General features: G+C 48.1%; 9 protein-coding genes and 1 long non-coding RNA gene across 26 annotated transcripts; 6 read left to right on the plus strand and 4 right to left on the minus strand.

Annotated features, from left to right (window-relative positions):
- Positions 1-21,423: 21,423 nt before the first annotated feature.
- Spaar (small regulatory polypeptide of amino acid response) lies at positions 21,424-23,495 on the minus strand. 2 transcript variants are annotated; one of them, XM_076935080.1, is made up of 2 exons: positions 23,340-23,495; positions 21,424-22,916 (listed from the first exon to the last, which is right to left on the minus strand). In XM_076935080.1, the coding sequence occupies exon 2, from the start codon at positions 22,533-22,535 to the stop codon at positions 22,308-22,310; it is 228 nt and encodes a 75-aa protein (XP_076791195.1). In that variant the 5' UTR covers positions 22,536-22,916; positions 23,340-23,495; the 3' UTR covers positions 21,424-22,307. The 2 variants fall into 2 exon arrangements, with proteins under 2 accessions (XP_076791195.1, XP_076791194.1); XM_076935079.1 differs by having other exon boundaries at positions 21,424-22,842; positions 23,340-23,493.
- Positions 23,009-34,052, plus strand: LOC143442466 (uncharacterized). The gene is made up of 4 exons (XR_013110706.1): positions 23,009-23,107; positions 31,309-31,375; positions 33,372-33,533; positions 33,869-34,052. It is a non-coding gene; the product is annotated as an uncharacterized LOC143442466 (long non-coding RNA).
- On the minus strand, positions 25,383-27,214 carry Hrct1 (histidine rich carboxyl terminus 1). Its single transcript, XM_034503482.2, has one exon. The coding sequence runs from the start codon at positions 26,129-26,131 to the stop codon at positions 25,802-25,804; it is 330 nt and encodes a 109-aa protein (XP_034359373.1). The 5' UTR covers positions 26,132-27,214; the 3' UTR covers positions 25,383-25,801.
- Positions 34,053-42,630: 8,578 nt separating the features above from the next.
- Positions 42,631-47,402, plus strand: Or13j1 (olfactory receptor family 13 subfamily J member 1). Of its 8 annotated transcripts, XM_034503565.2 has the most exons (7): positions 42,631-43,100; positions 43,338-43,456; positions 44,188-44,628; positions 44,859-44,963; positions 45,336-45,487; positions 45,860-45,957; positions 46,077-47,402. In XM_034503565.2, exon 7 carries the CDS (start codon positions 46,088-46,090, stop codon positions 47,024-47,026), a length of 939 nt encoding a protein of 312 aa, XP_034359456.1. In that variant the 5' UTR covers positions 42,631-43,100; positions 43,338-43,456; positions 44,188-44,628; positions 44,859-44,963; positions 45,336-45,487; positions 45,860-45,957; positions 46,077-46,087; the 3' UTR covers positions 47,027-47,402. The 8 variants fall into 8 exon arrangements, with proteins under 8 accessions (XP_034359456.1, XP_076791197.1, XP_076791196.1 ...); XM_076935082.1 differs by having other exon boundaries at positions 42,633-43,100; positions 45,232-45,487; positions 45,860-47,402; XM_076935081.1 differs by having other exon boundaries at positions 42,633-43,100; positions 45,860-47,402.
- A 3,999-nt stretch (positions 47,403-51,401) lies between these two features.
- On the plus strand, positions 51,402-58,331 carry LOC117709610 (olfactory receptor 13C7-like). 3 transcript variants are annotated; one of them, XM_076935095.1, is made up of 3 exons: positions 51,402-51,790; positions 53,644-54,858; positions 55,272-58,331. In XM_076935095.1, the coding sequence occupies exon 3, from the start codon at positions 55,387-55,389 to the stop codon at positions 56,335-56,337; it is 951 nt and encodes a 316-aa protein (XP_076791210.1). In that variant the 5' UTR covers positions 51,402-51,790; positions 53,644-54,858; positions 55,272-55,386; the 3' UTR covers positions 56,338-58,331. The 3 variants fall into 3 exon arrangements, with proteins under 3 accessions (XP_076791210.1, XP_076791211.1, XP_076791209.1); XM_076935096.1 differs by having other exon boundaries at positions 53,508-58,331; XM_076935094.1 differs by having other exon boundaries at positions 53,644-58,331.
- Positions 58,059-84,288, minus strand: Tmem8b (transmembrane protein 8B). 2 transcript variants are annotated; one of them, XM_034503811.2, is made up of 13 exons: positions 83,576-84,287; positions 79,552-79,741; positions 78,969-79,176; positions 72,736-72,869; positions 72,196-72,464; positions 71,234-71,559; positions 68,571-68,664; positions 68,325-68,448; positions 68,104-68,246; positions 67,750-67,928; positions 63,106-63,252; positions 62,870-62,986; positions 58,059-62,635 (listed from the first exon to the last, which is right to left on the minus strand). In XM_034503811.2, the coding sequence occupies exons 1-13, from the start codon at positions 84,099-84,101 to the stop codon at positions 62,300-62,302; spliced, it is 2,793 nt and encodes a 930-aa protein (XP_034359702.1). In that variant the 5' UTR covers positions 84,102-84,287; the 3' UTR covers positions 58,059-62,299. The 2 variants fall into 2 exon arrangements, with proteins under 2 accessions (XP_034359702.1, XP_076791203.1); XM_076935088.1 differs by having other exon boundaries at positions 62,413-62,631; positions 83,576-84,288.
- A 131-nt stretch (positions 84,289-84,419) lies between these two features.
- Positions 84,420-93,706, plus strand: Fam221b (family with sequence similarity 221 member B). Of its 5 annotated transcripts, none has more exons than XM_076935089.1 (7): positions 84,420-84,999; positions 86,990-87,902; positions 88,054-88,197; positions 92,421-92,531; positions 92,700-92,897; positions 93,022-93,141; positions 93,296-93,706. In XM_076935089.1, the coding sequence occupies exons 2-7, from the start codon at positions 86,990-86,992 to the stop codon at positions 93,475-93,477; spliced, it is 1,668 nt and encodes a 555-aa protein (XP_076791204.1). In that variant the 5' UTR covers positions 84,420-84,999; the 3' UTR covers positions 93,478-93,706. The 5 variants fall into 5 exon arrangements, with proteins under 5 accessions (XP_076791204.1, XP_076791205.1, XP_076791207.1 ...); XM_076935090.1 differs by having other exon boundaries at positions 93,508-93,706; XM_076935092.1 differs by having other exon boundaries at positions 92,818-92,897; positions 93,508-93,706.
- A 2,924-nt stretch (positions 93,707-96,630) lies between these two features.
- Positions 96,631-98,935, plus strand: Hint2 (histidine triad nucleotide binding protein 2). Its single transcript, XM_034502067.2, has 5 exons — positions 96,631-96,789; positions 98,132-98,269; positions 98,374-98,478; positions 98,580-98,652; positions 98,751-98,935. Exons 1-5 carry the CDS (start codon positions 96,667-96,669, stop codon positions 98,840-98,842), a joined length of 531 nt encoding a protein of 176 aa, XP_034357958.2. The 5' UTR covers positions 96,631-96,666; the 3' UTR covers positions 98,843-98,935.
- Positions 98,936-99,076: 141 nt separating this feature from the next.
- Spag8 (sperm associated antigen 8) lies at positions 99,077-101,834 on the plus strand. Its single transcript, XM_034502066.2, has 7 exons — positions 99,077-99,728; positions 99,807-100,545; positions 100,671-100,845; positions 101,005-101,050; positions 101,123-101,237; positions 101,360-101,422; positions 101,518-101,834. Exons 1-7 carry the CDS (start codon positions 99,691-99,693, stop codon positions 101,707-101,709), a joined length of 1,368 nt encoding a protein of 455 aa, XP_034357957.1. The 5' UTR covers positions 99,077-99,690; the 3' UTR covers positions 101,710-101,834.
- A 90-nt stretch (positions 101,835-101,924) lies between these two features.
- On the minus strand, positions 101,925-121,035 carry Npr2 (natriuretic peptide receptor 2). Of its 2 annotated transcripts, XM_034502063.2 has the most exons (22): positions 119,617-121,035; positions 118,736-118,941; positions 112,676-112,789; positions 112,297-112,432; positions 111,972-112,066; positions 111,670-111,802; positions 111,363-111,447; positions 109,837-109,957; positions 109,608-109,682; positions 109,333-109,410; positions 108,837-108,941; positions 108,644-108,715; positions 106,401-106,560; positions 106,028-106,183; positions 105,780-105,948; positions 105,481-105,627; positions 104,912-105,035; positions 104,696-104,764; positions 102,874-103,048; positions 102,705-102,803; positions 102,351-102,442; positions 101,925-102,247 (listed from the first exon to the last, which is right to left on the minus strand). In XM_034502063.2, the coding sequence occupies exons 1-22, from the start codon at positions 120,281-120,283 to the stop codon at positions 102,182-102,184; spliced, it is 3,144 nt and encodes a 1,047-aa protein (XP_034357954.1). In that variant the 5' UTR covers positions 120,284-121,035; the 3' UTR covers positions 101,925-102,181. The 2 variants fall into 2 exon arrangements, with proteins under 2 accessions (XP_034357954.1, XP_034357955.1); XM_034502064.2 differs by lacking the exon at positions 109,608-109,682.
- Positions 121,036-127,616: the final 6,581 nt, after the last annotated feature.

A 127,616-nucleotide genomic window follows, 5' to 3' on the forward strand; every position in this document is an offset into this window, starting at 1 on the left:
TCTGCTTTGCACACAATGACACCACACACACACACACACACACACACACACACACATCCTAATGATGTTTTAACCTAAGAACATATCCTACAAGAAGTAACATTTTGCCTTTCTGTTTCAGACAGAGATATATTTATGAGCTCACTTTTGGGCACGCCATAGTCTAGACGGAGCCTGGCCTATGGACCAAATGGGATTGCTTGTCACAGAGGGATGAGTCCAGGTTGCCACGCAAGATGGACCAAATGGGATTGCTTGTCACAGAGGGATGAGTCCAGGTTGCCACGCAAGATGAATAGATACACACAGACTAGCTGTGTCTTCTGAAAACTTCCATTGGTTCTGCACACACGTCCCTTTAAAAAAAAAGAAAAAAAAGCAAAAACAAACCAAAAATAACATGTTTGAGACGCTCATGTATTTTGTATATATTTGTCCCTAAAGCATTTCCTGTGGTATAATTTTATTAGTTGCATACTTTTAGTGAAAGATCATTTTACTGGCCTAAAATGTGGAAAAACTGTTGAAGAAAACTCTGAAAAGGAGTCTGCTTCTGAGGGGCCAGAGAACGGGCTGGTTGGGAGAAGGTGACTGCCAACACCTCGGGTGATGTGAGCGTGGTCCCTGGGAACTCAGATACATAGAAAGAAAGAACCAAATCCTGCCGGCTGACCTCTGACTCCCACATGGACATCAGGACACATGGACATCAGGACACATGGACATCATCTTTAGTTCCACTTATGCCAAATATCAAGACAGTTTCTCAGCATCTCTTACAGTTAATTGAATCACTAAGCTAAAGCTAGTTTTGATTCTGAGTGACTGAGGAGTCTCCTAGGTCCTCAGCATATAACAAGAGTACTATAGGCTTCAAGAACATCCAGTTCTTCCCATTCTGGAGGCAGGGAAGTTCAAGGTCATCCTGCCACCTGTGTCCATTCCCAAGAAGGGCTCCTTCTGGTCATCCTGGCTCACAGATAATAGTCTTTCTGCTTCTTGCCGTGTGCTCATGTGTTTGTGGGGGGCAGTGGTCGTCTGTGTGTGTCTGTCTGTCTGTGTGTGTCTGTGTGCATGAGAGAGATAGAGACGTAGACAGAGACACAGAAAAACAGACAGACAGAGAGACTGAGAGAGAGAGTGTGTGTATGTATGCAGAAAGAGTAGAGAAAGAATATATATGTGGAGAGATAGAATGTGTGTGTAGAAAGAGAAAACAAAGAATATGTCTCTGTGTATCCTCTGTGTGTGTGAGAGAGAGAAAGAGAGAGAGAGAGAAAGAGAGAGACAGACAGACAGACAGAGAGATTGAGAGACTAAGAGACAAAGACACAGACAAATAGACAGAAAGACAGAGACTGAGAGAGAGCATACGTATACAGAAAGAATGGAGAACGTATGTGTATATGTGGAGAGATAGAATGTATGTGTAGAAAGAGAAAGCAAAAAAGAATGTCTCTCTGTGTATCCCCCCCCCCGTGAGACATAGATATGAACACAGGAGGGATATAAACATTCTGCTCCCACAGTATCATGTGATCTGGTTTAAAATGGAGGATTCTTTGATCACTGAAGGACAGGCGACCAGACACTGAGAGATGATCAACAGTCACTGTCACAAGATCCCCAGGGTCCTAACGCCTCATTGTGGTTCGTTTTATTAAATTTTGTTCTTTGACAATTTCACACGTGTATATAATGTATTCTGTGTACCTCCCCACCACCACCCTTCCTTCTCCTTCCCCACACCTCTGACCACCTCTCTCCTCCCTTACAAATCTCTCCCTCGAATTTACTAGGTCATGTCTTGTCCAGTGTCCTGCAACATTTAACAAGGGCTGTCTGCATGATCTTGGGTTTGAACTGACATCAGAACATGGTGGGCTCTCCAGTGGTTAGACAGCTGGATACTATGCCTTCCCCTCGCCCAGAACCTGTTAGTTGTCAATAGATCAGCAGTAAATGGTAGAACTGTGAGTCCCTTCCATCCCAGAACTGGCTGGTAGGAGGCCTGACTTGTGTGCTCCTGGTCCTACAGGGACATGTGCCATGAGTTCATTACCACAGCTTTGTCATACCTACACTGTTTTGTTCTTGATGTAAGAGCTGCCACTGGGCCAGGCACAGTAAGTGGCACACACCTGAATCTCAGCACTGGGGAGGCTAAGGCAGGAGGTTCTGAAGTATGAGGCTAGCCTGGGCTACACAATAAGACATTTTTTTTTTTCAAAAGAGAAAAAAAAGGGGGGCTCTGGGAGTTGTAGCTTAGTGGGAGAAAGTTTCTAGAACTCAGAAAGCTCTCCGTCTGTAGCCTCAACACCACAAACAAAGCAAAGCAAAACCCTGTGCCTATGGAAACTTAGGCAGCTAATTAGGAAAAGGAGTCAATAAAATAGGTATTAACTCTTTTATCTTTATTTGCGTTGATTTTTCTCACAGCAGCCAGGACAATCTTACACAACTACCAACTCATGATGAAACAGACATCACAGGATTGGATTAGTGGCTGTGCCTATCCAGTTCAGACCCCCTGAATTATAAATTCCTTGATAAAGTGTATAACACCATCTTTGTTCTTAACCCTCACTCACGGTTCGATGAAGTGGGCACAGGGATTGTAAGTTGACTGTGTGCATCTAAACAATAAGTTTGCATGTGAGATCAGCTTCATCGACTGTTTCCAGATAATAGGGGCATCTTTCGTCTTCTGAGACATGCTTCCAAAATGTTTGGGAATAAAACACTCACTTGGGTATCTCAGAGATGAGACAAGGGAAGGAGTGATATAATAACAACTCTCTCTGTTATAAATGGGCTTCCAGAGAAAACATTGCACCTCATACCACACCAAAGGCACTGTGCTGGCTTCATTCGCTCCTTTTTTTAATTCTAGAGTTAATAACTCTAGTAGACACTGTCTTAATCACTGTTATCACTGTGAAGAGACATCATGATCAAGGCAGTGTTATGAAAGAAAGCAGCTGATTGGGTCTGGCTTACAGTTTCAAGGATTTAGTCCATTATCATCATGGAGGAAAGCATGGTGGCCTGCAGGCAGATACGTGCTGGAGGAGTAGTTGAGAGCTACATCCTAATCTGTAGGGAGAGAAAGAGAGAGAGAGAGAGAGAGAGAGAGAGAGAGAGAGAGAGACAGAGACAGAGACAGAGAGACAGAGACAGAAACTGGGCCTGGCTTGAACTTTTGAAACCTCAAAACCCACCCTCTGTGACACACTTCCTCCAACAAGGCCACACCTCCTCCAACAAGGCCACACCTCCTCCAACAAGGCCACACCTCCTCCAACAAGGCTTCACTTCCTAATCCTTCTCAAGCAGTGCCTCTCCCTGATGACTAAGTAGTCAAATATATGAGCCTATAGGGGACAGTCTTATTCCTGCCCACAGACATTCGTCTTTGAGTACCAGTTCAGGTCTAAGAGCTTCCCCCAAGCTCACTCATTGAAGAAGGAAGATCGCCTTCAAGAGTTGCTGGGGACAGATCCTACCAGAGGCTACCTGTGCTTAAGGCTTCTGCCCTGGACAGAAAGTGAGCCAACCTCTAATATTCACCAGAGGCTCCAGGAGAAGGGGAGGGGCCTTATCATTCCTGCCTCTCACTCTGAGACTAAACACTTCTGTTGCAGACAAATATTCTCACAGCTGCCTCCAAGACCAGCATTCGGGAACTTCAGTAACTGCAGACTTGATTCTGCAAGGGACTGATGGTGGCCAGCACTCCCAAACCCTTAAAGAACATCTGAGCTGTGCTGTCCCTCATCCTGTGATGGCTTTTGGTTAGCACCCTACAGCTACCCAAGTTCACACTTGTTTCAGTTAAACCCCAAGTGGCAACCTGCTTTAAGATGTTTTCATGTTTTATGTTAATTTTAAATACATTTCAGAATACTATTTTTATTTTATGTTTCTGGGTGCTTTGTTTTATGCATATATGATGATATTGTGTATCGCATTCACGCCTGGTGCCAACGGAAGCTGGAGGCATCGGATCCTCAAAAGCTGGGGTTACAGATGCTGTGAGACACCTGATGTGAATTCTAGAACCTTCCCAGGTCCTCTACAAGAGCAGCAGATGCCCTAACTGCTGAGCCATCTCCTCAGTGCCATGTTTGAAGTCCCCCCCACCTACCCACTTAAGGTTATACCCTCAAATACTGAAGGTATGCCCGTAAAGTTAAAGGTTTTTCTTTAACTTGTCTGAAATTTTATCAGAAAATATACATACTCCTTATGTATCTGGAACATTGGGATTTGGCATAAATTCTGGAGCTGAGTGGCTAAGGGTTATTGTCATTCTTCCATCGGACCTGTAAATTTGGTTACTTTGAAAAGTAACTTTGTTACAACAAATGTTAAAATGATTCTCCTTAGTTATTCTTATTTCATGTGCATGAGCCTTTTGTTGACGTGTATGTCTGTGCACCGCTTATGTGCCTGGCGCTTGCTCTCGAAGGCAGAAGATGGTGTCAAGCTGGAATTGTAGATGGCTGGGAGCCTCCATGTAGGTTCTGGGAATCCAAGTCTATGCTGAAAAGACAGCCCATCCTGGTTTCTGAGCCAGCTCCCATCCCATTCGTTATATCATTAGCTGAAGCGCTCTGTCCTCTCACCTGCATCTCCTTGGACATTGATTGCACTTCAGGGTCAATGTTTACTCCGTTTTGAGGTCCACCTCGTGACCTTCTGAGAAGTGAGTCTCAGACAGTGCACCACCGACACCTCTGGGCATACACCGAAAAAGTCACTCTGACCCCAAGTAAAACCCGGTAGTTTGCCAATATCTTCACCAGTTAGGAATTAAAGGAATTTAGTCATAGGACTTGAAAATAAATTGAAGTCTCTTTTTAGCCATTTTTTGTTTTTAGTGGAGACCAAGATCCCATTCATTGCGAAGTGTTTTCCTAGGCATGAATGCCTGTGTCGGAGCCAGGAATCACAAACGATTGCCTATGACCCAGCACAGGGTGGGGTGGGATTCCTGGCACCTTTTTTTTTTTTTTAAAGGAAAAAACAACTGAGCAGAAATTGTTACTTTCAAAAGCTTTTTGTGGGAATGTAGATGAAAGGGACCAGTTTTTAAAAATGCCCTTATTGCAAGAATTATAAACATGATTGTGTAAAGTCAAAGAAGGTGTTCCAGGTCAACAGACGTGTGACTTAGAGTTTACCTTTAGGGGCATTGACTAACAAGGCGGCTTTAGTTTGCTCACTTTTTAATCTAATGGGCTCTGGATTCAAATGTTTACTTTTGAAATCTAAATATTTGCTTTTGCTAAAGCTAAGCTGAATTGCCTAAGTATCGAGCAGAGCCGGTGGGTGCTGAAAAGACCAGTCTTGTTGGAGATTGATGCGAAACCTACTGTGGACCTTTAAGCGAATGTATTATAAATCATTACCTTTCCATGGATAATTTTACTGTTATATAGCATACACTTAGGAATCTTAATTAAATGAAACTTTTTAAACTAAGTTTTTAAAGTTATCTTACAAAGTAATGGGCTTCATTAGGCACACAAATCAAGTGACGCGAATAAATAAAAAGGCTGGCTATCTTATGTGAAAGAAAGTCTGGGGCCAGAAATCCTCAGTTTGACCTGTGGCATCCCAAGTATTGAAAGTAACAGGGCCTGCTGCATCAAAAAATAGATGCCTTAAGTTACGTGATTTTCAGATAAATAATAAATCCTTAAAACACTGGGTATCCTGTGTTTCTCTGCTGCTCTAATTTAACATAAAATGTCATTGACAACAATAATAACAAGAGACAAAAGCTTCCTTTTACCTTAGAGTGCCTCGAATCACTTGCTTTAATGTTGGTTTTCTAACATTTCTCCTTTTATTTGAGAGATGTTTTTATTCCTGTGAGCTCAAGCCTATGGGATGAGGCAGGCAGAAGAGGGTGTCTTATCCCCTGGAGTTTTGGGGTTACAGTGGTTGTGAGCCTCAGGACCAGCCTTCGAGCAACTGAACTCAGCTCTGGAAAAACAGCAAGCACAGAGCCCGAGCCGGCTCTCCAGCCCCGCCCCTTATTTTCCCGCGTCCTTGCACCTGTCTTTCGTTTAATTTTCTTTATGTTTTACTCGTAAGCCTTTTCTTTTCCAGCTCCAAAAGCATTCAAGATTCGATCTTCAGACCCTTCTCAAAAAACTAAGCTACTACGTGTTCCTGGGAGAGGAGAACACAGCACTCGGAACTGACAGCACAAGCGAATCCCAGCAAGGTCCCGGCTGCTCCCTGCTCCGCAGTCCCAGCTCTAGCTTCCACAGATACGCAAACTGCACACACAGACAACATGGCAAAGATTCATTCATATCCAGAAGTTTTTCTGATCGGTTCAAATACCATTTCTCTTGGTTAAGAATCAGGTCCCTCTAGCACAAAGGGTCTTAGCGAGCTTAATGTGATCTGTTATAAATATAGGAAAATAAGCATTTATGCAGAAAATTGGGCACTGGTGTGAGAGTTGGTTGTACTAAAAACTCATGATTAAGTGTTTTAAAGACATGATAGCAAGAGTTTAGTTATACTTAAAATAATGTCATTTTTAGAGCTATTCAAAATGTTTGCAGGTTGATAGAATTTCTGGAATTAGCTTCGTAAGTATGACTGGGAAACATGGGAGAATACACCAGATAACTGTACTGAAAGTGGCCAAACAACAGGTTCATGTACCATACTATTCTCTATGGGTTTTTAGTGCTTTTCAGCTTTTTGGTGTTGTTGTTTCTATAAAAAGTTTCAAGAACAAGACTTGGAATCTCAGCCCTCAGGAGGCTGAGGCAGAAAGATCCTAAGTTCGAAGTCAGCTTGGGTTGCATAGTGAATTCCAGGCCAGCTTGGGCAATTTAGCGAGACCCTAGCTCCAAAAGCAGAAGAATAAAATACCTTGGTCTACAGAGCTAGGTCCAGGACAGCCAGGAATACACAAAGAAACCCTGCCTTGAAAACAAACAAACAGAAGCTATTTTATACGTACAAGCACCCTGGACCATGGCCATTAAAAGAGAAAGTTGTAGCACTTGCTACATCATGGATAAACCTTGAAGATGTTATGCTGGTGAAGTAAGAAAGTCACAAAAGGAGAGAGAGTGATCCTGCTTACTGGAGAGAAACCTAAGTATTTAAATTCAGAGACAGAAAGGAGCGTGGTTGCCAGAAGCTGTGGGGGAGAATGAGAGTTTCAGTTCAGTAGGAGAGGCATACTTACAGAGGTAAAGGTTACACAGCATTGGAAATGTACCGGTACCGCTGAGCTCTACACTTAACTGGACGGAGATGTGAGATACAATGCAGCTCAATGGGAGGTGGTCCAGCAACCCACGAAGCCCTGTGCTGGATCCCTGCTATGGGGAGGCGCAGTTAAAATGACTAATTGTTATGTTGCACATGACTTACCACCATTTGTAAAAGACATAAGGATTACAGAGATGGTTCTCTGGTTAAAAAAATAAAAAAAAATCTCAAAAAAAAAAAGTTTAAAGGGAATCATATTTCCTTGTTTCTCTAACCAGCACAGTTGTGTAGCTTTCTAAACTGTACACAATAGTGTCCTCTAGTGGCCACTTGCATAAACTACAGATCCTTAGAAGGTTGATTCAGAGTGAGGCCATGTCATTTACTTCTCCATTGTCAGTGGTTACCAGATTTCCAAAATCCACAGCCACGATTAGTTTTTAATGACAATTTGTATGATTTTTCTAATATATAAAGCAACAACAATACCACCTACTACATAACAGAATAAAGTTCATTCTGTTCCTTCCAGGGATCTGCTTGCCAAAAAGTGAAAGTCAGGAACATTTGTCAAAAGACTCTCTGAAGAGAGTTGGGGCTCCGTGGTTAAGAACACTGACAGATCTTCCAAAGGACCCATGTTCAATCTCCAGCGTCTACACGGCAGCTCACAACTGTGTGGAAGCCCAGGTCCAAAAGATTCCATGACCCTCCTCTGACCTCTGAAGACACCAGGCACACACACACACACACACACTGTACACAGACATACGTGCCTGCAAAACATCCTTTGTAGTTCCCATCCCCCCACATTCCTGCATCTGGATCTTGCTAAGGCCTTTTACTGGTCACAGGTCATTACTGAGCTCTCGAATACACCCAGACACCCTGCTAGTGGACATTTAAAAACAAGAACTAGCAAAAGACAATGTCATGACAGACATTTTTTTTTCTTCTTTTTCTTCTTTTTTAAATAGCTGTAACTGAACCTGGGACCTTTGCACACCAGTCCGGTGCTCTAGCAGTAAGCTTTTAGCCCCAGCCATTTTTGCATTTTATTTGCGGAGAATAAAATTTCACGAACTTGCTCATGCTGACTCCAGCTTACTCTACAACTCCTGCAATCCTCAGACCGCTGTCTCCTGAGCAGTTTCGAGTACAGCCTGAGCCATAAAGGCGAGCTTCTAGTTGATCTTATCCAGAAATAACTTATTCTACAAACTGGAGTAAGTGTTCCAGGCCTGAGCAGAGGAGATGGGCTTTGTACATGGGGTTGCAGAGAGCAGATATGAGAGAGCAGGCTTATAAGCCTGTCCTTGTGGCCTGGTGGTTTCTAACTGCTTCATTCCTAAGAATAAAGTTAACTTAGTAACTTTATACATAACAACACACACACACACACACACACACACACACACACACACACACACACAAATCCTTTGAGAGCTAAAAGAAAAATGAGCAAACTTTTGGAAGAAAAAAAAAACAGCCTTTAAACCAGTTATTTCAACCAGTAGCTCTCTTAAGCTTGTCAGTGGATCTGAGTTTTAACATATGCGAACTTCCCAATAATGACAGCTGGCATTCATTCCTGAGAGTCTAAATAGTCACTATGGGGCTACTCTGTAAAGTTACAAGCGAAGCACAGAGAGAGGCTGGGCCTGCTTCTAGCACACTTCGCCACGAGTCAGAAATTGCCCTAAAGTCTGAATTGGTAAGAGTAATACTGATTTTAGAAGCAAAATCTAGATTAGGGTGAGTGAACAAAAATGTTTTGATCATTTAAAAAGAAAACAAGGCCAGTAAGGAAGCTCCACAATCAAAGCATTCACTGTCGATCCTGGCGGCCTGAGTTCAGACCCGGTGCCCACAGAGGATGGGAGGGGTGACTCCTGGATGTTGTTCTCAAACCACCACAAGGGTTCTGTGGCACACATGCACACAGCCCCCAAACATGCTCTCAAGCACACACACGCACATGCGCATGCACACATGAGCACACATCCACACACATATTAAACACACACACACACACACACACACACACACACTACAATTCTTTTTAAAGGAAACAAAAGCCAGACATGATGTTGCCATCATCGTCATATAATCTTAGCACTCAAGAAGTCAAAACAGATGAGTCAGGAGAATCGTGAATTTCAGGCCAGCCTGTGCTACATAGTGAATTCCAGGCCAGCACCAGCTTCAGGGTGAGCCCCGAGATTAAAAACAGACAGACAAACCAAGAATCACAACAGCAAGGCCCACCTCTATGAAGCAGTCTGCCCCTGATAGGATGGCTGTAACACTCCAGGCAAACTCTCTATACTTAATACTTTAGTCAGCTTCAGAGAAAACTGAGTTTTCTACCTCAGGATCACAGCACACAGACCAAGACCACCAGATGGAGCAACTGGAGCACTGTGTTTTAAGGCTCACTTTTACTTTTAAAATGTGTTCTTTTAAATATTAAATGTCTATGAGATCTTTCTCCATTTTTAAGTAAGTGTTTAAAACTGGCTTTTATTTTATGTAAATCCCCTCCCCTGTTTTCAAGAAAGAGGCTCATGTATCCCAGGCTAGCCTCTAACTTGTTACTTCCTTGGACTTTTTTCTCTCCCCCCCCCCCCATTGTTGTTGTGTTCTGAGTGCTGGGATTAAAAGTGCACATACAGGCCGCCACATTTGGCCTGTTTTGTTTGTTTTTTGAGACAGGGTCTCTGATAACTCTGATCTTGAATTCCTGCTCCTCCTGTCTCCTTCCCAGGGTTTGCGATTGCAGGCGCACACCCCCACACCCAGCCCCGCTCAGCCCCGCTCACAATCTGGAAACATTGTTTGGAGGCACAGGCTTTGAAACTTTTTAAAGCAGCAGAGCCTTTTCCAAAACAAAAAACCACTGCCTCCAAAATAAGAGAAAATGGAGCTTTGCTTTTCTTTGGTTCTGTTTAGCTTTGAGACTTTTTTTTTTTTTTTTTTTTTGAGGCCTTTCTTTAAGAAGGAGGACAGAAATGAGTTTCCATTTGAAAGAAACAGAAAATAGAAAATTAGAAGCCTTAATCCTGACCTCAACTTTAACCAATTTGCAAATTGGTGCAAATATCTTGGATAGGTAAGAGCTTGGAAGTCTCTGGGTCAATTTCCTCCTCTACAAACTTGTTAATACAAACGCTGAAACCTAGGCTTGGGGGGAGGGGAGACCATATGAACGGCAAGGGGGCTTTGCACAAGCAGAAGCCCTGGAAAGCTGTCTCTTGCAAGATGCACAGGCCCCTATTCCACAGCTCTGCACAGAGCTCTGTGTCTTCCCTCGGAGTCTTTGTAGTTCTTCTGGGGAGAGGCCAACCACACCAGAAGCAACCTTTGTGCGGTAGACTGGATCTAACCCGCACTCTGAAGGCTCATGGTGCCACAGAAAGACAATGAAGTCCTTGGGAGGTGGGGCTTCTCCAGAGGAAAGTTCGGTCATTGGGGCGATGTCTTTGAAGAGTATATCAGGACGTTAGCCCTTTTCTTATTTTTTGTTACCCGGCTTCCATGGAAAAGCTGTTTTCTCTGCCACGTTCTTCAGCCATCATCTGACCAAAACAACAGGGTCAACTGACCATGGATTGAAAAAACACTCCCTACTTAAGTCACTGTTCTTGTGGATTTTGTCACAGCTGAGGAAAGCTAACTAAAGCACTTTGTAGGAATAGCCAGAAGGCTGAAAGCTGAGACTGGAGCCGGGACTCCAGCAGCCCATCCTGGTTGCTGCCCTGGGACCAGCCCCCTGCCTGTGTCTGCTCTCCTAAGTACAGAGACTTTGAGACGCAGATGTGTCTCATCCTTGGGTTACATTGTAGCTGTTCTGTAATGAGCCAGCACTGAGGTGTAATCAAAAGACTATCTCTCAATGTGAGGGATACAGAGTGTCAGAGGAGGAATAGGAAGTATGAGGAAGGTCAAAGGTCACAGAAATAGGGCCCAGAAAGCCATCATTTAGTCTGGAGGTGCCGTAATAGCAGAAAATGCCCATTTCCCTCTCAGAACTTGAGCACTCACTTGGGATGTGGGGAGAACGTGGGTGACTCCATTTTTTACTTGGAAGATCCACCCCAACTCATATCCTAGATAAGCATGTGCAGAAAAGGATTTTGTCCATCTGTGGCCTGAATGTCCTAGCTGAGTGTAACTCTGAGTGTCCCCTAGGCCAGGGGTCCCTTTGTGAAAACAGCAATGTTTATCTGCAATGATAATAATGATGGTTGCTTTCATAACCTTGGTACCACATTTAAACAAAAAACAAAAAACAAAAACAAACAAACACAAACAACTCAGCCAAGCACAGTGACACAAGCCTTTTATCCCAGCACTTAGGAGGCAGAAGCTGGCTTATTTCTGTAAGTTCAAGGCCAGCCTGGTCTACATAATGAGTTCCAGGATAGCCAAGGATATGTAGAGAGGAGCCTCGATTCATAGATAGATAGATAGATAGATACATACATACATACATACATACATACATACATACATACAAAATAGTTACTACACAGGATGAGAAGCCACACACTCTTGTTCGATGTCAGACATGCAGAAGGTACAAAAGGTAAAAATAAATCTCCTGCATCCAAACCCGTCCCATGAGTCCATGGAGTCCTTCCATGCTTTTATTCCAGTCAGACGAATGCATACATAATATGTAAATTAGGAGTTTTAGAAATATTGTGTGTGTGTGTGTTCCTGAGTGTATGTGTGTATCATGTGTGTGCAGAGAGCATGGCTGCCCCAGAACTGGAGTTCCATGGTTGTGAGCTGCCCTGTGAGTGCTGGGAACCTCACTGGTTAAGAGGTTAAGAACAGTAAGCACTCCTATCTGCTGAGTCATCATTCCAGTTCCTAAATTAGGAGGTTTGGGGGTTTGTATTTCATATGGAGGAGGAGTTTTCATTTTGATTTTTAAATCTCTTTTGTCGCAGTTTCTTGGCCTCCTGATTTGTTTTTGAGATTGGTCTCAAATTCATTGATGCAATGGAGGAGCTTGAAATCCTAATCTTCTGCCTCAAGAGTTAGGTTGACAGTCACATTCTTTCCACCCCTGAGAGGCATGTGCTCCCACCCCTAACAGCTGTGTGCTCCTACCCCTGACAACCATGTGCTCCCACCCCTGACAATTGTGTGCTCCCACCCCTGACAATTGTGTGCTCCCATCCCTAACAGGTGTGTATTCTCACCACTGACAGACATGTGCTCCCGAGCCTGGCTGCTGCTCCTTTCCTGAAGCCATTCTGTAAATTGATGCATTTCTACCTATTTATTGTCTGTGGCCAGGCCAGCACACGTCGTCTTTATTTTACTCTGTGGATGGACCACAATTTGCTCATATATTTTCCTACTGATGGATACTTGGATCTTTACAATATTTCACAATTAAAATAATAACCCAAGAACATCTAGGCTTTATGTTTTCACTCATGTGCTCTGCTTCCCTAAGATAAGATTGGGGTGTTAGGGGCCCAGGGCCTACAACCCTGCCACTACAGCCCCTGTCCTGCTCGGTGCAAATGCAATTCCTCTCTCCCTATCCCCACCCCTCATCCTTCAAGCTCACAGCCCCCCTAGCTCTCAGCCTTATGTCCGTCAAAAAACACATCCTCTGTTTCCTGGCTGTCAAGAATGGAACTAACTAGAGGAGCTGATTCAAGGACATGTTGGCTTGCTGACTGAGTACAGTATTTACCAGTAGAGAAATGTACGAATATATTATGGTGCATTCCCAAGGCGGGTTAATAGGTGGGACTTTTCAATATCTGGAGCTTTGCCCAGATGGTGCATGTACATAATCTCAGCAATAGGAGGCTACGACAGGGGGATCGCAGGAACATCAAGGCCAGCCTGAGCTACATTGCAAACCTCAATCCTAACTAACTAAACAAATAAATATAAGTTTTAAAACATCTTTCATGAGAATAAAGGTCTATATTTGAAGCCATACAAACTAACAAATATTTTTGTTAGAGTTTGTCTTAGTTGGGATTGTATTGCTGTGAAGAGTCACCATGGCTAAGGCAACTCTTATAAAAGACAACATTTAATTGGGGGCTGCCTTACAGTTTCAGAGGCTTAGTCCATTATCATCATGGTGGGAAGGATGGCAGCATCCAGGCAGCAGAGAGAGACTGGGTTCCACACTGGGCCCAGCATAAGCATAGGAACTCTTAAAGCCCCTCCCCCCAACAGTGACACACTTCCTCCAGCAAGGCCACACCTCCTAGTAGTGCCACTCCTTATAGACCAAGCATTCAAACACATGAGTCTATAGGGGTCGTTCCTATTCAAACCACCACGGGGTTCCTACCGTGTGAGTCTATACCAGATGAGAGTAAAACCTTCGTAAACGGCATTCCCTATTTTATCTATGATTGCTTAAATAGTTCCTGGAAGATAATAAGCACTGAAAAAAAGCAACTTTTAAGATTTAAAAACAAACAAAAACTTCAACAACAATAAAAAGAGGTGCAAGCAGGCTGCATTCCTGACCAGATGCCTCAGGGATAATGTGAACACTTACTTTTTCCTTCAGCTTCTAGAAACTGCCGCTCATGAGCTGGTATCCCACTGCATTCTCCTATGTCTTATTGCTGGGACCCAACTCTTCCACCTCCTCCTTCCATACTAAAGAATTTATTTGTATTGTAACGAAGCCTCCCACATCATTCAGGATAATCTTGTTATTGCAAGGTCACACAATTAGCATCTGTCGTCAGTGATCTGAATCCCTTTGGATAAAATATACATATGAGTTCTAGGGAGTTAAAGCCATGAACATCTTAGGAAAGCATTACTTACCAACTACAGATGCCAGAAGTCGGGAGGTGGGGTCAGAGACCTCTTAGCAGCTTCTGAGTTCAGATATATATGTATATGTATGTATGTATGTTTGTATATATATATGTGTGTGTGTGTGTGTATGTGTGTGTGTATGTGTACATATATATGTATATACATATATATGTGTGTGTGTGTATATATGTGTACATATATATGTATATACATATATATGTGTGTATATATATATACACACATACATACATACATACATACATACATATGTACATGCGCCTGGCTCTTTGCAAGGAGGTGATTGACAGGTGAGGTAAGTTGACTGACACTGAATAGGAAGCAGCCAGTGTTTATCTATGGCTAGGGTGCCAATGTGCCTGGATCTCAGAAGGACAGAGGACCTCTGAAACACCACAGCCCCCACTTCATAGGCAGGGTCTATGGGTGTCTTAGTTAGGGTTTCCACTGCTGTGAAGAGACACCATGACCAAGGCAACTCTTATAAGGACAACATTTAATCGGGGCTGGCTTACAGGTTCAGAGGTTCAGTCCATCATCAAGTCAGGAAGCATGGCAGCATCCAGGCAGGCATGGCACTGGAGAAGCTGAGAGTTCTACATCTTGTCGGAAGGCCAACAGGAAAACACTGCTGACTTCCAAGCAGCTAGGAGGAAGGTCGCAAAGCCCACCTTCACAATGACACACTTCCTCCAACAAGGCCACACCTACCCCAAGAAGGCCACGTCCCTTAATAGTGCCACTCCCTGGACCAAGTATATTCAAATCACCACAATGGGCATCTGGAATGGCCTGTGGAAGATAGAAATGGCCACAAAGAATGTCCTAGCTGTGGGCTCTGTTACTTCCTCCATAACCAGCGTACGCAGAAAGCTGCCTCAGCAGGTCTGTTTGCCTTACATACACAACTAGAGACCTGGAATTGGGTTAATGCCCTGTCTCAGAAAGCATGGGGCCGACAGGAACGGTTAAGCATCTCCCAGAGGCCAGTGAGTTCCAGAACATTCCTTATACTCTCTGCAGTCTTCCCAACCATACCTTCTTGGAGCTGGGTGTGGTGTCAGACATTCCAGGACTCAAGAGGCTGAAGCAGAGAATCAGGAGTTAAAGGCCCACACTGGGTTGCAGAATGAGACCCAGTCTCAAGAAGAAGGCTCACAGGTTTGAAGAGTCCAGTCCTCTGAGAGCTGTCAACACTGTTGCTTTAAGGCCTGTGGTGTCTCTAAGATTTACATCATGGTAGAACAAAACCATTTACCTTACTGTCAGGAGGTAAAAGAGGGGATGAAGAAAAACCGGGGTCGCACTGTGTCCTTCAAAACTGGACCTCCAGCTACAGAAGAGCCTCTCAAAGGTTCTGCCATCTTTCCAGTAGTGCTACCCTGAGGAGCAAGCTTTTCCCACCAGGGTCTCTGGGGGCTGCCTAAGGTGAAGCATGCAGTCTCACTTACCCAGACATTAGTTCACCAGGGCCTGGAGTTCTCCACATCTTCTATGCAGAGGAGTGTGTTCTATCAAAAGTCAAGTTTAGCCACACAGCTGTATGATCACTCTGCTTACTTGCTAATATATGATGAGTTATTTGGGGGGGGTGGGGGGTACGGAGTCTAAATTTACCTCATTGTTTTAAAGACGGCTTACCATGGATTGTTATGGGCCTGCTGAGATGTGCCAGTCAGCTACTCCTGTTGGCATTTAAAGCACTTCTGACTGCAGATGTGCTGTGTGGGGGCGTCTGGGGTGGGAGTGTGGAAAGGCTATAGACCTCCATGTCTCCAACTGTGCCTGCCTTTTCAAGTGTCACGGCCTCAGGAATGGGGATCTGGCAAGACACAATGCCCCTTTTCTATCCCTTGGAACAGTGGTTTCCCCTAAGGAAGGTACTTTTCCGGAAAACATGTTATTTCAAGACCTCTTGATTCCAGAACATAGCGAGTCCCACAGAGACACCCCTGCCAGGTTTCAGAGCCAGGGACTGTGGAGAGAGGGCACAGTGGGGGTGCCCCTGCCCATTCTCCTACAGCTCACAGCTCAAGGATTTCCATGTTTCATCCTGCAGACGAGCAAGATGGGATTCTCATCTCTGCACCCTAGCATGTTGTGGTAGAAGCCCAGCCAGGACTGGCACAAACTGGTATCCACACAGCTCTTTCATGCTGCCCCTTGATGAGGGCTGGAGCTGAGAAAGGAGCCCCAAGGCAGTAGGGGAAGTCAGACCTGTGGAAGCAAGATGGAGTTAATCTGAGCAGGAGTCCTCAACACCCTCAAGGACTAGAGTCTGTTCTTCCAGGGTCCCAGCCCCCAAAGGATGCTCAGCCCAGGAGCTGAGCTGCCAAAAGAGGTTGCTGATGGCAAAGTCCTCATCTTCAGAATCAGATGTAGAGCTAGGGGCAGATGTCAGTACGTTTTGGTGAGCTCAAGGAGCCAGATCTCCAGTTTCCCTTCCTCCTGAAGATAAGGACTGGATCCCGCTGAGGCAAGATGGGCATTTGTAAGCAGCCCGACCTCGCTCCTGCACAACTGCAATGGGCCCAAAGCACTCACAAAGCGGCAGCTTGGCACCCCAGTCTGTGCTATGGCAATCATCGGGCTGCTGTGGGCACTGACAAGATGGTCTACGGTGAGAGCATGATGCCTGCTGCATTGTAAGAATCCACGAGGAACTGGCAGTAGCTATGGAGCAAGTAGAAAATGCACTAGATTTGAAACTGGAAGGGCTGGGTGCCAGAGTGGCTTGGCCCCACATGGCCTAGGCTGGCCTGAAGCTGCTGCTTCCCTCTCTGCCACCAGCTAAATTCCCCAATTTGCCGGTATTTGGGTGCCATTCTCTTATTCTGGTACTGCTACCTCCTCTCTTGGGGATGGTGGGCAAAGGACTGCCTTTAGCAGTAAGGGGGCTCCCTGCTGGCTGGTGCTGGGCCTGTCTCTCTTCTTATACAGCAGGCAACACCAGGGAGAACGGCAGACCACAGCCCTCAAACACCATACAAATACCACACATACAAGACACACAACACAGCACGCAAACACAACACACCACCCACAGTGAAACCACACACACATACCAAACACAGAAGACACACACAAAATGTATCACAGAGACTCATACCACACACACACACACACTCATACCACATATACAACATATACTCCGCATACACACATCCTGTATATCCTGCATAACCCACCCCTCAGTATACACATCATACATTATATACAGACCACATGTGCTAGCAAACTTTATGTCAACTTGAGTCAAGCTAGAATTATCTGAGAGGAGGGAACTCCAACTGAGAAATTCCCTCCATAAGACTGGGCTGCCAGAGGCACCACGACAATGAGCATGCGTGTGGTGGGAGAGAAAGAGAAGCAGTTTGTGCACCATGAAGAGAAAAGGAACTGGAGACTCCACTGCGGTGAGGAACAGCCTGACATGAGGCCTTCACTTCCACTTGAGGCCACAGTGAGGTCCCAGCCTGGGCTGTCACCAAGGGCCATGTCTAGGTCCATGTCCATAGCCCCTGTTACCACCAAAAGCCATTCAGACATCCCTGGTCCGGGCTGCTGCCTGGGGCCATGTTGATGTCCAAGGGCTGCAAAGAGCTGGTCCCACCCCTGGCCAGCTGCAGCACTGAGGAAAGCAGCCCCCACCTCACCTGGTATCACAGTAGAGCTGGCCCTGGTGGCCTGAGTGCAGGAGAGCAGACCCTGTCCCTCACTGGCCTTGTGGTGGTGTGAACATAGGAGAAATGCCCTCCCCCACCCTCCCCCCTGCTCGGGCAGTGTGGGAAAGCTGCCCCTGCTGGTATGGGCATGGGAAAGCGGGAAAGCTGAACAACTCAGCGAGCACCCAGGCCCAGATCCACGGCTTTGAGTTGCCCTAACCCAGCTGGAACATATAAAGGGGCTGGTCCTGCAGATCCAAAGCTGCAGGCTCTCTATGACACAGGGCAACATCAAGATATCTAAGAGGAGTCCCAGTGAGGATCCAGTATTGACAGTGCAGCCTCGAGGCAGATCAATGATGCAATGAATATTTGCAAGTAAAGCTGTTTGGGCAAAAGGGGACACTGTGTGACACACTGAAGCCTCCACAGGTAGATGGGGTTTTTTTTTTAAATGTCTTTATTTTCATTTTTTGTTTTTGATTTTTGTTTTCTTTGGTAGGGCAGGTTGCAAGGGCAGGCAGAGGGCAGATATGGAGAGAGGGAAGTGGGGCCCACCGTGTGAAACTAACAAAGAATCAATAAAAAGTTTAAAAAAAAAATAAGAGTTGGGCTGTAGGCAAGCCTGTAGAGCATTTTTTAAATTCGTGATCGATGTAGAAGGGCCCAGGTCATTGTGGGTGGGGCCATTTCTGGGCTGGTGGTCCTAGGTTCTAAAAGGAAGCAGGCCGAGTAAGCCAGGAGAAGCAATGCAGTAAGCAGCACCCCTCCACGGCATCTGCATCAGCTCCTGTCTCCAGGTTCCTGCCCCGTGTGATTTCCTGTCCTGACTTCCTTTGATGATGAACAGTGCTGTGGGAACATCAGCCATATGAACCCTTTCCTCCCTAAGTTGCTTTGGTCACAGTGTTTTATCACAATAGAAACCCTAAAACCCCACATATACTACACAGGTACTGTACACATTATACATACCACATATCATGAACCATATACACACTGCACACCAGACACACACACACACACACACACACACACACACACACACACACACGCACACGCACGCACAAACCATGTGCACATCATAGCCTGCAAAGTGGCTGTCCACTCTTCTCACCAATGTTATTGTCAGCCCTTGTGTTGCAAAATTCAGGGATCTCCTCTCTCTCCTCTCCTCTGACAGCCCTCTGCTGTCTTTAACCAGTTACCCAGCCTCTCAGACTGCCCCTGTCCCCATAGGGCTACCGGATAAAATGCAGGGTGGCCCATGACACTTGATCTTACATAGACAATGAATGCTTTAATGTCTGTTCTATTTCATGAAATACAGTCAAACTGGAAATTACCCATCACCTACATGAAATCCTAGCTTATCTGGCACTCTCCCCAGAGTCACTATTCTGTGTTCTCCCCATCTCCTGCCCCTGCTACACCTTTTGGCCCTTTGCTAGATTGCCCCAGGGAAGACCACTTCCTTTTTAGGAGTCCTAGTCTTCTAGGCTGCATCTCCCTGCCCTCAGACCCACCTCCACAGTCCTGAGGGCCTGGGGCCTATGCCCTACAGTCATACCTACCTCACCACTGCATCAGAAGCAGGTAGCCACACCCTCATTTGTGCCTGGACCCCGGTCTGCTCAGCCCGAAAAACCAAAACTACTTCAGTACTATAGTTAGCATCCACTGCCGGGAATAAGTGTCCCTTGGGAGATCACTGGTGTCCAGCCTCATCTTCTCCAGGCCAGGCCAAGCTGATCTCCCACAGGTTCTCTGTACCAACGCCTTCTTGGATCTGTTCATTGAAGACTCTTCTCCACTTCCATTCTGGCTCAGGAGCCTCCTCTTCTTCTTCCTCCTCCTCCTCTTCCTCCTCTTCTTCCTCCTCTTCCTCCTCCTCCTCCCAAATCTCCTGGGCTCCCACCTCTCTTTCTGTTGGGAGCCGACTTTTAGCAGAAAGCGGCTATCAGCTTTGCAGCCATCTTGAGCCATATACCCTGATAAGAGATGTGATTACAATAGCCTACAACAGCTGAGCACACTCTGATAACATCTTGCTTTAGGTACCTAGGATCTTTCCTTGGGTGTGTGAGATTAAAGGTGTGTGAGATTAAAGGTGTGTAATTTAAGAGTGTGACTTAGAGATCAGATTTAGAGACAAGACCTAAGGGCATGATTAAAGGTGTGACCAAAAGGCATGGCTTAGAAGTGAGACATGTAAAAAGAGAATCAGACACTTTAGAGAGAACAATTTGGAGTAACAGAGATTCAGACACTAGGAGTACAACAACTAGGAACTAGGAACTAGGAACTCAAGACTTGGGACTTGGACTAGGAAGAGAGACTGAAGAATAAATGGGATTGAATCATACTCTGTCTGGTCTCCATTCTTCGAGTTCGTCCTCACTCTCTCTCTCTCTCTGAACCCTGACCTGCAGACTGGAGCGGCAGCTTGGGCCGGGAAACAGTGGCCGCCAAGCACGGAGTGGAGAGGGCCGCAACATTTTAGGCCGACCAAAGTGGGCCAGTACGGTTCCCAACATCTTTCCCCCACCCCAACACCCAAAGCATTTTGTCTCTGCTCTGTCAAGTGTTCCCTGAGCACTGGGACCAGGTCTGACTGACTCTCACTTTCTCTGAGCAGGAGCTGGTACACAGCAGAGCTCTGTCCATGCTCACCGAATGGAGGACAGGTGACTGAATAATGGAATGAATGAATGAAGTGCATTGGTAAGGAAAGGAAGACATGGTTACATGGGTGAGTGAGTATGTGGTTTGTTGGGTGGGTAAATGGATGGATCATGGCATATTTAGGGTATCTATTGGTGTGATGAAACACATGAGCAAAAGCAACTTGGGAAGGACACACACACACACACACACACCCTTGTGCTCAGGTGCTTCATTGTGTCTGGGACTCACCCATCTCCAAGCAGTCTAGATGTTGTGGAAGAAGGTTCTGCTGAGCTCCTGTGGAGATATGCTGGCAAGATTCCTTTAAAGGAGGATCTTCAGAGCCTGCTTCAGGGCAGAACTCTGCTTGAGGGGAAGACAAACCCCTGGCGAGTCAGCTCTCGGGAGGAACTGCAGTGAGGGTCAGCAGTAAGGGTCTCCAGGCTCTGCCTCAGTCTGGCTGCTTCCCCTTAGGCAGTGCCATTTCTTTCTCTCCTCTCAGGTGCTCATCCCAGGCCAGTGTCAGACCCACACTGACTCTTTCCACTTGCTGTGAGTCCCTTCACTAAGCCCCAGGACTCCCTGCCCTCCCTTCTGGCCTATCTGTAAAAGCCTTAATCAGGAACTTGGTATCCAGATGGACAAAGACATGTTTCCAGAAGCTTCTAACTCCTGGGCCTCAACCTCCCCAGATTCACTCTGCTCCCAGCTAGCGGCCTGACTCCCATCCTGCACTTCTTCCCTGCCACCCCCACCCCCGTATCTCTCCAGACCCACGCTGTCTCTCTGGATCCTTCCTGTGGCAGCCACATGTCTGGATACCCTGACATCCCAGAGGACCCTTATTCAGTCTTGTCTCCTCAACAGGCAGGTCCTGAGAGAGTTACCCATTCAAGGTTAGATGCAGACATACAAGCCAGAAAGCTAATTTTCCATCCTTCAGATCACAGTCTTTAAATATGACATGGCATCTATTCCGTGAACAGATTTTCTATTAATAAAAAACAAATGTCCCTTTATTTGTGTTAAAATCAACAGCTTCTTCACATGCGCTGAAATGTAACAACATTTTAACTTTTTTTGGAATTATCTTTCGGTTCACAATTTTCCTATCATTCCTGAGTGACGCAAATCACTCACATTTGCTAAGAATAGACGCAGTCTGTCGGACTGTAGCAACAAAGCAAGGCTTGTTCAAAACGTGTTTAAAAGTCTTCTTGGTGGCCTTCCTGTTAATGAAACACCTTGTGCTTTCTGTGACTCTCTTTTTCTATTCTGCTTCCTTTTGTGGTTTTCCAGAGCAGATTTGGAAAGATCCATAAAAGGATATACGTCCTCAATTATAAAATAAGTCACTTGTTCCCAGAAAACAGCTTTTCAGAATTTCAGGGCTGATTTCAGGCAACAGGATCAAGCCTGAGGGTTGGGCACTGGGAAGCATCCAAAAATACTAACAAACGTGTAGCTCTTCAAAATGTCCACTTGAGGGCTCTGGTTCCTTGGGTGGCAAATAGACTTAGGTCACAGCACTCTGCTGATAGGGTGCTAACTTCCGGTGAGGTTCTATAGCTGGCTGGAGCTACCCCACTATAGAATAACACACAGTATCCATCCACATCTCCTCAGACTCCTCAGCCCCAATGTGAGTAGGACCAAGCTGATGGCTCAGCTTGGAGGTAACTCACACCTGGCCCCAAACACCTAGGGCTCAGCTCCCCTAGGATAGAGGACAGAGCAAACCCAAAGTGGGGGAAGGCAAGAAGTTTGTGGAACGAGGAAGGATAAGGATGGAGACCTGGGAGGAGTAGGTCACCAGATACTGCTTATTGAAGGGGTAGATGGGTCTGACCCTCTGGCAGAATAAATGCCAAGGGACTGCCAACCTCACACGACAGTCCAGAAGTTCTGGGCCCTCGGCAGTGGCCGGGATTGGAGAGCCGGCCTCGTGAAGAGCGACGCCTCCTGGTGAAACGTGGCCACGGTGAAGCTACGTCTGGGGCCGCTGTCTGGGTCTTGGGTCTGTGAGTCATAGCTGAAGTAGCAGAGGATGCAGGTAATGGCCATGGTGATGACAAACAGCACTGCCACCATCCCAATCACTGCTGTCTCCATGATTTCTGATTGGCACTCGGCACACCGAACACTGCGGGTGGTCTCTGAGTCTTAGTGTCCCATCAGAAGCTGAGGCTGTTGGCGTTCACGAGCGAGCGGCTCTATGCCGGATTGCTTCTCCTCCGCTGCCTTCTAAGACTACAGTCTGAGACCTTGGACTGTGCCACCGTAGGCCACCAAACCCTTCTGCTAGAATCAGATGATCTTCGGTCTAGTTTTAACCTCAGGTCAGACCTCCAAGGGCTGTGGTCAGCTCTACTGGCAGCTGCTAGAAGCACCGTCAGGAAAGATGTAAGCAAATGATTCCCTGGACATGGAAGGGGCAAGGGAAGGAGGGGCTGAAAATGTTGCTAAGACGGAAGCCAGGCCCATGAGCAACGCCTGGAAAAAAAAAAAAAAAAAACAGCAACTATACAAAATTCCTCCCCCCTAGGAGGACCCAGGAAGATTCTGGCTCCTCCCTGATAAGGACCCAGAGCCAGCAATTGGCCTCTCTTCTGCCTTCTCAGGCCCTGCACCTAGGCTGGGAGGCAGGTGTAGAGAAAGATACATGCCAGCTCCCGGAAGTGAAGGTGAGATGCGGGGGAGGGGCAGTGCACACAGGGGCCTGCAGGAAAGGAGATAGAAGAGTGAGGGACGGTTGTAATTGACCCCATTTTCCGTGCAGGGTTGTGACGTGGTGTATTGCGGAAGGACCTCCTCCAACCCCTTGAGTCACAGGGCCCTTTTGCTTTTCTATGTACCCCACCCCTGTTTTCTGCCAGCCTGGGTCCACTACTCACATGGGGTGCTGTGAAGACTTACCCTGGACTCCAATAGCGCCATCCCAGACTGTATCTGGAGCTGTAGACCCCCTGTCTGGTGACCACCCCAGGTGGCCATGGCTCTTCCCCCAAGCCGGCAGTGTTTTTGTTGGTGCTGCCTGGAATTTGGCTCTGAGATGCCAGAGCAGCTGTGAGTACTTCCTGAATTCCCTTCCTCCAATTGTGATTGAGGGCCTATGACCCACAGCCACCACCTCCCCACCTACAGCCCTTAGCCCGCTCCACACACTTGCCGGCTTATTAACTGGCCCTTGAGAGTATCAGGGAAGGGCGCTCCACCCAAGCCCACTCACACCCAGTGCCTCTTGAAACTATCCCACATTCAGAGAAGAGTGTATTGTCAACCTGCCCTTTACTCATACTATGAAAAATGAAGTCTTAAGAAATAGTATTTCTGGGTACTGAACACAGCCAGGCACTGTTTCATAAACACTGGTCCCGCTGCCCTGTGCAGTCATAGGACCTCCATTTTACAGGGACAGGCACAGAGGTGATGGTCTCAGAGCAAATATACCTGGCCAACCCGCTGCTAGTGAGCCATCAGGACGGCACCCAATGGCAGAACTGCAATCCCTTTCTCGACCCCAACTCTCTCTTCCTGGGACCATAGAGTCAGTGATCACCTGACTCTGCTGTTTGCCTGATCAGGACCCCATAACCCCAAAATGAGAGAGAGAGAGAGAGCTGTGCCCAAGGTTATGCAGCCAGGAACGTTTCCAGTTTCGAGGCCCAAGAGAACTTTAGTAGCAATATGGGCAAACAGCCCACTCACGGGGGAGGGGAGCAAACAATACGCTGTCCTGTTCTACAACAGCCTCTCTTCTAAGATTCTGTGACAATCCAGGCTCGTCCTCCACATGGGTGCCATAGGGTATCTCTCTGAATCCCCAACATCGCCTGGTGGGGCTGGGAGATGGGCCCAAGAGGCTGTTGCAAACTTTTATCTCGCTTCTCCTTTGTCTGTTCTTTGAGCTTGCTGGGGAGAACGGGCCAGCATTTTCAACAGGAATACAGGAAGCTTGTCCAGCCCAGTTTCCTTTTCTGCCTAACCTTTTTCCCTCTTTCCCATCTTTGGTGTATCGGTAACACTCCTGTAAAGCTGCAGCGGGCAGGTCTGCAGCAAGCACAATGCAGATGGCTGTAGCTGGGGGGAGCTGGACTGGGCTAAGCCCAGCAGTGAGGAAGGAGAGATGGGGGTGAAGGACACTCCAGAGAGAGAAATCAGTCCATCAGACCTCTGATCCACTTTCCCAGTGCAGAAACCTAGTGCAGTTGTCAGTGTGAATTTGCCTCTCCCCTTCCTCACCGGTCACCCTTCGTCTAGTCCTCACAGAGTCCCCTGGGAAACGGAAGGAAAGAGGACATTCTATTCCAGTGAGTCACTGACTTCTGGCGTTTCCCTCCGCTGAGCCTTGCCCTGCTTCTCCCTTGTTCTCAGACTCAGGCTGGGACAAGATTTCCTTCCCCTTCATGGACCCAATCGTTTATTCATAGTGTGTTTGGGTCCTTTGCATTCCTGGTGACTGGTAGCACAGCCTACTATCCATTCCATTTTAAGAAGGAGAAACTGAGACCCAGGCCAGGCACAGGCTCTGGAGGCCACCCAGGATGCCAAGCAGTTAGTTGTTCCTTCCCTCTGCTCTTATCGGGTGCTACTGTACATCTGCACACAGGCTGGGTGGAGAGACGAGGTCTGGATAAGAATCCCTTATTCAGTCCCCAGACACTGAACCCAGTGTTGGTGCCTGCCCGGGACCAGGCTAGGAGGAGAACTCAGGCAGCCTGCTCAGAGAGCTAGAACCCAGTCTAGGAGATCTCAATGGTCCCTTCTCCAAAGCTCTGAGCTCTCCACACTGAATTCTTCCTCGGAGCTTAGGCAGGGACCACCCACTTCTCCCTGTTCCAGACCCCAGGTTCATCTTCTTTTTCCAGAAGAGTTCCCAGGGCCCCATGACACAGCCCTCGTGGCTCCCTCCCTCCCACTGTGCTACAGTCAAGAACCAGCTCACAAAAAAAGGCTTTCCAGTGGCTTTTATTTCTTACAGCCAAGCAGCCGTGAATGCCCCATACCAAAGTCTGCTTCTGGAAGTGCATCACAGGGCCTCCCCAGTCAAAAGAACAATCCATATCCACCTGGGCTCTGGTTCTGCCAGACACCCTTGTTACTTCCAGGGTCACCAGGAATTGCAGCCACAAGGTAGGAAGTTCAGCCAGCCCTGCTCCAAGTTCCAGCCCCACATTGTGCAGAGGGCCACCTAAGTGGCTCTCAGGTCTCTGCTGCACATAGGGAGAAAGCCTCATATACAAATGAAACCCAAGCAGGACCAGGGTTCCAGTACCCCTGTTCATCACAGAGACACATCCGTTTCTATGGGAACATCAGGGTGCTCTCATTTTGCTGCTTGATGGAGGGGAGGGCCAGGTAGACGCTATCTATTGGCCTCAGTGGCGGGCTCCGTGAGCGTGATGGCGGTGGTGATGGCGGTGCTGGTGAAGACGATGGGGAGAATGGCGGTGCTGACGGTGAACACCTACACTGGTCATCCCAGTCACAGGGCCACGGTGATGGTGGTGGCGAATGACTCCTGGGAGACCCAGGCGCCGGCCATGGAAGAGTCGAGGCCGGGCTTGTCGGACTCGGTTTCTCTCCACGTCATGCTCCTGTGATCTGTGGAAAAGACAGAGGGCCAGCAGCCACAGCAGCATCAAAAAAGCCAGCGCAGTGCCTGCGATCCAGCACACAAGGGTTGTATTCCCCAGAAGGCCTAACATCTGGAAGCCAGAGGTTCTCCAGACTTCACTCAGTGGCTCCCTTCAGCAGCCTCTGCTCAGGCCTCACAGTCACTGAACTCAAGGGTGTCTCGGCTCCTGCAGACTGGAGAACAGCCAGGGAATGTGGGAGAGGCCTGTTTGGACAGGCTTCTCCACAGCCAGAAGGGGTGGGGAAGGGGAGGCCACGAAGAGAGAGTGGGTGGAGACCAAGGAGCTATGGGACTGGCTTGCTTGAGGGGAGGGCCTGAATCAGGGATAAGAGGTCAATATCCCATCTATTCCTGCCTCCTGGAAGACAGAGGGCCCTCCTCTGGGCTTCAGGTTTTTTTTCTCCACTGTATGGAGATTGAAAGAGTAGGCTTTGGACGCACACAATTCCCTAGTTCTGATGCAGCCTGCAATATCCAGTGAGTCAGCCCAAGTTCTGTGGATGTCAGTCAGGGATGTGTGGAGCCTGGTGAGAGCCACAGCAGTTCATCATCCAGAGATGCTTCCTCTGCTGGGTCTAGGAAGCCAGAAGGCTGGGTGTCATGTCAGCCTTGGGTCAACAGGAAACAGAAAGGAAGCCACTTGAGGTCACACAGGCCAGCCCCTTGTTTCTCAGGTCAACAATCTCAGTGGATGGCAGTCTCTTTGCCCTCTCATCTGCCCTGCCACAAAGCTCGGGTCATTCCTGCCTGACTGGGGACTTGTTTGGTGATCAGAATGTGCAGTCTTCAACTCTCTTGTTACTGCTTCTGAATCCTCTGTCCCCTAGTCACCAAGGATGAGGCTGGGACTCAGGGTGTCCCTAGCATCTCTGTTGTCTGAAAGATGACTGGGTTCTCATGTGCAAAGGGGCTCCCCAGAGCCCCAGCTCTGTGTCCGGGGCCCTTGGGGGATCCTTCAGCTCATTCCTCAGAGCTCCTTCTAGAGAGGGCTCACCCCCTAAACCTCAGACTGGCTCACGGCTCTGCAGTAGTTTCACTCTGTAAAGTTGAGCAAGGTCCTTCCTCACGCCCACTGTGTCCTCTCTGAAGATCCCACAGCAGAAGTAAACTCCAGGTTCACTCCCCCACTGTAATCCTAGTCACACTGCCTTCTCTGACATCTTTACTGAAAAGCTGCAGCAGTCCAAAGGGCTAAACATCACCTCTGGCCAAGCTGAGCTCAGGGGAGGCTGGTCTCCAGAGGCGTCCTGGCCCTGCAGAGAAGTCACTTGAATTTTTAGTGAGGCTTGCATATAGAACTCCTCCTGCAGACTCCTGGGGCTCTGGAGCCAGCTGCCTTTCCTAGGGGCACATTGAAGAAAAAGCCTATGGGAGCTGAGAGGGAGGGGAGGAGGGAGAGGGGAAGAGGGAGGGGGAAAAGGCATGAAGAAGAGAGGATTCGACAGATACTTTCCCTCTCCAAGGAGATGCTCACCCCACACAAGCTGACGACTCCTCTGCAGTGTGCAGATTTGAAGACCTTCAGTCATTCCTAAGGACCTCTGGGAATCATTCTGCCTCAGCCCACATCAGGGAAACTGAAGGCAAAGAAGGGAAGAAACTTGCCTGAGTGTCTCACCTCTGTGGGTTGGTGTATTCTACAGGCAATCTCCAGCCCTTTGGCTGGGGTGGGAAGGGCTGTCCTGGGTTGAGAATGCTACCTGCTGCTTGGGACCTTCCAGAGACAGCGGAAGATGACGTACAATGAGGGTGGCAAGACTGAGGACCAGGGGTAAAGAGATAACGTCTGCACACAGTACACACTTATTTTATGAGGTAGATTTTCTCCCCATTTGGATAAAAGATAGGACCTTAAAGTGGCCATCTTATTAGCTGCTCTGGGCACTTAGAGGTGACAGGCTGCAGTCTCCAGGGCCTTAGAAGTAACTACTTATGCCCCCTGTGAGATACTGTCTTCCTACTCTTAATCCTGTGATCATTTTGAATGGCCCGACTGGACGCAGGCTCTGCTAGATGGATAACCTTAGAGAGACTGGCTCTGATGAAGTAGGACCGCCCTCAGAAAAGCTGTCCTGTGGCCCTGTCATTGGATACCCCACCACCACCCCTCTGAAGTTGAGTCTTCTGCAGGACTCCACAGGCAGCCGCCTTAATCAGGCCTTTCAGACTGCCAGCTGCTAGGCAAGCCTTTGAAAATTCTATTACACTTCAATCCTATGCTTTCCAGGATGCCTCACCTCAGTGAGTGTCAACACATGCACACAGACACTGTTAAAGTAATGTCCACTGTGGGGACGCATGAGCCTCGCATTTATGTGTCTGTGTGCATGTATGTGTGCACGTGCACATACACACACACACACACAAACATATGTATCCACATGTTCATACATGTTCCACACAAGGCTATGTGAGTGGTTTCTTGGTTGACTAGCAAGAACAACCACATTGTTTTGACTAATTGGTGGCACCACCTAGTGGTGGCAGTGAATAAATCACTTTCATATCCTGATCCATCAAAAATCTCTATTCCCCTGACTTTGGTTTGTAGACCATACTTACATACAGCCGTGCATTTAACTAACTCATCATTCCAAATTGTCAATAATATGGCGAAAGAATTAAAAATAGGAAAATAGTATTACACGACACATCCTTGGCCCTGGAACTTTATGGTAAATTCCTTTGTGTACAGTGCATGGGAGCTAGGAAGAGAGTATATGGACTAAGAAAAGGCATTCCTGGGAAGGAGCTGAAGGTAAATCCCAGCAAGGCTGTTTGAAAACTATGCAAGAGTCAGTTGGGTCAAGAATCAGCCCAGAGGCAGGCTGCAGCAGTAAACAGCTGGATGACCTGGACAACTCAGGAGGTAGCGGAAAGAGGATCAGAATTTCCAGGCCATCCTCAGATACTGTTTAAAGAGGCCAAGCCACGAAGGTAAGACCAATGAGATCTTAGTGTCACCACAATGATAATAATAGTTTTTAAAGTGACAAGGTCAAACCACCATAGGAAAAAAAATGACAGCTTCATTTATAACTAAACATAGTCCTCCATACAATCTAACAATTTACCTAAATGAGCTGAAAATATGCCTGCCCCAAGCCCTGCATATTATATTCTATCAGCCTCCTGTAGGTGAGCGCACATGGAAGCCCTAGGCAGGGAGATAGTGCATCGCTGTTCAGTGTTAAAAAAGAAATGAGCTAGCAACTCATGAGCCGACATATACAAAGTAGACATCTTTTGTTGTATAAAAGAAGCCAATATGAAGACTCCACACCATGTGGACCCAAGTCTATGACACTGTGGAAAATGTAAAACTCCAGAGAGAACAGAACAAAAGATGAGTGTTGTTGGAGCCCTAGGGAACAGGGGAAGAAAAGTGGATCACAGAAACCCTTAAGGTGGGACATCCGTATTTAAGAAGCTACAATGATGAGCATGTGGCCTCATGTACTTGTTCAACTGTGTAGCACATGCCACCAAGAGTGAGCCCTAACACAGACATGACTGTGAGTGTCAATGTTCTGTGGTTCCTGAGGTTGATGGCGCAGGACGGTTTGTGGAATCTCTGCTTTCCTCCACTTTTCTGCAATCCTCAGACCACTACTCTAAGTAAAGGCTGATCTTAATAGGAGAGGGCTGAAGAATGCCCCACAAACAGCAGAAAGCCCTTAAACAGTCTAAATATAGAGAAAGAAGGATTTCTTGTTCGTGGGTCTCTTGTTCTCTTGGTTTTTGACAGAATCTCATTCTACTTCAGTCTTCCAGGTGTTGGGATTACAACTGTGAGACACACACACACACACACACACACGCCGCCAGCTGCCATGCCCCCCTCTCGATAGCTGCCACCACTAGCCCCAGCCACCACCTCCCTCAGCTGCCACCCCCAGCCACCAATCCCCCCAGCCACCACCTCCTCCAGCCGCCACCCCCAGCTTAGTTTTTAATATTGTTTACTTTATGAATTGACCAAACCCTCACACCAGGGCTAACAATGCCCAGCACCGAGTGCCACAGACAACAGCAGAGTCTTAATTATCAAATATGCTTCTTTCTGTCCCTAGAATATTAAGAGACAAATATCCATGAACAAGTAACGAGTATTCTAGGAAGGCGAGGGCGGTTTGATTTTTTTTTTTTTAAAAAATTTACTGATGTAATTAATTCTGTAAATAGGATAAAAAAGTGAGACCATATCATTATCCTGACAGATGGCCCCAAAAAAGCATCTGATAAAATTAGCTATGCATTCCTGGTAAGTATCACAAATGAACAAGAAAAGGAAGACTACATTTTTTTTAATGATTTACTTATTTTTATTTCATGTAGTTACAGACGGTTGTGAGTTACCATGTGGGCGTTGGGAATTAGACCCGGGTCAGAGGATCCAGTGCTCTTAACCACTGAGCTACCTCTCCAGTCCCCAGGAGACTACATTCCTGGGCTGATCAAGCCCAGGGCCTCCTGCATTATGTAGGCACGTTACCAGTCAGGTTACTACAGCCCAAGCTCAGAATTAAATCACTTACAGTTAAATAGGTAAATACCAGTCATTTTCTTGTACAGCAGTAATAATTAGTTTATGTATGTGCCAAAATGAAGACAACGCTGACGTTGGTGACAAAAACTGTAAAATTGTTTAGTAAACTTAACGAGGGATGTGAAATGAGGCAGGTGTGGAGGCAGACAGCTGCAGATCCAGCAGTCAGGATGAAGAGTTAGAACCACCAGGAATCCAAGGTCAGCCTCTCAAATTTAGAGTGAATTTGAGACCAGCCCGGGCTGATGAGTAAAACCTGGTGTCAAGAAAATAAATAAGTAAACATAAAATTTAAAACTACAAAATATTGTGTGTAGGATGCAAGACTTCATCAAGAGATGTGAAGAAAACATGCAAGTAGCTGAAGCGACTTACCTTGAGTTTCAATGGGAAAAGCTCAGGGCCTTAAACCAGGCTTCACTTCAGTAAAGGACACAGGTCACGTGAAACTAGAAACAGCTTGCCCCAAGCATTGCTGGAGGAATTGTTCCAAGTAACAGAAGTAATAGTTTGAAATCGAGGGGTGCTTTTCTATTTTATCTGTCCAAATACATAATTTTTTCCCCAAATAGCCCAGGGCGTCCATCGGGATCAGAATTGTGCAGACGGAAGACTTCTCCTTCACCTTCAAAACCAGACTTTGCCTAACCCAAGTCTCTCCTGGGGAGCTTCTAAATTCTTGTTTCTCTCTGTTTCAGCATACAGAGTAAAGAACCAACTGAGGCCTCATGACATTCCCCCTATGCTGTAGAAAGCCACTCCAAGGTAGGTAGATGGAAGCCATGATCTATTTCTAGCCCCAAGGGATGCTGGAAAGAGAGAGAAGTGCAAATGTGTGCAGCAGCTGCTCTGAACTCTGAAGATAAACAGGGAGCTGCAGGCAGATGGCACGAGACTCAGCCAGAGAGCAGATGTAACTTGGAGAGGGGATTTGGTCTACAAAATACACAAAACCTGGGTACTCTTGAAACTGGGACCTCATTTTTACATAAATGCTGCCCATTAGCTGGGAGTGTTCTTGTTACAAATATAAACAGGCACAGATACACATTTAGAAAGCTACATAAGCAAAGTTAACAGTAATTGTATGTGCATAGGGTTGTGTATATGCCTGCGGGTGTGAGTGTGTGAATGTTTGTGTGTATGTATGAGTGTGTGTTAGTGTGAGTGTGTCTGAGCATATGTGTGCATGTGTGTGTGAGTTGAGTGTGTGTGTGAGTGTGTGTGAATGTATGTGTGTATGTATGAGTGTGTGTTAGTGTGTGAGTGTGTGTCTGAGCATATGTGTGCATGTGTGTGTGAGTTGAGTGTGTGTGTGCATGTGTGAGCATATGTGTGCATGTATGTGGGTGAGTGTATGTTAGTGTGTGTGTGCATGTGTGTGAACTTATGTGTGCATGTGTATGAGTGTATGTGAGTGTGTGTGTATGTGTGAGTGTGTGTGTGTGTGAGTATGTGTGTGTGTGTGTGTGTGTGTGTGTACATGTGGACAGAGGACATTCCTCTGGTGTCACTTACCTTTTATTTTTATTTTTATTTTTTTGAGATAGCGTCTCTGATTGCCCTGAAACTTACCGAGTATAGGCTGGCTGGCCAGCATGCCCCAGGCATCCACCTGTCTCCATGTCCCAGTCACATGGCTGGGATTACAAGTCCATACCACCACGCCTTTTTTTCTTTCCTCCTTTTTAGCATGGATTCCGGGGCTCAAACTGAAGTCCTTACCCTCACAAGGCCAGCTCGGCAAGCACTGCTCTCCCCTCAGCCTTCCACAACCCCGGTTTTGTTGTTGTTGTTGTTGTCATTGCTTTGCTATGCTCTGGTTTTTTGAGACAGTTTCATGGAGCCTAGAGAGTGGCCTCCAATGCACTGTGTAGCTGAGGCTGCTGGTGACATCTGGCTCAGCTCTGTGACTGCCACCCCTGGCTGGCTGCAAATGATTTATATTTGGCATTTCTATATTTCTAAATTTCTAGCAATGAACATTTTTCTGTACAATAATGAAAGAAAAATTATTGCATCTTTAGGAAAATGATCAGAAATAATTCCAACTCAAATATAATACCACAGCCAAGGATCAACCTCATTTACCAAAGCCAAATGGCAGAATCTCATCTCAGACACCTTCTTAAAGCTGTCAAGAGTAGTGCTGTGTGCCTAGGGCTGTGTGCTCAGCACTCAAGAGAATGAGGTAGGAAGATTTCAAGTTTGAAGCCAGCCTGAGCTGGGAAACGTGTGTGTGTGTGTGTGTGTGTGTGTGTGTATGTAAGGACTTCAGTTTGAGCCTATATGTGTGTGTGTGTGTGTGTGTGTGTGTGTGTGTGTGTGTGTGTGTAGATATACACACACACATATATATATAGAAAGAGAGAGATCGAGAGAGAGACAAAGAGACATAGAGAGACAGAGAGACAGAGATTATTATATATATATATATATATATATATATATATATATATATCATATATATGATAGATTAGCTGCCAGCAGGGTTGGGTAGGAATGGCTTAATCCTAGAAATCTTTGTTGCACACCTCCCATGGGCTTATAGAACATGACCATGGGCAAACAACAAGCTTTCTTGACCCTGTCTCTCCTGATGTGCGATGGGGAAAGATTGGAGACCGCCTGCATTTGCACACTCTAACGTCCTTGTTCCCTCTCTGTCCAAGTGGCTCTAATTTTCTTAAGACTTTTTCTTAAAGATAATTTTGTAACTTTGGATTATATTAATTTGTTCTCCCAACATCTCTTGATCTAGGCCCTATGCGTGGTGCACTAGCTGAGGAGGAAAGCAAGAAGGCATGGTCCTTGCTGCCCTGGGAGCCTGTTCCTTGAGTCAGAAGACAGAAATATCAAGTATTACAACATACTGCATGTCAGGACCAAAGTAGTCACAAGAAAAGCACAAGAGAAATCATCTGTAAGCAATAAAGCACTCTCCCAGCCCCAGCTACTTAATATCTCTAAATACACTTCACAGTCTTTCCTCAGTCAATGTGACACACACACATTCTGAGTTCAGATACTAGGCTGAGAGTTGTAGCTGGGCAAGGCATGGTGGTGTGTGTGTGTGTGTGTGTGTGTGTGTGAGAGAGAGAGAGAGAGAGAGAGAGAGAGAGAGAGAGAGAGAGAGAGAGAGAGAAAGCAGGCATGTATGTATGTTTGAGAGTGTGGTGGTGGTAGGGTGATGAAGGGTCTTTCTCAATAACTCTCCACTGTTTGTTTGTTTGTTTGTTTGTTTGTTATTTGAGACAGGGTTTCACACTGGAACTATGATCCTCCTACTCTGGCTAGTCAACAAGCCCCAGGAGTCATCTTGTCTCCATCTCCCCTGAGCTGGAATTACAGGCACAGGCCACCACAACCTGGCTTTTATATGGGTGCTTGAAATTCCAAATCAGGTCTCCATGTTTGCCATCTCCCCAGGCACCACAGACATCTAAAAAAAAAAAAAAAAAAAAACAGACAACACGACTGGAAAGCTGGCTCAGCAGTACTGACTGTTCTTCCAGGGGTCCTGAGTTCAATTCCCAGCAACTACAAGATGGCTCACAACCATCTGTAATGGGCTCTAATGCCCTCTTCTGGTGTGTCTGAAGACAGCTATGGTGTATTCATATACATTAAATAAATAATAGATCTTTAAAAATAATAATAAAATAATGTGAACAGATGGGTAGATGTTGGGTAAACAGATTGATATATGATAAGACAAACTTATTAAATGGTTAATAACTGTAGAGACTCGGTATCAAGCATATGGCCATTGTTCTGGTTTGAATATGAAGTGTCCCCATAGGCTCATGTGCTTAATGCTTGGTTCCCAGATGGTGGCACTGTTTGGGGAGGCTGTGGAATCTTTGCAGTGTACGGCCTTGTTGGAGGAAGTAGGTCACCAGAGATGTGTCCTTAGAAGTTATATTTTCCCCTGCCTTTCCTGTATCCCTTTCCTCTGCTCTCTGGCCACCTCAGCACTTGCTGCAGCCATCGTGATCTGCCCAAGGATGCAGGACTAAGCAACTGTGAACAGAAGTTCCTGGAAGGAAGCCACACTTGCACTGGGGCTTCTGCAAGGCTGATTAATGGATTAGAACCTCTTTGTTGTGGAGGGGTGTGGAGAGGAGTGGAGGGGTTGGGGTGATACAGGCTTGGATAGGAGCTGTGTTTTTGAATTGGCATGACCATTGACTGGACCCTCTGAAACTCTGACCTCTTTCTGTCCTTGAGTTGTTTTCATGGATATCTTTGTCACAGCTACTGAAACCCAACCAACACAGCCATTTATTGTAGCTTTATCTCAGGTTCTTAATATATTTGAAATTTTTCAAGGAAGAAAGGAAGAAACAAAGAAAGGAGGCAGTTCTGATGCTAAGGTTCTGTTCCCCAATTGGTTCTTGATCTGCTAGTAAAGGAAGCCTTGGGCCAATTGCTGGGCAGAAGGTACAGGCAGAACTTCCAGGTCCCAAAAGGAAAAGGTAGATCCAGGGAAGGAGAGGAAGAGGTTTTGCCAGGCTTTGAAGGGGAAGTAGCCATGTGAGGTCTCTGGAGGAGCTGGGGCCTGTGGTCACTACTACAGGCGAATGGTCAGGGATGTTTGGCAGGGTCTAGGTGGGACCAGCCACTGAAGTTTAGAACAGGTGGGAGGAGGGGAGATAAAAATATTATTAAGGGCATGCTTTTCCAGGTGGGAGATAGTAGCACCCAGCAATTGTATCCTAAGGCAAGTTGAAAAAAAGAACAAACTGTGTTTATCTTTTGTCCAAGGATTCAAGGGAAGCTGGGTGGGGGCTGGTAGTATGGTCACTTCCTGGAGCTAATAGAGTATAAAAGTACACACAACAAGAAAGAAAGAAAGAAAGAAAGAAAGAAAGAAAGAAAGAAAGAAAGAAAGAAAGAAAGAAAGAAAGAATAGAGAGAAAGAGAGAGAGAGAGAGAGAAGGAAGGAAGAAAAGAAAGAAAGAAGGAAGGAAGGAAAGAGAGAGAGAGAAAGAAAGAAGGAAAGAAAGAAAGAGAGAGAAGGAGAGAAAGAAAGAAAGAAAGAAAGAAAGGAAGGAAGGAAGTAAGAAAGAAAGAAAGAAAGAAAGAAAGAAAGAAAGAAAGAAAGAAAACAAAAATTGAAAGAAAACTAGGCAACTGTTGTGGGGTTGGTAGGTAAGTAGAACCTTCTGACGTTGCCCAATATGGCAGCTACTACCTACTTGGTCAGTGAGGAGACATAGTCTGAGTTGAGATACTGTATGTGTTGTATGCACTCTGTATTCCAAAGATTTAGTACAGGAAAGAATGCAAATATATCATTACTAACTATTGTGACCATGTTCACACATTGGCTTTTATATATATATGTTCCTTCTCTCAGCCTCTCTGGCACAGCTGACAAAAAGTTTGAAATGTGGCTTTTGCTGTGTTTCCACTTGTCCCAGTTTGCCCTCTGTTGCTGTGATAAAAGACCATGACCAAAAGCAACCTGGGAGGAAAGGGTTCATTTGACTCACAGTTTCCTGCCACACCCCATCACTGAGGAGGTCAGGGCAGGAACTGAAGCAGAGACCATGGAGGGATGCTATTTACTGACGTGTTCCTCATGGCTTGCTCGGCCTGCCCAGGGCTGTCATACTTCACAGTAGCCTAGGTGTCCCACATAAAGTATTAATCAATAAAATATCCCCTATAAGCCAAATCTGGTGGAAGCATTTTCCCGGTTGAGAGTCACTCTTCCCAGATGACCCTAACTTGTGTCACACAGACAAAAAGCTAGATGGCACCCCACTGAACAAAACCACAACTCACACCTGGTGCTCCAAGCTATGTCCTGTTCAGAGGGAAACAAAGGTAAGTCCAGCACAGTCACCGAAGTCAGAGAGCTGAAAATCCAGGACCAAGCCAAGTGACCCTGACAACAGCCTGTGATCTTTATCACTGGAAATCTCAGTGACTGCCTCTCTGAGGACATCATTTGACACCTTTGGATATGGCCTGGACATAGCCACTTTCCTAGAGAGCGTTTGGAAACATGAGATACATCTAGACATGTCAGGAGGATGGAGTCCACACTTAGTGAGCAAGAGCCAGAGATGGCTCAGTATCCTCCAGTGGTGTGATGGTGCAGCAGAAGAGAGCCAGTCTGGTCCCTCTCCAAAGTACTACTGATGCACCTGTTGAGAAACCTAAGGTGGGGGAAGGCCTAACGTACTTGTTTTTGCCTCCTGCTTGAGGGCCCTGAAGCCAATTCAACCAGTCTTTGTTTGTTTATTTGTTTATAGTATATTCTCAGGGGAAAGGGGGGAACACCTGGGGCAGTCAGAATACTGAAGAACTTGGTCCCATCAGGACATCCGTTTCATTATGAAGATCACCAAAAGCAATGTTCAATTAGCCCAGTCTAATTGACCTTCTGGGAGGTTGTCCCTGGGCTCAGCATGAAATGCCACAGCAGAGCACTTTCAGGAACAGCCCCCAGAGGAAGTGCTCTGGGAGCACGTCTGGAGCTCTGGGAGCTGGGGAGCATGATATACTTGGAGGTCCCCAAACTCATCAGCTCTTAGAAAGCACTGGCTGAAGCACGGGACAGGGTGTGAGCACTGGGGAGCACGGAATAGATGCCAGCCTGCAGAGGGATGCTGCAGTCTCTTCCCAGAACACCAGGAAGAAGGGGTTCCAATCCCAGCATTCCTGCAGGGAGATAGGGATGGACACAAAAGGATCCCTGGAGGCTTGTCAGCCAGCTAGCCTGGCACGTGGAGCAGAAAAACAACCTAGAAGCCCCGTCTCAAACAAGGTGGAAGGTAAAGACTTCTGAGGTTGTCCTTTGACCTCCACACTCATGACATGGTGCAAACGCATCAGCATTCACACACACAAATAAGAAAACTCATGGACGTGTGTGCATGCATGTTGCACATACCCAAATTCACCCTCCTTGCCCCCAAAATAGAAAATCTGAGTTTGTCCTTATTGTCAAGCTAGAAGAGGAACATCAATTTAGAAAATACCTCCATCGATTGTAGACAAGTCTGTAGGGCATTTGCTTGAGGGCCCAGCCCATTGTGGGTGGGGCCAACTCTGGGCTAGTGGTCCTGGGTTCTATAGGAAAGCAGGCTGAGGAAGCCATGGGGAGCAAGCCAGTCAGTAGCACCCTGCACAGTCTCTGCATTAGCTCCTGCCTCCAGCTCCTGCCCTGTTCAAGTTTTTATCCCAACTTCTCTTTAAAAGTTGTAAGGTGAAATAAGCCCTCTCTTCCCCAGATAGTGTTTGCTCATGACGTCCTGTCTCCTCAGTAGAAAACCGACCAGAACAGCTTATACTCAGCAAAGAGGCTGAATTGGTAAAGAGAAAAAACACAAGGCCCGTAGCTGGTGAATTTACCAAACATTTAAAGAAACAATAGCAATTCATCATAACCTGCTCAAAACATTAGGGACAAGGGACATTTAATGACAACTCACAGAATGCTCAAAGGTGTTGCAAAGAATCCATCTGACAAGGGACTCACACTTAGGACATGTGAAGAACTCACAGAAAGATAGATACCATCACCTAAAGATAAAATTTGAAGAACTAGTTCCTCAAAGATAAAAATCACCAATAAGCACAGAAAAGATGTCACTGGGACGGAAATAAAATCCAGGAGAGATCACTTCATTCTCTATTTTCACACAGCCACAATAAAGAAGGAGGAGGAGGAAGAGGAAGAGGAGAAGGAGGAGGAAAGAAGGAAGGAAGGAAGGAGAGAGAGGAGAGAGAGAGAGAGAGAGAGAGAGAGAGAGAGAGAGAGAGAGAGAGAAGGAATGAAAGAAAGAAAGAGTTGGATATGAGCAAGAATTCCAAGGAGCCAGAAGCCTCGTGCACAGCTGCAAGGGTGCAAAATTAGGCAGCTGCCTTGGAAAAGAGCCCAGTAGTTCCTCAACACATGAAAGAGAATTTCCATAAGACTGCCGCTTTGCTCCTAGAAAGAAGCCCAAGGAAAGGAAGCGCTGCCACCCCTCAAGCTCAGCGCCCTTAGAGGTATTGTTTATAACGGTCAGGAGACAGGCACAGTCCAAACTAATGAATAACCAGCCAAACAGCATATCCTGACATTCTTCTCGTAGTTTAGCCAAGCATGCCATGGCAGCACTTGTGTGAGGTCAAAGGACAACTTGTGGGAGTCAGATTTCTTTGTCCACCATGTGTGTCCCAGCAATGGAAATCTGCACTCGCCTGCAGCAAGCCTTACCTGAGGAGCTACCGACCCACTTTCTGTCTTCCTGCCTCCCTCCCACCTCACCCCCTGTCTCCCACCTCACCTCCTCCCTCTCTTCCTCTCACTGCTCCTTTCTCCTTATTTTATATTGCTAGGGTTGGCCTAGAACGCCTGGCAATCCTCCTGCCTCACCTCCAAGTGCAGAGATTACAGACCTGGTTATTAGGAAGTATTCCTCAACTGTGCCTTCTGACTTGGTAACCTTCTTTTAACATAAGCCTTTTTAAAATGGCAGAATAGTTCTTCTTTTGTTTTCCTAGTTATTTGTTTGTTTGTTTGTTTGTTTACTTATTTAGCTGTCCTGGCTGCCCTGGAACTCGCTGCGTAAACCAGGCTGGCCTCGAACGCTCAGAGATCTACCTGCCTCTGCCTCCCGAGTACTGAGATTAAAGGAGTGCGCCACCATGGCCTGACTCACATTCTCTAGCTGGCTTTTCTTTCATTCTGATTTATGACTGTTCTGTGGATGAAAAAAAAAATCTATTCTTATCCCTATGACTCGTCAATCACATGGCTTCAAGTCTTCTGCTTGTTTTGTCTTCTTCAATGTTAATTCTTTGTTGGGTCTGGTTTTCCTCCTCTGGTGCTGACTTTCTTGAGTGCATTCTGCTTCTTATTGGTAGGGTATTTTCTTATCAAGGATTTCCTACCTCTCACTTTGCACCTCTTTGTGACTGTGATTTGCATGCACATACTGTGTCCAGAAGTCATTATGAGGGGCTGGAGGAGCTACTGGGGGCACAGCCATCACCTGAGCTCTCCCTTCCCCCAGAGATCCTTCAGTCTCAGATGACAATGGTCCCCTGAGGCCCTTCCTGTCCCTGCCGCCCTGGGCTGACCACTGCCCGCCTGCCTGCCTGGCACAGCAGCTTTCTCCTTCCTTGCCTGTGGCTTCTCCCAACTCATCTGGTTGCCATTTTCCAGGAATTCCTCAGTATTTCTGGCCAGCTGGTGGCACTGTCTCTTGTTTTTCAAACTCGTTGGAAATCTCTTTGTTTAACTATGTACAAATTCTACCTTCTACAGCTTTTCAGAAAGGTTTCCAAACAGTCTGGGGCAGCAGACGCAAGAGCTTCTTCTCTGAACCAGAAGTCGGGACATAGTTTTCTAATTTGTGAGTTTACTAATAGGAAAAGCCATCCTGGTTCATAAAGTGAAATTATATTTGAGGGTTTGCTTTATTGAAAATGACATCTGGTGCAGCTGGCTGGTTAGCTCAGGGGTGGGGCACTTGCCTGGCGAGTGTGGGGCCTGACTCAAGCATCAGCGCTGCAAAGGAAGGGAAAATGGAAGATGATGTGAAATCATCATAAGGTTTAAAGAACAGGATCTGTTGGTGAGGGCTTGGGAAACCTAGATGTTTTTATCTTTTATTTATTCGTACAGTGTGTCTTGATCACATCCCCTCCTCACCCTTCGTGTGTAAGTGTGTGCACTCTTTCCCCCTCCTCCCTTTCTCCCCTCTCCTCTCCCCCCCCCCCCCCACCGTTGGAAAGCTGACTGATCTAGTTGGCTTGCTCTTGCACGGGTCTTGAGCAGGTAGTAACCACAGCAAGTTCGTGAGTGCAGCACCATGACATTTCTAGAAGACAACAGTTTACATCCTCTAGTTCTTCCTAGAAGGCTGCAATGATCTGGATGCAAGTTGCAGATACGTCTCTCTTCGGGGGTTCCTAGTATTGAGAGACTAGTAGAGCCCCAGAGGCCATATGGACAATCAACCAAGAACACCCAGATTTTATGTCTTCCCTATTCCTAGATTCAAGATTCCTGCTGCCATAGTAATTGATCAGGCCCTGAGCATCCCAGTCCAGAATTTTACTGGGTTTCCAGCCCCATCATCAAAGGTCATGAGCATTGGCTTGGTGGCCACCAGGGGGAGCCTGGGAGCTGGTCAGCTCACCTCCCCTCTCTCAGACTGATAACGCAGAATGAGAATCAACAGCAGGAGGAAATAGAGAATTCATTCACACCCAAAAATACTGCTGTAAATCACGTTGTTGACATACAAGAAGAGTCATGTGATCAAAACAAAACATATTAACGGAGGAACAATGTTCATGCATAAGAAAACTTGATTTTTGTAAAGATATCAAGTCCCACCCCAAACCAGCCAATCAATCACCAACAAGGTCCCAGAAGACTTTTCATGAAATATGACAAGCTGACTGCAAAATTCCTGTGAGAAAGAAATGTGCAAGAATAGCCAAAGAATTGTCGAAAGGGGCTGACAGGGCTGAGGGCTGACTTATAGCGGCTTAAAGGTGTTTGTCTACTGTAAAGTGACCATAGAAGTTAAAACATTGTAGTGTGCGAACGGGAAGAGGCATTTCTTTAGAATAGACTACTGTGTCCAAAAACAGACACACAAGTACCTGTGAAATTAGTGTATGACGAAGATAACTTAAAAAAAAAAAAAAAAAAAGCATGATCTTGCCATATAGCCCAGGCTGGCTCCGAACTTCCCCAAAGTGGCCCTTTAGGTCAGTGATACGACCGTCTTTCTAATAAATTCTGTTACAGGAAGTAAATAAGCTTTACTCAGTGCAGAGAAGATATCATCTAAAAAAGAGCGGAAGAGAAAAACAAGTTGAAAAGGCAGAGGAATGAAGATCACCATGAGTTGCAGGCTAGCCTGGGCTAGCTACAGAGTGAGATTCTGTCTCGAAAGAACCACAACAGAAAAAAAGTTAAGTTATCAGGAAAAAGTACTTTTAAAGTGTATTTATAACTTGAAGACATGAACAGGCAAAAAATAGAGAGAGAGAGAGAAAGCTGTGTGCTCCAAAGAATTGAACATCGATGTAACAAAATATAGCAGTAAAAGGTTAAAAAACATGGGGTGAAGAAATTAAGAAATCAAGACATGGCTCACAGACATGTGCTCGCAGGCAACATGCCAATGTGCATAAAATAAAATGGAAATAAATCTCTTTTAAAAATCAAACAACAACAGCAAAAAAAAAAAAAAAAAAAAAAAAAAATCCAGTCCCAAAATAAAGCGTGGGTTCTTGGTTTTTGTCAGAGGCAGGGAATCAAACCCTGTGTCTAGAAGAGGAGGCTGTGCTTTAAGCCACACCCTCCCACACACCTTAGAACACTTGAAAGAGACCCCTAAGCCATCAAAGGAATGGACCCTAGAAGCCAGGAACTTCAGTGAAGACGCATCACAGGGGTGCCGTGAGTACAGGGCAGAGGAACTGGGTGGAGGCAGAGGCCACTGGCCACCTGGGCACACTTGTTCTGCACTGACCAAGAATAAGTGACACAGTGAACCATGGCCATCCTTCTGCCTCAGTAAAGGACACTGGGCTGCCTCTGGACCTCGCTACAGCAATCTCTTGTCCATACAGTGTGTCTCAGTCAAGACAGTCTTCAAGCAATGGCCCGTTCAGATAGCCAAAACAAGACAGTGTCACTTGTTTCTCCATCCAGTGCCTCCCTTGTTACACCCCAGATTTTATAATTTTGTAAGCTCTTGATGAGTGCTGACCCAAGACCCCCCTCACACCTACCTGGGGGGCCGCAGTGTTTATTTTTTGCTCACTTGTTTTTCGGTTTAATTTGTGAACTTATTGAAATTGCTTGTGTATTCATTAATTATGAACTCATTAAGCACCTAGCCATTCATTGATTTTTCTTGTAAGTGTTCCTGGGCCAATTCTGGCTGGGGACTGACCTGCAAGCATGAATTCCTGATCCCTGTGTCACTTTCTCCAATTTTTTTTTACACTAATTAAGCGCTCTAACTAGACTGCAGACTTGCTAGTGTAATTGGGTCTTTGGGACATCCTCCCTGAAGCACCCCAAAGTTTGTTAACTGGGCACATTTCCTCTCTTCTCTTCAGGTGGCCTTGGGGATTGTGCGTCCCTTGGTACACAGAGCACTTCGAACCGTGCCACCTCCATTTGGCCCACTTGCTCCCTAGAAGAGTGTCAGCCAGAAGAACACTGAGATCTGCCCAAAATGGAGAGCCTCTCCTGCCTGCAGTAAGCCACCGAGATCTGTCCACCCTTGATCTCACCAGAATGTACTAATTCCACCTACTTCAGAGACTCCCGCTGAGTTCTCAGCCCTTAAAATAATTCTGCCAAATTCTAAATGTTACACTTAATTTTATCAACTTGCAAACTCTTCATGAATTCCTCAAAAATAAAACTAGGCATGTTTCCATGGTTTGGAAAGACAAGCTGAAGTGAAACTTCTTCCAGGGAGCCAGAGTACAGATCGGGAGGAGGCCAGAGGTGAGACACAGGTTTGGGCAGAGGAAATGAAGGGTGGAGAGCCCAGAGGAACCACTGGGGCCTTGGCTTCCCATTGTCATTCACTGTGCTACTGGTCCTCTCTGGGCCTCAGTTTCCCCAAGTGTAAAGGATCCAGCTGATGTGCAAGGTCTGCAAGAGCGTCTCCCTGGGCTGCAAGTCCAGGGTCCAGAACTGGCCAGTTGGCCCTTCCATTTGCGTTGGTCCTAATTGTTGCAGGAAGACAGCAAGAAGCTAGCTCGAGCCATGACTTGGCCTTCAGAATGTAAAGGAGGAGAGGAAAGGAGGTGGCATCCCTGTGGCCTGGGAGGGGCGGCAGCAGACAGGAAGTGAGAAAGGTGGGTGTCATCCCAAAGCTACAACACAAGGCTGTGGAACACCAAGGGAGGAGGCAGACTGGCTTAAGAGGTGAAGAAAGGCTTACTCTGTGAACTGGGTTTTAGGGAGCAGTGGGTCAGGAGAGAGGAGACAGGAAGGACTCTGTGGATCCACAGACAGAGCTCTCTGTCCTGTTGTCCTCCTTTCTTCCCAGCTGTAGGAAAAAAGGCAGAGCTGGAGAGACTCTTCTTTCGCACAGACGTTAGGAAGCAGACAGAACACACAGTTGGTTTTGTCAGCTTGTCCCAGGCTTCTCTGTAACCCCCACCCTCGGGGCTGATCCTTCCTAATGACTCCCCTGCACCCCTCGACAAGCTGTGGTCTTTATGTATCTCCTCTAGACATGAGGTCATCCTGCCTAGCTCAGGAAAGCACGTTGGCCATAGATCCTAAAGTCTGCCAGTCTCGGTGTGTGTGGGGGGGGGGCGGCGGAGGAGGAGAGAGAGAGAGAGAGAGAGAGAGAGAGAGAGAGAGAGAGAGAGAGAGAGTTCTATTTACATACACTTATGTCCGTTTGTGAATGGCCACACATGAGCCTATGTGTAGGATGGACACTCACAGGTGGATATGGACTGGTGTTTTAGACGGGTGTTCACACTCAGTTGCATGTATGCACAGGAGGTGACGTGTGTGTGTGTGTGTGTGTGTGTGTGTGTGTGTGTGTGTGTGTGTGTGTGTGTGTGTGTTCCAGCACCTAGCCCAGGGCCTCAGCTGCCGATGCTGCCTAGCGACTGAAGGGATGAACTGCAGTATGTGCAACCATGTGAAGAGGAGCCCAGGACTTACTCCAGTCACTGGAGCTTCAAGAGAAGACAGGACCATCTCTGCGCCTTGTCCCAATCCTGACACAGTGCTTGTCTCTGATGGAACTCTGCCAGAAGAAAGGCCCCACCAAACACCTCAGAGAATCCCCACTGAATTTGGTGGGGAGCTTGCAGCTCATCCTCCTCCTGACCCCAGGGCGATGTGGACAGAGTGATGCCGAGACCAGAGCTTCTACCTGAGGCTCTTGCTGCAGAAGTGGCCATTGATTTCCAGAGGTGAGGCTAGCGTAGGACTGAGGTCTGGACTCTGTTACTACTGTGCGAGAAGAGGGAATGTCCAGCAGGACCACTTAGCCTTGACTCTTGAGGTATGTTAGAAGCCCAGAGAGACCCTTCATGTGCCCCCTCACAAAAAAGAAGTTTGTATGTCTCGTAGGGCATACAGGCAGAGGGAGGAGAGGGCAGGCATGGAAGGGTGGAAAGCCTACCTGGGAAGGGTTTAGAGTCAGTACCTGGAAGCACCCATGTGCTCAGTTGTTCTGCTAGTGCCTAGCATGGTGCTTGGTTGTCCTAAGTACACTTCTTGGTTTTTGGAAAGATTAAACAAGGAGCAAGTAAAAAGGAGGAGACGGTCTCCAGCTGGAGAGACAAGGAAGAGCTGGATCTGGGCACGATGGTTCCTGCTAAGGCAGCATCATCTCAGGTACTCCGACACTGAAGAAGGGTTTAAACTTGATATTTTTTTGTTGTTTTATTTTGTTGGGTTTTTTTTGTTTTGTTTTGTTTTTGTTTGATTTACTTGTTTGTTTTTTTGCTGGTGAGAGTATTGTGGAGAGGAAGCAGGAGGATGCCCATCTAGGGCAGCAGATGTTTGGGGCTTGTTGGAGGCAAATCTCAATTTCATATGGTTACATGTTACAATGCTGGGAAGACATCTACTGCAGACTTACCCCCCACCCCCACCCCCCCAGCAGCTACTGTGTGAGCTCAGTTTCTGCCACTAGAGAGCTCACAGAGGAAGCAACTTCTAAAGCTTCAGCCCACACAAAGCTGAGCAGCTCTGCTGTGGGGGGAGGGGTGTTTCCACGCACAGGCCTAGAGACCAGCAGCAGCTCCCCGAGACACAAAGCATAGGGTGTGTGGAGACCAGAGCTGGCCTGAAGAGACAAACCAGACCCCTACCGCCGAGGGATGAATGAGCGGGACATTCCAGATAGTGGGAACAGCGTAAGTAATGGCTCAGAGACTGTCTGAAAGACAGGAGGCTCTTCAGAGACATTCTAGCTGAAAGTGTGGTGCATGGGCCAGTAAGTAGATCTGCAGCCCCACACAGACCCGCTGAGCCAGAAACGCTGTGGGGAGAACAAGGTGTGTTTTGACAGCCTTCCAAGTGAGTCCAGCGAGTGCTCAAGCGTGAGGACCTCTGATCCGACTCCTCAGCTCCCAGAGTCTGTTCGTTGTCACCTGTTTGTGATGGGTTAAGTGTGGGAAGGGGATCTAGGGTCATGAGTTTGGGAGGCACATGATCTACTTTGCTTTTGGAGAGCTACCGATAAACACTAGACAAGTCCTCCAGTAAAGCCCTCTGTTTCCATTCAGCATTGGCTCCCAGTGATCCTTCAGACTGTCTACTCATCCCTCCAAGAACAGTCTCTTTTAGGGAAGCACTTCTCCTTTCTCACACGGATGAACTGAGGGTGAGGAGTCTGTCCCAAGGTCACAGAAAGCGTGGCCAAGCTGGAAAGGACCTTAACAATCTCTGTGGTCCTACAACCCGCACCCTCTGTCCTCCTGCCCCATCTGTGTATCCAACCAGAAGCCTGCAGTATGGAGCCCAACAACAAGACAGCAATCTCCGAGTTCATCTTGAAGGGATTTTCTGGCTACCCAGCCCTGGAGCACCTACTCTTTCCTCTGTGCTCAGTCATGTACCTGGTGACCCTGCTGGGGAACACGGCCATTGTGGTGGTGAGCAAACTGGATGCCCGCCTACACACGCCCATGTACTTTTTCCTGGGTAATCTTTCCATTTTGGACATCTGCTACACGACTACTTTTGTACCCCTGATGCTGGTCCACCTCCTGTCATCCCGGAAGACCATCTCCTTTACTGGCTGTGCCATCCAGATGTGTCTGAGCCTCTCCACAGGCTCCACCGAGTGCCTGCTGCTTGCCATTATGGCCTATGACCGCTATTTGGCCATTTGCCAGCCACTCAGGTACCCCGTGCTCATGGGCCACAGGCTCTGCCTGATGCTGGCAGGAACCTCCTGGGTGCTCTGCCTCTTCAAGTCAGTGACAGAGACAGTCATCGCCATGAGGCTGCCCTTCTGTGGCCACCACGTGATCAGACACTTCACCTGTGAGATCCTGGCCGTGCTGAAGCTGGCTTGTGGCGACACGTCAGTCAGCGATGCCTTCCTGCTGGTGGGGGCCATCCTCCTGCTGCCTATACCCCTGACCCTCATCTGCCTGTCCTACGTGCTAATCCTGGCCACCATCCTGAGGGTGCCCTCAGCCACGGGGCGCCGCAAAGCCTTTTCCACCTGCTCGGCACACCTGGCTGTGGTCTTGCTTTTCTACAGCACCATCATCTTCATGTACATGAAACCCAAGAGCAAGGAGGTTCATATCTCAGACCAGGTCTTTACAGTCCTCTATGCTGTGGTGACCCCCATGCTGAACCCCATTATCTACAGCCTGAGGAACAAGGAAGTGAAGGAGGCTGCCAAGAAAGCTTGGGAAAGCAGATGGGCCTGTAGGTGAGGGAGGGCACGGCTCTTGCCTTGTGTGGGACATCCTATGCCAATACCACTGTGGGACAGAGCATGGAGCTGTGAGAATCTGCACTCCGGAGACACAGCACCAAATCCCACTAATCCTGACACAGAACCACTCACAGGTCACCTTCTGCTCCTGCCCTGGCCTGGCCCAGGCTAGTGCCCAGCACCCGTCCCTGGGCCTCCACAGTAGCCTCTGGGCTGATCTCAAGACTAGTGAGTCTTTGGCTAGTGCAGCGGCTCACCTCTACGGTACCAGCATGTGTGAAACTGAGGCAGGGGGATGGTAAATTTGATGTCAGCCTGTGATAGTTAAGACCCAATCTGAAAATAAATAAATAAATAGATAATAATCATTGGAATTGCCTGCTTCACTCTCTCCCACGTGAGGCATCAGGAGGACCCTTTTAAGAACCATTTAAGGTGGCATCACTCTCCTGACTGACACCCATAAGTAGCTCCTCACTGCTCTCAGGACGAAGCAGATGCTCTTCAGGGCCTTGCAGGTGCCTGCCTGCCTAGCTTCCAGCCTTCTCACAAGCTTTCCTGCCTCATAGCCTCTCACACCAGCCAAGCATGAGCCTTCCCCTCCCCCACACTGCCCACCCTCATGTTCTCTCCATGAAGCAGGTCTGCCCAGCACACAATGCATGTGCACATGGGCTTCCTGCCCCTGCAGGCTCACACCCATGTACTCCTCTCCTGTGTCCTTGGTTTCCAACCCTGTACCAAGAGCAGAACATCATGTTCTATTCAGTCCCAACATCCAGCCTGGCCCAACGCCAAGCCCTGGACTTGTTTATAAGGTACATACATGCACATGAAAATGTAGAGACATGGGGCTGGAGAGATGGCTCAGAGGTTAAGAACACTGCTCTTCCAGAGGTCCTGAGTTCAATTCCCAGCAACCACATGGTGGCTCACAACCATCTGTAATGGGATCTCATGTTCTCTTCTGGTGTGTCTGAAGACAGTGTTCTCCTATGCATAAATAATTTTTTTTAAAAAAAGCAGAAAATGTAGAGACACGTGTGATAGTATAGAGTTCTTCCCAAATCCTCAACAGAGCTGGGATGAAGTCCATAGAGGTTAGGCAAGGCCTGGTCCTCTGCGAGTTGACAGCAGAGACAGGAGTTAGGTCCAAAGCACAAGAGGCCAGACCTGTCTGGTCACAGGGCACTGGCCACCCAGAGCAATCTTAAGCTGGGTTTTCTCTCTAACCCCTCCAACGGCTTCCAGTATTCCTGCCTTGTCTGATTTGGGGGTGCTTGGTGTGTCCGTCATCACCCCACTGCTGACTGCCCTGGCTGCTCAGTCTCCCTCAGTTTCCCTGTCTGAGAAGCTTATGAGTCACATGAACCCAGAGCCACAGAACGCATCCAGTCCCCACCCACCCTCAGTGGCCGGCATCATCTGCACCATGGCGAGGCTGACCTCCAAGCAGCAATCTGGCCCTCCTGCTAGCTGGCTACGGGCCACCACCGCCCCACACAGCCTTCCATTCCTCTATTGGGCCTGCTTCCTTCCTCTGGGACTCTCAGTGAGGCAGGCTAGAGAGAGATCAGACATTAAGGAGCAGAGCAGGGGACAGAAGCCGCTCCCCCTGGGATCTAGTCTGCACGTCCAGCTGGCCGAGAGTCAAGAAACTTCAACACGACTAATAAAACCCAGACTGCCCACAGAGGAGGTGCTCGTTTTCCTAAAGACATCTCAAAACAACCAAGAATTCTGCTTACTTGGGGCCAGAATTCCGTGCCTCGAGTTTAACTGTTTTAACACTCCCTTCTTACCGCTAACTCTAAATAATACACCTGACAATTCCATCTACAAAAGAGACACTTGAGGATGAGAACTAAGCACTGGAGGAAGGCCCGGCCGGTAAGAGTGTTCATTGCTCCTGCAGAGGAACCAACACGGTGGCTCACAGCTGTCTACTGTCACTCCAGGTCCAGGGGATCCAGTGTCCTCTTCTGGCCTCCGTGGACACTACACATATGGTAGACATACAGACAAGTAGGCAAACATTCATATACATAAAAACAAAACCGCCGCTACAAAAAGAAAAGCAAATGTCATCATGGAGTCTGTGGTGTGTCACAGCGTGTCCCACAGCGCTGTGGTGTGTCACAGCGTGCCCCACAGCGCTATGGTGTGTCACAGCGTGTCCCACAGCGCTGTGGTGTGTCACAGCGTGCCCCACAGCGCTGTGGTGTGTCACAGCATGTCCCACAGTATTCCCCTTTGTCCACACACCTTTACTTGATCATAGCAAATGTTCATTGTAATGAGTCATTGGTCTGCTTCAGGGCTTCTGCTATACTAGCTGGATCCTCACGGGGACTCCTTTCAATTACCCTGCTGTTCCCCTGGGTCATGGAGATCCTGCAGCTTTGGATCTGCAGGACCAACCCCTTTGAGGGCTCCAGCAGATCATACATAGGATAGATGTTAGGGTGAACCAACTCAAAACCCTGGCTCTCAGCCTGGGTGATGGCTGAGCTGGTCAGCCCAGTAGCTCTCCAGCACTCACACCACTATGGGGAGCTCTCCAGCACTGTCCCAGCTAGCTCACCCAATGCATTAGCTGGCAAGGGCCAGGGCCAGCTCTCCTGCTCTCCTGCTCTCCTGCCCTCAGGGCCAGCTCTCCTGTGCCCTCATCACCAGGTTCTACTAGCTCTAGCTGCCCAGAGGAAGCGTAGGGCCATGATCTCCTGAACACTGCAGCCAGTGAGGGGCAGGGCCGCTCTCCAGCTCTCATAGCCCCAGGGGCGGGGGGCAGCTCTCCTGCTTGCCTGAGGCATCCGGGGCAAGAAGGGTAGAGAGGCCATCTGTTCCTTGTCCAGGGCAGATGAGTGGCAGGGCAGCTCTCCCTAGCTCACTCCCTTGGCGCCAGCTTGCCCGTTTGTTGCCACCAGGGCCAACCCCACTGTGCTACCCAGGCAAAGTATAGGGGTCACTTTCCCAAGTGCTGTAACCAGTGAGGGGTCATGGCTGTAATCTTAGCACTTAAAAAGACAGAGGTTAAAGGCAATCCTCAACCACATAGCAAGTTTGAGATCAGCCTGGGCTACACAAGATGCCTTCTCAAAAAAAAAGAATATAAAACACATTAATCCACAGTACAAAAATATACCAATCTTGATGTCCAGTTGGTAAAGAATGCTTAACTAAATCCTGGCGGAGTTCAGTGGTGTAACACAATACAACCAGAAAAAAAACATTTCTTAAGAAATACTGAATGATAGGAAATTATCACAATATAATAAACAGGAAGGGGGAAAGCAGACCACAAAACATTGCATTCAGTGCCTCCCTAATCCTATTTTTTAATTATTTGTCTCGTGGATATTTGATTAAGTTTGTAGAAAATTCTGGAAGACTCTGATGAGACGCTAATTAGCAGTTGCTTCCTCTCTGGGCAATGAGGTCACAGATGAGTATTGTTCTCTTGGTTCTTTCATTATTCTTCAATATTTCTAAATAAATATGACATTGAATCTAAGAAAGGGTGGTATTCTTTCTAAGAAGTGGGAGGTCTCGTTGTTCCAGAGTTGAAGGGCTCTTGGGGTGAGGGTGGGGCAGTGAGGAAAAGCTGATGCTACAGGCTCAGCCACATGGGCAGAGAGACAGGGAGCGAGAAACAGAAAGAGTTGGGAATTTTGACACACATGAGTAAAGTGACTGAGAGCAGAGCGATGTGGGGTAATATTTGTGATTTACCTTCTGCTGTTTGGGGTTGCAGAGGTGAGGGTGAGGAAGAGGGAGGGCCGTGGGCTTCAGGGGAGGTTTTTACTGTTGTTGAATAGATACAGATGCTGCCACCATCTGCTGTGGTGCGGGATACAAACTTGGGGGATATGGGGGCTGAGGAGTCACTGATTTAGTCCCAGACTTCTTGGGCCCAGGTGTCCCTCTAGACAGCAGGCAGGGCTCGGCCATCAGAAAGGCAGATAGGAACCAAGAGCTAATCATGCTATAACTTTTCTCTTTGACTTGTATTCCTGATAAAATTCCAGAAGATATATTATGGCACAGTATGAAACATTATAAATTCTACTATCTTATTTATAGTTGTATTTTAGTAATCTAAATTGTAAATAGTATCTTTATTGTAGAAGGCCAGGAAGGGAAGAGGAAGGAGAAAACCTGTTTAAAATAGAAATCCACATGTCTGAGTTGAGCTCTGCCTCTAAAACACCTCTTACACACAGTTGGGGGGGGGGGTCTCATACTCCCCCCAGTAAGTAGCCTTCCTTAAAGTTTGGTGAACGGATCCAAGGCCACAAAATAATTATAAAAGGAGATAACTCATTCTCCTGTGCAGGTGTCCAGGCCTAGTAAAGGACCACTCCATCCCCAGAACCTGTGGAATACACAGGGCAAGGCTACAACAAGGCCCAACCTTCAGCTTCTCTGTCCACCTCACATCATCAGGAACCTCTTGGGACAGAACAAGGAATCTGGAGAGTCCCAGGGGCCCAAGTCCCTCAGCTGGCAAACCTGAAAGTTTGTGAGTTTGTAGAGTTTAACTTTAAATTGGGCAGGGACTATGTGGTCCCTGGAAAGGGAGCAAGCAGGCTATGTGACAGGGGACCTGGACACTGATCCTTGGGGCCCTTCAGCCTGACCCACCTTAGCACACTGCACCTCCTAGTTCTGAGCTCAGGACTACCCCACCAGCTCCGCAATCTTCAGATCAGCTAACGTGGCTCTAGATCCCCACATATTCTTATGCCACTGGGTCAGGAAGGTAAGGAGCATTCATCTGGTATGTTATTCTCAGTAACTTTTTATCAAAATATTTAAAAGCTAAAGTACTTACTACATGACAATAATAATATCTACACTGGCTGAATATTTACCATGAGCCAGACTCTGTACTAAAAGCTTCACTGCACACACACATACACACACATACACACACACACACACACACACACACACACACACACACACACACACTGCATTCCTAAAATATCACCACTTCCTTGAAAACACCACCATCTATCTAAGATAGGTAAGAAAATGAAGACTCGAAAGCTGTTGGCAAACTAAGCATGGTGGTGACACTTACAGTCCCAGCACTTGGGAGGCAGAGGCAGGGGGATCACTATAAATTTGAGGCCAGCCTGGTCAGTATAGCAAACTCCAGGCTAGTCAATGGCCCTGTCTCAAAAAAAAAAAAAAAAAAAAAAAAAAAAGCCTGTCAGGACAAGAGGGAGGGTGGGTGGGTGGATGGATGGATGGATGGACGGACTGACCCAAGGCTACCACACAGCAATTATGAAAGGAGACAACTCATTCTTCTGTGAAGGTGTCCAGACCTAGTAAAGGGCCATTCCGGCCCCAGAGCCAGCAACATACACGGAGCAAGGCTACAACAAGGCCCAACCTTTACACTCTTTGTTCGATGCTAGCAATCGGCAAAGATGTGTGTGGGCCTTGGTCAGCCTGACTCCAAGGCCTCTCTCACGACCCTGTCACACGGTGCTGGTGGAAGTGGTAACGTAGAAATCCAGGCATATAAAGGAAAGGGGCCATTCTATTTATCATGTCCCTTCCTTTCTATAAAAACAATGTCTGAAGCCTGCATTTTAAAGAATTTCATGGTTAGCATTAGATTCACCAGCAATGAAACTAATGTCATAATTACCTTGCACACTAACACTAGTCTGTCAGGCCTCAGGGTTAGAAGTTTCTGGGACAACACAATGGGATGTTTGGGAGGTAACAGAGGACCAGAGATGACCTAATTGAATGGCTCCATTTTCTGAGTTGGAAGAACTTGGCCAAGGTCACACAACAGGATAAGAACAAAAAGCCAGAAATCAAACCCAGGTCTATTCCTTTCCACTCCAGAACTCAGCCCTGCTCTGCTTCTGCCTCCACGAGGTAGAAGACAATAGGAAAAGAGCAGAGGTGTAGTTCTGGGAGACAGTCCATGTCTCATAGTTCTTTAAATATGGTGTTTTTCCAGGACATAACAGTGTCATCTACACAGATGCTAGAATCACTTGTAAAAAAAAGAAAGAAAGAAAGAAAATCTGACCTGGTACTCCCCCATGTAGATCAGATTGATTTCAAACCTACAATCCTCATGCACATACCACCATGCCTTATTTAGAATGGATTTGAGGGTGCTGTGAGATATCAAGGTGCTCAAATACAGTGCTGATATGCAGTAACCTTACTGGTTCTCGCTCTTCTGAACCTGTGTTGGTACTACACAGGCCCAGTAGTTTACAGGGAGATGTACAGTGTGGCAACTCTGGGTATGAGCATTTAAATGATGGCGGGGTTATTCTAGAGTGTCCTTTCCACCAATAACTGGTGATATCCCAAGTGGCAGAGACCTCTCTTAGTCAGTCTCTAAAAGAACCTTCCAGAATCCACAGTATGTGAATACTAAGAAAGACACATTTGTCATATTAAGACAGCTAAAATTATGAGGTTTTGTGTTACTGCAGCACAACCCAGCACATCCTGACTGATATGGCCCATCATGTGTCCAAGTTGTGAGTTGAAGCTGCTGGTTGCCTGGAAACTGGTATTTTCTTCACTTAAAATGGGTTGGTTCTCATTGCTTTAATGTGTCATAAGCAGATCCTGAAGCTGTGACGAAGCCCGCAACGCTCCTGATGCCCCGCCCCCAGAAAAAGCAACTATTCTCAACTCCCTGCCTCTCTCCAAAAGCCTCTTCTAGCAATCTCAACAGCTACATCTTTCTGGTGAAGGGAGAGAAGTCTTCATATCAGAGATCACTACACGGGGCAGAGTAATAGCAGTCATCTCAACACATGGTTCAGTCGGAATGGCAATCATTGGTCTTCTTGGGGACGGGACACAGGAGGGCCATGGCTAACAAATTGGTTGTATCCCTTTAACTTCAATAACTCATAGTAACAAACTGGATGTATACTTCTCATTTCAATAACTCACTATTCAATAGTCTAGTCAGAGAGGGGTGGGAGTAGCCATAACATAATACAGTGAAATACGTCTGATAACAGCCAGAAGAGCATCCTGCTATCAGGGTGGTCAGAGCCATATGAGGCAGCCACACGGGGAAGGTATGCAAGCTAAGCCTCGAGGAATGAGTGAGAAATGCTGGTCCAGCCTAAGGACCTCTCATGGGAAGAGCAATGAGCCTGGATTATGGGTACTTCTATCTAATGGTGAATGTTCTCTACCAAGACTGAAGCCAGTGTGTAGAACAGATGCAGCTCACATGAGGGAGGAGAGTAAAGCAGAGTGTTAACAAAAGCCTCAAATGTCTCTGCCATCCCCCTTGGCCTTTGTGAGAGAGTAATGAAGAAAAGGACAGAGAGGTGGGTTTATACCTTCCACCCAATTTACAACTGCCAGGAGTTGAACTAAACCAGATCGTTTTGTAACCACACATCCAATGATGACTAAGTTAACTAGTCTCTTCAGAGTTCAGATTTGACTTCTTGAGAGACTCTCAAGGAACCAAAACCCCAAGAGAGGAAGCATTGTGTCCAAGGTCACTGAGAGCAAGAGGGTGAATGGTTTTAACCTTCAGGGAGGCAGAAGCCGCAGCTTCTCTGCTGTGTCCACAGTACTTAGCTCACAGGCCTTCAGAAGCAGGTTAAACGCCGTGACCAGCAGCAGCTCTCCTGAGCGTGCATGCTCTTGTATCTTGCTTTTAAAATCAAGAGACTGTCCTGCAACTGCTTAAAGAGAGATGACCAGCAATCAGACTTATACATCCCCGGGGAGACAAAATAATCCTGTGCTAGGCGGCAGCATCCACCAAACACCTGACTTCCGGAGCACCTCCCGGCAGTAACTATACAGGTATGACATTTTCCCCCTCTCTCTCTCTCTTTACTTCTTTTGGAGCCTCAGGCTCTGAAACAATACCTAGCACAGAGCAGGTACTCAGTAAATACCCAGTAGATACATGAAGCAGAAATGCAGCAGACACACACCATTGTCATAGGAAGCCACGATTTAGAAAAGGGATTCCTTTGAACAGTCAAGAACCCGTGATAAACTTGGGTGTGGCGGCGCACACCTGTAATACTAGCACACAGGTGGATGGAGACTTGGGCATCAAACATGAGTCTCCTTCCTCCTCTGAACACCTCTGTAGAGAACAGTGAAGAGTTTAGGGGACCAAAATGTGGCACACTCTCCCCCAGCTCTGTCAATAGAACGCAGGCTAAGAGGGCAAACTGCAGACCTAAAGTCTGACTCTCATTATATAGATGGTGGGACTAAATCCCAGAGAGAAGGGATGACCTGCTGCAGGTCCCACGACCGTCTTGCTCATTTTCCATCCAGCAAGAGCTGTGTGGTCCTGGTGGCAAAAGAAGACATGAGATGGATCAGACAAACCACACAGCGGTGGCAGAGTATGTCCTGCTGGGACTCCAGGACCACCACAGCCTAGAGATCATTCTGTTTGTGCTCTGTCTGGGAATCTACTGTATAACACTACTAGGGAACTCCTTCCTTGTGGGGCTGATTGTTCTGGACCCCCATCTGCACAGCCCCATGTACTTCTTCATCAGCAACCTCTCTCTCATAGACATCTGTGGTACCTCTTCCTTCACACCTATGATGCTCCTCAACTTCCTGGCTGTCCATAGGACCATCTCCTTCCCCAGCTGTGCCCTGCAGATGTACATGACCCTGGCCCTAGGTGCTACCGAGTGCCTGCTTCTGGCTGTGATGGCATATGACCGGTATGTGGCTATCTGCCAGCCACTTCGCTACTCAGAGCTCATGAATGGGCAGCTGTGCATACGGATGGCAATAGTAAGCTGGGGAACGGGCTTTGCCAACTCGCTCCTGCATTCCATCCTTGCCTGGCGCCTCCCCTTCTGTGGTCATTACATCATCAACCATTTCTTCTGTGAGATCTTGGCAGTGCTGAAACTGGCCTGTGGGGACATTTCCCTCAATGCACTGATATTAATGGTGGCCACAACTGTCCTGACAATGGCCCCGCTCCTGCTCATATGCCTCTCTTACATTTTCATTCTGGCTGCTATCCTGAGGATGCCCTCTGCTGCAGGCCGGAACAAGGCCTTCTCCACCTGCTCTGCCCACCTCACAGTGGTGGTAATTTTCTATGGAACCATCTCCTTCATGTACCTCAAGCCCAAAGACAAAGACCCCAGCGTGGATAAGATTATCACGTTACTCTATGCGATTGTGGCACCCTCTCTGAACGCCTTCATCTATAGTCTGAGGAACACAGAGGTGAAAGCTGCTCTCACAGCCCTGGTACGGGGAGGTCTCCTCACCAGGAAAATGTCCCACTTTTAACTCTTAGCCTAGTCTTTGTCAGTCAGCAGAGAGTAAGCACTATTGTGGTAATGACTTTAATTTTTCAGTGGCTTAAAAAACATTAAGGCCTGTCTCTCACTTACGCTTTGGGTTTATTGAAGCTTGGCTGGGGTTTTGCTCTGTTTCACCCTTCGGGGACTCAGGATAATATAGTTGCAATCCAGAACACTGCCGATCACCATGACCAGGGAAAAGAGAAGTAAACAGGCCTGCATGGACGCTCACAGCCTAGAAGTGACACGGGCACTTCCACTCTTGGGTCTCAGTGGCCAACTCAGGGCCACAACTAACACAAGGAGGAGGGGAAGCTCAGGCTGGCACATGGCTGGACAAAAGGAGAGGACTGGAGACTTTTGAAAACCGTAATGATCAACAAAAGCTATGGAGTCAGCCCAAAAGTGTAGACACTTGGTTTCCTCTGCCATCATCTCTCCTTCACAGACTCATGCAAGGTTCAAAATCCCAACAGAGTTAGCTTAGTTACCAATAGCAGCTTTGTACCAGGACAGACAAACTAGGTTAAAAGTGTACTTCCAAGAATCTCCTTTTGCATGGGTTTGGTTAAGAGTTGCCCACGAGAAACATGCACAGAAACTGGGAAGCCAAAGTGAGCAACACCCAGCCCTCAGGAGCACTCATGTGGCAACCTTGTTAGCAGCCAATGCAGTTCTAGCCGGATTCCCATCTCTAAGCTGTTCTCAAGCTAAGCCAAGTGCAGCTATGTGTCAGAAGCCCACTTCTCTGCAGGCCTGTGAGAAGTTAACCTTGGAAAGAGCTGGACAGTTTTCTGTTTGTTTCTTCAACTCTAATTCTTCCCTCACAACCGTGGCTTGACTGCCAGACCAGCGGGCCTGGAAAAGTTTCCAGCTTGCATGATCTAACCACTCCCAAGATTGTGTAAGTCTAATCTTGTACTAAAAGACTGAACTTTTGACAGATCTCATAGTAATATACCTTGAGATTATTTAAGACCGTGTACTAAGCCTGCAGTCCTACTGTGTGCTCAGCTTGTTTAACTTGGCTTTTAAGAGAACAATGTAACTGGTCTTACTAGGTGTTGGATTCCCCATGCAAGCAGCTTTTCAACCTAAGCTAATACAGTTTTAATCTTATGTGCCTGTCCATGCCTCGACCCAAAATACTGTGTGCATGTTGTGGTAATCATCTGCTAAAAACAGCTAATGGGTTGGAAGCAAGTTTAAAACAAATGCCTTGACATAAATGCTGAAAGCCACATGTCGTCATAGGTTGATAACCTCTGTGGTCATAGGTTGATAACCTCTGTGGTCATAGGTTGATGACCTCTGTGGTCATAGGTTGATAACCTCCGTGTGGTTTTGTTTACTATCCTAGGTCAGTTGGGAGCAGTAAAGTTACTTCCTTTTTAAAACCCTGTTTAAGATTTTGGTAAGAAGTCCTCATTTGTGTCCTATGCCGTAGTGTCTGTGCTGGTCTATAAATACACCTAAAAGGCAATTTTAGAGATAGATACAGGACAGCCAGAGATCAGACACAGGGACAGGGACACATTCAGACACAGAACAGATAAGAAACAAGGACAGTCAGACATCAGACACATATACACAATAGTCAGACTATAGATAGGCCAGTAACCACAGACTACAAACAGAAGACACAGAAAGACACTGAAGGTTTCAAATTTTGTCTAATGTTGGTCAAATTACTCCAAGAAAGTAAAGCATGTGGTGCATTTCTTTAATCTCAGCACTTGGGAGAAGAAGCAGGCGGAACTCCATGGGTTTGGGGTCAGCCTGGTGTACATAGTGAGTTTTGAGCCAGCCAGGGCTACACAGTGAGACCCTTTCTCAAAAAATAAGAAAAATTTTAATCAAAACAAAGTGCTTTTGTTTGCATTCCTGAATACAATGTCGATGCATTTTCGTGTTCTCTGGGGTCATGTCTAATTTGTTAATTACCCACGATCTCTACAATAAACTCCGTGCAGCACTGTTCATGGCTTCCCACTCTCACAGTGTTAAGTCTAAAATCCTAAGGCTGAGTCCTCAGGGCCTGCTTCCGAAGCATGACTCCCCCTCCCCTACATGGCCAACCTCTAATTACATCATCTGTACCACGCCCACCCTCCCGGCTTTGCTCATGCTCTTCATGAATCGCACCAAGGTCAAGTTTTCAGGCCACTTTAGACACTAGCTCCCTCACACATTTTCTGATGTGTTTTAAGGTATCTTCTTTTGTTGGGGCCCATCATTTGGGACTGAGTCCATGCTTACGTTCGTATCACCAACGTGAGAGCGAGCTCCTGTGGGGCAGGATGCTATCAGCGCTAACGCACCCTCCTGGCTCTAACAGGGCTTTCCTGACAAGGCTGTAGAACTGAATTGTCACATGGAGGTTCTCACATCACCGTGACCTGGCAACACTGAACTGGTGTTACTAGGTATGCTCCAAGAAGTGTGGTAGGTGTGTCTGTGTGTACAGACACATGCAAGGAAAACAGCAGTAAGTACTGGCCACAGCCCTGTCTGTGTCTATGACGGGCCAGGCTTGCTGGATCTTAGATGTTCCCAATGATCCAAGGCAGCAGACAACTAAGGACTCGGGCTTGGTTCACCTGCTCTTTCCAGTCCTGCCTTATTGCTGGCTCCTCCAACAAATACCTCTAATTCTAAATGTCTCAAACTGTACTCAACATCGTCAATCCTGAGAGTCACCATTTCAGGGAACAGAGCCATAATCCAAGTCAAAGAGAGTGGACGCCTGAGACTTTCACACGCCACACGCCACACACGCCGTCGCCGTCGGCGCTGATGCATCGGCACCCGTCTCCTCCTTCCACTGTAAGGAGCCCCCACCATTTCTCTTTCAATACTGCCATGCTTGGTCACTGACTCTCCTCCCCCAAACACATCCTTCACGCCAGCCATCAAAACACGTTTGTTCACGCTGCTCTTCTGCTTAAATGCTTCCAGTATGTAAGGGAATGTTTGTATTTCCCTTCTCCCAAAAGGTAAAGAGCATACCACCTCTCTCCTCAAAACACCATTAGCTGCTTATCTTCGTCCCTCTCCCCCCTCCCTCTCTCCAAGACCACTTCACTCTCACAGGTCCCTAAATATCTATCAGTCTTTCCTACCTCTGTCTCTCCCCATCACTGGAATCCTTTCCAACCATGTCCTGACCTGTGTGTCTAGCGTGTGTAACAGGCTGGGCAATACATCCTGTGTTCTAAGTACATTAGTGACAGGGTCCAGAGGGAGTGAGTGTCTCAGGAAAGGAATAAAAGATGCGTACTCACAACCACAGAGAAATGTTTCCAACATCTTATCCACTTAAGATTTCTCACTCAAGACCCCCTCACCAGAAGTCCCTGCCAACCCCCAACAGAGTAAGGTGTCCCAACCCTCTTCCCTCTTTGTTGCCTTGAGTCAGTCCTGAGCCCTGGCTATTGGGTCAACCGTCCTCATGACCAGTTCTACCTATCTTAGGGTGAGAATGGCTTATCTCTCATCCAAGTACTGACCAGCCCCAGCCCTGCTTAGCTTCTGAGATCATACAAGCATGAGTATACTGAGGGTGGTACGGCCATAGATAAGGTAAAAAATTGCATTTCTTCTTTTTAAAAAAATTTATTAATCATGTGTATGTGTGTTTGTGTCTGTGTGAGTGTATGCCACTTGTGTGGAGAGGTGCCCATGGAGCCCAGAGGTAGCGTGTCCCCTGGAGCTGTGGTTACAGGCATCTTAGCCAGTAACTGGATACAGGGAATCGAACTCAGGTCCTCTGAATAGCAATGCATGCTCTTAACTGCTGAGCCATTTCTCCAGCCATTTTATTTTATTTTACTTTATTCTTCTTTAAGAGAGGGTCTATGTAACCTTGGCTGGCTCTCACTCATGTTAACTCACCAGCTCCTAGCCCCAGAATGCTGGGGTTAAAGGCATGCACCACCATACCTGGCCCAAGAATAGCACTTTTAATATAGGAACGGACACCCAGCCTATACACCTTCACTCCTGGCCACTCAGTCAGCTACTTTATTCTGTACTCAGTACCTCAGAAAAGAGATTTTATTACAGAGAGTAAAGAATAAAGTGGTGTTTTCTAGGCTCTGAGTTTCAAAGGCTTGGGCTGTGAAGAGAATAGAAAGAACTTAAGGCACAGAGGGAAGGTTTGGTAGAAATGGAGGCTGGCTCCTTCTCCAGACTGACAAGTGAACGGGCTGAGGAGGAGGGAAGAAGTGAGCACTGTCTTAGGTTGCCTAAAGAGATAGGAGCAGAGCCCCCTGGCTCCATCTACGGAGCTTAAAAGAGAAAACAACTCATCTTTTGCCTTATCAAGTAAAACCCAGCACAGGACCCCAGAAGAGAACTGGCTTCATGTTGTGTCTGGGTGACCAATCAAGAACATCTCGTGTGGCACAGAATGCATGGGTGCAGGAACGTGGGGCTACACACACAGAACAAAAACCTCTCAGCACATCTGACTGCTGACTGGGAACCAACTGCGTTGACTGAACTCTCAGAATATGGTAAACTATGGATACTGGGGACCAGAAAGAATGTTCTAGCATCTCAGCATAAGACAAGACCCTCAAAACTCAGCTATGAACCCATGGGAAAAGAACAAGTCCAGTTGCCAGGTATGGCGTCCATGTCTCTAATTCCAGGACCCAGAGGATCATGAGATCTGAGCCAGAACAAACTATATAAATAGTGAGAGTCTCTCTCTCTCTCTCTCTCTCTCTCTCTCTCTCTCTCTCTCTCTCTCTTTCTGTCTCTCTCTCTCTCACACACACACACATATACACACACACACACAAAATAAGAAAAAAATCTCAATTTATACAAGATTATTTCTGTCATGCAAGAAAAAAAAGGAAGCTTAAAATAGTAGCTCCATTCTTGTGGTGCCTTCTACATCTGACATTTGTACCTGTTACTCTAATTTCAGCTGAAGCTGAAATTAGAGTAACAGGTACAAATTGGCACTTCAGCTTCCTTCTCTGTGGGTGTAGGCGTCATGGGGGAAGTCTGTCTCACTAATTCATCTCTGTATATACACAGCAAGCACACACACACATGGATGCACACACCTCTCTTCACTACTCCAGACTAGGATCCATAGCAACTGGGAAATGGGCACCAGGGAGTATTTGAAATTAAGCACGGGGACCAGATGAGAGGGATGCCTGTGTACAAGCCACGGGGCAGAAACCACAGACAGTAGCTTCCAGCATCTTCTCCAGGAAGGTCCCTGTCACTCTCAAAATTTTCCTCAGTGTCCTCCTCCCCCCATTTTCCCACACCCTGACCCCAACAAGGGAAATAAAGGCAGCACATACTTCATTGGAGACATATCAGACTCTACCTGTACCACATCAGGACACCAGTTGCCTGGCAGTCCCAGTCCCAGCTAGCTCGCTCTAGCTCGCTCGCTCTCTCTCTCTCTCTCTCTCTCTCTCTCTCTCTCTCTCTCTCTCTCTCTCTCTCTCTCTCTCTCTCTCGCAGCCCTTCCGCCCAGCACAGCAGCCCAAGGCCAATATTGCTAAGCCACTGGGAAAACCTGGTGACTTGTTTCTCCAGGATGGACTCCTTTTCCCTCTGTACTGATGACACATTGCTGATGAAAATCTGTCTCCTTGGGAAGTATCTCATGTCTGTAGGAGGGTTCCCTATCACCAAGAAGGGCTCCACACCCTAGGGACTCCCTGGTCCTCAGGGGCTCAGTGTCCTGCATAGCTCATCCTTAAGAAGGACTCTAAAAACACAGAGGACTCTAGGCTCTTATGAAATTCTCCATGTCTTAGGAAAGCCTCCTGGTCCCTGAAAACAGTCATCCTTGAGAAAGACTGTGTCATTAAAAAACACAACTTATCCCTTGTACCTAGGTGGGCTCCACAGCCCTAGGAGGAACCCTATGCAGGGTTCATATCCCCTCAGAGCTTGGCCCAAAGCCCCTCTCAGCTGGCACAGATGCTGCTGACAGTGGCCCCTCCTGGGCCCACAAGGCCCAGCTCCTCCTGTTCATTGATGCACAGCTGGTAACCACAGCCCCTGGCCCGGGCTCCAGAAGGGACCCGGTGGTCAGTCTTGGCACGGGGAGGCAGCAGAAAGCCCACACTGCCAGCAATGAGCATATGCCAAATGCTATGAATGTAGAAGTAGTTGTCCCGGGTCTCCACGAAAGCATACAGTAGGATGGCACTGCCAGCAATCAGGCTGCCTGGGCACAGGTAGAAGAGCCAGCGGCGCCATGTTGGTGGGTAACAGTGCCGGCGCCGGACGCTTCGAACTGTCTGGGGGAAGCAGAGAAGTGGGATTCAGAAACACAAGGCCCTGGAATCCAAGCCAGAGCCTGTTCAGACTTCCCCTGAGTCCTAGGTGGCACCTGCCAAGATCTGAGTGGCCACCGTGGACAGCAAGTGATGACGACAGAATGCAAGGCTACCTTAAAGTGGGGACCAAATAGCCAGTGCCCTGCATTGACTCCTGCTCCCTCTTTGGCCCTTCACAGACCTCTCCACTCTTACCCAAGCTGTGGCCAAGATCCCGAGGGCGAAGAGGCTGGGTCCAAGCAGGTTCCAAAGTCCATGCCGGTCAAGCTGCAGAGCCATGGACAGCAGCATAGCCCCAAGCAGATACAGCACCTACAGAGAAAGGATGCTAGGGCTGGGCCAGCATGTGGCAACACAGAAAAGCCTCAAGCATGAGTGGATTTGAAATCAAGGTTCGCTATCTTGTCTCCCAGGACACACTCTGGACTAACCTGCTTGATCACAGGCTGCAAGCGAGCCATGGCAATGACGGTAACCCATACGGACATCAAGGAGCCCAGGAAGTCACAGAACTGAAGTACATCGTAGTCCATGATACAGAAAACAACAATGCCTGGCTGGTCACAGGCATGATAGAACTGTAAGAAGAAATAACAGGTGTTAATGGGCCTTGAGGCCACAAGTCCAGGGCTATGAAACCAAAGAAAGACCACATGAAGGCTACTTCTCTGTCCAAGAACCAGAATTCAGAGGTCACAGGTGAGCAATCCTAGAATGCCTGATTCTTTCCTTCCTTTATTTTTTAGATTTATTTTCTGTGTATGGTGCCGGCCTGTATGTACATCTGTGCACTGCATGCATACAGTGGTGCAAGAAGAGAGCAGAGAATCCACTGGACCTGGACTGCAGTTAGCTGTGAGCCACCATGTGAATGCTAGGAATCAAACCCAGACCTCCACAAAAGCAGCCAGTGCTCTTACCACTGAGCCATCTCTCTAGCCCTGACTCTTCTCATCCTTCAGAAGAATATGGCAGCAAGGTCTTGTCTACTTTCCAGCCAAATGTGTCGGGCAGCTCCGACACTGGCCCTTCATCGTCCTCACCCCGATTCTGGGATACATATGCTATGTAAAGTACCCAGCCAGGGGCTGAGGCAGTCCTAACCCTCACCCTTATGCTTACTGAGTCTTGTCAGCAACCCATCTCAGGCCTCAATGGTATCCAGTTCTGGTCTCTTAGGCTCTTACTCTCTGAACTAGACTATGCACTCACAGCTTACCTCAGGACAGGCAATTCAACAGCTCCCCACCCCCAACCCAGTGATGGTATGGCTATGAAGAGTGGCACTGTGGCCATGAAGGGCAGGGTGGCAGTCACACTAGGATACCATGTGGCAAAGGGACATGACCCTCCTCTCCTCAACCATAAAGAATTGACACTTGAATATGGATTCACTGGGCACTGTTTCCTAAATATCTGTCCCCGACAATGTCTCACCCACTCTGAGACAGTGTCTGCCTCTGTTGCTCAGACTGGCCTAGAACTTACTATGCAGTTCAAGCTGACCTCAAACTTGTAGCAATCCTCTTGTCTCGGCATCCTGTGTGCTAGGATTACAGGCAGCTATTTGGCTAGTCTCCTATTTCAAAATCAGATGAAAAAACTATGAGCCACTGAGTAAATCTAACAGACACTGTTTCTGGCTTAGCTTTACTTTTCAAGCATTGATTTTATATTTCAGGCCTAATCATGGTCTTGCACCTGCCTTTGGAGCACACGGAACAGAGAGCTCAACAGATTCAGGAAGTGGGACTTGTGGTGAATCCTTCACCTCAGACAAGGTTGACCACAGCACAGCAGGACAAGGGTAAAGTGTAGGCAGCAGATGCTGAGGACAGGCCTGAGGGAGTCACAGGGCCGTCTCCTAGGGCCTCTCTGCACGGGGTGGGTGGGAGGGAGAGGCACTAAGAAGACTTGCTCTGTTAGCCTTGTCCTAACATGTGCTCACTCTGCTTCTTCACTCTGTGTGCTACGCATAAGATGATATGGAAAAATTAACTAAACTAGAGAAGTTTACATTTTTAGACTATGAATATATAGCTTATCCAGTGATTCAAAATAGGGTATTCAGGCTCAATCTAAAAACGCAAACATCTTTAATTCACGCAGAGACCAAGGTATTTGTACTCAGGATGTGATGAGATTTATTTTTCTGTTTCCTAATTCAATTTTGTCCTGAGACCACTCAGCAAGAGTCACCGAGAATTACTTGTGTTAGTCTGAGGAACAGGAGAGGTAACAAGGAATGGAGCCTGAAGCCAGGATGTCAGCAATCACCAAGAAAGGCTGGACACAGCTCCAGGATGGGGGCTCTCTCTGCGTGCCCGGGCACCTGATCATAGGACTCGGGTAGCAGCAAAAGAATGTGGTGTGGACTGTGCAGCTAAAGTACTGAAATGTTTGTTTATTTACTTACTTTAATTTGGTTAGATTTCCTAAGTGACTCTTATCTTTTAAGAGTTTGGGGGGTTGGAATATGGCTCAGCTAGAGCTTAGATTCACTTTCCAGAGAAAGGAGGAGGGAGAGAAGGAGGAAACAATGGGGGACAGTTGGAAAAACTTGGCCAGAAGTACCCCATAAGTCCTGTATTTCTCTGCTCTCCAGGAGTTCTGAGAAGCTGAGGTCAGAGGAGTGTGTGGATTCATGCCGGTGCCTGAACACACGGGGAGTGTTGTCGGTAAGTGGGGCCAGGCTGAGTGACAGCCTAGGCGCTACCATTCACTTTCTCCTTGGGTAACACATTCAACTTCCCTTCATCTGCAGACACAACACAAGAACTAAACAAACATCCACCCGCCATCTTAGTGCAGTCATGGGGATTAGTCAGCAACGTTACAAGCACACTTCAGTGGCTGTCAGCTTCTGGTCTCACTATCTGAATTGCTTGACTACATACAGAATCACGTGCTATGTTTTCAGCCTACTTTTAAGAGAACATTTTATATCTATAAAGTCCTGACGCATAGACTTGCTGCCTGCTCCTGTACCCCAGATAAGCACCAGGGTGCTACTTCCTGGGGTGTACTATCTAGAAGATCTTAGACAAGGAAGAGAACACTCATGGACAATCCTTGTCACTGTGATCCTTGTACACAAACATTCATGCACACAAAATAAAAACAGTAAAAAGTGGGTGGTCTTCTTGTGGTGTGAAAGGCTGGGAGGCTCCTCCAGTTCAAAGGCATCTGCCTAGACTATTCCAGGACAGAATGCTTGTACAAAGTACAAGGAATGACTATGTTTGCTTACAGCTCCTGCTATGCTAACGTGTTCTTATTAATTCTGAGTCACTTTAGATCTCTATGAGGCTGAGGGTGGGTGAGCAGACCGGCAGCCGGAGGAGGAGCCTGTGAGGAACAGTGGCAGGGCACCCAGCCATGAGGAGGAACAGAATCTAACACAAAGAGAGACAGGACTATCAGACCCGGCCTGAAAAGGAGCCAGCTAAACTGGGGTACACTGGTCCCATCTGGTGCCACGGCTACAGTCTCCTCTGCTCCTCTGTAGCTGAGTGCCCAGGAGACCCCACAACCTTCACTTGGACACATATGCCCCCTACTTTCTCGGAGGCCTTGAATACAATTCCTGTGATCTGGATACCAGGGGGCACATAATGACATGTGCAATATTCAGCTCTTTAATTACATTTTATAGTGGTGTGTGTGTGTGTGTGTGTGTGTGCGCACACACACGCGTGCGTGTGCGCGTGCGCACTATGTCACAGTATATGTGTACAGGTCAAAGGACGAGCTGTGGTAGCCATTCTCTCCGTCCTCTGTATAGGTTACAGGAGTTGGGCTCAGACTGTCAGTCTCTTTTGTTCACTAAGTTATCGTTTGGACAAGATCTTTTGTGATATTCTTGTTGCCAAAACACATGGAGAATAAAAATCCATTTAAGAGTCTTGCAGTGCTCACAGGTAGTCCTTGTGTGTCACAATTTGCTAAAAAACAATCATTGAGATGACAAGATCCATAGGTGTCAGATCTTGCTGGGGACAAACCTATTAGGGAACTAAGTTACATAGGAGATGCACTTCTGCCATTCTTATCAGAAAGGCTTGCTTGTAGCATGAACCTTTCTGCCTATAGGAAGCTGGAAATCTCGGAGAAGGACTGCTAAGATTCCATAACGGGAACAGGAGACTTAAAACTATAAATCTGAATGTGGCGGTGCACACCTTTAATCTCAGCCCTGGGAGGCAAAGGCACATGGATCTCTGAGTTTGAGGGTAGCCTGGTCTACACAGAGAGTTCTAGCCAGACAGAGCTACATATACTGATGCCTTGTTTTAAAACAAACAAGCACCCTATACATCCTTAGAGCTAGGATTTTATACCACATTGCCACTTCCCATGCTGCCTCAGGACAAAGTTCTCAAGACTCTTTAAAACAGGCTTCTGATAAACTCCTCAATATAAAGATCCCTCTGCCTTCCAAAAGTTCTCATGAAGTTCTCAAGAAGGCCAGCGACTGAATGGGAGGACATGCTTTTATGTCATAAAAGTGAACATGTTACAGACAGAAATCACTGGAACATGCCTGTAATCCCAACTCAGAAGGGCTAAGGCAGGCATACTAAGAGTTTAAGGCCAGCCTGGGCTACATGGGGAGCGTGGGCTAACCTTGTCTATAGATTAAAACTCTATCTCAAAAAAATAAATTAAGGAGAGTGAGGGGTTGGAGAGAGAACAATGGAGACCAGAAGCAGAGGAGGCTGGCACACTGAGAGTGAAGAAGCCTGCACGCAGAGACTCCATGATGGCTACAGAGAAAACCCAAGCCCACAGTTACGAGGTTCACTCAGTGTGTTCAGCCTATCTCTCTTCTGCCTTCCATGTGGGTAGAGTGTAGGGGATTCGAACTCTACCCTTGTTAGGTCACCTTGTAAACAGCTCAGGCCATTTACCCCACAAGGTGCCTGACAAACACAGTCACTTTCTACACATCATTGAGAGGAGAGCACAGCTCTAGAATACATCCTCAAAGTGGGGGGGGTCGGGGGGGTAGAAATGTAGACCCTCTCCCCACCCTGTGGTAAAAGCACACAGTGAAGCACAGGTACCCTGCGTACCGTGGAGAAGAACATGGTAAAGGCGTAGACGGCAGCTTCCAGCACATACCGGCTCCGGATGGCCAGGACCACAGGGGGCAAAAACATGAGGTTGCTCAGGCAGAGGAGGAGTGTGGACAGCAGCTGGAATCCATAGGTGAGCGCATCTGCACTGTCTGTGCAACCCCAGCCCCGCCACCCTGCCGGTCGGGGGGTGGGGGGATAAAGAGTGGAGGAGGACAGAAGGCACCGTGGGTTCAACAGACAATTGTGCTCACCCTGTCCCCATACCCAGTTTCTCAGGGCACCCTTGCTGGCCACCCCGATGCCCCAGAAGCCCCCAGTATCGCCTGTTCCACACCCCAGCCCGCTCACCAGCCTTGCACTCGCAGGCCGCATACAGGTAGTTGTGGGTGCGCAGCAGCTTGCACTGGCCATAGGGCCCACAGTCATCCACACATGGGGACAAGAAGGTGCGTAGCCGCACCTCAGCCGTGGCATTGCGGCACCGCACGAACCTGCGAGCATAGGCACTCCTGGTTATTTGAGGCCAGGGCAGCCCCAACCCAACCCCAACTGTGTCCCATGTTGCTCACCGAGGTCCCAGGCCGCACAGAGACCGGAGGGTCAGGAACCAGGTCCCTGTCTGTGGGAATGGCATTCGCAGCCTGGCCACTCTGGAGGTGTTACTGACCGAGAGAAGGAAACCTGCCAGGGACTCTAAAGGTAGAAGAGCCCAGGAGAGAGGAGGAGGTCAGCAAGGAGTCAGCGCCCACCTCTGGGAACCTGAACTGCCCCCCCTTGTGAGGGTACCCCCCCCTACTCCCCACTCCCCTCCTCACCTTTGGAACAGGTCACAGCAGCATCCCCCAGGCTCAAGGGCACCTCATGAGTCAGGCATCCAAATACTGTCACATTTTCCTGGTGCAGAGAGCTCTGAGCAAGGTATATATGCAAACGAGGCTGTCAGACCCTTGGGATGGGTGGGCCACCACTACCCAGCTATCACTTCCCCCACTCCCTGTGGCTAGACAGCCGGATTCTCTTCCTGGACAGTGGGCCCACGTCTCCAGGATCAACCCATCAAAGCTGTGCTCTTACTTAGGAGTATGAAAACCATCAGATCCTCACAGCCAGGTTCTTTCAAAGCCTAACCAGAGCGCAAGACCGGACTCTGAACCTCCCCTTCGGAAGAGAAGGCAGCTTGGCTCATCCTAGTTAGTGTGTGGGAGGAATTGGGCACCTGGTGCCAGATGTAGAAACTAGCTGTGGATAAAGGAAATGTCTACAGTCCCCAGTTACCTAGCCCTGGGGCTGAAGGTAAGAGGCTTATTAAGAAAACGCATTTTGGGGTTGGAGAGTTGGCTCAGTGGTTAAGAGAACTTGTCCTGGAAAAGGACTCAGGTTTGATTCCCACCACCCACCTGGAGACTCACCACTTCCTCAGGCACCAGGCATGCATGTGGTGTACAGGCCTATGTGCAGGCAAAGCACTCTGATGACTGAGATAAATTAAAAAAAAAAAAAATAACACCCCCCCCCAATTGAATAGGGGCCAGAGAGAGTAAATGTTAATGTAACAATCTAATTGAGATTTTTAAAAAGCAGACCCCCCAGGTGTGGAGGTAAGGGGTTGTCTATGAGGAGGAAACAGGAAACAGGACACCATTAGCTCATCTCATTAAGGAAGGATTTGAGGCCGCCTGATACATTAAATCAGGATAAAAATAAATGCATATGAGAAATATTTAAATCAGGATAGAAAAATAACTGAAGAAGCAATCTCAGGGAGGTCCCACATTTGTGAGCACACCTCAACTTGTTAGTCTCCAGGGAAGCAGCATCTGGGCTAAATTCAGCTAAATTCTTAACTATTATTTCTGGAATTTCTGAGATAGCGTTTCATGTAACCCAGGCTGTCCTGGTGTGAAATTCATTATGTAACCAGAGTTCTAGTCCTCTTGCCTCCTGTGCTGGGATTATGTATGTACACCATCACACATGCCCTTCGTCAGCTAAATTCTCACCAAATAATGCTGTGTATGTGTACCCTTCCTTGACTGCAAGAGTGAGCACCGTACAACTGCTTTGTCACTTCTTTAAGTGGAAGGCCAAGAAGGGCAATATGCAGAAGTATACTCAGTAAAAGTTAGTATAGGACTAGCCAAAGGCAGTACCCAGGTATATAGTCCAGTGGGGGGGGGGGGGAATAAATACTTAAAGAAAGACTATAAGACCTAGGGTCTGCAACCCAGCACAATCCCAGATGAGCTCAGTGGAACACAACAACTCAGGGATAAACCTGCTATCAAGATGAACGAATACAAGACTGAGCCGGGAGCGGCTGTGCACCTTCCATCCCAATGCTTCAGGGGCAGAAGCAAGCAGATTGTTGTAAGTTTAAGGCCAGCGTGGTTTATATAGCAAGTTCCAGGCCTGCAGGGCTACATAGCGAGCCTCTGCCTGATAGGTAGGTAGGTAGGTAGACAAACAGACAGACAGACAGACAGACAGACAAGCAGCTCAGATCATTAATTTCAAAGACATGATAGCCACTCAAAGTATAAGCAGAGGAATGAGTGCCAGGTGTAGTGAAGTCCAAGCACAAGGGCCCCAGGACACTGAGGTGATCTCAGCCATTGGGAGTGATGGGAAATATCTGAAGGCTGTTAAAATAGAACAGGGTTATAACCAATGCACAGCTTTAAGGTAATTTGTTAGTAATAAGGGAAACTGCATGGGGAAGGGAGACATATGTGGAGTCTCTACTGTCTTTGTGTATGTCTATGTGTGTATATATCTGTGTGTACATGTATGGGTACATGTATGTGCATGTGGAGGTCAGAGATCAATGTTAAGTATCATTCTTCAAATGCTATATACCTTGGTTTTAAAACATGGCCTTTCATTTGTCCTGGAACTCACCAAGTAGGCCAGACTGGCCCAGGGACCACCCTGCTCCATCTCCTCAGTGCCTAATAGATTATAGCTGTATGCAAAGTCAGGTCCTTGTGCTTGAAAGGCAAGTTCTTTATCCACTGAGCTAGTTTCCAGACCCAATCAGTTACTTACTGCTCATTGTTTCTATAAATCTAAAACCACTCTAAAAGAATCTACTAAGAACAAGGGCCCATGTGGATTTGCTAGATACAACTTTTAGATAAAACAAAGCTCAATGGGAGTTCATGAAAGCAACCATGGTGGACCATCAGGAATACCATCAGCTGTCTACACACAGGCTGCATGGCCTTGAGTGATGAACCACCACTGAGATCAGCCTCCAGCAGGAGGCCAGCCTATAGCACTGGCCACTCTGAGGCCTAGTTGGTGCAGCAATCACAGGGCAGTGAGTTCCCAGACCACTTGTTGACCAGAACTGTGTGGAGAACTGGAGGAAAGCATAAAAGCAGCCTGGAACGACTTCCTGAGGGAGACAAGGGCCCTACCCACCTACGACTCTCCCCTTCAGACTCCCCAACAGGGAAACCACCCTTCTAGGACATACCGTGTTGAGCTGGAGCTCCAAACTAAGGACGCCCCCACTGTCCAGCACTGGCAACAGCCTCAGGGCAAAAACAGCTGGGCGCTCGGGTGGAAGGGCCACACTGGGACCAAAAAAGATGTAGAAGTGGACGGAGAAGGTATCCAGTTCATTGCGCAGAGTGGGACGCACTGGCCAGCAGTGCTCAGGGGGCGCTACAGCTCCAGACCCTTCTACAGGAGTCCCCAGGGATGGTGGCTCTGGGGACATTGGCTGGGTGCCCAGTGACTGGGGCATGTTCATGGCAGCCCCAGGGACCAAGGCACGGGACAGGCTGGGTTGTGGACACTCTGAAATAGAGGAAACCAAAGATGAGACATGTGGTCTGCTTGGCCATGTGGCCCCACCAGACACCAGAACTGAGCCCGACAGGCTTTAGTGAGGGAGGGAGGAGTGTAAACTGGATTACGGTGGCCTTGGGAAAAGGAGCCATCCAGGGTCACAGGACAGGACCCAGATGTTTTCTAGTTGTGACAGTTATTCAACTGCAAAGTTGGAGGGTGTGAAGGTCATCTGTCCCTCCCCAAGGTCATACTACAAGGAGTTAAGGTCATGTGTCCCTCCTCAAGGCACTGAAAACACTGCAATGTAAGCTAATGTGACATGTCGGCCTAATGATTTGCAACTGTGTACAAAGGCAGTTCCAGAAGTCCTGGCCGATCCTGTCCACCCCAGGAAACTGAAAATGAGATTGAGTCAAGAAAAATGACAGCCTTTAGTTGTCCCAAGTCAGGTGCAAAGACACACTATGAAGGCAGCCCCATGACCTGAAGCTCCAAAGAAGCAGGACCTTAGGAGTATGGAGGCACCTGGGTCGGAGAGGGGAAACTGCAGGGATGGGCTGAGGGTCACAGAACACAGCCATATCCCCCAGCCACGGATCAATGCACAGGTTAGGGAGTTGAGGCAGGTGAAGGGGTTCTGACCTTGTAACCGTACACACAGCTGGAAGCGGATGGTCCTGCCAGGACCACGGGATGGTGTCTCCACACGCACGTAGACCCAGTGGCCCCAGGGGGGCAAGGCCAACTCCAGTTGGCATACTGAGGCACCTCCACAGGCCACAGAGCTTGAGTTGTGAAGGGGTGGGGCCTTGGGACGTAGGCGCAGTGTCACGGGACAGACAGATGCCCCTCGACTCCCTACACACACCAGCTGGGCTGAAACCCTGTAAGTGAAACTTGGCACAAAGACCCTGGGCAGAGGACAGGTTGGGGATAAGAAAAGACAGAGAGGTAAGAGACACTGGGGGAGGGAAACAAGAGGAAGCAATGAATGAATGGGATAAAGGGCACAGGGACAGGACCCTGCTCAGATGTCTCTGTGCTAGGGGAGAGGAGACTGGGTTGTCTCCCTAGATCCACCCTGGGGATTCTGGGTTACTTTGGCTAGAGGGAAAGCAAGACTGCCCCTGTGTCAGATCAGAGGAGGAAAGGGCAGGGGCCAGGTTTGGCGTGTTTACTTACTTGTACAAGGCTGAACGATTATGAGAGGAGAGGGTTTGCTCTGAAGGACGGCCAGGAACCAGTACAGCCACATCCAGCAGTCGTCGGACAATCAGCTGCGGCTGAAGGAGGTACTGACACTCATCCTGGAGACCCTGAAACAGAAAGAGGCAGCAGGAACAGGAGAGACAGTGAGGGCACTACCAAACCATGGTTTACAGAAGCCACTGGAAGGGTCTTGAAGAAACCCTGTTAGCCTCTGGCTCCCAGGTCTCCTACTCTGGTCTCTAAGCTCCTAACTTTTCCTACCTGAGTAGTCATTTTATTAAGAACTGTGCTGTATTAAAAATAATTACAGCAGGCTTAACTACAAGGGTTAGGAGAAAAAGAGACACTCAGAAGAAAGACATGCCCAAGTATGGATACAGGCTCTTCAAGGGAGAAGTGCCTTTTCCATTTGTGTGTTCGTGTATTTGAGTGCAAGTACATGCCCATAAAACACAGGCATATGTCAGAGGGAAACCCAGATGTCAGCCTTCACCTCCCACCTTGCTTACCAGCTCTCTTGTGAGTTGAGTGAGCCAGGCTAGCTGGCCCATGAGCTGTTGGAGATTTTCCTATCCCCACCCTTGCCTTGCCATCAAAGCACAGAAATTACACATGTGTGCTACTGTGTCCAGCTTTGTGTGGTTCTAGAGATCTGAACTCAGGTCCTCATGCTTACAAAGCAAGTGCTTTACCCACTGACCCATCTCCTCAGCCCCCTGCACAGTCATTTCTTAACACTTTCATCCTATCTGGGTCTTCAAGGTCTCAGCACTAAATGAAGCGTGGGGACTCAAGTTCAGACCAACTGACAACTGGGCTTTGCTGTACCCAATCCCAGCCCAACCCCTCCCCTCAGACATTCTTGGTCTGCCCCACACCACCATAACAGCAAACTATCTCATTCTACAACTAAACACTGGTTCTAGGGGAGCTGGGAAGCCTCGTCTAGTTCTCTGGTCCAACCTAAGCCTTTAACTGTTGGTTGCCAAGTTGCTCTCCTGATATGCGCCTATCTGCCCTCTGCTTCATCACACCAGTGAGGACTACTCTCTCCAATCAGCAAACTATTTGGAACTTGAGAGCAGGACTTGGCTAACCAGACGCAGGCCTAATGTAGTGTGTGCAAGTTGCCATGAATGTCTGCCAAACACATGAATCAACCCAGCTGTGGACAGCACTAACCTTTATGAAGCCAAAATCTGTCCCCTCTGACCTGACCCTCAGCCTCAGACTGTTTCCTCAGACACTGAAGGACAGCTACCATACATTCCAAGGCTTCTCTTTACTGAACAAACTACCAAGCCTTCAGTTCTCTGATCCCGAGGCCATACTCTGACCCAGCAACCCCAACACTTAGTGTCACCACTGCCCTGCACAGCATCCATATCTTACCAGCCCTAATGGCTATCAGTTAAGGAGGGGAGGGTCTCCTAATGAGCTTCTCTAAACGACACAAGTGGCCTTCTGTTGGCTCAATAAACTGAACACTATTGCTCATTCTTGTGGCCACTCTGAAGATGTACCTCCAAGGCCTGCTCTGTGGAAGAACTTCCAGGCCCTGACATTTCACCATGTTTTATGCCATGGAAGAAGTCAGCCAAGCCATGCACTTTGGGCTAAGTCCCCAGTGCTGTAAGGAGGCCCTGGTCTACGTCAGGTCAGAAGACTCAGTGCTGCACACTTTCTGTGCTATCTCACTGCCGCAGGTCAAGTGCTCAGCATACTGTCACCTGACCTGGCACATCTGAGGTGCAGAAAAAACAGCCAGCCGTCAAGCTGAAAGATGGGTGTCAAAAAACAGTTCCCTAAAGCGACCCAATTGTACAGAATTTTTCATCTCTGACATCCAAAGCAAAGGTCCTTCATTTTTTATTTAAAACCCTATGGATCAGAAACACTCTGGCCAGATCCCAATGCAAGGATCTGCAACAACTTCCCACTCAGTCTGTGCCTTATGTCCCCGCCTCACAGTCTAGGGAAAGAAACACTGTTTCCATTTTTTACTGCTGGTTTCAGGAAATATCAAGACATATGTGTGCTCTGGTGTGTTCCTTAAACATCCAGACTTCCTCAGAATGAAGCAGAGACCAAGAAAGGTAGAGGGCCTGGTAGCTGGACTCTAGGTTATGAAGAATTCCTCATACTTTTTGGGACAGAGAGAGTGTCTTTGGTTTTTGTTCTTTAAAGAGCATACAGGGTCTTATTCTGAAGTCTAGGCTAGCCTTGAACTCACCTTGTGGTCCAGGCTGGTTACAATTCATGCCAGTCCTCCTGCCTCAGTCTCTCAGGTATGGGATTACAGATATGAGTTGCCATGCCCAATTGGGCTAGGTTTCTTTAAGAAATTCCAGGCCCTGAGGGGGCTGTGTACCGGCTAGTTTTATGTCATCATGATATAAGGCAGAGTCATTTCCGAAGAGAGATCCCTCAATTGATAAAATGCTTCTACTAGATAGGCAAACCTGTGGTACATTTTCTTGATTGGTGATTAATGTTGAGCTCACTTGCAGGTGGGGCCATCCCTGGGCTGGTGGTCCTGGGTTCTATAAGAAGGCAAGCTGAGCAAGCCATGAGGAGCAAGCCAGTAAGCAGCACCCTCCATGGCCTCTGCATCAGCTCCTGCGTTCAGGTTCCTGATTTGTTTGAGTTCCTGTCCTCACTTCCCTCAGTGAAGGAGTGTGACCTGAGAGTTGGAAGCTGAAAGAAACTCAATCCTCCCAACACTGCTTTGGTCCTGGTGTTCTTTCACCGCAATAGAAACGCCAAGGCTTACAGACTGAAGATGCCCACAGACACGTGGTCCTCAGTCAACACTGACCAGTACGGAAGTGAGTGAGGAAGCAGAGCGACCGTTGAGGAGGCTGCTGTGGTGTTTAGGGAACTCTAGAGGAGATGTGCTTCACGGAGAAGTGGCGATGCACCTGTGGACGGGCATTAAGTGCGGAGGAATGAGACTTTATGAACTGGTCACGGGGAAGTAAGAGAAAAGGAAGAGTCAAGAATGACACATCTGAGGCCTGAGCAACTAGTGGGTAGCAGCTGTACTTATTGGGAAGAAAACAACCAGGATGAAGAGGCCTAGACTGGAAATAAGTAGAAAACAAGAGTTTGGGACTTTGTTCTGCTTTGTCTTTATTAAGCTTGAGACCTCTTAGACAAGCAATTGAACGTATCAAGAAAGCTGGTCGATATAAAGTTTGAGATTCGAAGAATGTAGGACCAGCTGTCTACTCTTATGAGGCATCAACTCATACATGGTATTTAAACCAACTGTGCAGTAAACACCAAACAAGAGAATGAAAATCCAGAAAGGAGTTCTCCTGGGACTAAGCATCAAGTCACGACTGCACACATAGATCAAGCAGAGACGTCAGAAAAGAGCCAGAGGAGTAGGCAGTGGTCAGGAGGATCAGGAGAAGAACTGCCATAACTGCCAAGAGGGAGACGGTCAAAAAGGAAAGAATAATATACGCAAGTCGTTGAAATCTGGGCACTAGTTACCCACAGGGAGAGAAGTGCAAAACTAACAGGCAGGAAGACAGACTTACTTTTCAGTGTGGGTCTTTTGTGCCTTTCAAAGGCTGCACCAGGTGCATATGTCACCTATTTGAAATATAAATAAGATAACTTAGAGAGGAGAAGAAGTAGGAGGCCATTGGCGGATATTACCTACTGCGGCTGAGCTGCTGAGAGGCTTGGTCCTGATCGAGTGCTGCCTCTAAACCGTCTGCATCTGCGCTGCCCAGCGTTGTTTTCATGACTTTACCTGATCTTATTTACACCCAGGTCTTAGACTGGAAAGAGAAAGTCTTCACGACCTATGCCCAGATATTTGGAGGAACTTTCTCGTTATGATCTATTAGGTGCTAGCTGGTTCCACAACCCCAAAGCCAGCATCTCAGATTGGTAAGAGGGGCCTTAGGAAGAGATGAGAGACTGACAGGAAGAAGGGACAAGAAGAGGAGTCTTGAGGTCAGCTTGGGGCAGCCAGCATTTGAGAAGGTAGAAGAAAGGTCACAGAACTGCTGTACACCAGCTGTGCTGGGCACTGGGAACACACGACTCAGGACACAGACAGGACTAAAGGGCAGCCTTCCAGGGCTCCCGTCATTCTCAGGGTACAGTTCACACTTCTAGGCCCTCTTTGGTCTGATTCTGCTCACCCTTCACCTTCTTCACCCAGCTCATGCTGACCTCCTTCAGTACGCCTCCCGAACTCTGGCACATGCCACTCCCACTCCTGAAATACTGTCCCTGTCCCCTACCCATCAGGCCTCACTGCCTAACAGTCTCTGAACACCATCTCCACCATACTGCTAAACCGAGTTAGCCACCTCTCTGTGCTTTTAAAGTATTTCCCATATCTTACCATCTCTTATTTACCTCAGTATCCCCAGCATCCAACTCAAGGCCTAGTGCAAAGCAGCTGGAGGACAAAGGGTTAAAGAGAGGGCTAAACTCATCCCCAAAGTCCAGGAGGACTCCAGAAACAGTACTGCCTTCTTCTCACTGGAATTATTCCTGCCCCCATCCTAAGCCCATACCACTTCCTGTGTTGCTAATCCTTACAGTAAGTCTGAAGAACCATGATACAAAGAGGATACAAGTTGGGAATGCAAAAGGATGTTCTAGAAAACAAACCCTTAGGTTTAAGTCTAGAAAACTAGCCAGGATCTGGAGAGTTAAGGAATCCTCAGAGGCCCGTATAAGAGTCTAGAAGGTAGTCAACATTTAAGAAGAACCATCCCCAAGATCCGTGTCTATCCAGTGAGAGACTCAACTGTGAACTTTCTCCTTTGTCTCAACACACTGCAGGGAGCAGCCTTCTAGGTCTCCCTGGCACTGCTTCCTCCCTCCAGATGGGAACATATATACCAGGCCTGGTTATTTTCTCACCACCTAGTGGTCCAGACACTTTGAATCATGCAATAGTTTCTGAGAAGCTTTGCTCTGTACTGCTATCCCAAGCAACCGTCACCACTCCTTCCTAGGCCTCAGCTCAGTAATCCCTACCCAGGTCTAGGCTCCAGGTACTTCCTGCTCTCTTGAAAAGGTGGATAACCTGAACAGGGGCTAGAGGATTCTTCTGTCAGTTCTTAGAAAGTAAGGCAAGATCCTGGCTGGGTTAAGAGGTAGGCTCTTTGAGATTTGGTCAAAGATCAATGAAAATATCCCTCCTAGAGGAAAAAAATTCTTTTTTTTTTTTTTGAGCCCAGAGACTTTTCCAGGTGAGCCCCCAACGAACTCTCATCCAGAGAGCTCCCAGGCCCCCTTGGACTTTACAAAACTCAGCCTACACTGCTCTAGACATTTTACTAATTTAGAGTCAACATTCCCTTGGTTGGGAGTTTCTGTCCCTCTTAATAGCCAAACAGCACCACTTCCTTGCTTTATGGTGCTCTTCTTCTGTAGCTATCAGTTCCTGCTCTGTTCATGCTCTGCCCTTCACGCTTACCAAAGCCCCACATATATGGCTACCAGACTAACGTGGCCAGCTCAGCACACTGCCCGTCCACTGCAGCAGGCAGCAGTAGGAAACCTGTATTTCCTTAGTACAGGAGGACCACGACTTCTCTAACAAGAGAGCGGCAGAAAAACATTGTGCTGTTTTCTTTCACTCCAAACCAAGAAGCATCCCAACCTTTGGACCTGCCCTTCTGACTGACAATCTCTGTTGTGTTAAATCTGTGCTGGTATTCAGAGGAAAGAGAGACAAGGGTTAGGAAGGATATCAGCTATCCAGAGCCTCTTTTATTAGGGAAACTTTCTCTTATGGCTTCTCAAAGGGCAAGGGAGAGACCTGAAATCAGGATGCATGGGCTAGAGATGAGGAGATGGCCTGAGAGAAGCTCCAGGGCTATTATCAATCAAAATACAAAATAAAACTAGTGGTGGGTTTGTACAGCATATTCCACAGGCCGAGATAGCTGTGACCACCTTCATCAACCTTAGTGCACTCCAATAGGAAGGGATACAACTGTCCAGTTCCAGGGCCTCATTCCAGAATCTGTAATTTCCTGGAAATAATTTCCCAGTTGCCTACTGTAGACCATCCCATCAGATAACCCGCTGGCCTCGAACAGTGGCCCACCAAGCCATTCTGGTGCTGTTGCTCATTCTGGTAACAGGGCTGTGATGACGGTGAGCACCTGGCAGGGACAGAGGGGAAGATATGACTCTTCCTGTCCCAGGTAGCATCAACCCACCTTGACAGAGATGTGGCCATGGGCTTGGGGAAGGTGGGCAGCCAAGAACCAGTCCCCAGGTAAGGGGCTGCTGACGTTAAAGATGCCTGAGGTTCTGTTGGGCAGTGTCCAGCTGAGGTTCAGTGAGAACACCCCAGGCACAGCCGTGTCTGCTGGGAAGTGTGTATGCAGCGGGTTGATGACAGGAGGTGCTCCAGATCGGAAATACCTGGGGACAAGAAGTGGGAAGAGAGAAAAGCAGACAGTGGGGCATGAATTTGGAAATTAAGCGGGGGGTGGGGGGAGCTAAAAAAGAACAGTCACTCATCACCAGTGAAACAAACAGATTCCCTATACTGACACACACCACAAAATGATTCCAAGTCGAGGGTCAAATCCATAAGGGCAATAGGTCAGCTGAGATACTCATAGTAGTTACAAATGCTCAGGTGAAAGAGGTCACAGCCTCCAGGACCACTTCAACCTGGATAAGGTCAAGGTCAGGGTCAAGAGGCATGGTTAGATCCCCAAAATTCATAATTCAGTTTGGAAAGTGACTAGGGTTGGAAAAACTGGGGTTACAGAAGGGTGATTCAACACTCACACAGTCACGCTTTGGTCTGGGCAGTGGTCCCCAAAGGTTCCTCCCTGCTCCTTGAAGATAATGAGGTTCCAAACAGCCAGGAACGTATCCTCAGGAACGTGGAAGTGGAAGAGCTCAGTGCTGGCAAAGGAGCGGAAGGGGCTGAGCTTGCGGGGTGAGCAGGTGGAGTAATCAGTCAGGAAAAGGCCTCCTGGGGAGCAGAGGGAGGAGAGCGGTTCTCACCAACAGTACCAAGTCAACAGCGCTTTTGCCAGGCAGGAGCTGAGGCCTGTGCTGCCCTAGTCATCTGGTTTATTCCTCACAAAAGCCTCGTTCTTAAAAATTCATGTTGCAAAAAACAAAACCCTGATGATTAAAATCTATGACCCTTCATTTGACTTCACAACAACTCACTCACTCAAGGAATTGTTCTCCACCTGGCAAGCCTAACAAAACAGAGTGTGCAAGTGTGTGTGCCTGTGCGTGTGTGTGCCTGTGCGTGTGTGCGTGTGTGCGTGTGCGTGTGTGTGTGTCTTGGCACAGGCTCCTAAGCCACTGAGCAAGCTAAAACTCCACCTGTGGGGCTTGGGAGTCAGCTCAGAACTGTGTAACTTGTTTGTTTTCTGCCCTTTTCTATTCCCCAGTGGTTAGGAGCAGTAAAACTTCTCAGAAGCTTCACAAGAGCTGTCTGTATACCAGCTCCGGGCAGAAGAGGGGAGGGGAGGTGTGGTGAGGCTGCAAGGGAGCTGCTTGGGTGGCAGAGTCAAGAAGGGGGGCTGGCAGGCCACCATGGCAGTGCCCAAGAAAGGAGAGTAATCAGACTCTCCAGAGTCAAAATGAGTAGCTAGGGATATTCTCCCAGAGGGAGGTCCTGGGAAGCAGTCATTCAGTGACCCAGTGGCATCCTAAATCACTTGGGACTATTTAGAGTAGGCGGGGTTGGGGTGGGGAGGAGGTGGTTATCTGAAATGCTGATCCCCTGATCACTGCTGTCAGGAACAGAGTCAGGGTGGGTGGGAAAGGCCCTAGCCAGACAAGTACATGGGGATGGTATCCATAGCTCAGATGATAGGAGACACTGGCTCCAAAATGCAGACAAACTGTCCCCACATACAGCGCTCACTCATGCTCCCTCTCTTTTTCTCTTTCTCTCTCTTCTCTTCCTCTCCCCCTCTCCCTCTTACTCCCCCACTCTTCCCTCTCCCTTTTTCAGAACAGTTCCAAAGAAGACCAGGAATATGTCCCTGAACAGGTAAAAAGCTGGAGAAATTCAAGCTTCTTCATGACAGAGTGGAAGCTGGAGGGAGGGTCCTCAGCCTCACAGGAAACACCCATAAGGCTCACCTAATCTGACAATCTCTACCTCTGGAGATGGGAGCAATGACCCCCAAAACAAGGTATTTAAAGTAACAGAGATGGGGGTATCAGGAAAAAGACGGTGCTGAAGGAGAGTAGGTTGCCCACTAAACTGGGGCAACCTAAAGAGGCACACTCAAGAGGCAAGTGGGGACTTAAATGAGTGGAAGCCACTGGCCAGAATGGCTCAAAGGCCATGACAGCACCAAAGGACTAAACTGCTGTTCCAACCAATCAAATTCAATAAGAAAAAGTGCCACCCTGAAAGCCGAGCACTGCCCAGGGTGCAGAGAGGCTTGGAACTGCACTCAGAAAAAAGTGGGGAGGTACTCAAGGCAGATGAAGGGCAGTGGACTAATGGAGAAGGCAGCTTCCTAGAAATCCTGCCTCTCACAACTGGGACCCACAGGCCCAACACTGAATAAATAGCCTTGAATACTATTGTTATAGGAAATATGAGCTCTGGAGCGCCCTCTGCTGGGGTTAGGAAGGGATGCTCCTCCTAAAACTAGCACCAGACAAACACAAAGAGCTCTCTTGGCCTGGAGAATCTGGACCTGCCTAAGCCAACCTCAACAAAGCCAGAGGCTATGGGAGTCACAGGGTGTACTTGCTGGAAAAGGAGTAAGTAGCAGTTTGGAGCTATGGAGGTGATGTAGAAGGAGTTGGAGGCAGGGTGGATCCTTAGGAAACAGGCCTATCCACCTCAAGCTTTGATTTGGAATCTTAACAGGGCCTACCAGAACCATGTCCCAGAGAAAGCATGTCTATCCAAGTCTAAATGAGCTTGTCCTGATGTCCTTTCTATGAGAACGTGAAGGTGCTTCTCCACCACCTAACTCTCCTCAGCAAAACCAAAAGCTAACTGCCAGCTGCTTCTGCAAGTGTCGATCCTGCACTGTAGTCAACAATGAATGGCTACCCCTCCATCCTGGGTCCTTCCTTCCAGAAGACTGGGTGGACAGTGAGCAAGATGCTCTCAAGGTCTAAGAAAATGACTAGTAGGTAAACAGTATTTGCTATGTAGGTATGAGAGCCTGAGCTGACATCCCCAATGCCCACATTTGAAGAAGGAAGAAGAGGGAGGAGGAAGAGGAGGAAGAGGGAGCAGGAGGAAGCCTAGCATGATCATTCATGCCTGTGCATGTGCAATAAAGGCAGGTGGGTAATAGGAGCTTCAGGTTCAATCAGAGATAGACTCCAGGGAACAAAGAATCCTCTAGCCTCAGCAAACACACACGTGGATGTGAACATTCACACAAATATCACACACACACACACACACACACACACACCCCTAACGATTCCTTCAAGCCTAGGAATTACCTGCTTCTAAAAGTAGCACTTTGGTGATGTGTTCATAAGAGGAGCAGGCCAAGCTGAGAAGTGTGGGGGCCATACACCCTCACACAGTAATATAGGCACCCCAAAGACATATCACCTCATTTATATATTCAGGTAAAATGCATGTTGCAAACAAGTACACATGAATATACATGGCACACATGCATTATTCCCAGGTCCCTGTTATACATACAAGTACATGGTACCCACGCAATCTCTGCAGAACTGTGATCCTAGGGTGGCACTGATAGACTGTACACTGAGCAGGCCCACTGAGATCACTGAAACCCTCCTTTACCCACAGCTGCAGTTAGCTGTTATTGCCAAAGACCGTTGAGACAATCTCCACTCTCGCTACAGAGCCACTCAGCAAAGGTGGCTTGAGGCTGAGGCCATGAACACTAGCCATTCCATGATGGGGCCACCTCTGCCCCTTAGGCTAGGACTCTCTCTGCTTCTCTCATTCCAACCATTAAGGGGCTGGACCACTCTACTAACTAACTAAGGTGCTTCTAGGACTAGATGATGCATGCAAGCTGGCACCTAGCAAGTGACAAACAGTTTATGAAAGATTATGCCTTGGGCCAATGGAGGGATCCTTCAATTGGGTGTTGTAGTCAGAGGAAGAGGAGGGAGACAACCAGTATGTCACAGGAATTAGGAAACCTTTTTTCTAGCCCCACTATTGCCATTTATGTATAATACAACTTTGAACAAACTGCTCCCTCACTGCGCCTCAGTTTCCCCATCTGTAGAAGTGTGCTGAGGTTCAGTCATACTTTAAAAGTATCAAACTACCCATAGCCCAGTGAGGCTTGTTGAAGAAAGACCCAGCACAAGAAGAAAGTTCATTATAATAACACATAACCCATGTCCATCTATTTAATGCAATATATTCTCTTCAAAACTGCTTTTTAGCCCTCTTTTTAAAAATGTGTTACCTCAAAGGTCTAGGCTACAATGTCTCCATATCTCAGGCTACAATAGAAGCTTCTACGGTGGGACTATGTCATCTCCATAAAACTTTGGAAACTAAAGGAGCAAAGCCCCCAAGACTTCCCAGGGAAAGCCAGACTCAAGGACTCAAGATGGACACCAAGAAAGATCAGTCTCTCGAGGACTATTATCCACCTGCTGAACTACCTGAGAGGCTCTGTCTCACCCACTCTTGAAGGGCTGCCAATCCATCTGTTGTATAAGCCCCCTTCTCATCCTTATCCCTCCCCCCACCCCCCACTTTTCCCCCAGTGACCGAGCTCACTAAGTCCCACCTCTCCGGACTCTTTCCAAGCCACCCCTCCCCGGAGCCCCATCCTGTCTCAGTCCTTTCCGCTTCTGCACTCACCAGCCCCTGGACCAAGGACAGAAAACAGCAACAGCAGCAATAGAGCTGGCGGCAGCTGGAGCCCAGACCTGAGTCGAGGCTGGGAGAGGGGCAGAGTATGAGAGAGGCGAGGGCCCAGTGGAAGAGACTTGGGGCAACACAGAGATGTGGGAAAAGACTGAGCTATTGGGTGGCGCTGAACTGAGCACCGGGGCTCAAACAAGGGCAGGAGGTGTTTTGGAAGGAGTGAGTGTGATGGAGATTGAAGCAAGGGCTGGGGCTGGGCCAGGGGCTTAAGCAAACGCTGGGAATGGGACAGGGTCAGATGCTGAGCTGGGAATTGTGACAAGGGATGAAACAAGGGCCGAGGCGGAGAGAGCGGCCAGGCTGGGGGCAGGGACCGGGGTTGGAGCGGGGACCTGGACCTGGGCATTCGCTGGGACACTGGCCGGGGCCTGGACAGGTTTGGGAAGCGGGGCGAGGGCGTGGCCGGAGGCCAAGGCTGAGATTGAGATAGGATGAGGGGCCGGGACAAGGGCTGGGCCATGGCCCGGGGCGGGGGCGGGGCCGGCCAGGCCAGCTCGGGACGCTCGTAGAGCTGTCCCGCGGCTCCGCTCCCCACCCCCGGGGGGTGGCCTCTGGCGTCCTCGAGGGCTCGGGGCCCGGGCCTGGATCTGGGGAGGAGTTCAGGCCTGGGCGACTCCGGGCTGCGCTGAACCGGCGATAAGCAGGCCCCGCGGCGGCCTCGGCATGACGCTCGCCTGGCGCTCCGCCCCGCGCCCCGTGCGATTGGTCCCTCTCAGCAAAGCCCGCCCTACCCAATTCTATTGGCCTCTAACTGAAGCCTGCTGCGCTGCCTACCTGAAAGCCGCTGTCTGACCCTAACCACCCAGCTGGGGTCACCTCTCAGGTCCACAACTCCGCGTGAACGCCGCTCACACATGGTACAGGAACCTTCCAGAAACTCACAAAACCAGGCTCCTCTAGGGCCATGTTCCTCCCATTCCTATGTTTGCACAGCCCACAGAGAGACTCACTCAACTCTGATCCCAAGTAGATCCAAAGCAGCCCTCTCAGGAACCGTCACCCACGCAGATGACCAGAAGACTTCTGTTGCCCTCTGTTGCCCCGGAGACTACTTGACATGCCTGTTGCCCTGGTGATCGAAGCCTGCCCTGGGTTCTAAAGCACATCCTCCATTGGCCCTGGACTTCTCTTGTTCCTTCCCTTTACTGCCCTTAATCAACTCGGGCCCGAGTTCCTTTGCTAAGGTCTACAGATGCCCAAGTCTTCCCAAACAAACTTAACAAGGCCTCTCTCTTAGCACCTACAACCCGGCTTATCAACAGCAAAACCATTCCCTAGGTCAGAATCAATACTGCCCCCACCGACCCAGGTTAAGATCCTGACCTAAGGACTTGGAACCACAAAGCCTAAGCCCAGCGGTATGTAGTTTTTCAAACAGCCCTCCACCCCATCCCTTTACTCCGCTCTTTTTCCTAACGCCTTCTGTCCCTCCCCGCACATCCTCTACTTTTTGTCCGAGTTCTTACTCATTTCCCATCATCCTCCCTCTACCCCTTTTCTGATTTGCCCTTTAGAAAGACGACGGTGAAAGTAATTACTTTAAAAAAAAAAAAAAAAACTTTAATCTTATTTTATGTGTATGGGTGTGTTTGCCTGCATGTATATTTGTACACCATGTGTACAGTGTCTGTGGAGGCTGGAAGGAGAAGGTCAGAGCCCTTGGGACTAGAATTACAGACAGTCATGAGTTGCCATGTGGATGTTGGGGATTAAACTCAAGTCTTCTACTGAGAGATCTCTCTAATGAGCTTAAGATACAGCATAGTGAGGTATCTGCTGCTGTCTCTGAAGCACGGGGCCAACTACAGATCAGTGAAACACAAGATTCCTCAAGCAGCACTTACAAATGATGATGGACTTACACATATGACAGAGTCTGTTCTGGAAGTCCAAGTGGCCTGTAATCCCAGTACTTGGGAAGCAGGGGCAGGAGAATTATTACCAGCTTGGTCCAAATTGTAGGCCAGCCAGGGCTATATAGCGAGACCCTGCCTCAAAAAACTAAGGTGTTTTGTTTTGGGTTTTTTGTTTTTGTTTTTGGTGTAGTTTCATGATAGAGCACTTGCCGGCATAGAAAGGCCCTCCGTTCATTCCTTAACACCCAAAAGAGGTCTGAGGCGGTAACAACAGACCTTGCCTGTCAGGGCCAAGAAATTTGGATGTAATCCATTAGGCTGGTTCAGAAGGTTTTGTGTGTTCAAAAGATCTTGCTGAAGGAGGAAAGAGAGCATCCCTCTTGGATCTTTCTAGGGTAAATTCAGCATCCTTCCTTTTCACAGCATCCTGGAGATAAGCCATTCATTCTGTCCCTGTGTGTTACATCCCCTCTCTCCCAAGCTCATCTGGTCCCAATGCATACATGGTGCCTGAGTAAAGTGTTAGTTTGGGCTGTTTATAAAATGATGAAAGGTTGAGTGGATGGATATACTGGGGTGGCACTATACAGCCAGGCAGAAGAGAATGAGAACATGGACGCATTGAAGGGGACTGACGGGGGACTTGGGAACTGTTTGGAAGATTAGGAGTGATCGTAGTTGCAGATGGCACTACAGAAGACTAGAGTAATACATGTATTTCCAGGTTTGAAGCCTGTGGGGACTTCCCCTAGCATGGCTCACCTAAAGCACAAGGGAATGGTGAGATCTGAGTTTGAGATGCAGATTGAGAAGCCAGAGGTAGCCAGGCATGATGATGCACCTTTCTAACCCCGTCCTCACAAGGCTGAAGCCGAAGTCCTATGAGGCATTCAGAAAGAGCTACATAGAAACCTAGCCTGGGCTATAAGGCCTTCAAAAGAAAGAGAGGGGAGCGAGAGGTAGGGGGAATCGCAAGTGGACACAGCACGTAGCTGGAAGTAGTTGAAGCCTTGAACATAAATGAGATTAAGGGAGGAGGCTGGTATCCCTGGACAAAAGCTGTGTGTAGTGTGGCATTTTCCTGTGCTCTTCAAAGCCAACCCCACTCGGACACTCCAGAGCTACAACTCCAGGGTCTTAAGACATGCCCACACTGCACTTGGACTGGTAAAGGAGCTGTGTTGGGCTCCCTCCTGGAGCATGATCCTCTGCTACCATCTACTGATGAGATTCTGACGGCTTCTGTTGCTCATCTTTAAACTCCAGCTCCCTGACAACCTACAATAGTATGCCCTGGGGTGGGGGGCTGAATATGAAAGACCCTCCTGCACTGCACCCTGAACTCAGACAACTTCTTTCTTCCTTCTAATGTCTTAGGTGCACTAATAGTTTTTTCCTTATCCTGTACCATCTGTGAACCCTGGGGGTCTGCCCTGACTTTCAGACCTTCCAGCCTCAGCCTAATGGAGCTTGTACCTTATTCTGCCACTAGATGGAAGCAAATAAGACCACAGAAGGCCCTCAGGCCACTAAGGATGCAAAGGAACACCCATCTTTAAAGGACCCCCATGCTGAAGACTTGGACGAGGCCACTACCCATGAAACTCCCTTGCCGGTCTCCAGCAAGCAGAAATATTTCCAGCCTCCAGAAGTCCACTTTGAAACATCTTCCCTGAATCCTGACACCAAGGACTATGAGGACCTCCAGAATCCTTCTGTCTCAGAAACTCCTTTAAAGTCCGGTACCCCTCAGCTTCTTTCCCCACCACCCCAAGTGTCTCCTCAGTCTGTGACTTCTCTAGAAAGAGCCATCGCTGAGATACCTTTGGAGTTTTCCTATGATAATCTTATCTCTGAAGTCCAAGAAGAACCTCTTCAGCTCTCACCAATGACCAGTATCCCTGAGTATAAGAATTCTATCTCTGAAACCCAAAAAGAACCTCTTGAGGTATCATCGACAACCAATATCCCTGAGTATGAGGATCTTAGCTCCGAAATCCAAAAAGAACCTCTTGAGGTATCATCGACAACCAATATCCCTGAGTATGAGGATCTTAGCTCCGAAATCCAAAAAGAACCTCTTGAGGTATCATCGACAACCAATATCCCTGAGTTTGAGGATCCTAGCTCTGAAATTCAAAAAGAACCTCTTGAGGTCTCATCGACAACCGGTATCTCGGAGTCCTCCCATGAGCTTGCCTCTGATAAAGCCCCACAGACCCAGGTCCCTGAATCTGAGCACTTTCCACAGAACTCCTTTTCAGAACCTTCAACCCAGGCCAAGGAAGACACATCTACAAAGCAGGGGGAAGCAGGAGAAGAGGAGCTGACAGTGGGTACTAGTAAGATCACTGCAGCCAAGCCTGAGCTGCGTGCAAGGAAGAAGAAGGAGAAAAGAACTGGTGGTAACTGTCCCTACCTCTCCCCTGTTCCTGTGGTTTCTGCACTACCCTTGACTTACCCAGAAGTGGGGGACTGGTTTACTCTTGTATATGACTCCTCTTAGTCTTAAGGCCCTTTCTCTCCCCTCTGGTTACTCAGCCCCTCCCTTCCCAGGTGTTACAAGCCGCCCAGTGGTCCCTGCTAAGCGGGCAGAGCTGGTGGAAAAGGCTAAGGCAGTGCACAGAGAGCAATTTGATGATCAGGTGAACAATCTTTTCCAATGGGAGAAGAATTCAGCCCTGAAGGCCGTCCAGACAGGTGAGCCCAGGTGGCCTTCCAGAGGCCTGTAACAGGCCCATGGACAGCTTCCAATCCAATAGATTTGGGAACCTGCCTCTTCAAATGTAGAAATGGCCATGCCACCTGCCTGGAATCTGGAAGGGGAGCAGGTGGGCTATCCTGAAAAAAGTGGAGATTTCATATGAGGTCCAAGTAACAATAGAAAGATGTACTAAAGTAATTAAAGTTGTTCCAACAGAAGAATCGGGGGCCAGCTGATTCAGCACCCTGAGAGTCTATATCAGAGCAATCCTAAGGTCCCAGGACCTTGGACAGTTTCTAGGAGCCTTGTTCCCATATGAATATGTCAAAAGATTTTGCTCCCTTTATTCCACTAAAGACTGTCATTTCTCCATGCCAAATCCATGAGCATCAGAGTACTTGAAACGCTTGAGGAGCTCTTCCTGTACTTTGTGTATAGTCAACTATGACTTTTAAGGATAACCTTGAACTTCTGATCTTCCTCCTCCTACCTCCTGAGTGTGGGGATTACATATGTGTGCCACCACAGCTGGCTTGACATGGTGCTGGAGTTTGGGGTGTACTAAACAAGCATACTGCCCACTGAGCTATATCCCTAGTCCAAGGAGAACTCCTGATAGTCCTGTGAGTAGAAGCAGTGTCTCTGTAATGGGTGTGCAGATGAGCTATGTAACCACGGGGCACACTATGTGTAAGCATGTCTACGTGTGTTACTGGGTTTCATGATCTAGAAGGAGTATTGATCTCAGTAAGAGAGCCACCCTGATCCTCTATGATTCTGGACTTCCGGGATGAATCCAATAGATAGTACTATATTTGCTTGAGCCTTCTACTTCTGCTCAAGGTTATGAAATATGTGAACAAGACTAAGATACAAAGACAACTAGAAAATCCTATATCCTTATCCTCCTTTACGTAACGTATTTGGCCACACCTCCAGGCATGGACCCTCTCCCCTTCATCTCTATTAGTTTTAAAGTCTCATTTGTTTCTGGGTCTCCACTGATAGTGAAATCTCTGTTTAGTTAACATCTATTACTGTTACATTTTTTTTTCAAATTCAAGTTCTGTCCAGTCCCCTTTTTAGAGCCTTCTGTCCACTCCTTACTACTTAGAAGTTCTATCTTTCTTCTTTGTTTTAAATGTCTGTTTCCCTGCTTAAACAAATGGTTTGTGCACTTAATCCTACCCTAAACTATCTGAGGTCTGTATCCTTCTGATGTTGAAGATCTTGATTCAAGACTTCCTAAGAATATGTGATGTGCAGAGAAATGTGAAATGTGAGCTCCTCCTAAGTTCTTTCCACAGTTATTATGCACCAACTATATCCAAGCACTGCATTTTAGTTGTGCAAGCAGTGGGACAAGAAAGGCCTCAAGGATAAAACTGTCCCTCAATTGCACAGTGAGACCCTGTCTCAAAAAAAAAAATAGCAAAACAAAGATCCCTCAAATAATTTGCACTCTAATAAGCAATGCCAATAAGTAAAATGGCAATCATGATTTAGGCTAACAAATTGCTCTGCTCAGGGTACTGCAGAGATAGAGGAAAGAGGGACCCAGTTCTGGTTAACCTTTCTTAAGTTCTGGTGCTAGACTAATAAGCATTGGAAAGAAAGAGTCCCAGAGTTATTATCTGTAAGAGGAGGAGGAGAGACAGTCAAGCTGGGTGTGCTGACACACAACTATGATCCCAGCACTTGGAAGACTGAGCCAGGAGGATTACACCTTTGAGGCTATCGCTGTCTATATGGTGAGTTCCAGACCAACCTGGATGGCATAACAAAAAGAGCCTATCAAAATCCAAATTTAAGTAAACCAAAAAGATTTGACGAGACAAGAAATCTTAGAAGGCTGTAGTGTTTTGCCTGGTGCAAGAATGTTGGTGGCAACCCTAGCTCAGCTCTGGAGATACAGAACTTCGCAGGCATCTGTGTGCCCACGTGATGAGTCACTGTCACATGCCATGGGCACCCGAAAATCACCAAAATATTTTGAATAGGACTACAACACACATATTTGTGCTTTTAAATGACCACTCTGGCAGTAGAATAGACTGGAGACGGTGAGACTGGACACAGGAAGACCACACTGACACACCAGTGATACTCAAGGACATTGCTGGGTGAAGGTAGAGACAGGTAGAACGGGAGGTTCACACGAATCTTTACGGTAAAGCTAATGGCGGGTTGGTTGGATGTGTAGAATAAGTTAAGAAAGGTTAAATACCTGCAGTGAGACTTGGCTTAAATGACTGAAGGAACCAAGTGCCTGAAACAGCAGGTGTGGGGCACACACAAACCTGGTGAACTGAGGTCACAAGCTGGAGATGGGGGTTTGAGGTGAAAGCTGGGTGTTTAATAAAACATGCTGGTGAGAATGTAACAGACAGATGGCCCTGTGGGTCTGAAGCCCAGAAGGCGGCTAGGGTGGGAGCATCCTTCATGAAAAGACAGCTGTATGGACGATGAAAACCTTCTAGAAATCAAGAGGTGATATACAAGCTTAGCTACACAGTTGTACAGAGTCAGGATGGCGTCCACAGTAGCCTCATCTGCCTACCTAGTCCACTTCTAACCGGAAGAGAGTTTAGAACCAGAGAATGGAATCCAGAGCCAGATCCCAGCTTCCCCACTTTAAGGGCATAGAATAGAGTGGGGTGGGATGGGGTGGGACGGGACGGGACAGGGTGGGATCTGAGGGATTCTCTCTAGCCTCTATTCATACTCTTCATCTGAATGCTAGATACTGATTTCCACATTCATGCTTAGACTGGCCAAGCTTTGAGCTTTGGGTGGCCTCGGGCTCATGCATGCACATCACTCACTCAGCCACTAAGTTTAGCTTTTATCAAGTTCAGAATGTCTCTGGAGTCCTGGGTCTGTCCCACCCATTGTGACCTTTGCGCTCTGTGCTCTCAGCCGAACATTCCGGGTGCAGCAGGGTCCTGGTACTGTGGACAGACTGCATCAATTCAAAAGCAGCCAAGCCAAAAGACACACCCGAGCAGGCTTTAGAACCTATGGGTAAGATAAGACCTCCTGGGCTGAGGCACAGAATTGTGGATTATGCCACAGTAGGAATTTGTTCAGTCAGCCAGCCAGGAGGTCTAGACTCTCTGACATCTTTTTCATGGCAGGATTAGCGATATAGATGAAAATATAGACCTTCCCTTGTGGGGAAGCTGGGGACAACGTTTAGAAGAGGTGCCATTTCCACTGAGACCTCCAAAATAGGCAAGATCCTATAGTTACAGGTCCCCAGGGGAACTCGGGCTAGAGTCTGGACTAGAAGTTGGGACAGGCTCTGCTCTCATGAAGAAGCAGGAAGCTGTCCAGCTTTCTTGTCACCTCTGCCTAGCCCTGTCCCTGACTTGTGATAGGACTTGCTGCAAAGCTGAATCCTTTCGGCTCCCACTGCTAAAACCAGGGTCTTGGAACTGCCTGTTAGTGCCCACATTCAGGGATACTAGCCTCCCTTTCCTTTCCAGATGTCCTTTCCATTCCTCACAACTTAGATTATTTTGGTCTTCCGGTCATGACTTCTGACAGGCCCATTTCTCCTGATCTCTGGAGAGCCATCAGCCACCCTTCTCAGAATCATAGAGGGTGTTAGTTACGTAACAGTAGAGCACAGAGGCATTGCAGAGGCGTCAACCTGGCCAGTGAGGGAGCGGGCATCCTCCCTCTTCACACCAGATCTAGCCAACTTCCAGCCTTTCTCCAGGGTCCTTCACTAGCAATTCTCCTCATGAACCAATTCCCATCACCTACTGTTCTCTTGGCCAGTTAGTTTATCTCTTGCTCACCGTCGACACTTCAGAAAGGTTGGACTCTGGCATGGAGAGGGGAGGAGGTAAGAAACCCTACGGTCACAGGGACCTGGTGTTTACCTTCAATGGTTTCTATAATGTCCCTGCTCCAGAACTGAAAGCCACTTTCAGTTATCGCTCATGGGCTGGCACAGAGTGGATCCCGGGATGGGAAGGGAACCAGTGATTCTTTGAGATAAGAAAATTAAAAAAAAAAAAAGAAAGAAAGAAAGAAAGAAAGAAAGAAAGAAAGAAAGAAAGAAAAAGAGAAAAATCTAAGAGTTGGAGGTGAGCAGGGTAAGGTGGTGAGTTCCCAACCCCGACTCCAGGGGATCCATCTGAACGCTTGCTTGTAGGGAGTTTAGGATTTTTCCTTTTTCAGTCTTTCCTATTACTCCCTGCGTATGTAGGTATCTACATTGGCTGGCGCTGCCCACATTACTTGTGGGACTGTTTCCGGATAGGAGATGAGTCCAAGTGCTTTTGTGGACATTTGTTGAGAGAACACCAGATCATTTCAGGTAAGAAAGAAATTACCAGACTCTTGTCAAATATGGAGGTGCTACTGTGTTCTGGTCCCTTGAAGGGGGAGACAGAGAGATGAACGTGAATCGGGGAGAGAGCCGCATAGGAAGGTCAGGACCTTCCCGGCGCTCATTTCTAATGCTCCACCATCTCCGTTCTCCAAGATCTGTCGGTGCCCTGCAATGTGAGCCAGTGCAGGTGCCTCATGTTCTGTTTTATCCCATCACGCCCAGAGGAGGTGGGTGAGTTCTGGCTCAAGAAACGGGCCACCTTTGACCCTAGGGCCTGGAGGGCTCAATGCCGCTGTAAACACACTCACGAAGAACACGCAGCCACCGGATCTCATCCCTGCAGGCACCGTGGTAACTCTAGTGCAAAAGGGTGTTTGGGTGGGGAGAAGGGGATCTGGTGAAAAAAGGTGTGTGGTAAGGAAGAGGTGAGGTGCCATAATTCCTTATATTCCTCTTGGGTGTTCTTTTACCCTAGGCTGTTACTGCAGCTCTTTTGAGTCTAATTTCCTATGTGCGGCCTGTGACCGGCGCTGGGAGGAACACGAGACGTTCTTTGAGACTGAGGACACCAGGCGACGAGGAAAGAGACCTTATGGTAAGGGAACAACTTGGGACAGGGGACCATGCCAGCCAGCATCTGTAAGCAGAAGGCCAGGCAGAAAGGCACTCCCACCCTCTTCACCATCCTCTCCAGGTCTTACCTCCCCTCCCACCCCACACCCCATGTCTGCACTGCTTCCCATCTCCAGGAGCAGACTATGTGCCTTTTGCAGAGATTCCTGCCCTTCAAGATGCCATCCTCACCAACTCTACCTTGAGGCCTTCCGGATGCCAGGGTGTCTCTGGCCACCCCAGTTCCCACCCTAGATCCCTTGTACTCCCTGGCCCAAAGGACATCCATCCCGATCCTACATCTGACCCCCACACCTGACCCTTTCACCTCTGCTCTTCCCTCCTCCAGGGACAAACACCGTCAAGAACTGGCACAGGCCTTACTGAGCCTGGCCAAGATCAACAATAAAGTGGAAGCCACTAGAATTTGACCTGGCTCTCTATGGAACAGGTAGTACTCAAGACTCAATTTACAGTCAGCTCTAGCTACAGGCAAGAGGCAACACTGAGCAGAATGAAGGCTGACTCCAGCCATCTTCCTCTATCATGGCTACGTTCAAGCTCCTGGCCTTGACACCAGGAGACTGGCTTCAAGAGAGCAAAAAGAAGAGTGAAGAATCGACTAGGCAGTGGTTTCTGTTATAGCTGGAGTTCTATGAGGCAAAGACATTGGAATTAGTAGGTCTTTGTAGACTTTGGGCAGTGGCTTCACACTGCCATGGTGGAGGGAAACTCCAAATATTCATGAATTTGAAGGTGTCTCTTCAAGGAGGTTGGGTAAGAAGTAGAGAACACCCAGACAACACCCAGAGTGGGCTGTAGATCAAGGTAGTGACTTTTAAAGAAGGAACAGGGGAAGAGGCCCATATACAAAAGGATCCTGAAGGATGCAGCAGAGAGGAGAGAAGCTTGGTGAGACAGGATCTCAGATGTGGACAAAAGAGGATGAGGTTAAGGCAGGGGTGACAGCACATGCTCTGATGAAGGGAAACGTCATTTCTTAAAACACAGAAGGAAGTGTGAGCTGCAGGGAACAGGAACTCCTAGAAGTTCCCTTCTGGTGGCATCTACATTCCCTGTGAAAGGGAACTAGTGGACAGTGGGAGACTGGACAAGAAAAGTGAGTGGAGGGGAATGCTAATGTCAGGAATCAGAGGAAACAGGACAAGTGCTGAGTCTAGGAGTCGTGTGGTTGGAAGTGAGAATCTGGTTAGAGAAGAAAAGTGTTTAGGTTAGTTGGTGCACGCGGGGTGCTGTCAGGATAGTGAGAAAAGAAGGCAAAAGACTTGAGCCTGAAAAAGTGAAGGGAGAGGATGTCTCAGATGGAGAAAAGCAATGCCGGGGAACAACTGCCAGGGGCTGAGAGCATCAAAGGGGTAGAGAGTCTTGTGATCCAGGAGCAGGTGTATGGCATGCAGCGCAGCACAGGGCCCACAGGGCCAGCAGAGCATGCAGACTGCAGAGAGAGCAGCTGCAGGTGATGGCGCATGTTTGGAATAAGGAGCCGAGGTCAGGGCCAGGTTTGAGTCGGGGTCAAAATCGTGAATGTCAGGGAGTGACAGAGCTCCATAGGTGATTTTATGGCCACAGGACAGTCTTGACACAGGTGCGCTTTCCGATGCTAGGTTCCCTCTTTGCTAGATCTACAAAACAAATAGCCTGTATTGCCTGCTCTGTGTCAAAACCCAAGGAAATATTCAGCTCTAGAGCTTAGCTCTCATCAGAGCTCCACCCTCTTCTCATCCCAGCCAACTTATTTCCTGCCTTTCTCAGGGGCAGCTTTCAAGTCTCACATCTAGAGTTCGAGGGCAAGGTGACCCTACATGTCCTCATATTTAGAAAGGTCACTTGTCTTTGCAAAGGAAGGGATGCAGCCTAGATTGCTAGGACCCCAGGGTAAAAATCATATCACATATCAACCCTCTGAAGAAGGAAGGGTTTCTAATAATATATCTAATGTAAAAAAGATTGTGCTAACTCCAGAAGTTTCTCAACATTGGTTGTATGTGCTGTGATAATCATGTAAAACTGTGGTTAGGTCACTGAGGACACAGTATGTAGCCATTGCAAAGTGTATAAACTACAATAATTTGAAAAACATAAGAAGCATGCCATTGATTACTACATATAAAAAGCTTCAGAACAGTGAAACACCAAACAAACTACTATTGAGCATTTATATATCCTGCCATGTGCAAAACCAAAACAGCCTCTAAAGATAAAATAATAACTTACATTATTGCAACAGACCAGAACTCACCAGGTGGTGAATATTTAGGGGAATACAAATGTTTTTTGAGACTGAGTCTTGCTGTGTAGACCACACTGGCCTGGAAATCATGAGTGATCCTCCTGCCTCTGCTGCTCAAGGGAAATACTGTGTTATTTCAAAACATGAAATGGGAATGAGGAGATGGTTCAGTGTTTGAATGCTTACTACTCTTGTAGAGGGCTGAAGTTTGGTTTACATCTGGAGGCTCACACCACCTGGATGTAACTCCAGCTCTGAGGAATCTCTGGCTCCCTCTTCTGGCCTCTACAGGCACCCACATGTACTTCACATACACCCACACATATACATATAGATCTTTAAGGACTGGAGAGATGGCTAAGCAGTTAAGGGCATATACTGAACTTAGAGAGCACTGGAATTCAGCTACCAGCACCTACATCAGGTGGCTCCCAACAGCCCGTAACTCCAGCTCCAGGACATTCTATGCCTTATAGCATCTATATGCACATAACCCACAGGCAGGCGCGCGCACACGTTTTGTTAAAAAAAAAAAAAATGCATACAGTCAAACCTGCCACGCTGAAAATGCTGGGCACAGAGATAACGGCACTGCATACCACTTGTGGAGAAAAGAATGTAATGCATAGTATAGCATACATCCTCACCCGTTTAAGAAAAAGAATGCCTTGAAAACTGATGTAAGTGGGAGCAAGAACATAAATTGACTTCTATTTTTAAAAGATATTTTCATACAATACGCGTTAAATCTTTGGAAGCGGTCCAAAGGCTGAAATTGTTAAGACTAGGTACCTACCCTACAGATTAAAAAGACCAGGTCCCAATTCACCTTGAGCTCCGCCCATATGGCTTCAGGAGCCAATAAACACCGAAAGTCCTCAGAATCCCGCCCTCCTGTCCAATGCGGAGATGGATCTGCACTACTTTTAGCCTTTTGTGCAGCAGGTGGCGAGGCCCCGCCCTCTCCCCCACCACCACCAATTGGGGCCAGAGCTAATAGGGACAGGCCGAGAACGAGTAAGTCCCACCCACTCAGGAACCACAACCTATGCTTGGTCAAAGGGTGATCCTGAGTCCATTAGGAAAATATCCCACCTCCAGGTTTAGTCCTTCCAATGGAATGGGAACGTATCTCAGAGTGAAACTGCGTAGGGGCCCAATGGGAAAAGAATTTTCACGCTACCAAACAAAAATTGGCTCTGCGTTTGCAGAGGCAGCCAATGAGATGCACAACGGGACCCGCCCCCCCAGCCGGCCATGGCCAATGGGACTGCGCCTGCAGGCGACACTCTCGGGAAGATGGCTGCTGCTGTGCTGCTGGCCGTGGGTTTGCGCGCTGCGCACAGAACCCTGGCGGCCGCGGGGTCCCGGGGGGCGCAGGTGAGAAGCAGCCAGAGGGACGAGGGGTCTTGCAGGCACTGGCGCGTTCCGGGGCTGGCACGCGCGGCACTCATCCCCACGGAGCCACTGCCTCTACCAAGGGTCAAATTCAGGGACTCTGCAGAGGGTGGGTCTGACTCCAGCCCACGAGAGAAGCGAGCTGGCTGCGACCGCTTCCCGGAACAGCCGGGGGCATCTAGGTTGGGATGGAGCAGGTGCTGCTGTCCGGGCGCCTACTTCAGGTTGACTCAACCGTGTCCCTTGCGGGAAGTGAATGCTCCCTTCTGGGAGCTAGCCGGCTGTCTTCCCCGGACCTCTGGCCCTATAATGTGCGCCAGTTTTGTGCCTTCATTTTCCACACACTACCACACGTAGCAGCGATTTAATTTACCCCACTGTTTCGCTTCTGTGTAACGCACTGACTCAGCCCTCTCCAAACAGGTGGGAAACTGGGATATTCCTCCTATTCCGTCTGGTACAGCCTAGTTCATTTAGGTGAACTCTTACGTAACTCCACTGATTCACATGACTGGAACTAAAAATCCAGTGTAGAAGCCAAGCATGGTGGCACATTCCTATAATCCCGGCATTTGGGAGACTGAGGCAGCAGAATTACCAGGGCTTTGCCGGCTCGGCCTGCATAGCAACAAGAGCAGAAGAGCTGCACAGTAAGGTTTGACACCCAAGTGAGAGATCTGCCAGGGTCAGGACAAATATATTAAAGCCCAAATCAAGTAACGAGGCTTAAAGATCAGAAGACGCACAGTAGACATACATGGAAACAGTGAAGAGCTTCAACCCTCTTAGGATGGGATTCAAACCGTGCTTTGAAGGTCTCAGGGGGAGTCATCTGATGTATTCAAGGGTAGCATAGGAACTGAGGCCTCAGTGTTGTCTTGCTTGCTTCTGGGGACAGAGTCTTATGTATCCCACACCAGCCTAGAGGTTCTGTGTAGCTGAGCCTCCTGCCTCCCTGTCCTAGGTGTTGTAATTATAGACGTGCAACTCCACACCCAGATAGAGACTTTACTCTTGCAACTGCCATTCTGGGTCTTTTTACCTGTATGATGCTAGATTTCTTAGACACCATTTCAGGAATCAGTTGCACTTGTAAATCCCACATAGGAATTACCGAGTGTTCTGTAACCAGGTCCACCATCTGGCCCATTGGCTGCTCAGGCTCTGAAATCCAGGCATTTTTCCCTGGAGTGGAAGCACTAATGGGTTATTAGAAGAATGGAGGTAGTAACACTCTCAGGGCCCAGCTTCTTCCAGCCCCAACTGAGTGTGTGGGAAAATTACTGGCAGCTCTCTCCCTTGGGGTCACCGGCCCCATCCTCAGGTCCGAGGAAATGCAGGTGTGACTGATGGGAGTGAAGTGGCCAAGGCCCAGAAAGCAGCTCCTGGAACAGCGCCAACCATCTTCTCCCGGATTTTGGACCGAAGCCTCCCAGCTGACATTCTATATGAAGATCAGCAGGTGGGGTCCCCTTAGGGCCCAACCCCCTTGTGAATGTCATGGGTGCAATAGTACCCGATGGCCTGATGAAGTAACACCAATCTCTCACCTGTCACTGCTCCCAGTGCCTAGCGTTCCGTGATGTAGCCCCTCAGGCTCCTGTGCACTTTCTGGTCATTCCTAGGAAGCCCATTCCTCGAATCAGCCAGGCTGAAGAAGACGACCAGCAGGTAAGGACAGGGTCGGGCCTTGTCTGGGAGGAGCCCTGGATTCAGCTAGAGGTTTGACTCCTACAGGGAGAGCCACCTCTGCCACTGCCCTCTCCCCTTAGCTTCTAGGACACTTACTCCTTGTGGCCAAGAAGGTAGCACAGGCCGAGGGTCTGAAAGATGGGTATCGACTTGGTGAGTGGCTTTTGTCCATGAATCTCTTGTTACTCCATGTGATCTTTCTTTTTAAACCGCTCTGTGATCCTGATCCCTAACTTCAAGCTCTGTTTCAGTGGTTAATGATGGCAAGATGGGTGCACAATCTGTGTACCACCTGCACATTCACGTACTTGGAGGTCGACAGCTGCAGTGGCCACCTGGCTAAACCTGCCAGCTGGCCAAGGACCACAGGCCCGGATGCTTGGATGGAGAAAGAGAAAAGGAATCCTGTGGTGCTAATAAACTTATTCTCCCTCAATCTTGCATCCCTGTCGTAAATATGTACAAATTTATACCAAAAAGGTGAAAGAAAATTGATTTAGGGCTTTGGGCTCTCTTGACCATGGTCAGAATAAAAGATCCTAAGACCCAGTCAGTGGTTAAAGGAGATATGGTGCCGATCTGCTAATGTCTAATGGTCCTCTAGGTCAAACTACTAGAAAAAAAAAATAACAGTAGAAATTTGCCTGGATGACTAGACAGAGACATGTCTACTGTACCATATTCTCTCATTTTGCTGTTATCTGCATCTCTATCTGTGTGTGATAAGGACTGAACCCAGGACCTCGGGTATGCTGGGCAAGCACTCCTACCAATGAGCTGCATTCTCAGACCCTATTTCGTATATTCTCATCCTTAAACTTTAAAAAAACAAAAAACAAACCTGCTCTTCCAACTTAGGGAATGAACCAAACGGGAGTTCATATTCATATTGATGCCATCCTGGCTTTTCTCCAATGCGTCCCCATAGTCACCTTAGTCAGAACTAATCAAGCTGGACATGGAAGCGAAGGTTCAGATTAGTGGAACCTTATAAGCCCAGGTGAGGCAGATTGGAGTCGGGACTATTGGAGAGCACCAAGTCTAAGACTTCCGCCGCCCCTGGAGAGCGTTTGTTTCTCTCTCCTACCAGCCACCCCCATCCCCGCCCCTGGGTCCGCCCACCTCTAGTTGTGCGCAGTCTCCAGGAGTTGTTTGCCGTCTCTATGGCAACCCGGTAGGTGAAGTCTGAAAATGGAGACCACCGAGTCTACAGAGGAATCTTTGTCCCGGTAAGAGCAAGAACAAGGAAGGTCAACGGACTAACTTTGAAGCAGTTTTGACGACCTTGATGTGTTCGTTTCTTTCAGATCTTTTGATGTACAGCCCAGCTCTGAAGGACTAGAGACTTCTTCAGAACCCGTTCCTTCGGGTAGCAGTCACAGGCCTGCTGCTCAACCTGTGTTATGTGCAAGGGCTCCTGCTCAGTATTCCGTGCTCACAGAGCCCTCCTCTGACAGTCTTTACGAGGCAACCTGCCCTGCATCCCACCAGAGAGGCCACGCGTTTGGCTTTCAGCCCCTCTATGTTTCTTATATTCCTCAGGATCCCTGTTATACCACAGACCTCGGCTCAAGCCCTGATCCTACCTCTTCTTATCCTTGTCATAGCTCTGTTCAGAGCTCTGGCTCTGGCCCTTGTGGTCCTGGCCAGAGCTCTGAGCCTAGCCAGGGCTCAGGTCCCACCTCTGGGCCTGTTCCTGTCTCTGGACCTAGTCTTGTCTCTGGACCTGATTCTGCCTCTGGACCTGATTCTTCTGGCTCTGGACCTGCTCTTGCCCCTGGACATGAACCTGCTGACCCTGGACCTGGTCCTAAGCCTGGCCCCCGCATTCCTCAAGTGCTCAGATGCATCCCAGTCGATCTGCTCCCTAATTATGATGCATGGTGTCAGCACTTACACTGGAAGCCACAACACTCCTGGGAGCCTCTACAGGTCTCAGAACCTGGAGCAAGAGGGCCATGCAAACCTCCAGAGGTTGAATCTGAGGAAATTCTCTGTAAAACACGGCCACGTGGCCAGTGCCTCCTCTACAACTGGGCGGAAGAGGTACTAAGGTTTGGTCTTCTCTCTCTTCCTGAAGGTTTACTCCAGTTTCCTAGGGAAGCCAATAGTTTGTGATGAGGGTCAGCACGAGAAGGGAACCTCATAGTTACTTAACATGGGGTCCACAGAGAGCCACCAACCAGCTGGATCAAATCCCACCATTACAAGATGGCTCCGAGAGTTACGTCTTCCGACACGGACACCAGGGTCTGCTGAGCATCAAACTCCAGTCGCCCGTGTCCTCTAGCACCACCCAGAAAGACTCATACCAGCTCCCAAGACACGCCTGTCAGCCGCTTCGAGGTGAGGACCAGAAAGAGCCCAGTAGACAGCAAAGGGAGACAGGACTTCCTGGGGGGATTGTGGATTGTTTGGTGGCTATAAGGGCAAACCCTAAGATTCCTCTTCTTTTCTCAACTCATTTCTCGTTCTTGACTAAATTCCTCTTCTGTCTTCCCCCAGGGAAGCGTGAAGCCATGTTGGAGACGCTCCTGCACCACCAGATCTGGTGAGAGCCTGGGAAGGGGGAAGGGGGAGGAGAGAAGCTGGGAATGGCCTTGACCTCTCCCATGCTACATAGTAAAGAGGTGCAGACAGAGCAGGAGCCTACAAGGAAGCTCTTTGAGATGGAGTCAGTAACACACCATGACTACAGAATGGAGTTGGTACGAGCAGGGCCTCCTGCCCCAACAAAGGTGAGGCTCCAGCCTGCCTTGCTTACAGAGCTCGGCTCTGCCAAGGAGTGGAAAAGCAGCAAGCCCAGAAATTTAGAGAGCGCCAAAGGGCCAGGAGTTACTTAGTATCTCTTCCCTCACAGCCCCATGATTACCTCCGGGAACAGCCTGAAACCTTCTGGATAGAGCAAGCAGGACGGCTACCGGTGTGTGGGGGTGACTAGGTGCTGGGGTGTGGAGAGGCTCTTATGTTCTGGCTTGGGGAAAGGTGGCATCTGTCCTGATCCTGGCAATCCTCCAGGGTGTCAGTGACATCAGGACACTGGACACACCATTCCGGAAGAACTGCAGCTTCTCAACACCAGTGCCCTTGTCTCTGGGGCAGCCTTTGCCTTACGAACTGGAGAGCGGCCCCCACAAAATGGCGGTAATGTCTTCCCTTGCCTGTCAGGGAGGAGAGCAGGGATGCAGAAGGAAGAAAACTCCAGTCTAAGAATTGAGGAGGGAAGCAGACATGGAGTTTGGAATCTATTTCTATTTATACTACAGAGGTAGTTTGGATCGAGTTGATTCTCTGTCCTTGATGAGGGATTTTACATAAAGCACTTTCATCCTGAAGCTGCTAATTCGTTGCATCTGTGAGTAACTGTGTCCACACCCAGTATTCTTCTCTTGAGATGGCCTGGACCCCAGACAATGACACCATGATTTGTTGTTGTTTTATACTTGGACAAAATATTCTGGTCTAGATACAGATATTTACAGAAGGCAGGAAGAGGACCAAGACAGGGAGAGACAGGTATATGTACAAGGTTGAGCTGCAGAGGGCTATGACTTCCATATAAGGCAAGGGGGTTGTGTGTATGCATGTTTTCCATCTCATATGACTTCTGGTTTTGTTGTGTAGAGACACAGTGACCACTGCCCATCCAAGTACCAGCAGCAGGAGATTGTCCGCTTGGGGTTTACAGGAGTCCAGGGGGTCCTTTTCGCTCTCCTAAGAGCCAGTAAGTTCTCATTTTTCCTTTTCCCTGGAGGCAGGGGAATGAACATAGTTCAGACACTTCCCTGTTAGTGCCTCTCTTCCCCTACCTTCATCCTCCCATAATCCACTCCCCCGTGGCCTGCCATCACCTTCATCTCCACATCCCCACGGAGCTCCAACTGGAAGCTTCCTAGCTCATCCAGGGCATCCTTGGTGGTCGAGGAGACGTGGATCTTTAGAGCTAGGGTGATGCAGACCAGGAGCAGAGGGAGAAAGAAGAGTCAAAGAAAAGCTAAGAGAATTGTTAGTGCTGGAGAGTGCTGTACCCAGTCAGTCACCCTTCAGAAAGCCCCCATCCTCCCAGAACACATTTATAAGAATCAACATATGCCCAAGAATGGGGCACTTCAGAGCTATCCAACAGAGAGACCTGGAGGAACTCTGGAAAGAAAAGAGCACGACAGATCCAGGTCAAGTTTGGAGTTAAAAGCTGTTGCCCTCACCTTGACCATTAGACTCCATTCGAGAAGCAGTGTTTACTGTGTCTCCAAAAAGACAGTACCGGGGCATCTTCAGGCCAACAACCCCAGCACAGACTGGCCCTATACAAACAAACTGGTTGGGAGAGATCCAGAAAAGTAGACACTAGGGCCAGGTGAGAATCGGCCTTACCAGTATGGACGCCTATTCGTAACCTCAGCTGGTCATGGGGTCGATGACGGATGCGGAAGGAAGAAACAGCATCTAATAATGCTAGGGCCATTCGAGCAATTTCTGGTGCATGACGCTGACCATTTCGGCCTGGAAGGCCAGATACCACCATGTAGGCATCCCCAATGGTTTCCACCTGGTGTAAAGGGAAGATTAAAAGGTCACCTGTGGGCTCAGTAGTTAGAACACTGACTGCTCCCCAGAAGACCTGAGTTCAGTTCCCAGCACCCACTTAGCAGCTCAGACTCCCTGGAGCTCCAGTTCCAGGGAATATGTCACCCTCTTGTGGCCTTCATGAGCAACTGCACACATGTGGTATGTACTCAGATACACATGCATAAATAAAATAATAAAACTAGTTTTAAGAGGTCATCTCTAGTTATATCTGTGAGACTGAGAAAGGAGGTAAGTTGGACAGCAGGGAGTCATCCTGACAGCTGGGAGACCATGACTAACTAGACAGATGAGGGACTCCATGCCATGGCCCTGAGAATCTGGGGATAAGAGGAGGCCAGACAGGGGGATACTTAACTCCTCCTCACCACCCCAGCACCTGGTGAGTCCTCAGTGGCATTTGCTGAACAAATGGACAGGATCACAGTCCTAGTCCAAAGAACCCAGAGGCACAAAGAAGGTAAAGCATGCTCAGTAGCATGGACCAGACATCCTGTCAGAGGGACGAAGCAGCTCTCAACACTGGTAACTGTACCAACCTGCAGTGCACAGTAAAGTTTGTAGGGGCCACACTAAGCATTTAGGGATAAAGGGGTACTGTATCTCAAACTTACTCCTGAATGGTCCAGATTATAATGATGTGAATTTAAAAAAATAAAATAAGACTGGAGATGAAGCTAAGCGGTAGGACAGATCAGCAATGGGGAAGGCTGTGGGTTTGAGTCCCACACTTTCCAGAGAGGGAGGGAAACATATAAAATAAATAGGAGGAAATAAAAATAATTGATGAATTTGAGTAGAGGGTTTATTGGAATTTTGTTAGAGAGACATCAGTAAGCTTTAGAAGATCCTCACTTATGTTTAGATAGGGCCTCATTGTATAGCCAAGGCTGATCCTAAACTCATGATGACAGGCAGATATCACTGCCCAACATTATCTGCCATAAACCACACTCAATGTTAGGAACTTAAAAAATAATCTCATATTTATTTGTGCATGCACGCACACACGCACACGAGTGTGGAGGTCAGAGGACCACCTGTGGGTGTCAGTTCTCTCCTTCCATCCCAGAGATTCCAGGGATCCAGCCTAAGTCACCAGGCTTGCTGCCTTTACCCACCACGCCATCTCACTAGCCCATCAGTTTGCATATATATAATCTATTGCTGCAACAACCAAAGCTCAGAGAAATCCTGATCCTGCCTAAGGCCATATAATTAGCTATGCAATCCATATTCAAATGCAGCACATTTACTCCCAAGGGCAAGTAAGCCAACTCCGTGACTTTAACAAAGAGCTTTATAACATGCATTCATGTATTACCTCCAATCCCCACCCCATAGTCAGCCTGTGCCCGCATCCTCTGTGACTGTTCTTGAATGAGAGGCCAGTTGTCTATTACTAATACCCCAGAGAAAGAGGGACTAAAGCATGTGACTGATCAGGGAAGCCTGGGAGCCACGGGTGTTATGCCAGTGTCCACGTTAGCTAGAATCACACCCACTAGAGAACACGAGGATGCTGGGAGCACTGACCATGGAGTGGATATGGTCTGTGGTGTTCAGGAAACTGGGTTCAAATGGGTCTTAGGAGGTCTCCAGCTCTCACCTTGTAGACATCAAAGTTGTCGATTATGGCATCAAAGCAGGTATAAAGGTCATTAAGAAGTGTCACCACCTAACAGGATGGGAAAGCAGAGGCTCTGAAAGTTGGGCCCAAGTTCCTAATAATTTTCAAGACAAAAGACAAAAAGAACTCTAGGGCAAACTAGTCCAGCGAGGCTCCCGGAACTCAGCGCCACCCATACCTGCTCATGGGTCTCACCTGCATGGGGGTGCTCTCAGCTGACAGTGCTGTGAAGCCCACGATGTCACTGAAGTAGATGGTGACACTGTCAAAGGCCTCTGCCTGAACCGTCTCTCCCCGTTTTAACTGCTCTGCCACAGAACTAGGAAGCAAGAGGGTACCTTCAGCCCAGCTCCAGGAAAGAGAGGGAAGGAGGGGGGGGTATGCGGCTACAGCACAGCCCAAGCTGCAGAATGAAAGCTGGCAAACGGCTGAGAAGATGCCACCTAGACTAGTGCACTCTGGGGTGCGCAAGTGGCAGGAAGTTGTGAGGGGACCCATGTGGGGCTAAGCGTTCCAGTTGAAATCGTTCTACATAAACTTGCCAGACAAAGGTGAGGAAGAACAGTGCCCCAAGAAGGAGGGACTGGAAAGCTGGACAGCATATCTCATTTGGAGACAAAGTGAGAGCATTCAGCCTGTAGCCAGGAGGGCTTACTATGGCAAGACATCATATAATAGGGTTCCCAGAGTTGCAAACAAATTCTCAGAAGATAGATGAGACAGAACAAAAGGAAATGCTTGGAGGAGGAGGACAAAGGTCTTACTGGGGCAGAATCTGGTACAGCAGAGCCTCGGCTTTGCGTTTCTCCTCCAGATAGGCCTGTGTGCGCTCCTCCACCAGCTTTTCCAGGTTATTGGCATACTGTTCCATGCGCAGCAAGAGGTTGTCCAATATGCTGGTGCCACCCTCCCTGCAGGGAGGTCAGGATATCATACCTGCCCCAAGGTCCTCAAGACTAACAAGGCTTCCTATACAACCCACCCTTGGGGCACACCAGCCTCATTCATTAAGAATGATAAGGTTTCTGTCCCCGGGAGCCTCTGAGCCTTGGTGCCCTCTCACTTGTTAAACCGGCGAATGAAGCCCTTGATTTGCCCAAAGTCTGGACGTTCTGTTGGGTCCTGGGCCCAGCATCTCTCCATCAGCAAAACTAACTCTTCATTCAGTTGTGTCCGGTCAATGCTTGGCCGGAAATATGGCCTCTGACCATTTCGCACCTTCTGGACAATCTCTGAGGGTGACAGAAAGTTTGGATGAAGACTCAGGTTCCCCTAGCACAAGAGACCATGCATAGCAATGGACTCTCTCACCTTTGGGACTGAGGTCCAGGCCTTCCAAGTAAAAAGGACCACTGCGAAGTGCTATTTCCTGTAGAATGATCGCAAAACTGTAGACATCTGCCTTCTGCATGGCTGTGGTTGGCAAGGGGGTCCCACTAAGCAGTTCTGGAGCAGTCCACAGCTTCTCTGCAAAGAGTGAACAGGCTGGCTAGGTTCCCCAAATGGCATCCTGGATTCCACCTGGGCTCATCCCCATGTTAGGGTAACTGGTCTACCTCTTACATCCTCCCTGGGAGGAACTGACCAAGGCTTGAAGGGTAGCATAAAAGGTAGGTGGCCATGAGAGGAGGTGTGGGGGAGGAAATGACAAGTGGGGGAGGGGTGACATAGGGAGCAGTCTCACTGGCGTAGAGGGCATGGCTGTCGTCGGGTTCAGCAGTTGATCGGAAGCTAGCCAGACCATAATCTGTTATTTTGAGTACAAATCGACTATCCACCACACAGTTGGAGGACTTGAGACTTCCATGAGATGAAATAATGCTGTTGTGGAGAAAGGCCATACCCTGCAGGATACAGAGTAAGTGTCTGGATCATATCTGGCTTAGGCAACCCCAGTCCATGGCACAATCCAGCTAAGTGCATAAAGCTATTCCAACCACCAACCCAAAATCATTAGAAATTAAAGGATCTTGAGACCGTAAAAAACAAGCTGAGTTAAGATGATGTCTTCTGCAGAGCCTCTACTCAAGGAGGCAGGCAGAATGGGAGCGCCATCCCTTCCTATGTAAATAGCATTGAAGTATCAGGCACAAGGGATAAGAGGGATAAGGAGAATTATCAGTAATTACCCTGAAAATGGCAGCTTGCTGAGCAATGAAGGGAGCAGTCAACACTAGTATGGCACCTGAATCGGCCTCACCTAGCTACTATGTAGGGGGGACACAACTTAAGACACATCATGGATGGTCTCTAGATGCACCATAGAAGACCAGCCAGCTGTAACTCTAGTGTGTGGCTGTGTAGGATGCGGGTCATGGTGGGAGCAGAATGAGGTTTATTAGAGGAAGGCTAGACACACTGTAGTGAAGAAGGCAGTAAATCAGCAAAATTTGAAAAAATAGACAGAGGTGGGCAACAACAGCCAAGCCAATGCAGAAGCATGGCTTCCTGGAGGCAGAGACGTGGGAACACATGCCTCCAAGGAACGAAAAGGCCGGTCTTGGGAGGAGAAGGCAGTGCTTCCCCAAACAGAAACTCTGGAAGCCCTCCCTAGACGTACAGATGGGTCAGACAGAGGATAGAAGGAGGCTCCTGTGTGGACCAGAATCACAAGGGTGTAAACGCTAAGCTCTGGCCTTGAACAGGCCCCAGATCTCTGAGCTCTTTCTCTTTATTTCTTTGAGTATCTAGGCCTTTAGGAAGAAGTGCAGACTTTAATATGCATAAATTAACTTTAAAAAAACTTTCTGAAAATTTAGCAGAAAACTTGAGCCAGTGTCAGGCTCAGTCAGGTGATCTCGGTAGTGGATTCGTGAAACCTGCTTCAGAACACTGTCTAACCCAGGCAGGATTCACCTGTGTCCTTCCACCACATGTGTGTGGGCCTCTGAGTCATTTAAAAATAGCTGACCATTGGAATGGAAACAAGGATTTAGTGCAATTTGCCTTCCTTTCTCTTAGTTCAACCATCTATAAATGTATGTATGTCTCTAAGCAGGCGTGGTGGTACTCACCTACAGTGTTAACATTTGAGAGGTAGGTGGGAGAGTCAGGAGTTCAAAGCAATTTCTGGTTACATAGTAAGTTTGAGGCCAGTCTAGGCAACACAAAACCCTGTCTCTAAAAGGAATCAAAGCTACAAGTGTTGTGGCATGCCATTAATCCCAGCTCAGAGGAGCCAGAGACAGGCAGATCTCTCAAGTTCAAGGTCAGCCTGGTCTACAGAGATAGTTCCAGGTCAGTCAGGGCTACACAGAGAGACCCAGTCTCCAGAAACAATCAGTTAAAATCAGATATGTTATTTAAAGAATGGACACCTCTTTAGCAGTTAGCTATAGGCATGGCGAATATTGGTTAAAGCATAAAATAACAAGAGACAAGTGCATGGAGGCCTGACCTGTCTTCTTCACTTGTTTGTTTTGAGACAGATTCTCACTATGATGCTCAGGCTGTTCTCAAACCAATCCTCCTGTCTCAGCAAGTGCTGGGATTATACATGTGCACTACCCACATCCAAGTAAGGGATGTCTGTCCACTATTTAGTTTGGTTTGGTTTTATTGCTTGTCTTCTTTTTCTGGATAGGATCTTGTTATGTAGTCCAAACTAGCCTGAAACTCACTATGTAGCCTTGGCCAAGCTCAAAGTTAGAACAGCCCCCCTGCCTCAACCTCCCATATGGTGGCATGTCCAGCTATAGCTAAGGGATTTTAATATTCCCCCTTTGAGGTAAAGAGACACTAGAAAAACATTTAAGATATCTGGGACAGGAGAACAAGAACCCTCTCAGGGAACAGGACCACTGTATCACTCAACCACAGAAACAGAGGACTTGGTAAGGGCATGGCTGTTAGAGACTCAGGAGAGAAACTACAACAAAGACCGACAACTGAGGAGGCATTTTAAATGGGTGGGAAAGACTCACTCACCTTCACAAGGTCATTAATGAGCGAGTAGCGAAACATCCAGTCCAAATTGATGCTGTCATTTTCTAGAATATCCTGAGAGTGATGCAAAAGAGATCAGTCAGCATCTGCCCCCAGTGTCACCGGCTGCCCCTTGGTCCAGGGTGACTTTGGGACCTCCCCTACCCCACCACAGTCTCCTACACCTGTCCCTCACTTGTAAACTCCCACGAGGACAATACTCAGTGACGATGCAGATGTTGGGAGGGTCTATGCAAGCTCCAATGAAGCGAGTAAGATGGTTGAACTGAACGTCTCTCATCTACCAAAGAGAGAGAGAAAAAAAAAAATTGACAGCACTAAAATTTAAATGCAGAGGCTGGGCATAGTAGTGCACACCTTTAATCCCAGCACTGGGGAGGCAGAAGCAGTAGGATCTCTGTGAGTTCAGGGCCAGCCTGATCTACATAGTAAGTTCCAGGACAGCCAGAGCTGTTACACAGAGAGACTCTGTCTCAAAAAAAAAAAAAAAAATTTTTTTAAATACAGAAACACCACCATAAGCAATAATCTTTCTCTTAAAGAAAGATCATTACACCTGCAACTAGGAATCTGTGATAAATAAGACCCCTCCCATGTTAGCCAAGGACCATGGTCCCCTCATTTCCTCTTCCCTGTCTACCCTCACCTCCCACTCATACCCAGATACGTACATGTTTGAGTTCAAACAGAACTTGCCGGGTCAGCTCGATGCGCTTCTTATTCACGTGTTTGATGGCGACAACGTTTCCCTAAGGTGGGGTGGAAGTAGAAAAAGACACCGAGCCTCAGGAGGATCCAAGAAATGCTGGAGAACCGAGAGCTCCCAAGAACTTCGCTGGGAATAGAGCGGGGGCTATGAGGGGCAGAGGTTCAGGGGCAGAGATGGCAGATGGGAATGAGACACAATGAAATGGTGGGGAACCAGAACAAGCAGATGACGCTTCACCTTGAAGTGACCGGTGTTGGCAAAGATCTGGTATTTCCCATGGGCTGTCATGAGCGAGCCGTAACTGGATCCCCGCTGGGGCCAAGGGCAACATGGAGGCGGAAGGATGAAAGGAACATTAGATGGTAGTGGTGGTGCAAGGGTCTGTCATTACAGGCCAATGTGCTGGGAAAGGTCCAGGGTAAGAGAGAACAGGAAGGCAGCGGAAGGCAGAGGGCCAAGGGCTCACCAGCGACAGCGTCAGGCGACTGCCTGCACCTTTGTGATATCGATCCGAGTTGCCAAACTGCAGTTCTTCCCAGCGAATGCGCCACAGCATGCTAGCCAGCTCCTTCTCCAGCATCAGCTTTCTGTAAGGACTGCATATCTCAGTGGACAGCCAGGCCCTGTCCTGCCACCCACTAAGCTGCAACTGTTACAGGATTGGGACATAGATACTCAGCGTCAAAGGCAAAGTGGTGTGGTTTGGTTTTGAGACAGTGTACAGGTAGGCCTCAAAGTAATAATGATTTTCCCGCCTCAGCCTTCCAAATGTTGGGATTATAGATGTGTATCACCACACACACAGCTCTACACACAGCTCTAGTGTTCTCTCTCTCTCTCTCTCTCTCTCTCTCTCTCTCTCTCTCTCTCCTCCCTTTTCTCTCCCCTTTTATCTCTCTTCATTCCCCTCTTCTAGGCTACAGGTTAAACCTATGGCCTTGAACACACTAGCCAAATAAATACCCTACCAGGGAGCTGCTCCATCCCCAGCCTATACCTAAGTCAGGACACCCAGTCTTCCACTCTGTGAAGACACAGTGAAACATTACTTTCCACAAACCAGAAAGTACACCCTTACCAAACGTAGAATTTGTTGACGATTTGATCTCAGATCTCTCAAATATCCAGAACTGTGAAAATGTGTTGCACTTCAGTGGAAATGAGGTGAGGAAGGAGAGGGGGGGGCAGGGGGTGACCAGTGCATAGAAGTTGACCTTTGACCCTAACTCTACCCGAAATCAGTACTCCAGGGCTGGAGATGAGCCTAAGTGGCTAAGAGCACCTGCTGCTCTTCCAGAGGACCCAGGTTCAATTCCAAGCACCCATCCTGGGCAACTCACAACCACCTGTAACTCGGGCGCCAGAAGATCTGGTGGCTTCTTTTGCCCTTAGGCACCTACACATGTGTGTAGTGGCATACATTTACACAGACATACAGGAGATTATATAAATAAAAACAATTTTAAAAAAAATCTGTATTCAGAGCTACACACAGTGGAGGAGGTCTTTAACCCCAGCACTTAAAAGACAGAGGTAGGCAAACCCCTGATAATTTCAGGGGCGTCCTGGTCTACATAGTGGGTTCCAGGCAGGCCAGAACTCTACAGTGAAACTTTATCTCAAACAAAACACCAGTATTCAAACAAGGCACCAGGAACACACATCTGTAAACCCAGTACTCAGGAGTGTGAGGAAATAGAATCCTGAGTTCAAGGCCAGTCTGAGCTACTTAGCAAGACTTTGTCTCAAAACAAACAAACAAACACAACAGCAACAAAAACAAAACAAACAACTAGTCTACCCAGGTTACAAACAAAAGCAAAGTAAATACCTAGGATGACGGGCAACCAAATTCAAAGGCCAGAGAAAAAGCTGCTAGTCCAAGAACCCACACCAGGTTAGGGGACTTGGCAGCCACACAACAGGAACCCCCACCTCAGCCAGAGGCCATGCAGCAAGAGAAACATAGAAGTAGGAAAACCCAAAACTCACCGGAAAATTAGGAAACTGGAAACACCAAACATGATGAAGGTGATTCCCGTGCCCAGGGCCACAATTGCCAGAGTAGAAAGTGGAGCTGAAGGAGAGGAAGAAAGACAGAGAGACCCTGAGAAAGACTGGAAGGGGCTGAGGGCAAAGAGACACAGGTGCAGAAGGTGCAGAGCTTTCTTGAGGGAAAGAGAGAGCTGCAGACAAAGATAAGACATAGCTAGGAGTGGGAATGGGTGTCAGTGAGGTAGGGGCAGAGCGCAGGGGTGGGGTAAAGGGGGGACTGCTCCCAGTCCCTGCACACACCCACTTTTATCACAGGATGGGTCGTCCAAGTCAAAGGCACAGGGGGGATTGTCCAAAGGTGGGGCCCCCTTCACCCAGGGAATTGGTCGGCCTGTCCACCAAATCTGCTTCTCGGCTCCTGAGTAGTGGGCTGCGGGCTGTGAGGAAGCAGAGCGCTGGGCCCACAGGCCTGCCCCAGCCTTCTCCCTGAGACCCCACCGTGAAGAAGGCCCAGCAGAGGGAGTAAGCTCCTGCTCCCAAAGCCAATGATTCTGTTCCCACTGAATCTCAGGGCCAATCCCCCCTCCCTGTCCTCTCCCCCGTCACCTGAAAGTCCCCGGAATCCAAGTCTCCCATGGCCCACAGGACAAAGTCAGTCTCTCGGTCATTATTCTTGTCCATAACAACCAGCCCAGTTACACCTAAGAAAAAGAAAGAGTGTCCCTCACTTTTGAGATCTAACCCTGGTCCACTCTCCTCCTATGCCCCCATCTCACTGTCTCAGAGTCTCTCCCCACAGTGATGTGTGTCCACTCTGCCTGTTCCTGAACCCCACTGACTCTCCCTGTGGTGCCTGGAGTATTTCTTCTTCTGCCCACTGCACTCCTGAGCCTGGTGTCACCTAGGCTTCCATCCCCCCACCCTTCATTACCATGGTATCTTCGCCCCTGCATCTTCTCCACAATTCGAAGCCCGTCTTCTCGGGTGCCCCCTTCCTGTATTGTCTCATTTAGGACTTGGGCATAGAGCAGGATGCCATCATAGAAACAGCCAGCGATGAGGTTCATCTGGGTACGGCAAGTCAGCAGCACTCTCCAAGTGTCCTGTGAGGTCCCTGCCCAGTTCCCTCTTCCACCCCTGCATTGTCCCCATGCCTCCCCCCTTTCTTGCCTTACTTTTCTCCCTCCTCCCACCCCTACCATGCCATCCCATCCACCCCATCCCTTAGTCGAAAGGGTAATCTCCTGAAATGGGGCTTGCTCCACCATCAAGAACTCCGTGAGAAGTCCCTTCCTCGGAGATCTGCTCACCAGGGAGGGGGCCAGCTCCACACCAAAGTCTTCCCGGGCTCTGATCAGCAGGCGGTTCTGAAATTCCTGATACTCAGGATTTGGGGGTTCCCGGTATGTAATCACCAGTACAGTCTGCGCCATGGTACATGGGGAAGAGTAAACAGGACTCACGGTGAGCAGGAGGGGAAGACATCACTATAGGAAAACTGGGTAAAAACACACACAGTGTAATACATGCATGGGTGAGGGGTGCCTGAAGGCGGGCGTGTGCTAAACTCTGGGGCGAGTGTGAAAATTAGAGGTAGTGGCACTCCTCTTTGAAAGACAGACAGGGCTGGCTCTGGACAGGTGACCACAGGATGAGATCAACTCCATCTATAAACTCCGCCCATCAACCTCCCTGCCTCCTTTCCACCATCAGGCCTCCTGCCAGGCTGTCACTCTCATGAGTGCTCCCACCCTGTCTGGGTACCTGCCACCGTCAAGTACACTGTTGGCCAGGTGATGGTGACACAGGCCTTTGATGCCAGCACTAGGAGGCAGATCTATGAGTTCCATCCCAACCAGGCTATAGTTCCTCCCAGCACCATTAAATGCTGTTAGTGTTATCCATTAAAAGTCGGCTGTTTCATAGTGAGTCACCGGTTCATAGTGACTTCTCTTAGTACATTAGATTTCAAACCCTGTGAGAAATACTTTAAGACAATGATTCTATCTCCTAAAACCATGAATTTAATTTCCTGTGCACACAGGAAACATCTACTATACACAGTATGCTCACTAAGAGGCAGATGTGTGTCGTGTGAGTCACATGCCCACACACACTGCACAGACAAATGGTCTAGGCCATGCATGCATTTTACTGACATGAATCAACACATCTCTGTCCCTCATTAAACTGCCTGCCTAGCTCCTTTGAGTCTCATATACCCCCTTCTGTAGCTGTGGGACTGCTCAGCCTTGGAACACACAACTAATGGAGACTGCTCCAACAGGGAACTGGTCTTACAACCCAGTGTAATTAATATACTTTGTGAAATATGACTATGTAAAGTGATAGATTAAAATCTAGCCATTTCAGGCTGGGTACGGTGGCTCACATCTGTAATCCCAGCACACAGGAGGCTGAGGCAGAAGGGGTCCTATAAGATCGAGGCCAGCCTTGTCTACATAGAGAGTTCCAGACCAATCACGGCTACATAGCAAAACCCCATCTCATAAAACAACAACAAAATCCGAACAAGAATCTGGCCATTTCTACCAGTTTTGTTTATTCTCATCACAGAAAGCACATGTGGACCACACCGACACACTCAATACAGCACAGGTATACCTATATACTCACTCAATATACAGGTACCAGTTTGTTCCAGGAAGAAAATCATAAAGTTGGTGTCTAACATGCAGTTGTTACTTTAGACTGGAGTTTCCTTACTAGGGACTTGCATGCTTGATTGTACACTTTTAATATCCACACTCAGGCAGGAGAAAGCCAAGGAAAGGGAGAAAAGGAAAAGAGAGGCTCTGAGCGGGAGGGGGAAGACAGGAAGTGCTCCTTGGGGTCAGGCTAAAAGGGCTCATTCACTAACACCTGCTCCAACAGAGATCTATGGTAATGTTGACAGGTGACATGGTCAAGCAAAGAGCTGGGAAAACATCAGAGTACACAATTTATACTTCAACAATGGCTGATAGTAGGCTTTAACATTTTCTAGACACTGTAACTCTCCAGGTTGAAAATTTACCCCTAAGCTGACAATAATCATATTTTGTGTGTGTGCCATGGGTGGTGGGTGATTCAAACCTACAGTTCCAGCATTCTGCGGCTGAGGCAGAGGGATAGAGAATTTCAAGGTCAATTTGGGTTACATAGCAGGCCCTATCTTAAAAACAAAAAAAAATTGTCATAATCTCTGAATCCCTTTTCGTGTGTGTGTGTGTGTGTGTGTGTGTGTGTGTGTGTGCGCATGCCCTCAGGCATTAGATGCCCCTGGATTTGGAGTACAGGAGGTTGTAAGCCACCTGATATAGGAATTGAACTTAGGTCCTCAGCAAGAGGTGGTAAATGCCCTTAACTGGTGAGCCATCTCTGCAGCCCTTGTTTTGTTCTCTCTTTTCTTGTTTTGTTGTTGGCCTCAAACTCCCAATCCTGCTTCAGACCCTAAGTGCTGGGATTACAACCTTGCCCTACATAAGTCTCTTCTCCTCTTTTAAACTTATTGAGAACCCCAACGAAAATTTATAACTACCAAATTAGAAGTTTAAAATTAAAACTGAGCCTGATAATTTATGAGGATGCAAGAATGCACAACGTGCTTTCCGCGGCTGTCAGAGGTGACCTCACCCTGCATTGTGAAGCCTCTAGAAAACCCAACTGTGCAATCGTAGGAGAACATTGACAAAGACAACTAACATCTTGACATTATTTTTAAGTAGCTTTCACTTCACAGTCCCCTGAAAGAATTTCTGGGCCCCCGGATCCCAAGGCCATGCTTAAAAAGCGGCTATTCTGGAATGTTTTGCTGTGGTTACTAACTGGCTACTAAAAAAGAAAAAAGAAAAAAGAAAAAAGCCAACCCCAAAACAAAAACAACTCCGAACAGTTTCTGTACTTACTCAGGGACTAAAAAGAAGGCAAGGGTAGCTAATGAGTCCCAGTTCATAGTGGCCCCAAGTGGAAAATCAAACAAGCCCCACTGCCAAAACTAAGGGGTTCAATGGGGGGCAAGCCAGGAGTGCGCCACCCACCTTGAGACCTGCTCTGGGCACAGCAGAAGGTGATGCCAGCCATGGCCCCAGGAAACCATGACTAGTCTCCAGAAAGGGAGCCTTCCTTCCACGGCCCTGGACTTGGTGCTCTCTTCCATTCTATTTGCTGGTTTGTTGTTGTTTCAGACAGGATCTTACCAGGTAGCACAGGCTGGCCTCAAATCCTCAGCAACCTCCTGCCTTAGTCTCCCAAACTCGATGAGATTACAGATAAGTGCCCCAATCACACACACACACACACACACTCACACATACTCACACACACTCACACACACACACCCCGCCCCTGTTCTTGTGGAGTGTCTCCCACTGTGAGCACGCATGGCCTGGGATTTCTAACCTGTATTCTCAGTTGCTCAGTGAAAGCCCGAAACCTCCCAGCCTGGCTGCTTGAGTATGAAGATCCACTTTATGACATTTCTTACGTGTCCTAGCTAATTGCCTTGGTTTATGGTACCTGGAAGATCTGCTCTCTAAAAACAATGCCTAGGTCTACCCCCTCCCCCACATGCACATTTTAATTTGACTCAATTCATACGCATTAAACCTCTACCGCATGCTAGATTCAAGGAATGCAAAGGTGAACGCAGTCTGTGCCCTGCAGCAACAACTGAACAAGAAAGAAGAATCCTTACACTTACAGCTTCAGCTATTTCCCTCCCCTCAGTAGCTGGTACCCAGAGCCAGTTCCCACCTTTAACTTGATGTTACAGCCTCTCACAAAGGTTCTGGGCATCTATGGCCATGGGCCAAGGCCTCCTTGCCTTGGGTTGGCCTGGTCTGAGACCTAAGAGGACCAGCATCTCTGGGGCAAGGGCTCGCTGCTCTTTTGTTCTTGGCCAGTGCTGACTACTGACCTCTATGCTGCCCTCCCCTCTGGCAGTCCTGGCAACGGAGGAGAGAAGCTTTTCCTAAGGATGCCTCACTCCCACCCACCCCAAGCCTCATCTCCTTCCTGCTTATCCTTCACTGCCTGTTTCTCTTACATTGTAACAACAATAAAATTTCTTTTTTCCTGTCTGAGTGAGGCCTACAGTGAGGGGAGAAACCAAGAATTAACGATTGATACAGCTGTTAGCTGACCAGATCATTCTCTCCCCTCTTCTTAGTGCTGGGGTCTCTTGTCTGCTGGTGATTCTCATACAAGGAAGAGATTTTTTTTTTCTTCTGCATAAAGACAACAACACAGGGATGGGGATGTAGCATAGTGGTGGGCACCTGTCTGGCATGCACAGGGCCCTAGGTTGAAATCTAGAACATAGAGAAAAACAAACAAACAAACAAAAAAACAAAAACAAAACAAAAATTCCTACTCTGAGGGCTGTGGAGCCCTCTGATACAGGAAGGGTGCAGACACACCTTGCCTGAGGTAGCCAAGGTTCAGCCTCCTTTTCTTCCCACACCACTAAACTCTTGTTCTTCTGGAAACCTTATCACCAATGGGTAAGCTTGTTCCTTGTCTGTCTCACCTACTAACTGTAAACTCCAAAAAGACAGAGACTATTTCTAGTGTGCTCTGTACATATCAGTACCAGGTAAGGGGGATGAGGCCATAACAGGTATTCAGTAAATACTTACAACTAGTTGGCCTCTGTGCAACTCAAATATGAACTTAGTAACGTGCTCTCTAGCAAGAAGAGTTAAGCACCAGAGTAAGAGACTCAGCTTACCCTGGGATTTGGGAGTCTTACAGAACATGGAATCATTACATAGACACAGGTGAGCCAGTTGTTTCAGAAAAAAAGTTACAACATAAACAAAACCGGTCCCGTCACTGCCCCATGTTCAAGTATGACAGTCACAGACTAATAGGCAGGCATGCAAACAGATACGTCATTCACAGTCAGACACGCTCACCATTCACAACCTAATATATAATCACAGCCGCATAAAACCTTACTCACTGGAGAAGAATGGCCACCCAGGTCCAGGCTGTGTATACTCTCCTTAGAACCAAAGAATCTCAGAGTGGGAAGGATCTTACCTCATTCCGTAAGCCACCTCAAATACTTTTTGAGGGCCATGGATAAATAAATAGGAAACACTTACATACACAGGTCAGTGAAGACTGGTGTGGAAACCAGACAGAGAGTCAAAGGTCTGATTTCAAGAGGGAGGTTTAAAGTGAGGGAAGAAGAGAAAAGATCAAACGGATCAAAAAGTGCACACAAAAGGACCAAAAAGTGCACACTGGAAGATCAAAAAGTGCACACAGGCAGGAGGGTAGGGGCCTGGGCTGCAAGGAGTATACCAGACTTTTCAGCATGAATGCATCAGGAAGTCCTGTTGAAGCTACCGGCAGAGAGCTAACTACCAAGTCTTAAATGCCATGGTAAAGAGTTGGGGTTTTCTTCTTCAGGGAGCAGTTCGCTGAAAGCTTGGGGCACAGGTGAGACGTGCACAGTAGCACTGACTTTCTTCTCCAAGTCCTTGGTAAATTAATTTCCTTCCATTCTTCCTAACATCACTTCAGTTCAAGCCATATCACCTCACCCTTTGCTGAACTACGAGTTGGCCGCTTCTTCTTACGTAGCCTCAGTTACACTATACATGTTTTATCATACAAAGAAATGTCAAGGACACCAAGCTCTAGACTCAAATCCCAGTCCTTAACACTTAAAGTCCTCTTAATCTGAGTATCTCTTTGTCACTGTTTCCTAGATGTGCTGTAAGTGAACCCTTCTTAAAGCCCATGCCTATAATGCCAGTACTTGTTCAAGGCCAGTCAGAGACCCTGTCTCAAAAATACTTTAAAAAAAAAATGAACCAAGCTTTCTTACCAGGCCAACCGTGTAAGCCATCTGTCCCCTGCACAGGCTTCTGGGTGCCTGTTCCACCACTCTGTGAATATGTCATGTGCCATGAAAATTACAATACACTCATTTCCTTTACAAAAGCCTATATCTGCCATTCCTCCCCAGAACTGCTGTCTCTTGAGACTGGCTTCATACACAAAACTGTCTCCTTTCCTCATGTCCTGTATAATAATTTCACCTTGCCTCTCTGATAAGGCTGGCAGCCCTTTCCAGGACAAGGCTCAGGTCTTTCCCTTCCTGCTTTCTAGCTCACTGCTGGTGCTTAGGAAAGCACTCAAAGATCTCTGATGATGGCCAAAGTCAGTCTTGGAAAGCACACTAAATAACAGTCACAAATCTCGGGAAAGAAGAGGGAGACCAGACACAGAACATTTTTGACCATTTCACTTCCATAGCACACCACTCCTGCCCTGTTCAAGGGCATTCAGGAGGGTCAGAAACAGACCCTCCAACCAGTGGGTCTTCCCATCTCTAGTTTGGGTTCCAAAGATACCTGAAAGGCCTCTCTGAGGGCCTGGGCCTGTTCCTGGGTTCGATTGTCCTGCCATGGCCGGCCTGTTGCACGTGTGGGGCCTGCTCGGAGACTCTCCCCAAAGACATCAAGGTAAAAGAAGACATAGTCCCCATTGGTCAGGTTCTCCCTCTGGGCCTGGAGCAGAATCTCATGCAGCATTTCCAGAGGGCCGCAGATATACACAACTGGGAGTACACAGGACAGAAGGGCACCCTGAGACAGCATCCAGGTCCCCCTCCTCTCTGAGTTGCCCCTACCTATCGACCACCCAACAGATGTTTCCATCCTCCCCCTTACAGCTCATGTCTTAAGTGCCCTTAGGCCACATGGACCATCTGGTCCAAGTCAGAGCCCGACTTTAGACCCCAGAGACAGGAGTGATGACTCAAGCCCCTCCTTCCCCCAGAGCTGTGTTTGCTATACTTCACAGCCCCCACATCCCCCTCCTGCCTGCCTCTCCCTAGGCTCACAAGCACTTGTGCTCGCAATTTTTGTGTGAGCTCTCCCTGCTTTCCCAACCAAACCTGAACCCATAGGTCATCTCTACGCTACAGAAAGACCTTGTATTCCAATCTAAGGGGTCTCTGCTCACAGGCAGATGCACATTTCAGAGCAGACATCACCCATGTCCACTACTCAAACCCCAGCCCCAGTCTCAGCCTTGCTGATCTCTGAGTTTGACGCCAAGACTCTCTCCGAACCCAAGTCTTCTCCCAGGAGCTCTGCGCTCCACAAGTTCCTCCACCCCAATCATTACATAGAGCTTACCCATTCCTATCTCTGTCTATTTTTCTATGTTGTGCTCCAGGGACATAGTGGCCCACCTCCCCTGTTCCTAAAACAGCCCGGGCCACACTTACTGCGCCCGTTGGCTCTGATGAAGTGAGTGGCTTGCTCAGGGCCACCTGGCTCTCGGGTGTACACCTGGTGTTGCACACTGAGGTTGCTGCCCTGCAGGGCCTCAAAGACGCCCTCGATGGTGAAGTAGTGGGGCCGGTCATCTGTGCGAGCATCCAGATACAGCAAAGCAGCCCGAGCAGTCCAATTGAAGTGCCCGTGTAATGTCACTACAAACTCACCCAGCTTGGGCGCAGAGGGGCCAGTGCGAACCAGGGTACGATAATGCTCATTCTTAGCTGCAAAGCCAGAGGCCACTGCACCCGCAGTCAGGAGGGGAAGGTGCCAGTGTGAGGCAAAGCGAGCCACAGAGGCAGCGGGGTACACACAACCGGGGCCCAACAGAAGGTCGGGGTCATGGTACAGCTTGAGATCCACGGCGCGCAGTGGTGCCAGGTACTCAGAGCAGGCGCCGTCTAGTTCGGAGCTGACAAACCGCAGGTCCACGGGCAGTGCCCGGCCCAGTGCCTCCACAGCCAGTGCCACAGCAGGACCCACCCGTGGCCAGGCCCAGGCATAGCTCAGGTTGTGTTCTGGCAGCACCACCGCCAGCGTCAGGTTCCGTGCCCCCGGAGGACGCACCCCACCTGCCAAGGCTGCCACCACCAGCAGCAGGGATGGCAGTGCCATGGGGATAAAGCAGCTGACCCACGGTCCCCCGAACCAGGGGCCGCTCTGGCCTACTGGGCAGGCACAAGCGCCACCCAGCCTGGAGCCTGGGGAAGAGGGCCAGGAAGAGAAGTGGGGACAAGCTTAGTCGGCCCGGATACAGAAAGTGCTGGGGACCACGCAAGAAGAGGATGGGGGGAAGCCTGGGTCGGGAAGGAGTGGGCTACCAGCCCACAGCAAGGTCCAAGGACTAAGGATAGGGTGGCAGAAGGAGGAAGGGACCAATGGGGCCTGCGACCCGGGATGAGGACAGTGAGAGGTGAAGTAGCCTGACAATCCCAAGCTGAGAAGGGGGGAATCTGAGCCTGGGATGGGGTAGGGACTTGGGGGAGGCTGGTACAAAGAAACGGCCTGGGGGCACCTCACAGCTGACCGGGCCAGGAGGGCAAAGAGCTGCGAGAAGCCAGAGCCCCGGGCTGAGGTGGGAGGACGCCCGCCGCGGAAGGACTGGGACATGGGCAGGCAGGGAGCGAAGCGAGGCCTGGGCCAGAGGGGAGGGAAAGGCAGGGGTGACTCTCCCAGGGACGGCTTCTCCCGAAGCTCCTGCCTGGACTAACGGGCCCGGGCGCTGGTCCCATCCGGAGCTGCGGCGGCCCCGCCCGTGTCCCCTGCTCCTCTCGGCTCCGCTTCTCCCCGGCCCGGCGGCCCGCGCTGCCCGGCGCTGCCTCCCGCCCCCCGCCTGGGCCCCCGCGCGCGCCGCTCGTCCAGGTCAGGTCGCCTCGGCCCGGCGCGTCTCCGCTCGCTGCGCCCGCGGCGGCGGCCGAGTGTGACTTCCCCGGCAGGCCGCCCGACCCCGCCCCTCCCCCTCCCCTCCCTCCCCGCCCGGCCCCACCCTCCGGCTGCTGCTGCCTCCCCCCACCCCTGCCGGGCGCCCAGGGACCTCCCAGTCCCCAAACCACCCGGTGAGCGCCCTAGGGGCTCAGCACCCGGGCCTCTAGGCCAGCGAGGTTCCTGGGCGTCCCCACACTGTAAGGGCCTTCCTCTGCTTCCCCCAAGCCCCTGGTCCGCAGGATTGCTTCCATCTCACTCATGCCTGCCTTCTCCCTGGACACCCCACTTTTCTTTAGATCCATTCACTCAATCAGATTTCCGCAGATGCTCCAGTCTCCAGGAAACTGTCAGAAATCCCCAATCACTGGATATCCATTTATTCCTGGGTAGGGGAAACTCTACCCGTCTAATGCCAGGGAACTTTTCCTCACGCAGGAGGAAGCCAGACCCTCATGGCACCAAAAGACTCCATTCTTCTTGGGTCTTTATGAAGTCCACGAGTCCTCCTCTTCCTGGGGACTCAACTCTCCACTCTGTTTCTGTCTCCATGGCCGCTCTGCTCCTATGACTATTGGATCCACCAGCCATCTGTTCCAGGGCCTTGTCCTTTTGTCTCCCTGAGCCACATTTGGTGGAAGCTTATGGGCTGACTAAGCCTCAGCAGTCAAAGTCCACTGTACCCCACCTAGGGTTCCACCTCATTCCTAAAATTCCAGGCTAGAAAGTTCATCCAGGTACCCCACATCTGGAGTGCTGACCCCATCTGGAGGAACAGCTTGTGAGAGATGACATCATTGCAAAGGGGACAGCTATGGCACCTTGGGGAGTTCTCAAATTGTCATAAAGAACATGCACATAAACACATCCTCCTCTACGCTGCCGACAGCCAGTTTCTCTCCCCCCTTGAAGCCACTTCTCCAGAAATCACAGTGCCAAGAAGCTAAAAGCTCCCCAGCAGAGAGGGAGTGCTTGCAAGCTGGGGATAGATGCTGTTTCTCTGAGATGAAGGCGACATCTAGTGGCCTGAGGAGAAATTAAGGGCCGTGTCATTTTATTCAAAGGCATGAGCTGTCTGTTGTAGGCAGCTAACTGTTTCAGTCCTCACCTTAGAGGGGCATACAGCTGAAAACCCTGGTCCACAGAGTGAACACAGAGGCCATAAGAAAGCCCCAGTGACAAGTGGCCCCGCTGGATGCTCAACATAAATAGAAGCTTATGGGTAGTCCCTCCTTTAACACCTAGGGAAGTGAACTCTTGGTCCAGGCTGCCAACCCTGTTGGTGAAAAAGGAATTATGCTCTATCCGGGCAAGAAAAGGATTAGCAGTCACAAGAGGGATGTACAATATGAAAAAGACAAGACTCTCAGGCATGTCAGGCCTGTCATCTTGGGACTGGGAGACCGAGGCAGAATGATGGTGAATTTGAGTAGCCTGGGCTACATAGTAAGTTCAGAGACAGCCTGAGCTAACGAGCAAAAGTCTCAAAGAAAATGGTTCCTAACTCTCTTAGTTATATATATTTACTTATTTATATTATTTTATTATTTTGTTTATTTTATTATTTATTTATATGTTTATTTGTTTAGAACAGGGTCTCCATGCATAGCTCACGCTGCTCTCCCGCTCCCAGTGCTCCCTGCCTGTCTCCTGAATGGAGTGGTAGGCATGCACCACAATGCCTTTCTCCAGCTCCAGACCAGTCAACCGAATCACTGTTCTCATGAGGAAAGCAGGTCCAAAATGACGTAACGTTGACAACTCACAGAATGTCAGAGGTCGGATGATGCCAGTCCTCCTATTAGGAAATAATAATAATAATAATAAAACAATCGCCAAGAGACAGATCACACAGCCGCCTCCCCAACCCTCTAATCCCAAATGGCTTCTCAGTGGTGGAACAGAAACTGGAACTGGGGTTCCTTGATTCCTAAGGTGGGGCTCTTTGTAGAAACTCTGCTGATTCATGGACTCACAGTGTCTTGGCCACCAAGTCCCAGACAAGTCTTCCAGAGATGCCTGCAGATCCCAGTGGGCACTAAGCATCAGAGTTACCTAGAAAGTACAAGTGTAGCTTCATCATAATTCTCAGTATTTAGGACTAGACATCTTAACATTCAAGCATCATCCAGTGCTCTCTCTTCCTTCCAATTAGCTGTGTATATAGACAGTTAGAAAGGGCCAGGCATACAAGTTAAATGATTTAAATTTATTTATTTATTTACTTATTTATTTATTTATTGTGTGCACATGTGGTGTGTTTTCATGAGTATGTGCAATGCATGTATGCATACAAAAAACACAGTCCACACCCAGTGTCCTCGATCATTCTTCACCTTACTTTTCAGACAGAGTCTCTGACTATGATGCTCACAAATTCAGCCACACTAGCTGACAAGCAATCCAAAGCAATCCTCCTGCTTCCACCTCCTCAGCCTTAGGATCAGATGCACACACTACTCACCACACCTAACTTTTGTCTGGGTTCTAGAATCCAAACTTGGGTCCTTAGTTCGTACAGCAAGTTCTTATCAACTGAGCCATCTCCCAGGCCCAGCTTAACAAGGCTTTTAACATCCACTGAAAGGTTTTGTTTTTCTATAATTTTGAAAGGAAGGTTAAACATATCACGACTGAGAGTCTCGTGCTCTACCGACTGAGCTAACCTGACAACGAAGTGACCCTCGCCAAGACTAGTAATAAGAAACATGGAACCTAAGTGGGCCATCTCTTGTAACCAGGCAAGACTTCCAGTGAAGGGATTGGGACACCAACGCAGCCTCAAACCTTAGACCTACAATTTGTCCTGCCTGCAAGATGTGCTAGAGTGAGGGTGGCACAGAGCTTGTGGGAGTGGCCAGCCAATGACTGGTCCAACTTGAGACCCATAACATGAGAAGGGTCCACCCCTGACACTGCCTGGGGCAGCAGGAACCAGAGACTGAATAGCCCTGAGACCTAGGACCTAGGAAAGAACCAAACCAAAAAAAAAAAAAAAAAAAAAAAAGTCAACAATACTCTGCTATACTTGAAGACTTGAGCCTAGCAGAACCATCATCAGAGAGGATTCATCCAGATTCATCTGGAAGCAGATGCAAAAATCCACAGCCAGACATTAGGCAGAGCTTGAGGAATTCTGTGGAGGAGGGAGGGGGAGGAAGGATCGTAGGAGTCAAGAGGGGTCAAAAACACAAGACAATCCACAGAATCAATAAACCAGAACTCACAGAGATTCACAAGAGATTGAACCAGCAACCACGAAGCCTGCATGCATCTGACCCAGGTCCTCCACACATATATTATGGTTGTAGAGCTTAGAGCTGTCTCTGACTCTTTAGCCTGCTTTTGGGACCCTTTTCCTCCTACTAGATTGCTCGTCCAGTTGTGATATGAGCATTTGTGCCTAGTCTTATTGTAACCTATTATGCTATGTTTGGTTGCTACCCCTGGGAGGCCTGCCCTTTTCTGAAAGGAAACAGGAGTGGATGTGGGGAAGAGGGGAGATTGGGAGTGCAGTTGAGATGGAATGAAAGAATACATGAATGTTTTTAAAAGTATCATAAATGAGGACTTTGATTACCTATATTCTCAAAGTACCCAAGCTTCTGCTTTTATTGTAGACAATAATATCTGGGCCATGCTACAAAGTATGCAAAGCCTGGGAAATTTTAGATTCTACTGATCTAAGGGTCCCCCTCTGGTGTCATCATGGTTTCCCACAATTCCACAGATAGCCCATCCTATCAGTTCAGAAATAAGCCATAGAACATCAGTCTGGCTAGATGCTAGAAGTAGTTATGGGTTCCAAGAAGCCATGTTCCTTAGCAAAAGGAAATCCTAACCCCAGTCACCCTCCGTCAAAGGAGCCTCAAGGCCCTGGCAGACCATATGAGAGTCACGCTCACACTAATCCCCATGGTAGTTTAACATGCACTGTCAACTTTACTAGACTTCGACTTGCCCGGGAAGTGTGTGTGAGGGCTTTCCAGAAAGGTTTAACTGAGGAGGGAAAACGTAACCTAAATGTTGGATAACACCATCCAATGAATGGGATCCTGGACTGTAGCATGTAAGTTCTACTACCCAGCTTCAAGCTTTGGGCAGACAGCACTACCAGCCCCACCCAGGCTCCCTCAGATTCGGGGATGAAAGGCACTCGCACACGCGCGGCACACACACACTAGCTTAGTTTTTAACATGCTCAGTGGCCAGGCTCTTCTAAGTCTTCCTCAGCTAAGTGCCCTTCTTTTTACTCCTAATTCAGCCTCCTAAATCTGCCCTCAGCTCAGTTAGTCTCCTGCAGTCAATGGCCACTCCACCCAAGCTCTCACATGGCGGGTGGCTCTTCCTCCTTCCCAAGCATGGTGAACCTTTTGTCCTCCCTTGCATCTACTAGCCTGCCTGTGGGAAAACTGGAAGTCCTGACTGTTCCTCCCAGCTCATTGGACACTAGCATCCTTATTGATCGATCAAGAAACAATTATAGAGCAGGACCTTCAGTATTCACACTCAGATTCCTGATCAAAGCATCACAAACACCCCCTACCCTGGACTGAATAAAAGAAGCAAGCAAACTGTGGCCACTGCCTTGTGTGGATGATCTACATCTTCCCACAACAATGGACTGCACCCTCAAACTGTGGGTCAAATTAAACCCATCCTTTCTTAAAAGTTTGTGTTGTTTGTTGAGACAGCAGCTCTCTGTAGCTCTGACTGTGCAAGCACCCTCTATGTACACAGGTTGGCTTTGAACTCACAAATCCACTGGTGTCTGCCTCCCAAGGGCTGGAATTAAAGGCATGTCCCACTACACTCAACTCTTTAAACTGCTTTTGTCAGGTAGATCAGCAGCAGTGGGAAAGGTAATTAACATTGCCATATTCTCGACATATAAAGACTTTTTAAAATTGGGGCCAACAACTCAAACTCAGAAGTTGAAGTTATGAGCAGAGCTATTTTTCAGCAATAAAAAGCTCCTGAGAAATTTCACCATTGTTAAAGTGCTGTAGATGGGCACCTAGCAACAGAAGCAGTGTTTTCAGTTTTCTAAAGTGTGCATATTCAAATTAAATATTTGCTAGATTCTGTCTTAAATTGCAATGACATTCACACAATCCCGAACCTACACACATTATCATCATCATCACCACCATTGTTATTTTAAACAATTGTAGAACAGTAGCCATACATTTATTATCCTTTTTTTGTTTGTGTAGGGGTTGGTTCTGATGCCTAGGTGCTGTTCCCCAATTGGTTCTTGATTCATCAGTAAAGACATCGGTAACCAATAACTGAGGACAGGGCAGGACACTTAGTGTTGCATGGGAAGATGCGGGGGTTGGGGGGGGGTGAATCAGGAGAGCAGGGAAAGAAGAAGCTGGGAGTGGCTTCAGGAGATAAAGGCAACCAGCCATGTGAGTATCCAGTTTTGAGTGGCCAATGGCCACTCTATTGGATTATGCTTGGGGTGGCAGGAGAGGTTTAGCAGTGCTGAGTTATTGAGTTAGCAAAAGCATTTTAAGATTAACTTAAAATTCAGATTTTTAGATTTTTAGATTTGTGTGTGTGTGTGTGTTGTTGTTGTTGTTGTTTTATCCATGGATTCAAGGGAATCTGGGTGGAGGCTGGGAGTACACATTCCTGATCTTATATAACGTAGCAAAAGCTACATGCAATATATGGCAAGACTCCACTATTAAATTAGGAATTCTCAGATGGATTGATTACTCACACACAGCGATAAAAGTCTAGGAAGAAGGGAGAATTTGTTTCTCAGGAGTGAGTCACATGGCTCCAGTGCACAGGGAAACTTGAACAAAGGAACACAGGGAGAGCCTCAGCTCAGAGATGCTGGGATCCCCTGCTGTGCATAGAGGCAGAATGGCTGCTCTGAGATGGTAAAAGCTGCCTGCTTCCTACAAGAAAGTAATCAAAGGATAGATTTTTAAATTTTGATTTTCTTGTTTATAAAGATAGAAGGGAATACAGATTTTGCCCTAGCCACGCTGGGATTTCCTCCTATGGTTTAGAGCTGTTACACAGAAAGGCAGAGAGGCAGAGAGAGAGGCAGAGAGGCAGAGAGAGAGGCAGAGAGAGAGGCAGAGAGAGAGGCAGAGAGAGAAGCAGAGAGAGAGGCAGAGAGAGAGGCAGAGAGAGAGGCAGAGAGAGAGGCAGAGAGAGAGGCAGAGAGAGAGGCAGAGAGAGAGGCAGAGAGTGGCAGTCGGCAAACACAGCAAATGTTAAGTTCCACAGAAGAGAAAAGTTAGAATGAATGGAAAAAAATGTTTTAGAGAAGATTTGAAAAAGTCTTGCCAGGAGAATGTCTCAGGATCTTTGAACATGGTCTGCTCATGGGATTTCTGGGATTTCTTTGCCTAGTAAGACAAAGATAGCACCTGGAAATAGGCTTATACAGTAAGTAGACATAGATAATAAAATATTGAGGCATTCAATCTTAAAAAATTAGATGGAAGGCAGGGGGTAGGTTGCCTAGCCTCTCAGACAGTAGAAATTTAGGCCTCGAGCA

Source organism: Arvicanthis niloticus, chromosome 5 (genome assembly GCF_011762505.2).
Source record: "Arvicanthis niloticus isolate mArvNil1 chromosome 5, mArvNil1.pat.X, whole genome shotgun sequence".
Taxonomy (NCBI): Eukaryota; Metazoa; Chordata; class Mammalia; order Rodentia; family Muridae; genus Arvicanthis; species Arvicanthis niloticus.

Excerpts from the sequence above, each read along its gene's own strand:
- Or13j1 (XM_034503565.2), top strand. The coding sequence starts at position 46,088 with ATGGAGCCCAACAACAAGACAGCAATCTCCGAGTTCATCTTGAAGGGA.
- Tmem8b (XM_034503811.2), bottom strand. The coding sequence starts at position 84,101 with ATGGCCCAGCCCTTGTCCCGGCCCCTCATCCTATCTCAATCTCAGCCT. Across the intron at positions 79,177-79,551 it reads CCAGACCAAAGCGTGACTGT|GTATTTCCGATCTGGAGCAC; the intron begins GTGAGTGTTGAA and ends TCTTGTCCCCAG. Across the intron at positions 67,929-68,103 it reads GGCCTGCGAGTGCAAGGCTG|GGTGGCGGGGCTGGGGTTGC; the intron begins GTGAGCGGGCTG and ends CCCGACCGGCAG.
- Npr2 (XM_034502063.2), bottom strand. The coding sequence starts at position 120,283 with ATGGCACTGCCATCCCTGCTGCTGGTGGTGGCAGCCTTGGCAGGTGGG. Across the intron at positions 111,448-111,669 it reads CGACCCATCCTGTGATAAAA|CTCCACTTTCTACTCTGGCA; the intron begins GTGGGTGTGTGC and ends CCTCTCCTTCAG. Across the intron at positions 102,248-102,350 it reads GTGGGGATGTGGAGATGAAG|GGAAAAGGAAAAATGAGAAC; the intron begins GTGATGGCAGGC and ends CCCTGCCTCCAG.
- LOC117709610 (XM_076935096.1), top strand. The coding sequence starts at position 55,387 with ATGGATCAGACAAACCACACAGCGGTGGCAGAGTATGTCCTGCTGGGA.
- Hrct1 (XM_034503482.2), bottom strand. The coding sequence starts at position 26,131 with ATGTTAGGCCTTCTGGGGAATACAACCCTTGTGTGCTGGATCGCAGGC.
- Hint2 (XM_034502067.2), top strand. The coding sequence starts at position 96,667 with ATGGCCAATGGGACTGCGCCTGCAGGCGACACTCTCGGGAAGATGGCT. Across the intron at positions 98,270-98,373 it reads TTCTATATGAAGATCAGCAG|TGCCTAGCGTTCCGTGATGT; the intron begins GTGGGGTCCCCT and ends CACTGCTCCCAG. Across the intron at positions 98,479-98,579 it reads CTGAAGAAGACGACCAGCAG|CTTCTAGGACACTTACTCCT; the intron begins GTAAGGACAGGG and ends CTCTCCCCTTAG.
- Fam221b (XM_076935089.1), top strand. The coding sequence starts at position 86,990 with ATGGAAGCAAATAAGACCACAGAAGGCCCTCAGGCCACTAAGGATGCA. Across the intron at positions 88,198-92,420 it reads CCTGAAGGCCGTCCAGACAG|GTATCTACATTGGCTGGCGC; the intron begins GTGAGCCCAGGT and ends CTGCGTATGTAG. Across the intron at positions 92,898-93,021 it reads TCATCCCTGCAGGCACCGTG|GCTGTTACTGCAGCTCTTTT; the intron begins GTAACTCTAGTG and ends CTTTTACCCTAG.
- Spaar (XM_076935080.1), bottom strand. The coding sequence starts at position 22,535 with ATGGAGACAGCAGTGATTGGGATGGTGGCAGTGCTGTTTGTCATCACC.
- Spag8 (XM_034502066.2), top strand. The coding sequence starts at position 99,691 with ATGGAGACCACCGAGTCTACAGAGGAATCTTTGTCCCG. Across the intron at positions 100,546-100,670 it reads TCTACAACTGGGCGGAAGAG|AGAGCCACCAACCAGCTGGA; the intron begins GTACTAAGGTTT and ends TGGGGTCCACAG. Across the intron at positions 101,423-101,517 it reads AGCAAGCAGGACGGCTACCG|GGTGTCAGTGACATCAGGAC; the intron begins GTGTGTGGGGGT and ends GCAATCCTCCAG.